General features: G+C 42.6%; 2 protein-coding genes across 2 annotated transcripts; both read left to right on the plus strand.

The window, feature by feature from the left end:
- Positions 1-2,290: 2,290 nt before the first annotated feature.
- antxr2a (ANTXR cell adhesion molecule 2a) lies at positions 2,291-114,404 on the plus strand. The gene is made up of 17 exons (XM_084054749.1): positions 2,291-2,787; positions 7,047-7,118; positions 18,992-19,063; positions 20,248-20,329; positions 21,636-21,740; positions 22,720-22,788; positions 24,342-24,422; positions 38,325-38,385; positions 41,417-41,512; positions 45,357-45,426; positions 61,220-61,298; positions 63,079-63,174; positions 71,005-71,055; positions 71,811-71,900; positions 75,167-75,334; positions 75,853-75,933; positions 112,629-114,404. The coding sequence occupies exons 1-17, from the start codon at positions 2,678-2,680 to the stop codon at positions 112,665-112,667; spliced, it is 1,422 nt and encodes a 473-aa protein (XP_083910875.1). The 5' UTR covers positions 2,291-2,677; the 3' UTR covers positions 112,668-114,404.
- LOC311043177 (piggyBac transposable element-derived protein 4-like) lies at positions 10,422-15,005 on the plus strand (the record flags this gene model as incomplete). Its single annotated transcript, XM_084054361.1, has 5 exons — positions 10,422-11,091; positions 11,923-11,994; positions 12,352-12,420; positions 13,033-14,603; positions 14,970-15,005. 5 exons carry the CDS (start codon positions 10,422-10,424, stop codon positions 15,003-15,005), a joined length of 2,418 nt encoding a protein of 805 aa, XP_083910487.1.
- Positions 114,405-133,192: the final 18,788 nt, after the last annotated feature.

The following is a 133,192-nucleotide window of genomic DNA, read 5'->3' on the forward strand; positions in this document are numbered from 1 at the left end:
GTAATGGTCTTTTTATTCCTATTTTAAAAAATAAGGTATTAAAAATGTCTTAAAAGTCCTTAAATCATCATTACAGTCATTTAGCAGACGCTTTTAGCCAAAGCGACTTACAATAAGTGCAACCAACAAAGGTAGGGAACGAAAGCTACTAATCACCAGAGGTTATAAGTGCATTTTCTGCAATAACAAGCAATCAAGAGCATACCTAGCGCTAAGGTAAAAGTGCAATATATCAGCTACCTATTTCCTTAAACAGATGAGACAAAATAGCTAAATCAAATGAGCAGGAGCTAAAACAAATAATTGTATTGACTAAACAAGATCCAATAAACAATTCAACAATAAAACAAGCATTCGTACAACTAGTTAACAACAAGTAGGCCAGACAAAGAGGACTGGGGACTGGCCCAAAAATCATGTGGGGACCCCCTGGAGGTTCCGACCCTTCAGATTAAGAACCACTGCTATGGCATCAGCAACGTTCAACAACCGACCAGTATGAGTCTAACAGTATCCTGTGTTAGACAACATAACATCTCTTGAGGTAAATCCATAGCTTATACAGTTGGAATCTAAAGTGTCAAAACTTTGTTTAGGCAAGCAGCCACTGCTGCAGGCTATATGGAATTCCTTTGTTGTCATGGAAATATTCCAAGTGAGGAAAGGTGCATTATTGTTGCTCGAGGGGCCATGTGAAATGATGTTCTAGTACACGGACGTTGTGAAATCCCATTGCTCATCCTGAGTCAAAACTATACTGTGTGAGATCAGTTTCATTATAATCATCTCTGATATATCCTGGCATAATTTGCAGGCGAATTGTTATATTTAGTGCACAAATTCAGATAAATTAATTTATTGTTCACTAAACAGTTAGCAATTTTTATTCTTTGCATAGCTGATTCAGTAAAGCACTCACAACTCACCAGTAGACTCTCTCTCTCTCTCTGTGTGTCTCTGTCTCTGTCTCTGTCTCTCTCTCTCTCTCTCCTCTTTCCCCCGACACGGTCGAGGCAGAAGGCCCCCGCCCTAGAACCTAGGGTCTGCCTGACGTTTCTTCCAGTTAAGAGGGAGTTTTTCGTTGCCACTGTCGCAAAAATTGCTTGTTCAGGGTGGGATTGTCGGGTCTCTTCTCTACATGTAAAGTGTCTTGAGACAACTTGTTGTGATTTGACACTTTAATAAAATTGAATTGAATTGAATAGACCGCAAGGTTGTGGGTTCAATCCCGGGCACAGCCAAGTAGTATGGCTTACTTTGTAAGTCGTGCGTGACGGAGCATAATGACTTGTTGTAAGTACTGGGAGCAGGTGTTATTGTAAGTACTGGTAGCTGATGGTAGGTGTAGTTGTATGTGTACTGGTAGCTTATGGTACTGTAGGCGTTGCGCTCCACCTCAGCGATCCATCTCCATTGAAAAGAGGATAGACACCCTCGTTCCTGACTGATACAGACAAAAAGCCACCCTGACCTGCTTACTTATTCTGTTACATTGATAAGAATAACACTTGTACAACAATACACAGTAAAATACTGTTTGTGTTATCCACATTTTGTACACTCTCAGAATTAAATGAACCCATGTGGTTTCACAGTGTAGATTCAACACTGCTGTGTTGTGATGTCCTTATTTGACAAGTTTTTTTTTTTTTTTTTTTTACACATGTGTGCTGAACATCTGTGGTCTCCTTCCTGTCCTACCAAAAAGACGTTTCCATTTCCTTCGTTTTTTACAGACCATTTGATTAGGAATAATGTTTTATGCCACGTATTGAATGGAGTGTGTCTGTAGCACATGCAGGCCATTAAGGGGATCTCATCTCACTGTGAGACATGTAGAGTATTGAGTATACCTAAAGCAGGGTTATCCAAACATATGTGCGTTTTATGTTGAATTTCTGCCTTTTTGTGTTTTTACTTTTTATTCATTTATTTCTTAATAAAAAAGGATCTTCACTGAAAAAAGTCTGAAAGTCATCAATACATTTCACATCAGCAGATATCAATATCAATATCAATATATATCTCAATATAATATATTGATATATTATATCAATATATCAATATATCTTATATATATTATATACACACACACACACACACACACACACACACACACACACACACACACACACACACACACACACACACACACACACACCACATCATATTGGGAGGGAGGGGGAACGTATTGTGACCGTGACCCCACCACAACCAACGGTTCCACAGCTGGGTTCAACCAACATTGCGCATGCGCTGCAGCTGGCGGTGGCGTGTGTGTGTGTGAGAGTGTCGGACACAGGGGAAGTTCCCCAGGATACTTTATCCAACAAATAGATCATAGATCGTTTAATAGAGGATGAGTGGGACGCAGTGAGTAAAGTAACGATGGCGAAAATGCGTCGGTGACGTCAGTGGAGTGGTTTCCTCTATTGCAACAGTAGGATAATAACGGGTAGAATAAGTTCAAGCTCTGCCTCAAACCTTTTTGACATGTTGCTTCTTTCTTCTTGGTGCGATCGAGCCTGGACGGGATGACAGACAGCGTGCACGGATTATAGACTGTAACACAGTTGACATACCCAGAAGTTGTTGCTATATATACATTTCTCCAGATTGCAAAAAAGAAAAGGAAAAAAAGTTGGATCTATTATTGTTGTCACCCTAGTTTGTGACCATGGTCCTGGTCACCCTGCTGATCGGGGTGCTGATCGCCTCCTCCTCCTGTGCTGCTGCTGAGCAGAAGACGTGTTATGGAGCATATGACCTGTACTTCGTGTTGGATCGGTAAGAAAAACACAAAAAAACGAGACAAAACACAACCGTCTTGATTATGCCGCCATAGCTAGGAGACATGTCGATGATCAAACACACATCAGCAAAATGTTGCCAAATCAGGGTCCATTGTTTACATTTGGAAGAACTGACATGTTTTACTTAAAGTATCAATACCACAATGCAGAAATACTCTGTTACAAGTAAAAGTCCGGTGTTCAAACTTGACTTGACTTGAGTAAGAGTACAAAAGTATTGGCAAGTGTGCATCAAAATATACTTAAAGTCGCAAAAGTAAAAGTACTCATTATGCAGAATATCCCATTTCACAAGTTCGTCATGTATAAAAATATTTTGAAAATAGCCGATCTACAGTCAGCAACAGGTTGTGAGCTTGTAGATCGGCTATTTTCAAATAGCCAAAGTATAGGGCTGAGGTGGTCACTGTATGTTTCTTAATATTATTCAAAATCTACAAAGTAACTAGTAACTAAAGTTTTCAAATAATTGTAGTCACGTGTAAAAAGTAAAAAGTACAATATTTGTCAATCAAATGTAGTGGAGTAGAAGCAAAAGTATTGAAAATTGGAAATACTCCAGTAAAGTAAAAAAATACCTCATAATTGTACTTTAGTACAGTACTTGAGTAAATGTACTTAGTTACTTTATACCACTGGTTACATTTCTTACACGTTCTCAGAGGTTTACAAAGGGATACGTTTACAGTGAGGATTCTTTACTGTGAAGATGAGCTCCGTTCCCAATGTGTTGTGTTAATGTGTGAGTTATTGTGGAGTTGGTTGAAGGAACAAAGGAAATGCTGCCTTGCTCATTGGCAGCATGCCTGCCTACACTCAACCCCCTGCATCATCACTCATACACATACTGTTTCCCCTGAAGACAGGGAGGGGAGGGGATCGGCCAGCATGACAACATCAAAATGCAACAATATTGTTTGACCAAATGCCTCCACTTGTGATGATATTGTGGTGATATGTTTTGTGCTTTGACAAAAAAATGAACTAATGCCCACTGAATGACTAAAGGCAAATTGTGTTGTTGATAGAACAGCTAAAAGTTCTGTTACACTTCACTGTAATGCAACCAGGAAAAGACAACACTTATACCATAGCACAATATTACAATGTTGATTGATTGATTGATTTACAGACAATATGTACAGAACATAATGCACACAGGGAAGTCAAAAGATGACACCAAAAAGCTAAAAGCGTACTCATTGTTGTCCCATTGATCTGAGTGTGTGACCTGAAGGGGGGATTCAGTCAAGAATCCCAGACTTTATCTAGTCTCATACAACCATATTGCTAATATTGATATTATGTCCCTGCTGGCTCCATTAATATTGACAGATTTCCCAGCCCTATAGGAGGCATAACTCTGTCCAGTCATTTCTGCTGAGTTGAGGGTAATATCTTAACACGAAACTTCAAAAGTTAAGTACAAAGCAATTAAATAAATAATGGAATCAATGCATATATTTATATTCATACGTACAGGATGCTACTTTGCTGAGTTTATAATTGACCCAGCACACGCACCACGTTTCGAGCTTGCAGATCGAAACATTCTGATACATTTGATACTTTTGTGTGATGCTCTAGTATGATCAAATAGGACGTTCATTTACGAAAAAACACAAAAAGTAAAAACACAGAGATAAGAGTTTCCTGCCAGACAGTGACGAATATGCAGTGTTGTGGTTCTACGTTTCTGTTTGGGTTAGCATGGACCTGCAGCATATCTGTTCATATCTCAGGATCACACAGGAAGTGTCACAGGAAGTATTCATTAAGAACTTATCCTCTTCGGCCGAAATGACTCGGCCAAACACTTGGCCAGTGTTTGGTATACATTAGGCCCAAGGACCCCCATAACTCAGATGTACAAATGGAACCAAATGGACCTGTGTGTGAAGGTCCTTGAAACCCCCTCAATGACCCCTTTTAAAAACCTTTGCATGAAAGGGCAAGTCAGAATCTCAAGGCACACCTGTTACCCGTGCAACAATAACACAAAGTCACAGTGGCATCACAGTATCCTGCCCGAAAACGCAATGTTTTCTGCTGTTGGTGTTTTTTAAAATTTGTATTCTGGCTTTCTTTGTTTCGTTAGTTAAAGTGGCACTATTTAACTTTTTTATGAATAAAATGTAATTTTGTCCAATCTGTATGGTAGAGTATGTTAATACATACTGTATAATATAATACAATTGGGGTGGTTATATTTTGTCTCCCTGCTCTTCTATTGAGACATTTAGATCGTGTCAAAGGTCATGTCTCACCTAGACACAGGATCTGACACAAATTTTGACATGATGGTCAAGATTCAATTCATCCCTTGAGCAAGCAGGCAGCCTCTATTCGCTCAATGGTAAAAAAACAAAAACAATTCAGCACTTGCGCAGGAGGAAACCGGGTTCAAATCTGGGGTAGAGGAGGAAAGTTCCATACTGCTGCTTTAAATACAGTATATTAACCTTGGTACAGTGGAACTTTTCTTCTCCTCGCCTCCCCATCTCTCCTCATCCACTCTTTTGTCCTTGTCGTCCGTGCGCAGGGGAGGAGAGAGACACCGTATGAAAGATGAGCTTCCTAATGGTCAAACTCTGCTGTTTTATGTGCTCCACATACATTGAATTGTAATTATTGGTTTAATTACCCCTTCGCCCGTTTCATCAAGGGCACATTTTACTCTCTTGTGTTCACACCGGTCAAGTTGACTTATCCCTTTAAGACCGGGATCGCATCTGTGTCATTTTAAGATTTCTTTCGCTGTTGAGAAAGAGCTTGTATATCTGTGCAAATTTAACATTTGTGCAAATCTTTCAATATGCTTTTTTTTGTTACAACTTCTGGGGGTCCCTGGAACAAAATATTTTGAGATGGGGGTCCACAGCCAAATGGTTCCCAAAAAGTTTGGGAACCACTGATATTATAGCAACATATATTTTTTTTTAAAACTGTTAGGATTTGTAGAATCCCTCAGTAGCAAAGATTTTAGTTTAACATTTTCACTTTAAAAAACATATATTTAAAGATTTGCACACATTTTCACGATGTTTAAAAAAAAAAAAGCATATCTACAAGCTCGTAGCGCTACTCGGTGCTGCGCAATGAGCTTGTATATCTGCTATTTTTGAATAGCCAAAGAAATCTAAAAATGACTTATTTCCCGGTCTTAATGGGTTATCGGGACCAAGGGCTACAATGTCGTTTTCCCCCCTGTAACATTGCCGTGCCCTTGATTGTTCCCAGAAATTTATGTATCCGTTAGTTTTCATGATTACAAAATCGTAACATCGCCCTCTAATTAGTTTTAATGTGTGGCCGACTGGCCGTGGGATTTCCACTTCAACAAGACCCTTGTTGTTATATATCATCTCTCTAATTTCTTTGTCTGCGGTTTGCAAACGGCATGAGTGCTAACGTTGCTGGTTAACAACTAGCACAATAACAACAACAGAAAAAACCCTCACCACCAGTAACTCTCAGATGAGTCGTATTTCGTTGTTGTCGGGCAGAAGACTTGTATGTCCAAAACTGTTACATTTTCAGGAAATGGAAAGAAAATAACCTGCGTTCCAAGCTCATACTTTAGTTTTCATAAATGTTTATAAAATACACACACACATGACATGTATTGTGTTCATTTTTGATGCTATGCTAGCAAATTGAATACATAGGACCACAATAGAAACAAGTTCCCCGTTTCGGACTAATAAAATATTCAATAACATTTAAAAAAAAAATAAAAACACTTTGCATTGCAACACATTGTGGGCTTGTAGATATTTTCCGCTACTATTACATGACACCCCTCTCATACAAGGAAGTTACTTCCTTCAAGTATAAAATAGGGCATAGATTTATGAAGGGGAAAAAAAACATAACGATATGAAATATGGAGATACAAGGTTTCTGCCCGACAGCGACAATTTGCAAAGTCCACTGTTACGCAAGGAATACAGTTCAAATTCAATGAACAGCACACCATGAATCAGAAGACCTCACACCACGAATCAGTGGTTCTCATACATTTTCATGTCAAGGACCCCTAAATTGATATATTTGTGATCTTATTACTGATTTAGCTGGGGGACCCCCTGGAACCCCTTCAAGGACCCCTGGGGGTCCCCGGACCCCACTTTGAGAACTATTGCCAATAAGTTGTGACCCGCTGCACATGTTTTCGTCACTACAGTATCTGTTCTTGCACTGATGTCGCTGAACATATTTCCTGTGTTGCAGGTCTGGAAGCGTTGCAAAAGACTGGGGCGAGATTTACTCCTTTGTGAAGAATCTCACCGAGCGATTTGTCAGGTGAGTTACTGTCTGCCGCATTTGGACACCATAAAGGGGGTTTTACATTAGACTTGCATGACCCACAAAATACCATACATTTTTACCACTTGCGAGTTGCCACGTGCACGTTTTTTTAGCACGTTTACGTCCTCAATACTCAATATTCATGTGTGCATAGAATAATGATAATAATTCCTTGCATTTGAACAGGAATTCGCACTGGTGCAGTACACCGGCCATAATAATAATAGTAATAATTTAAAGTCGACCACGTCGGTGCGTCGGTCTTGCGTAACGTTTGAGTCAAGCGGTGCGTGCCAGTTGGGTACAGACGGTACAGAGACCCAGCCAGAACGGAGTGGTTGGTTGAAGAAAATAGCAAAAGGCGACAGGTGGGAGTGGGTGGCAGAGAGGAGCCGTCTTCTGGGCTGTGAGAATGGCCATTTGCAACCGGCGGGGGGGGGGGGGGGGGTAGTCCAGATCCACCGCCGCGCTAGCGGCTCACAAGCAGGCAAACGCTACGTTAAGACGAGAGAGAGACACAGAGAGAGAGAGAGAGAGAGCGCGCTCGTAAGGCGACGAGGACCGTCTGCTAACCCATTAAGACCTGAGGCCGATTCTACAAATGCCTTCTATCAGTGATTCTCAAACTTTTTTGTGCCAAGGACCCCCAAATTGATTCATATTTGATACAAATTGACCCCCCATCTGAATATTTTTTGTGCCAGGGATACCCAGAAGAGAAGATTTGTGCTAATACATTCAAATGTATTTAAAAAAAAAAATCACAAACACTTTTTCAAAATGTTTGTTCCAAATAATGTCAAAAATAGTAGATGTACAAGCTCGCGGTGCGACACAAAGTCACGCACTGCGAGCTTGTATGTACTGTACATCTGCTGTTTTTGAATAGCCAACGCCGAAAATGACTCGGACGCTTTCCCGGTTTCGACGGGCTAAACAAAAGCCTAACAAAAGGAGCACTTCTGTTCCGCCATGTGGCGCGGAAACCGGACCACTATCTCTACCACGCGCACCGCCTCCTGGTGCTGTGCTGTCCCTGGCTCCGTCGCCATCTTAATTCAATAATATATCACAACACAGAATTCATTAAAGCCTTTACGTCTGAAGCCCTAATTAACCGCTCAAACCCAGCATTCTGCGTTGACCCGGGGGTCTCCCCAGGGATCTCTACTAGTTCCCCCCCCCCCCCTTTTTTCCCTCAATAGAAAATCTCTTTGGCCGACTGTAGCCAATGTACAAGCTCGCAATGCAACGCGTTGTCCATAGGCGTTTTCCCTGTTGATTCAAATCAAGAGGGAATCTGCCCTTTGGGACAGGAGAGGTATTGCACTTATGAGCTTCAGGCAGTACTACTTACCAACCAATTAAGGTGTCTCCTATACCTGACCCCCATGGTCTTAAAATGTCTCAATGGAAGAGTATAGGGAGACCACCTCTCCAGCTACTGCAGGAAAGAAAAGGAGGGGACCAAGTACAGACCTCTCACGAGGGAGCCCGGTCACCGAAGAAGCACACAGGGTTTATGAGTCGGGGGTCTTCAACGTTTCTCAGGCCAAGGACCCCTTAGCTGAGAGAGACATGAAGCAGGGACCTCCACTAGGCTACGTGTTGTGAAAAAAAGTGTTGCAGATTATCGGCCCTATTCTGGGCGCCGTCTTACCCATTATCCCTAAACTTCTTTGCCATTTTTTACTATTTTGAAAAACATTTTCAAGTAGTTCAAATAGCCAATCTACATCGACACATTGTGAGCTTGTAGATTTGCTATTTCAACTATTTGAAAATGCATCTGTGTCATTTTTTTATTTGAGCTAAAAAGCATTATTTTATACTTTGGCTATTCAAAAATAGCAGATATACAAGCTCATAGTAAAAAATGCAAAGAAGTTTAGGGATAATGGGTAAGACGGCGCCCAGAATAGGGCCGTAAACGTTTCATCTCATAGATAGCTTCATAGACTTGTTTGACAGCACTATCATCAGTGTTGTGTAAATTCATGTTTTATTAAATGAATGCTCCTGTGCATTTTCAGACATTTAACCACTTAAACCCTCAATACTTAGTAAACTTTGTACTCTGTCTGCTCTTTTTTCCCCTCTACCTCTTGTAGATTGGCTATTTTTTGGCTATTTTGCTAAGTTCTCCTCAGAATAGGGATGCTAGGGTTCAAGAGGTAATTCACGTAAAAAAAGTTTTATTCTATTACACAAATATTTGGCGGCCCCCCTGTTGTAACTCTGAGGACCCCCTGTTGAAGACCCCATGGTTTCAAGTGGTTAACTCGCAGGAAGGAAGCGTGCGATATGTGACGGATTGCTGTGATCCCGCGCCAAGTATGTCCGTGTGGCTTAAAGATGGTGCTGTGACTGAGGGGGAGGAGGATGCTGGTGACTAGGGCCATGTGTCATGTGGGTGACCAGAGAATCAGCACCTCTCCTTATGCTCAAAAAGACTCCCGACACACTCCTCCCACTCCTCTCCGTTGACACACAGAAGAAGCGTTGGCTTCGTGGGAAACTTTTTTCGAGACGTTCGCTTCGCACACGTTCGTTGTTCACAGAGGGTTCGGTGACGCAATATTCTCAACCGCAATATGTTGAACTTAGAATGAACCGTGGAGGTTCTCAAACTTTTTTGTGTCATGGATCCCTAAAATTGAAATATATTTGGCCGCGGACACCGGTCTGAAAATATTTGTGCCAAGCACAGCCAGAAGAGTAGATTAGTGTTAACACATTGACTGCCTAGATCGAGTTATCTCGATATTAAGAATCCAGCGCTTGACTGCCTAGATCGAGTTAACTCGATATTAGGTCTTTTCATTGGTATAAGGTAGATTGCAATCTTCCACAACCTGTGTATTAATATTAAGCTTCTACGACAAAAGAAAAGTCACATGATCGCAAAAGTCACATGATCTGAGCAAAACACTACAAATCCGGGTGCAGAACAACAGTCCCTGTGGCATTCTAAACAAACAGTGAGCAGAGACGGACGGACAGAGAAATAGAGTGAGAGAGAGCGAGAGACAGCGACTGAGAGACAGAGAAAGAGCAAGCGATCGTTAGTTAGTTAGTTAGTTTGGTAAAGTTAGGAGAGGTGCAAGATATATATATATAGGTGAGAGTAAGACGTTTATATAGTATAGTAGTACATAGATATATAGGTGAGAGTTAGGTGTACATATTTATAGGTGGGAGTCGGACTCGGGAGTATAGTTTTTAGGCGAGATGCGAAGAAAAAGCAAGGCCAAATGGCCTCGGAGAGACCCGACCCAAAGAACTATTTTGGAGACAATGTCCTTCACTGCTCCCCCGGGACCCCCATCACCACCGGGACCACCATCACGACCTGTGGAGGAACCACCACGACCTGAGAAGAAGCCGTCGGCGGTGGCGTCTTTCACCGCTCCCCCGCGACCACCTTCGCCACTAGCTGGGGGCTCCAAGGAGGTGAAGCAGGCGGCGTCTCTCACTACCCCCGAGGGATCTGTTGACGTGAAGCCATCTCTATCGGTGAAAGATACCTATGTCTTCACGTCAGCAGAACCCTCGTGGCAACCACCTCCGCCGCGACCACCTCCGCCGCGACCACCTCCGCCATTGGAGGGATCCGAGGAGGCGAAGACTGCTCCCCAGGGATCTGAGGAGACATCGGTGTCTTCGACCGTCCCCCGGCGCGGGCGGCAACGACCACGGAGGCCTAAGAAGCAACCACCCCCCCCACCACCTCCCCCACCACCTGCGGAGGTATCTGAGCCTGAGGAGGACACGAACCCACCGGTACCAGACCCCGATCCCGGGCACCGATTGCGTCGTAGCAAAAGACCGACTCCGAGGACCGTGTCATATCGCCCAGAACCAGACACTACTGACGGTGAAGAGAGCTCCGATTCGGATTGTTCTGGCAGCTGGGAGCCAAGCGAGCCAAGCCCAAGGAAACATTGTCTGGATCCGTTTACCAGTGGTAAGAATATCCTATATATATATATATCTTTTTTTTTATCATATTTTACCTTTTGGTTGTACTCTGAAAATAGCAGATCTACAAGCTCACAACGCCTCGCGCTGCGACGCGTTGTGAGATTGTAAATCGGCTATGTTTTACCTGATATTTGTATAAAGTCTGTGGGGCACTACTTACTTATATCAACATATAAAATGGCACCAAACCATTCAATCGCATCACAACGTAGTGCTTTTATCTTGTTATGATCATTGAATGGTGCCATTTTATATTTTGATGAATTGAATACCTATGAATGGTTTCATCCTTTTTAGACAAATTGTTTGACTGGGCCTCTAACAACTGGAGGTGTGTGTAACACCTTATTTATATATGGACAATGTAGAAGCCCGGTGTGGATTTCTAGGATATTGCACTCTGGGTCAGCCAGTTATAAAATATGTATTTATTTTATTCTGTATCTATTTATATGCATGTGATTTATTTGAATATGTTGACGATGTAGCCTATGAATTTGTTGACTTGTAGATCTGGGGTTTTTTTTTGGGGGGGGGGGGGGGTGGCATACTTCAAAGGGAAGAGGTCATGTCATGTCATGACAACAAATGTTTTGATTTTGTTGGGGGTCGACATGAGGCCATGTCAACAAAGTCTTTTGTAGTGTTGTGGGTCACATGAGGACATGTCAACAATGATTTTCAAATCCCTTTGATGGCTTTAGTTTTTGGGGTGGAGGCCAGGTGCACCGAGGCCCCCACCATCATAATAAATTTCATCAAAGGTCCCCTTATGTCCACAACATCAACAGTGTTTGATCTTGTTTACTTTCAGACGACGAAGATGAGTCTGATGAAGCAATGGCGTCGTCATCTCATCATAGGCCTACACAGTCTGCTAGGAATGGTAAGTCTGTTTCAAACATTTTCATTAGACAGTTGGTTTTTATAGATGCCATTTTCTTCATCACGTGTCCATTTGGTTCCATTTGTACACATCGTACTGTAATGGTAGCCTTGCCTAACCAGGCTACTGTATTTGGTCATTTAGGGCTAAACTCTGTTTGTGTTTGACACAGTGTCATACATATAATCTGGTCATACAATATAGACAAACACATACAGAGCCAGCCCTGGCTAAAAACCACACTCTGCAATGATACATGTCATTCATTCTAAGTTGCACAAAGTAATGCACCACCACCAGTGAATATAATTGTATATCTTATTTACCAAACTATTTTATGTTTTACTGTGATTTCAGACATGATGGATGTCGAGGAAGCAGGACCATCATGTTCAACCGCAGTACCAAGTGTCCGCCGTGAAAGAGGTGAGACAGTTTTCACAGCTGTACCACACAACAGGATTTTGACAGTACATCATACAACAAACACATACAGAGCCAGCCCATGTCATTCATGACATGATACATGTCATTCATTCTAAAGTTGCCATGCTGGCAGTGAATATAATTGTATATCTTATTTACCAAACTATTTTATGTTTTACTATGATTTCAGGCATGATGGATGTGGAGGAAACGGGACCATCACCTTCAACCGCAGTACCACGTGACGGGCGTAAAAGAGGTGAGACAGTTTTCACAGCTGTACCACACAACATGATTTTGACAGTACATTTTGATTCAGTTTTAGTCATAGTCTGTTGAATACAATTCCACATAGTGTCATAATCTGGACATACAATATAGACAAACACATACAGAGCCAGCCCTCGCTAAAACCCCACTCTGCAATGATAAATGTCACAAAATCATGTACCACAACAACATGATTTTGACAGTACATTTTGATTCAGTTTTAGTCATAGTCTGTTGAATAAAAGTCCATTTAGTTTTAGTCATATTTTCATATAAATCAACACTGCCACACAAACAAAAAAGATGTATTTTATGGTAATTGTGTATTTCTGTAATTCACAGGACATGGTGGGAGGCCGTCAGCTGTAGAGCCTGTGTGGAAGGACACAGATTGGGAACCTAGGGAGGACATCCCTTTCACTGCTAGTCCGGGTCCTAGAAATGCTGCGGCGGAGCTACATTCCACCATGCCTGTAGACTTTCTTTCACTTTTCCTCACTGATGAGCTGCTAGGGATGATAGTAGAGCAGACCAACCACTATGCTGACGTGTTCATCCAGGCCAGGAGTGAAGAAGAAGTGGCGCAGCATCCACAAAGCAGGGTGAAGGACTGGAAAGCGGTTTCAGTGGGGGAGCTGAAAAACTTTTTGGCCCTGTTGTTCCTCACTGGCCTTGTTCGAAAGCCTGTACTAGAGTACTATTGGTCGACCGATGACCCTGTACTCACTTCGTTCTTCGGCAAAAAGATGCCACGCAACAGGTTCCAGATCATCTGGCGGTTTCTCCACTTCACCAACAATGAGGCTGACGCTGCCGCTCACGCCGCCGCCGCTGCCGCCGCCGAAGCTGCTGGTGAGGTTGCTGTTGTCGACAGGCTTTGTAAAATCAACCCGGTCTTGCTGTACCTGACAGACAAATTCAAGCAGATGTTTGTTCCAGGTCGTAACATCAGCATCGATGAGGGGATGCTTTTGTGGAGGGGACGCCTATCCTTCAGAGTGTACAACCCAATGAAGCCCACCAAGTATGGAATAAAGTCCTACATTCTGTGCGATTCTGGAACGGGGTACTGCTACTCAATGAAGCCATATTCTGGACAGTACTCTTCCCTACCAGACACAGTCATCTTTCTGTTGCAGGGTCTTACAGGGTACGGGTTTTCGTTGTTCATGGACAACTATTATAACTCCGTGAAGCTGTATGAACTCCTCCTTGAGAAGAACACCCATGCCTGTGGTACCATGAGGCTAAAAAGAGGAGAACCACAAGCCATGAGGGATGTGACGATGTCCAGCCTGAAAGTGGGACAACGTAAGATGCTTCACAATGGCAAAGTGATGTTATTGGCCTGGCGAGACAAACGCATCGTTCGATTGATCACAACCCAGCACAAGGATGAGATGGGCACCCAGATGGTGAGGCAGAAAAAACACAGCGACAAAGTGCCACAGGAGAAGCCAGTTTGTGTCCTTGAATACAACAAGAGTATGAATGCAGTTGACCGACTAGACCAAAACCTAAGCTATTATCCCTTCATCAGGAAGACAGCCAAGTGGAGCAGCAAGTTTGTGGTCTATTTATTCCAAATCGCAATGTACAACGCATTCGTACTCTACAAGACAAGGAATCCAGGTGGCGACTGTAAGTGCATGTATGACTTCATCCTCAGCGTTGTCAAGTCTTGGACCGCTGTGAGACATGCCCCTGTCCCAGCAGACCCGCCTGTCCCCCCCCCGGCCGCCTGTCAGCAGCAACCTCACCAGCAGCAACCTCACCAGCAGCAGCCTCACCAGCAGCCTCATCCTGCCCGCCCCTGCCGTCCCCCGGCCTCTCCGCCCCCCCCTGCCCCCCCCCTGCGTCCTTATGCACCAAGAAGTCGCGAACCTTGTGACCGATTGAGTGGCGATATGAAAGTCCATGAGCTTGTCTATTGTCCCCCCACTGCCAAAAACAAGCACCCAACAAAATGGTGCAGAGTTTGCACCAGGAGGGGAGGGCGGAGTGAGACAAGGTATCAGTGCAAAAGCTGTTTGGTACCCCTCCATGTTATTGATTGCTACCTTGATTACCATACTAAGGAGAAGTATTATTGAATCATTTTGATTGTATTTGTTTGTTTTATTTTCATTTTGTATTTATTTTGACTTTGATTTATTATGCTCTGAGCCAGCCAACAGTTGGCAGTGAATGTGCTGCTAATGTTTCTCACTGCCCCAAGGGATCTGAGTGCGTGATGCCATCTTTGTCGGTGAAAGACATCTATGCCATCACGTCCTCAGACCCTCACGGGGACCACCTCCGCCCTGAGCGATTGATTACCATACTAAGGAGAAGTATTATTGAATCATTTTGATTGTATTTGTTTGTTTTATTTTCATTTTGTATTTATTTTGACTTTGATTTATTATGCTCTGAGCCAGCCAACAGTTGGCAGTGAATGTGCTGCTAATGTTTCTCACTGCCCCAAGGGATCTGAGTGCGTGATGCCATCTTTGTCGGTGAAAGACATCTATGCCATCACGTCCTCAGACCCTCACGGGGACCACCTCCACCCTGAGCGATCTGAGGAGACATTGATGTGCTGGCCAGCAAAACACACAATGATGATATATTGTATTTTTTGTATGTTTTTTGTATGTTGTACTTTGTATGTTGTACTCCACTTGAAAGACATATAAAGTGTTCAAATGTGTCTGCCTGAGTCGTTTCAAACTTTTTCTGTAGACTGTTGGTTTTATATCATAGATATACAATTGCAATTGTCTTGTGTGCACAAATGGAACCAGTGAAATCAGTATCCTAATCTGAAGAAAACCTGGACATAGAATATAGACAGACACATACATAGCTAGCCCTATTTGACCATTACTGTCAACCCTACGGGTCCATTTAGTTCCATTTGCACACAATCAAGAGTTATGGGGGACTGATATTCAGTAATTGGGTTCTGTAGACTGTTGGTTTTATATCATAGATATACAATTGAAAACTAGCAGGTCTTGTGTGCACAAATGGAACCAGTGAAATCAGTATCCTAATCTGAAGAAAACCTGGACATAGAATATAGAAAGACACATACATAGCTAGCCCTATTTGACCATTACTGTCAACCCTATGGGTCCATTTAGTTCCATTTGCACACAATCAAGAGTTATGGGGGACTGATATTCAGTAATTGGGTGTTGTGATAAAAATAAGGCTGTATATAAAACTGTTTCACTATCTAAAAAGTCAAACATTTTCTGATTTTGCTTGGTTTTATGTCATAGATGCTATCTGGATCTCAGTGCTTGTCTGCATGGCATTCACAGAAAATAATTCCTCCTCACTTACCTTGCATACAGTCTATATGTCTATATGGTTTCTATCAGGGGGCATCAATATGTCTGTATTGGATGGATGGATGTGTCACAATGTAGGGATTTATTTTGACCACCAGAGGGGGACAGTGCAAAATCTCTCCCTGTGTGTGCGTGTGTGTGTGTGTGTGTGTGTGTGTGTGTGAAATTATAATGGTGTGTAAAACAAACTCAAACAATTGGCACAGATAATGCCAAGTCTTGACACACACACACACACACACACACACACACACACACACACACACACACACACACACACACACACACACACACACACACACACACACACACACACACACACACTTCTTTTGATCTTATAACTTTGAAAAGAAAAACGTTGAAATGAGCTTGAGATTTGTTTATCAACAAGACACATGTTGATAAACGTTGATGTGAAAAAGCTATATAAAAGTATATTCAAAAGCACTTTCTCAGTGTTGTTAGTTTGAAAACAACAACTGTGCAGATGTCTGATGTCAGTAATGTGTCACTGAAGGTGAAAATATAAGGGTCTAATCACTGTTCTGCCTGAGAGAGAATGTTTCACAAAAGCCTCATTATCTCAGCTTCTAGATCCAGATAGCTGATTTTGGTGAAACCAAGCTATATTCAACTGCCAATAGCTAAAGAACAGAACATGCTAGGAACTCACTTTTTTTCCTGGCGAAAGTAGAGATTCTGATCTTTGTTTTGAGGTATTCCATGTGTTCATAGTCCTAGCACAAAATGTTCTGTGGGCCTAGATAGACTGGCCAGAAAGCTCAAAAATGGCTGGCACAGGCAGCTATGGCTGGTGTTTTAACTCTGGCAGTCAATGTGTTAAGAAAATGCAAAAGAAAATGTCCAAACAATTTCAATATTTTTCAAAACAAAAACTGCAGAGTTAGTATGGTATTGCAATATTCATTTGTTTTAATTAGTATTTCATTTTTCAGTTTGGTGTTTGGTTTGAGTTTAGTTAGTGTTTCGAGTGCATGAGTAGTTTAAGGATTTTTTTATTGTATTTTTTTGGTTTTGTTTCAGTCTTAGTTAATTAATAGGAAAGCCTTGATTTATATAGAAACTGAAAGATGAAACAATGCATGACAGCAATGCTGGAAAAAACTATAACCGAAGATGATTTTAAATGCAAGTCTATTTTGGTTTGGTTTAGTTCTTTTTTTTTAGGTAGTTTTGCATTGTTCATTTTAGTGTTTATTTAGTTTTAGTTAAGGAGAAAAAAGCGTTTTTATTTTAGTTTTAGTGATAACCCTGGTTTGGCTGGGCTGCGGAGTTGACATTGTGGCTGAGATGACATTTTGCTAATCAGGATTTTTTTTTGCAGATTCTCTGCTTCCTAGTGTGTTTGTGATATATACGTTGATCATTTGAGGTTGGCTATTTACTCCTGTAAACAGCTGTGTTTGCAAAATGCGGCTCCCAAGTTTGCAAGGCAGGGAATCTGTGCTCTGACACACGGGTTGAGAAATGACTGCGACCACAGAATAAACAGCCAAGCCTGATTCACATACTTTATGGCGCGCCGCCGGAGTCCCACGCTGAAACTTGTCCGATCTACAAGCTCACAATGCCGACACATTGTGAGCTTGTAGATCGGCTATTTTCAGCTTGTGACCCTAAAAAAAAAGCCCTGCACGTACGTAGGGAGGGACACATGTCCGGATGTCTGTTCACACCTCGAGAAAGTCACAGGTACAAAGTACTATTATTTGTGTGAAATGTGTGCGTGTGCTCGTGTGTGTGTGTATATCTGTGACTCATCGTCATGACAACAACCTGCTTCTTCCTGTTGCGTGTTATTAATGAATCACTTCCTCTGTTCACAGAGGCAGTGGTGGAGGGAGAGCCTCTTTATTTGGTGTTTCGCCCGGGTGGGCGTGGTTTTGAGGTTAGGTTTAGGCCTAGTTTTTGTGTGGTTAAGGTCGGGGTTAGGGTTAGGCATAGTGTTTGTGAGGTTAGGGTTAGGCATAGTTTTACTGAGGTTAAGGTTAGGGTTAGACATAGTTTTGGTGAGGTTAAGGTTAGGGTTCAAATTTTGGTTGGGTTTAGGACGCCCACCTGGGCGAAAGACCAAAGAAAGGAGACATGTACAGAACCGTTCCCACCAGCAGCCTTTATATACAGTGAAAAGTTGTCATATTTAAAGTCAGATCAACAACTGCGTGTGCGTGTGTGTGTGTGTGTGTTTGTGTGTGTGTGTGTGTTTGTGTGTGTGTGTGTGTGTGTGGGTGTGTGTGTGTGTGTGTGTGTGTGTGTTTGTGTGCGCGCGCACGGGGGTGGTGGTGGCTGGGTGGAAGACTTACTAGAGTCATGTCATTTCATTAAGTGACTCAAATCATGCTTTTCTAATCAACATGCAATTGTGAAGGTGTTCTATTATTCACAAATTTAGCATTTATGTCGTTGGTATTACACCTTAAAAAGTATTTTTGAATCACGTTATATTTTAAAGAGACAACAGTGCAAAAGCAGTACAACAGTGCAAATCCATTACATTTTAACACTCTCTGGGTTCAACTGCGAATCACACTTATTTAAGATAATCGCAATTCTGTTTTGTATAATTGGCATAATCATGTCAATGCTGAAAAATTTTCACATATTTTCAAACTTAAAAAAATGTATAGTGGAAATAGATCTACAAGCGCTAGTGACGCATTTTGAGCTTGTAGATCTGCTATTTCCACTATTCATGTTTTGGATTTTTTAAATATAAAGTTATTAAAGTTAGTCAGTTATTTGTGCACCTTTTTATATTACGAAGCCTAAAAGCCAAACAGAAAAGTAATTTGTATTCATAATGTTTCAATGTTCAACGATGGAAACGCAATTAAATCGTTAATCGCCCTCAATGATTTGAGTAAAGTGAAAGTTCATAATCGTGACAGGCCTAATTAACACGCTGGATTATTATTGTTTTCCTCCCTGTGCCTCTGCAGCCCCAGCATGAGGGTGTCCTTCATCGTGTTCTCGGCTCAAGCAGAAGTCCTCCTGCCTCTCACCGGAGACGAGTACGAGACGACCCACACACACACACACACACACACACACACACACACACACACACACACACACACACACACACACACACACACACACACACACACACAAACACTTTTCCACGGAACAGTGCACTAAATGAACGTGTCAATATTATCAGTTACTGGGAAGTCGGCGGCGAAGAAATTCCACAGAAAAGGGAGTTAGAATCTCAAGAAGGGCGAAGTGTACCGGATTGCCTGTGGTTGAGTCATCATTATTAGTTAACTTGCCCATATAATTGCATGTGTGTGCTCACTCATACATAAGATACAAATCAGTACATCAGTTGAGTTTAATAAGGTTTGATAAAGTAAGAGAGTGGAATAAGGGTAACCGTGGGATAGGAATAGATCAGTGGTTAATAATAATAATGTTTATTGTCCCCAAGGGGAAAATTGTCTTCACAAGGTCTGTTCGTTAATAACAACAAAAACAACATAACAACATAACAACAAAAATATCACAAAGACAAAAACATGAGGTCCCCACTGTACACAGAAAACCCTCCTATGGACGGGGCAGTTGGTTTAATGCCACAATGGCTGAGGGGACAAAACCCCTGCTAAAACGAACCTTTTGCCACTTTAAGGCTCTGTATCTCCGACCAGATGACATGAGGTCGAAGTAGCGATACAGGGGATGATCAGTGTCATTTGTTATCGAAAGTGCTAAGCGTGTGATGGTTCTCAACCTTTTTTTGAGCTCTGGACCACTCACATATTTCAGTTAAATAATGCCTCGGCCGAATATCATTTGTTGCGTGTAGTATCGTGCAACAAATTAAATCAAGCCATGAACAGTAATTATTACTCAAATATTTTCTTACATTTGATGGACTTTGAACCCGGTTTCCTGCGCGTGTTGACATTTTTTACCATTGAGCTAATAGAGCTGCTTGCTCAGTGGATGCATTGAATGTTGACCTGAAAGTCAAAATTTGTGTCAGATCCTGTGTCTAGGTGAGACATGACATGACCTTTGACACGATCTAAATGTCTCAATAGAAGAGCACGGAGGCAAAATACAACCACCCTGATTGTATAAGTTATATTGTTAAAACATACCCTACCATACAGATAGGACAAAATTACATTTTATTCATACAAAAAAAAAAGTTATTGATTGCCGCTTTAAAGTGTGTGTCCATTTTCAGACAGGAGATAGAGGAAGGACTGAAGCGTCTTCATGACGTGCGACCAGCAGGTGAAACATACATGCATGAGGGCATTAAAGAGGTACAGTGATATTAACCTGTTATTACTCTTTTCGTTTCATTCGTGCTTTAGTTGCATGCCGGTGCCACGTGCCAAAAACAACCAATCTACAAGCTCACAAACAGGCCAAGCTCACAACAGTCTACAAGCTCTGAGCTAGTAGATTTGATATTTCTTGAAATTGCCGAACATTTTTGAAAACATTTGAAAATGTTCACCTATAATGCCATGTCCAAAATAGGGACGCCGAGTAAAGTAAAGTAAAAAATCTGGACATACCAGCTGCATGATTGATGATAAGTCAAATGATGACCGAATATTAACTTATTGATCATGCTCTACATCAGTGGTTTTCAACCCTTTTCATATCAAGGTCCATTATTTATTCGGCATTTGAGCCACGGACCACCGTTTGATGAGATTTACACTCTAAAGGTTGTTACACACCGGCGAATATAGCGAATATACGCAAAATTCGGACTCGTTCCGAATAATTAAAAGACGCTTTTTCGCTTCGCTTTTTCGCTTTTTCGCTCCATGTACGGAGCCATTGACTTTATAAGGTTTTAAAAAAAAACGCATTATTCGCACGAAAAAATCGCCCCGGTGTGTAAGGACCTTCAGACCCAAGACTTGGAATGTTTTGTTATCGTTGGATAAGATTTTGTCCACAATGCCATCCATGCTGTATTGATGTTGGTACAATAGGAGAGATAACAGGAAAACGTTGATCAAAATAACAATTGTTTAATTAACTCATTGTCGTCATTGAGTGCCATTGACGTGTTTTTGAAAACAAAATAAAAAGTAACATATATATATATATATATATATATATATATATATATATATTTTTTTAAAGAATGTTCAGAACCCAAGATATCATTATCTGAAGATTTGCAGCTCCATCCACTCCTTGTTTAACTTATAACTGAAAAAGGCTGTATCTCGCTTCCTAAGCACTTTTTTTTTTACTTTGAAAAAAAAAAAAAGAATCGCACTGGCCAGAAATGGCCTGAAATAATTCTGGCACTCAGTAAGTAATGCAGATGTTTAACAATAATTTAACTCTTGAGAGAGTAAAATGAAACCAAATGGACCCGTAAGGGTCCATTTGGTTTCATTTTACACTCTCAAGAGTTAAAGATATATATAAGGGTCAATTTGGTTACCAACTCTCCATCACTTAGCTGGGGACCACCTGGAACCCCCTCAAGGACCACTGGTGGTCCCCGGACCACTTGGTTGAGAACCACTGCTCTACATTGAAAGAGTTGTGACAGTGTATGTGTTGTTCTGCTGTCCTGTGTCCTGAACCCCATTGCAGGCTTCGGCTCAGATCCGCGCGCAGACGCAGAAGTCGTCCAGCATCATCCTGGCGCTGACCGACGGGAAGCTGGACGTGTACATTCATGACATGACCGTGAAGATGGTGAGGTGAAACACACACGGCACAACACACTTTCAACAGGGTTTGAAAGAGAGAGATCAACCAGGTGCTCAATGGAGATAGAAGTTGAGTTAGAAACATTCTTGGATTCAAAAAACTTGAAAAAGAGGAAACATCCGAGCACTCAAAAAAGAACGGACGAGAGGGCGTAAATTCAAAGTACTATGATCATGTCTACACAATATTAAAAACCAACGTGTTTTTCGACCAGAACTGGTCTTCATCAGGGCAAGTATGACTTTCAACAGGTTTTTTGAACTTGTAATGCTGACTTTTAGGCCTAAAGCTATGGATTATTGTCTTAACGATTATTCAAATGTATTCCTTTTTTTAATTAATCAAATCATTTGGAACACTTTCTATGAAGCCCATGTCTATAATGTATTACTCCTAATGCATTATAATCTGCTTGTAACACTGTATAATTACAGTTATAAGCACTCATTGATACTTTTTAATGATTAACATAACAATAATTGTAACATATTATAAAGCATTTTGCAATGACTTGTTAATTCAATGATGAATGCGTTATGATCTGCCTATAGCAATGCATAATTAATGCACTCAATTGACAACAAGTGGCCAAGATTATCTGCATAGTAGACAAGCATCAATCGAAAGAAGAGTTTCAGGGAGAGAGAAGTGCTAGGGGGTGAGGTGGAGTCTGAAGAGGTGAGCGCTAGGGGGGTGAGGTGGAGATCTGAAGAGGTGAGTGCTAGGGGGTGAGGTGGAGTCGTTCATTTATGGGAAAAAAAACCCACAAACAGCTAGAGTATGGAGATAAGAGGTTTTCCCCCGACACCGACGAAATGTCTAAATTAACACAGAGGATAAAGTCTTATCTTGTTTGAGACTGAACTCTGCATAAAGCTGACAGGAGTGGTGTACAGTATATTAGTTCTGTTTTATGTTGGATTTCCTGTATGTTAAGCTGCTTACACCCTGAAATGAATTGCAGGCCAACGAAGCGAGGCAGTACGGCGCTCGGGTTTACTGCGTGGGAATCAAGGACTTTGATGAACAGCAGGTAAGAAGATGCCTTCAGCGTTATCCTGATCGCACGTTTAATCCATTCAATCCGGGGAAAGCGTCCCTTGTCATTTTAGATTTCTTTGGCTATTCAAAAATAGCAGATCTACAAGCTCATAGCGCGGCACCGAGCGCTACGAGCTTGTAGATCTGCCATTTTCAAAAAATCATGAACATAATGTGCAAATCATTGAAATTCTATGTATTTTCTAAAGCGAATATTTGTAACTCAAATCTTTGCTTCTGGACGTCCCTGGAACAAAAATAATAATGTGGATTTAATGCGGCCAGTCTGTGACATCAGCCGTCTATGACATATCTATTGGCATGAACCTCCGGGGCTGATTTTATAGTTTATTTTCCATTTCAGGTAAAAAACTACAGCTGATTAAAAAAACATGGCAGGCTAGTATAGGCCTCTTTAGTAGTGATAATGTTGGATTGATTCCGTTGTTTGTTTGCTGTATTGTTTATGTATGTCTGTATGGTATTCATTTCCTTGCGGGACCTTGGGGGGGCCTCAACAGTGGTAATTGGCAGTGGCTGATTGATGGCACTCGGTGCCTTCTATCAGCTTAATTACCATAGGCCTACTGGCCTACTTATGGCCAACATGGGCACCCTGCATCCAGTGTTGCTGATGGTCTGAGGACCGAAACGTCCACTCTCTTTGTCACTTTTTTTCACCATGTCACATTTTGCACCTTTGCAATTAAAACATTATATTTTTGCCTCAACCTTGTGTGCAAGCATTTTCTGTTGCTTATGGACTCTACTTTATTCTATTTTTATAGGCTAGAAATCAACACAGCTGCAGCTAATGGTCTGTTGGAGTTAGGTGTACCCAGAGCCATGGGCGTGTCACCGGTCAATGCTTACACACTGACACACCCATTATTGATTAGCTGCAGCTGTGTTGCTTACATCATAGTGTACTCTAATGTCAGTGTTATGCAGACTGCCACGTTTTTTTTTTTACCCTGCTATAGTTTTTAACTTGAACCCAGGAAAACAAACTATAAAATCAGCCTAGAGTTTCATCCTCTTTTAACCACTTAAACCCCATATGGTTGACCGGAGCCCCTCAGGGCTCTATACTAGTGTCTTTTCTGTTTTTGTGGGGAAAGCTATCGCTGAGAATAGCCGCTGAAAATGTGAGCTTGTCGATCTGCTGTTTTTCTACAAAAGCTTTCCCCACAACACGGATAGTGGGGTTTAACCCATTGTTTGTAACCCATTGTGGGGGTCCTTGACATGAAAAAGATTGAGCACCACTGATATAGAAACATACGTTTTTCAGAATACTGTTGGGATTCAGGAGACATGTAGAATCGGCTTCAGGTCTCAATGGGTTAAGTGGTTTAACTATAATAACCTTGTTCCAGACTATTGCTGTGTGTTACCACTTCTAAATTCATAAAAATGTATAATGATTCATCTTTGGAATGGACACAGAGTAGCCAGTCTTAAGGACCAGGGAAATGAATGAAATGAAGGGATTGACAAATAGATTTTTCACTGACGTAGTGATTTCCTCCCTTATGAAAACAGCTGGGTGAGATCGCAGACACCCAGAACCAAGTGTTCCCCGTCAAAGATGGATTCCATGCACTCAAAGGCATCGTCAACTCGGTGAGTTTGTCTGCTTTTTCTTCATTGGTCAACTCTGAAGAAGTATGTGGTCGTTTGTTTGTTTAGCATCCTCATTAGCTACACTTTCCATACTGGGGCTTCGGGAACCCCAGGGGGGTCCGCAAATGATTTTGGGGGGTTCCCCAGATAATTATCTTAATGTGTAACATTGTTTACTTACTCAACAGTAAACAAACCAACATACAGTATAAGTGTATACTGGGTATCTGTGCACATTTCTAAAGTTACTATTGAATGACTTTTAAGACCTTTTTAATACCACATTGTCAAATATTATGTAAGAAAGAGGCAAACCGTGTGAAAATAGCCGATCTACAAGCTCACAACACCTCGCAGTGCGAGGCGTTGTGAGCTTGTTGTTCGGCTATTTTCACAATATTTATCTGTGGAAGCGAGTCAAACTAAATGTAATGCCTACAATTCCAAGTGCTTGTCAGGGTGGGGGGTCCCCAGTTCAAATATGATTATTTTGGGGGGTCACGGCACTGAAAAGTTTGGGAACCCAAGAGCTACAGCTTAGTAGCAGCTATTCTTACTGGGGTCCACAAACAACCTTGATTGTGATAGTTTTACATACTGTACTACTACACCATCACGATTATGTGACACTGTAGTACTACAGAGTAATGTACGAAAAACACTAAATATGGAGATACGAGGTGTCTCTCTACAGCTAACTCCTCTCATTGCAGCTCGCAATAGAAGTTATGCTGTTAGAAAGTGTGGACAAAATGATAGGTGTATACTTTTCTTGGTGAAGATATAATCAGTCAGATGTTTAATCTCATCAGTAAGAGAGGATTAAACAGTGTTTCTATTCAGCAGTGCCTTTATATGTCGTACGCCAAGCTAATTACTGATAGTTTCCCTTTGCTGGAGCATTTTAACGTGACCACATTTTAGGCAAGACTTTTAGACTTTTTATTTGCATAGTAATGATTTCAATCCAATCCACTCCTATTTATAGAGCACAAGCAGCAGCGTTGAACCAAAGAGTAGTACACTCAAAAATCTAATAAAATGAAAACAGATGAAAACAATAGATTCTAGGGTAGAACACATAGAAAGTAAAATAAATAAATGAATAAAAAGACACCAAAAACACACAGTTTAGAGACACACAAACTCTCAAAAACATAACTCTCAATCTGGGTCTAAAGCCAAAGAGTGCAAAAAAAGCTCTCAGATGGGATTTAAAAACATGGGGGTGTTTGGGGGAGGGGGGGGGGGGGGGTAGCTCGCTCCACAGATCGGGCATTCAGATTATTGGAGGCCTTGAACCCAAGGAATACGCACTAAGCTTAGCCACAGGCCACTTGAAAAACCATAAACACAGTAGTATCCGTCGAGTCTGGTCTTGTTAAGTAAGCACCTCATGCCAAAAAGAGGATGTTTTGTTCCAAAAGTATGATTCACGGTCCTGGCCTTCAAACAAACTTCTCTGTATGACACATGTAAACTCATGCTGTTCGTAACAACATCGCCGTGCTTTGCAAACAAGCTTGTTTGTTGACGGCTTTATTAGCTTTTGGGGCCTACTTGACCTGATAGGATATAGACAGGGGATACAACCATTTTAAATAGCTGAAACCCTTCAGTAGTTTGCAAAACAATAACATATCCAGTACTTATTTTTGAATAATTAAAATGTGAGTCTGTGCACAGTGAAATGCTTAATATTATTTTAACGCAGAGAGTGTACAAATGCAACCTTTATGGGTCCGTTTGCAGTGGTGTGGAGTAACTTAAGTACATTTACTCAAGCACTGTACTTTTTTGAGGTACTTTACTGGAGTATTTCCAATAGAGCACCGAAGTCTGACGTAATTTACACATCTGATAGATTGCTTTATCATTTTACAAACACCTTAGGCTCAGATCACACATTGGAATAAGATAGACACAGACACAACGGAGATCTCCTTCTTTTTACTTGCGCAAGGAGCCAATGTCCAGCTTTACCTGAATCATATCTGGAGTACAAATACTTTTACATTGGTTTATATAGCAACATGAGACGGAGATACAGTTAAGCAGGAGGCAGGGCTTAGGAAGTACTCAAAAGTATTAGACTACTGTGAGTACTCAGTACTTGAAGTTAGCAGGCAGAGCAGAGGATACAGAGACAGCAAGCTTCTGCTGGACTTAGAGATAAGGAAACTATGTAAACATCTGTAGCTGTAACGATAACAAACCACCTAATATGCAGTCTCTGGCTCCTGCACACATAAGGAGAAGAATATACATCATCTATTCAATTGAATGATTAATTAGTTGAACACATTAACAATATGAATAGAACTTATAAACCCACATTACATAGAACTGAGAATCGGCTCTGTCATTTCCCTCCTTTTATTCATTTTTTAATCTTCACATTCTTCTTGCTTTCACCTTTTTCAGTGGCCTTGGGACTTAAGCTATCCATCTATCTCAGCTCTAGTCATGGCATAAGACAAAGTTTGTCATTGTTGATCACATGATGAGAATTATAGAATGTCACTTGATATGGTCATTAATGATAGACACGGTTGTGGATAATGTCGAAAAAACCTAATGGTAGGAAAAAGATCATTATCACCCTTCATTACCATGTAATGTCTTGCTATTCGTATGAGCGGCAGCCTCAGCCCTCAACCGGGTATATCACTTGACCAATCAATTGACAGTCCTTACTCAAAACATTAACAGAGCGCATAGAAGCATTGTCCCACTTGTACCCAGCTGTCTGTTCCACCTACCCCTCCCTTGACCTGTGACTCTCTGGAGGGCACTAAGGTGTTAACATCACATCACTGGCATTTTTAGAACTAATGTCATCTGACATGGAAAACACGGTGTTTGATGGCTTCATTAGTATGTGGCTTCTGAGATGATGACCGTTTGGTCGGTTATCCCGCCCCTCCCTTCGGAGGTTGTCTTAAAAGCGCCCTCATTCCTCAACACACTCCTCATAACACATTTACACCAGTTGGCATTTTCCATCTCGCTCCATGATATTACATTTATCACACTTCTTCAGAGTGACATAAAAGCTCTTATTTATGTGCTTAAAACTGATCATACGTTTTGCACGGCAAATAGCTTGACCCAAGGCTCACTCACTGTTTGGATTCGCGCTTACTTACTATCAGTTAACTGGAACAGGAAATGCATGATGTAGACATATATCGCTGCAACATAACAATCATAATTATCTTAGCTTTAGCCTTCCCCTGCTTAACTTCAATAATAGACAAAAGATACATAGAAAAATATACAATAACATAGATAGGAAAATATAAAAATAAAAAACACAGACAGGAAGTGGTGTGGTGCATCGTCCTTCTAAGTGTAATCAGGTGAGGGGGGGTTACTATTCTAAGTGGATTCTTCACCGGTTAGGGCCTAATATCACTCTATATGTGAGACTCCACCCCACAAGCCGGCCTTCTTCACCTTCTTACGTAATGTTCGATGATGTTTGCACCAACTTGCGAATGTTTTTGTGTGGATTGGACAAACCACACGTCTCACATCAGGTGACATGTTGACCAGGGACTGCATCTCACAGCAGTTGGCATGTTGACGTGACCCGGGCATGGACCCTCCTAGCACGGAGAGTTCAGTTCACACTTGATGACCTGGTCAGCATCACCATAAGCAGTCCCATCGTTCCTGTGGAAGAGATAAAATCTTGGCAGCTTACTAGTTCTTTTGACCTTTGTAACGTCTTCAAATTCATTTTTACAGTGTATGGCTTTTACCAGAATTTTTAAAATATAAGTGTGAATATAGTGTGAATATGCTTCATAATCTTCAACTATCCCTCCTGTTGAACCATTACTCAGATGATTGGTTCAATATATTTCAATTACTGCATTAAGACACTATAATTATATAAAAAAATAAAAAAATAAAACAATCGCCTTATAACACTGCTTGGGTACTTCAAATATAGGAATTTGACACACTAGTATCAAGACACAACAAATGAAAGATAAGTTCCATGAGAACTGAACTCGCTTCCTTTGTTTTTTTTTTTTTATATAAGCGTTCCCATGGGCTTGGGACGAGGTAGTCACTGCTCTACCCATAACATCTTGCAGGCTGAGATTAGAATGTCTTCACATGATATACTCCACAATTTGAGTAGAACTACTCTTCATTCAAAGTGAAAAAATGCTTTTAGAAACACATGCTAGTTTCTTACATGTGGAGAGGGAAAGGGCCAAAACTATGAATACTACTGATTCTCAAACATGTACGAAGTGTCAGTTTTGACATAGAGTAACTTTACATAAGTCTTCTAATACTTATGATACTTTTCATTATTGAGTATTTCTTAAAATCAACAACTGCTCTATAGCTTGTAGATCTGCCATCTTTTGGAAAAAGATTTCCATTGCTAGTTAAGACACAAATGTCACTTACAAAAGTAGAGCTATCTTCGCTTAAGTCTTTTAACTATTTTTAAATCAAAACAAAAATATTGAATATAGTTTTAATACAAAAAAAAATGCTCCCTATCTCCCCAAAGTCTGTGAGCCACTTTTCATTATAATGGAGCTTTAGATGGCCCTGCAGTGCCATCGTTCACACCATGATCCTGAAAGCCACACACAAACCCTGGGCTAACTTGCTGGACAAAAATGACCCTTGACCTGTGAGTGCACATTCCTAGCTTGGGGTACTTGCACCTAATACATCGTTCTGCTGGGACTGCTGGGTGTGTGACAACTACTACAATGCTCAATACTTAAGCGCTTTGCTTAGATAATTTACTAAAAACTTCATATTTTACTGTAACAGAAATCATAAAACATCATGTCCAGGGGGGTGTACTTGTACATCAAAACTGGCTCACACTAAGGAAACAGGAGATAGGCTCCTCCCCTATGGGCCTCACACTGTTGCTGGGCAAGGCTTACTTAACAAGTTATTATGTAGACAATAAAATAATGTAGTGGAAATACTCCCCACACCGTCACTAGTTTTACTCTTCCTGTGCAAACACTTTGTCGGTCTTGTGTGTCACTAGTTGACTACTGGGAAAGTTTTGGGTATCTACAAGGGGCATTTAACTGTAGCTTTAGACAAAAGGCTTACTGTAAACAGGAAAGGAGCCAAGACATCGTAGCTAATTAATACCAAATGTGTGCCCTCACCATATAAATATACATATAGATAAGGGTTTCTGTCCCAATTAAACCAATGTCCTGCCATTTATCTGTATCCATTCTGCCCTTAGACCTGCGTGGCCTTCTGTTCTTCGGCCTATTGTCACTACAGTTCTCCACAGTTGTTCCTGAGTTACAATCACCAACAACAACATGGCCCGTGAGCCCACACCTAAAGCATGTATTTGGGCCCTGTGTGTTCTCCTGCCTGTTATCGTCCCAGTCATTAACTGTGGTGCGCGATCTACAATCGGCTACGAAATGTCCAGTACGGCCACAGCGAAAACATGTTCGGGAGGGTCCCTTCTTTCCTTTTGGTCTAGCTCCTTGGTAATCAACATCACCCCACTCTCTTTCTTTCGCTTTCTCTCCCATCTTGCATACACGCACGCGCACTCACGCACGCGCACTCCCACACAGTCCCCACACACACAGCTTGAGTACAGTATCTGAGTAAATGTACTCAGTTACTTTCCACACACAGCTTTCTCTCTCAGCAGGCACACACATGCACACACACACACATTCACTTGTATTCCTATACTCGTGAGGACATACACAGACACTGAAAATCTTATTCATTCACAGTCACACAACAGAGAGGCAGATCCACTCAAGCACTTAGTCTCTCTCTCTCTCTCTCATTCACATATATTCCACTGAACATTCCTCACAATCTCTCATAGGCTTCTACAGGAACATACACATATTCCCTGGGGATCCCCACACACATTCACTGTACTCTCATTCATAGATTCATACAGAAATCACCAGTCCACGCGACTGTCCCAAACAGACCTCGTCTCTCAACCACCGTGATTATCATTCATACTTATTTCGAGCGTTATTTACACTGCTGTATACTGGTTGAATCGCACTTCACACATTCCTTAATAACACATCTTAATATACACTATCACCACGTTCCAACGGATTTCTCCGGAAAGGTGCTCACGGTAGTGAGGATCTTTTAGTAATATTAAGCACAAACATACAATATAAACACATTCAGTTTCACCACGTTCCAACGGATTTCTCATCGAACACCCAAGAGTACTCTCATCCAATCTAGACCGAACACCCCTTAGAATGAAATGGGGGTTATTCTAGATTTAGACTGAATATAGATACCTCGTGGGTTATTCTAGAAGATGATCCGGAAAAGTGCTCACGGCTCACTCACATAGTGATGACCGCGGAGAGAAAATCGTTAGACCCGGATAACTCACTCAGATCGCGTTTTGGATACACATAGTGATGACGCACGTCTGTCAATATCTGTGATTTCATACACACTACAGTATACAATTTGCAGGAAATAAATCACTCTGTTGCTTCTAAAACATAGCAACATATCCTAAGGTTTCACTGACTATTCAGTGCTTAGGCACATGTCTATATTGCGCTTATATAGACAACACAAATGTGTCACACTTACGTGCTATCTTATAGTTGTGTGATCAGCGTTCAAATGCCGTCGGCCGTTCCTTGAAGAGCAGATGTTAGACTGATTTGACCGCCGACCTGGATCGAATTCACGCTCCAGGATTTTTGCAGGATCCGGGTCCTGGCTGCTTGCAGACTTTTCCAGCGTCGTCTTCCTTCTTACTCTTCTTGGAACAGCTCTGACATCCAGGCTCGAGGGACCATTGTAATGATAGATTGCTTTATCATTTTACAAACACCTTAGGCTCAGATCACACATTGGAATAAGATAGACACAGACACAACGGAGATCTCCTTCTTTTTACTTGCGCAAGGAGCCAATGTCCAGCTTTACCTGAATCATTTCTGGAGTACAAATACTTTTACATTGGTTTATATAGCAACATGAGACGGAGATACAGTTAAGCAGGAGGCAGGGCTTAGGAAGTACTCAAAAGTATTAGACTACTGTGAGTACTCAGTACTTGAAGTTAGCAGGCAGAGCAGAGGATACAGAGACAGCAAGCTTCTGCTGGACTTAGAGATAAGGAAACTATGTAAACATCTGTAGCTGTAACGATAACAAACCACCTAATATGCAGTCTCTGGCTCCTGCACACATAAGGAGAAGAATATACATCATCTATTCAATTGAATGATTAATTAGTTGAACACATTAACAATATGAATAGAACTTATAAACCCACATTACATAGAACTGAGAATCGGCTCTGTCAACATCCTAGGTTTGTCTACCTGGTTCACGGTTTTCCACCCCCATTCTGAATCCCCATAGACGTATTTAATATCATGTCAAATAAGAACTGTGTTCCAAAAATAAACAAATGACCCCGGCGGTTTTACTCTTATGGATATGAAGCATCAACTGACGGTGAGAAAACGATAATGTTACTTCCGCCGAATTAGTTAAATTTTCGCCAGAAACAGACTGTATCAAATATATGTGACTAACTATCATAAACGATACAGAACCTCCTCCCTGACAATATCGCCGAGACAGTTTGTTTATTTTTGGACCACAATTCTTATATGAGACGATTCTAAGATGACCCAATGTTATTCTCCGTAGCAAAATTACTTTACGAACCTGGGGATGAACGAGTGACGTCAGGACTTCTGTACTCTATTGTCTATTCTTTTACTTCTACTCCACTGCATCTCAGAGGCAAATATTGTACTTTTACTCCACTACAATTATTTGAAACCTTTAGTTACTAGTCACTTTGCAGATATAAATGATTACATTATAAAACATACATTAACCACTTTAGCCCTATTTTATACCTAGGCTATTTGAAAATAGCCGATCTACAAGCTCACAACGCGTCGCATCGCGACACGTTGTGAGCTTGTAGATCTGCTATTTTAAAACATTTTAGTACTTTTACCTTTGGTGCTTTAAGTACATTTTGATACCAATACTTGTGTACTTTTACTCAAGTTTGACTTCGGCATTGCAGTATTGATGCTTTTACTCGAGTAAAACATTTGAGTGCTTTTTGCACCACTGTCCGATTGGTTCCATTTGTACACTCTCTGCGTTCAAAATGAAGCCCAGAGGATTGCACTGTGTGCAGCAGAGCGTCCCAAGCACAACAACAGCGGCACACTGAACAGAGTGAGTGTCTGTTGCAGGATCTAAATGGAAATGGAGAGCATTCTCTAGCCATTAGTAATCCTGGACGTTCTTCCTTGTGAGGAGTTGAGAATGAGATCGCCCAATGCTTGCTCTTTTGGCACGGGAGCGGCACTGTGATGTAAGCCTGTTTGAGAGCAGGACAAAGGTTTTCTCAACTTTTTTTCTTTTTTTTTTCGAGGACCCCCAGTTTGATATGATTTAGGCCACGGACCCCCATTAAAATATATGATACACCTTTTGTTGTTTTGTTTTATTTCTGGGCCCCTAATCTGCACTGTAACGTGTTTTAAAGGGATAGTTCACCCAAACAATGACTTTATTTCTATGGGTTATTCACCCTATGGAGACTTGAATTCATGGATATTTTTTAGTTTTTGTCACATTCCTGGGCCAATAATTTGATGATAATAAAGATGCTAATGTATCCGTTAGGAGACACAAAGGAGACTCTTTGTGTCTCCTACCGGAGAGACTGCCGGTTATGAAATTATTGGCTCAGGAATGCCATAAAAACAAAATAATCTCCATTAATTCAATGCTTCATGGGGTGTGTAATTGATAGAAAATAAGTCATGTTTTGGGTGAACTACTCCTTTAATTCACGTTGGGGTCCATTTAGTTCCATTTGTACTGTCTGAGTTACAGACATGTAAGGGTCCATTTGATTCCTAACTCATTTAGCTGGGCACCCCCTCAAGGACCCCTGGGGGTCCCCCTGGACCCCACTTTGACAACCAGTGGTGTATAGAGTGAGGGTGGAAAGGCAAATGTGAGACAGTTCACACGATTCAATATGTTGCATCATGCTTGTGGTAGCTTAATGTGTAATATTATGCAACAAACGGCTCTTGTGTTATCTTAGCAGCTGCCTTTTGGGAAAAGTCCACATTTCCGCCTAACCGGCACCTAATGGCCGACTTCCTTTAGCTACTGCTGTCAGTTCAAGTGGGAGAGAAAGCAGATTTCAGAGTTCTGCATACGGATGGCATGCTATTAGCTTGTGTTGTGTTATTACTAAGCTCAATGTTAAAGGACAACTTTTGTTTTTTATACAACAAGGGTTATTTTATTAGTTTGTAATGATAATAACTAAAAGCCTAATTATAGGCCTAATTATAGGCCAAAATGTGAATCTGCCTGTTACAGCGCCACCATAAGGTTGATTTGAAAAATGTAGGGTGGCATTTCTTCCTTGGCCTCGTGGGGATGTGTGTACAGTAGGGCTTTAACCAACTAGTCGACTAGTCGACTAGTATAACCACTAGTCGACCTTGTTGGTACTAGTCGAATAGTTAAAAAAAAAAAAAAAAACTTTTTATTTTTTTTGATTTTTTAATGCCATAGTTATGGCCCATCTTACTATTATTATTATCCTCCTAACTTTATTTTTTATCAAAAGGGGGTCAAACGTATGCCCAATAAAAGCCTATTATTGGGCAATGGGGATCCTTGGAGACACTGCTGTGGTGCTGTGCTGCTGTGCCAGAAGCGCTTCCCTTAAAACGCCATAAGAATAAGGGCAGGAGGATAATAATAATAGCAATATAGTAGTAGGATGGCATTAAAACAATGCCACCCAAAAAAAAGAAAAAAAAAAAAACTTTTTTTTTAAATTTTTGTAATTTTTTTTTAAATGTAAATTTCGACTAGTCGACTAGTCGACTACCACTGGGTCAAATTAGTCGACCTGTACAAATCTCTAGTCGTGAAAGCCCTAGTGTACAGTACAAAGTTTCACGGAAATCGGAGGCTGAGTTCATGACTATTTACCAATGGATCGAATGCCCCCGCCCCCCCCGGTTAAAAATCACTAAATCATTAAAAAACAATCAATACATGATTTTTTTTTAACACTCATCTTTTAATTATTATAATTACAAACTAATATAATAACCCTGGTTGTAAAAAAAAACAAAGTTGTCCTTTAACACCTTATTTTAAAATAATGTATTCTACACTGTAATTTTCTTCTTATTTTCTGTTTTATTTGAACTATTTGAATAGGAAGAAAACTAGTTTCTTATGCTTTTATGTAAAGCACATTGAATTGCCTTATTGTTAAAGCACTCAAACCTTCTATACTTTGTAAACATGACCTGTGGCTCTGTAACTTCGACTACTCTTTTCTTAATCTTTCTTAAAATTCTAAATCCTAACAGTTTTTCAAAAAAAAAAAAAAAAAAAAAAAAAAAAAATCACGATTTTTCAAAAATAGTCAAAGAAATCTAAAGTGACACAGATGCGTTCAAGGTCTTAATGGGTTAAATGTGCTATACAAATAAACTTGCCTTGCCTTAAACCTTTGCTCCGAGGTATCTGGGTTGGGAATTCCCAGGTAGATGATTCATGATGATTCTTGGGCCTTGATTAGATGATGTGTTGTAATGTCTTTGTGTTGACTGCCATAAAAAGCGTCAGTCTTTCAAAATCACTAGCCATAATAAAAAAAAAATCACACCCAGTGTGAAGTGGGCGGTGTGGTCACAGTGGTCATCACAGTGATGGAAGTGATTAACTTAAAAAAAAACATGAAAGTGTTTTTTTTAAGCCCATACTGCTATTCATAGGGCTGCACATGTGTCATGTGTTTCGCTAGCCAATCACAGTCCTGAATTTGCAAAGTCAGCCAATCACATTACAGCTAGTGGTGATGACACTAGCTGTAATGTGATTGGCTAACTTTGCAAAAGTATAGATTTGCATTGACTGTGGAAGGGTTAGGGTTGTAGACTGCGTTGTAGACTATTGGCCAATCACGGTGCAGGATTGGTCAGTGTCCAAACCTCACTTATAGGGGGCGGTTACACCGCCCAAAAATCACACCCAGTGTGAAGTGGGCAGTGTGGTCATCACAGTGGGCATCACAGTGATGGAAGCTCACTTAAAAAAAAGTTTTTTTTTTTAAGTGCATAGTCCTATTTATAGGTTATTAATATCATCATGTGTCTCGCTAGCCAATCACAGTGCTGAATAGAGTCAGCCAATCACAGTACAGCTAGGGGTGTACTATTATGGGCCAATCACAGTGCAGAAAAGGGTGTACTAATGAGGTGTCCCAACCCCACTTATAGGGGCGGCTACACCGCCCAAAAATAAGTAACTTGAATTATTATGAAAGAGCCACTTAAGCCATTTTCAACCTATCATCATATAATTGGTCCTCACTAATGCTCATTATAAGATGGCACGATTTCTGTCTACTCACTCTGTGTGGACAGTTCATAAACCTGCCTACCAATGACATCTCTTAAGAGCCTTGCTTTAAAAATGTATTCTTTGTGTCAAAGAATCTATGCAGTTCATGACTAAAATAATCACAAACTTATGCTAAAATCCATTAGATTCAGTCAATGCCAAAGTTTGTTGTCCCAAAACTCCAAGCGAAGGAGGGCCAAGCTCAGATTACTTTTCAGCCTAATTATTCAGAAAACCCCAGACCACAGAAAATCCACTGAATGTTCAAAGTTCTGATTTTTTGGGTGTAATTGAGGTCATAAAACCCCCCAAAAAACATAAAAAATAAAAAAAGTGAAAATGAGTGTCATAGAACCTTTAAGCCTTGGAACAAAACGTGTAAGCATTTAGAAGAACTTTTATTTGCCCCAGAACTCATTTTCGTCAACAATAAAAAAATCCAATGCAAAAGAAAATCCCATTGACTTAAGTGGAGATAACTAGGAAGTTGCTAACTTCCTTCTTCCGACCACATAAATAGGTCATCTTTGGAACAACTCTATTCTAGGAAACACTGACTTTCAGAACCCCAGCGCTGGCTGAGATAATGTGAACAATGGCTTCCCCCTCTCCCACAAATCATATCTAGCACCGACTCTCATGGAAAGGAATAGCTCCCATGTGAGCCAGGCAGTGGTGTAAAGTAACTAAGTACATTTACTCAAGTACTGTACTTAAGTTTCCAATTGTCTATAATTCTACTCCACTACACTACAGAGGCAAATATTGTACTTTTACTCCACTACAATTATTTGAAAATGTAGTTACTTTGCAGATATAAATGATTACATTATAAAACATACATCAACCACTTTAGCCCTATTTTATACCTGGACTATTTTCTCAATTATTTACTCAAGTACATTTTTCATTCCGGACTTTAACTTGTAACCGAGTACTTCTACAATGCAGTATTGATACTTTTTACTTAAGTAAACCATTTGAGTACTTTTTCCACCACTGGAGCCAGGCCACATTGGCACCTCTGCATATCCTCACACAAATCAAATCGTTTAGTGTTAGTTTCACTGAGAGAGTATACAAACGGAACCCCGTAAGGGTCTGTTTAACTCCAAACGTGTACTAATAGAACCAAATGGACCCCGGTTCCATTTGTACCTTCTCGGGAGTTAAATGAACACTGAGGATTTTTACTATGCACACTGCTGTCTTCAGCCCTCTCTGCTTTTTAACGATTTCCATATCAAACTATCATATTTAATAAGGCTGCCATAAGTGCCCCCCCCCCCCCCACAACGCACACACACACACACACACACACACACACACACACACGCACACACTCGCACACACTCAGGATTGAAGTTTCGCCCAACGCGGGATGAAAGGTTCAAGTGTCATATATTGCGGTTAACCCATTAAGACCTGAGACCGACTCTACAAAATGTCTTCTAAATACTAACGGTTTTAAAAAAAAACCCTATGTTGCTGTCAGTGGTTCTCAAACCTTTTCATGTCAAGGACCCCCAAAATTATATGTATTTGGCCGCGGACCCCCCATCTCAAAATATTTTGTTCCAGGGACCCCTAGAAGCAAAGAGTTGAGTGTGTTAAATAATATATATATATTCAACGATTTGCACACATTTTCACGATTTTTCAAAAAATAGCAGCTTGTATATCTGCTATGTCTGAATAGCCAAAGAAATCTTAAACTTACACAGATGCGTTCCCGGTCTTAATGGTTTAATATGCTCCTTTTTACTGATTGTGTACCGGGATTTGCATAGTTTGTCCTTTGTTGATTTATTGAATCATGGGAGATAGTAGGGCGCTGTGACAGTGGGCTCACACAGGGGCCTGTTTATATGATAATGTAGGATCCTCCGAGCTTTTTTTTTTTTTTTTTAACCCATTTAGACCTGGAACGCATCTGTGTCACTTTAGATGTCTTTGGCTATTCAAAAATAGCAGATATACAAGCTCATAGCGCGGCACCGAGTGCCGCGCTATGAGCTTGTAGATCTGCTATTTTTGAAAAACCGTGAATTTTTTTTTTAAATATTTTTTTCCGAAAAATTGTTAGGATTTAGATTTTTTTTAGACGCGGCCTCAGGTCTTAAAGGGTTAATAGAATGGAGGAATGTAATAGTCTTGCATAATTTTCCCATAAAGGCTGACACGGCCGCTCTCTCTCTCCCCGCCGCGTCGCCGCTGATATACGCGGGAGGCTCTCTCTCCCGGAGCCTCGGCCCGAGGAAGCCCAGATCAAACGGGCAGACATCTCTCAGGTGTTTGCATCCTAATCTGCTCTCTAAACTTGACAGAGACGATAACTGCCGGCCCTTGATGTATTTATTATTCTAGCCGCTCGCGTAATAATGTATCCATTTCCTGTTCTCCCGCCCCCTCCCCCTCCTCCCTCCCCTCCTCTCTTTCCAGATATTGAAGCAATCATGCACCGAGATCCTGAGCGTGGAGCCCTCCAGTGTGTGTGTAAACCGTGAGTAGATGACCCCCCCCCCTACACACACACACACACACACACACACACACACACACACACACACACACACACACACACACACACACACAGTCACACACACACACACACACACACACACACACACACACACACAGGCAAGCTGGTGATAACCGAAACGACCGCCAAGGCGGTGTTTTAGACCAGTGGTTCTGAAAGTTTTTTTTTTTTGTGTCGAGGGCCTGCCCTCTTTTCAAGGTTTTTTGTGTTTCTGTTTGCATGTTCTCCCCGGCGGCCATATTGCCATTAAGTCAATGAAATGCCACCCCAGTTGCCACAGCAACGCAATGTTAAATTCCAAAATGGCCGCCGTGTGAATATTAGGGGTGGGACGATATGGGTATCTCAAGATACGGTATCTGTGGCGATATTAGGCCCTCGATAACGATAATATCACGATATTCGATATATTGTGATATCACGATATATTGCATGAAATTTCACCAACGATATATCACGATAGTCTTGTATTCAATTCATAAACACATAAAATAGCACCAAACAGTTCAAAATCATCATTACACAAATACAGTCGGAAAAAAAAAGTATCACAAAAAAAAAAAAATCGATATTTTTCAGCAGTATATCGATTATTTATCGCGGGAGGAAGTATTGCGATATATCGTGATATCGATATATATCGTCCCACCCCTAGTGAATATGGACTATTGGTACCCTCACAAACAACATGCTGTAAATCCTGGTCTCTATACTGCCTCCCCCTGGTCAGCCGGGGCGCCTGATGGAGGGGAAAGGAACTGGTTGGAATAACGTGTTCCTTACACGCGCTACGTCCTACCGGGAAACCCCCCCCCCTGTCAGGTCATAAGAAGCAGCTTGCTAGCTCCTCATGCATTGAAGGAAGCATGAGCTCAGTTCTGGGCTCTTCCTAGGCTGGCAGAGGGAGAGTAGCGCCCAGGATTACATAGGCAATTGGCACTGGGTGAAAAAATGGGTTGCAAAATCGTGGGATAACATTTTGAAAAAAATAGCCAGTCTACATATTTACACTATGCTGGAAATGCCAGTGGCGAGGCCAGTGGCCAGTTTAAATATGTATTATTTTCATCTCTGACCGTTTTGAAGTGTTTTTCGGAGAGTGTCTTGCGTTTTCAGCTGGGAAAAAAAACGAAACAAACAACGTTTTGATGGACAAACGACCTTATTGATGTAGCAAGAGCATTGACCAATGTGGAATACCACCAGCTATAGAGGAACAGCCACCTCAAAGAATTTTCCGGGTCAGTCACTCTGTAAAAAAAAGTCCACAAACGTGCCCCGGACCCGAGCCAACACAAACCACAACGCATGTTGAGGAAGCTCAGCCCCGATGCCAAGTGTCCCAACAAGTGGAGAGGGAAAACAAATGAGTTCTGTTTTATTTCCAACGTGTGACATTTGTTTGATATTCGATGTGGGTGTTTTTTTTGTGTATTGCATTTGTTTCAATCCAAATTCAATACGTGGGCCGTTGTTCTGTTTATCAAACCATGAATCATGATTTATTTGGATTATCTCATATCATACCGTTGATACATGTACCATCGTGCCAGACCTCCTTCAATTCCAAGCGCCAATAAACAGATTCAGTGTTTCTTTTTTACGTTGGGGGGCTATACCCGTTTGTTTGCCGTTTCAATTTTGGATTGGGCCTTTGGATCACCAAAGCCATCAGAAGCGTGAAGCTCTAAAAGCAATTTTAAACCTTAGTTTCAGAGATTAGATTTTGTATTACCTTATTTGTCCCATAAGTTACATTTTCAGCTTCACCCAACTGATAGATGCAGCCTCTCTACCCAGTCCCCACTGAGACATTGGACCCCTAAATTTATATGTATTTGGCTGCAGAACCCCCCCATCTGAAAATGTTTTGCGCCAGGGACCCCCAGAAGAGAACAACACATAAAATCAAAATGATTCCAACATTTCCAATAATTTTCGATATTTTTCAGAAAGTTTCAAAAATAGCAGATGTACAAAGTTCCCAAGCTTGTAGATCTGCTATTTTTGAATAGCCAACGTATAAATGGATACAAGTGGTTGAAATGATTGAGATGCTACATTTAACTACTTAGCTGGGGACCCCCTGGAACCCTCCTCAAGGACCCCCTGGGGGGTCCCCGGACCCCACTTTGAGAACCACTGCACTAGGCTGCATGTGTGGTTGTTTAGCCCATTCAATCCGGATACGCATCTGTCATTTTCGATGTCTTTGGCTATTCAAAAATAGCAGATATACAAGCTCATAGCGCGGCACCGAGTGCTGCGCTATGAGCTTGTAGATCTGCTATTTTTGAAAAATCGTGAAAATGTGTGCAAATCTTTGAATATATATATATTTTTAAAGAGAACATTTGTAAAATATGTTGTTCCAGGGACCTCCCAGAAGCAAAGATTTAAGTTACAAATGTTGTTTGAAAAAATATATGTATTCAAAGATTTGCACAAAATGTTCAAGCTTTTTCAAAAATAGCAGATCTACAAGCTTGTAGATTTGTTATTTTTGAATAGCCCAAAGTATAAAAGAATGGCTATAGCTCAAATCTTAAAATGACACTGATGCGTTCCAGGTCTTAACTCATTCAGTGCCCAGCTTATTTATGGCAGTTTAGCTCTGAGTGCCACAACCAAAATTCATTGTAAAAAAAAAGTGCTTAGGAGCCGAGTTACAGCCTTTTTAAGTAAGAAGTTAAACAAAGAGTGAATGGAGCAGAATATTTTCAAATCATGATATCTTGGGTTCTGAACATTTTTTTCAAAAAAAAAATATATTTAAAAAAAAAAATATATATATATATATATATATATTTTTTTTTTTTTCATGACGTCTTAGACGTCACGTGGCGCTCAGGGCGCTCAGGCCACGTGACGTCTTAGACGTCATGTGGCACTGAATGAGTTAATGGGTTGGTGTGCATGTGTGGGGTGTTTAGTGTGCATGTGTGGGTGTGTGTGTTGCATGTTGACCTTGTTCTCCTCCTCCTTCCCACAGAGTCGTTTGACGTGGTCCTCAGGGGGAACGGCTTCACCCAGGGACGCACCAACGAGGGGGTGGTCTGCACCTTCACGGTCAACGAGCAACAGTTTCGTAAGTGTCTGTTTTAACCGTAGGGCTGGCCCGATATACTATAACATCTACAAAAGTGGTTCTCAAACTCTTTCCATGTTCAAGGACCCCCAAAATGATACGCATTTTGGCAAAAAATACTTTTGTGCCAGGGATTTAGATAGGTATAGATCATCGGTTCTCAAAGTGGGGTCCGGGGACCCCCAGGGGTACTTGAGAGGGTTCCAGGGGGTCCCCAGCTAAATGATGGATAGGAACCAAATGGACCCTTATGGGTCTGTAACTCTTAGAGTGTACAAATGGACCCTAACGGGTCCATTTGGTTCCATTTGAACACTCTCAGAGTTAAATTAACATTGATTTTACAATATGAATTGGGGTCCCAGAGATATAAATGCCATTAAATGGGGGTCCGTAGCCTAATGCATGTCAAACTAGGGGGTCCTTGAAATGATAATGGTTGAGAATCACTGCTTGAGAGCCGTAAAAATCTTCTCTTATGGGGGTCCCTGGCTTATCTTTTCAAATGGGGGTCCGCAGGCTAATAAGTGTCAATTTGGGGGTCCTTGACATGAAAACGTTTGAGAACCACTGATATAGATGAACTAACCATGCATACAATGCAACATCAAGATGTCAACTCATAAATCGGACGTATTGAATATTGACAGAGTGTTGCAAAAACCTGGAATTCTTCTCCGTACAAACTCTCCCAACATCTGCAGCCTCCAAGAAAAGTAAGATGAAAAAGCAAAGTAATTGTAGTGGAGTAAAAGTACAATATTTGACTCTGAGATGTGGAGTAGAAGTAAAAGTATTGAAAATTGGAAATACTCCAGTAAAGTAAATCCAACCAACACCGATATCTAAACAATAGCACATACGTGCTTTTGTAGTCCGGGGCAATGTGTCATTCTTGGTTCAGTACAAAGGCCTGGGTCTTAGGGAGTGCATCAACGCGCAGCCACTCTATATCTCTCTCTACTAAATCTAAATACAACAAAGCAACGAGGCTATGCGAGTCGCCCTGCCTCTTGTTTTTTTGATCCCGCAGTCTGTTCCATCAAGAATGACGTTTTTATCTCTGGCGGAAGGAAACTGCGTTTTGACACCGGGAGCCAAGTCCCTTCTTGAAGGCTTTTTTCTTTTTTGGCGGCGAGATCTGTGGAATCTGACGCTCCGCCAGTGACAGCCTCTTCCCTCCCACTAAAGTTATTTCTGACGTTCTTGACACTTTCTGACACAAATAATTTTCAGTTTTTTTTATATTTTTTCATTTTGGAAAGAAAGAACGCCACATCGTCCGATTCAGGAAGGGTTAACATTAACCACATAACCCATTAAGACCGGGAACGCATCTGTGTGTCATTTTTAGATTTATTTGGCTATTCAAAAATAGCAGATACACAAGCTCATAGCGCGGCACCGAGTGCTGCACTATGAACTTGTAGATCTGCTATTTTTTTTAAATTGTGAACATTTTTGCACATTTTTGAATATATATTTTTTAAAGCAAACATTTGTAACTCAAATCTTTGCTTCTGGGGATTCTACAAATGTCTTCTAAATCTCTTAACAGTTTTTTGAAAAAACGTATGTTGCTATAATATCAGTGGTTCTCAAACCTTTTTCATGTCAAGGACCACCCAAAATTATATGTATTTGGCCACGGACCTCAAAATATGTTGTTCCAGGGACCCCCGAGAAGCAAAGATTTGAGTTATAGATGTTTGCTTTAAAAATATATATATTCAAAGATCTGCTAAATTTTTCACGATTTTTCAAAAATAGCAGCGCACTCGGTGCCGCGCTATGAGCTTGTAGATCTGCTATTTTTGAATAGCCAAAGACATCTCAAAATGACACAGATGCGTTCCCGGTCTTAATGGGTTAAACCCTATATACTCCGTTGACCGGAGTCGCCCAGGGATCTATCCTAGTCCCCCCCTCCTCTACACTAAATATCCTCCGCTGAAAATAGCGGGTCTACAAGTTCACGCCGCGCCGCGTTCTGAGCTTCTAGACCGGCTATTTTCGCTGAAAGTTCGCCCCGAGAGTAAGGGACGCTGAGGGTTCGTGGTTAACAGATGTCTTCCTGTTAATCCGCTCCTAGTCGAGAGGCGCTCTCTCTCATTGGCCCACGCCGGGTGCTATTTATTCCCTCATTGGCTCTCGCCAATGTGTTCTGCCCAGACCCTTTTAACAGGAGGGGCACCTTATAATTATGGACGGGCGTTATTGCGATCGCAGGACATGCAGCACATATGGGGAACAGATGCTCCTGTCTTCTCCGTCTCTCTCTCTCTCTCGCTCTCTCTCTCTCTCTCTCTCAGCCCGACACAGCCTGGAGCCTGGAAGCAGCCCGGGAGACAGAACCGACCCGTCTCCCGTTTAATCTTGAATGACCATCGGGGCTAAAGGACGTGTGCGTGTGTGTGTGTGTGTGTCTCCGTGCTCTGAAGTAGACACATTTGTTGTATGTGCTCGCAAAACGTGTGCACACACACACACACACACACTCAGAGTTAAAGCGGCGGTCATTAAGTTTTATATCGTGCCCGGAGAGTCGAACCCAGGTCTGTCATGAGAGACCAAATCACTTAAAGGAGGAGTTCACTCAAAAAATGACTTATTTTCTATCAATTGCACACCCTATGAAGCCTTGAATCCATGGATTCTTTTTTGTTTTTGTGGCATTCCTAAGCTAATAATTTGATTCCCGTCTCCTACCGGCTAATGTATCCGGTAGGAGACACAAAGTAGATTATTTGTGTCTCCTACCGGAAATACACAGTCATCAAATTATTGTCTTAGGAATGCCACAAAAACAAATATAAATCCATGAAATCAAGGCTTCATGGGGTGTGTAATTGATAGAAAATAAGTCATTTTTTGGGTGAACTCCTCCTTTAACCGCTCAACTCAAGATGGAATGCCCCCCCCCCCCCCCCCCCCCCCCTTGCGCTGATGAGCTTCGGGCAGTACTACTGGTCAACCAGTATACACGTACCCCATTTGAGAACCAATTGTTCTACTGCAGTGGTCCTCAAAGTGGGGTCAAGCAACTTAACCCCCCCCCCCCCCCCCCCCCCACAGGGGTCCTTGGAAGGTTCCAGGGGGGGTCCACTGCCGAATGCATATTAATTCGGGGCGGGGGGGGTCCCTGACGTGAAATGTCTTGAGAACCATCGGTCTTACTGTACATATTGGTTTAAAACGTAAGGCTTCATTCGTTCACGTGAGTTGTGGATGGCAGCTTTAAAGCAACACTTCCACTGTGCACGGCTCCCTCCTGTCCCTTTGTGTTTGTTGCTCCGTGACAAATGGCTGCCTCTGTACATCTGGAAATAAGGCGTCTCTTTAACCCATTAAGACCGGATAGAACGCATATGTGTTTTTGAAGAATCATGAAAATGTGTGCAAATCTATATTTATGAATAATTTATTTATGTTTTAAAGCGAACATTTTTAACTCCGATATGTGCTCCTGGGGGTCCCTGGAACAACATATTTTGAGATGGGGGTCCGCGGCCAAATGCGTGTCATTTTGGGGGTCCTTGACCTGGAAAAGTCGGAGCACCACTGATATAGCAACTTCAGTTTTTTCAAAAAAATGTTGTATAATATATATTCAAAGATTTGCACAAAAATGTTCACGATTTTTCAAAAATAGCAGATCTACAAGCTTGTAGATCTGCTATTTTTTAATAGCCAAATAAATCTAAAGTGACACAGATGCGTTCCCGGATTGAAGGGGTTAATTCATATGGCGTGTGTCATGGCGCGCGCGCGTGTGTGTGTGCAGGGAGCTTACTTTTTCTTTTCTTTTTTTTCTCTCCCCTTCTTCTTTTGTAATGTTTTCCAGATCATAAGCCCAGCACGGTGAGGAATGATTATCTGCTGTGTCCAGCGCCGGTGCTCTACGAGGTCGGACAGTAAGTACCTCGTCAACATCATCAACACCAGCTGGTCTACACTGTAGTGCAGGCCAGAGCCTTGTGTCAGAGAGTTGCGCCATTGAGGGGGCAGAAACAGCGCCGGTCACGTGGTTCATGTAAACTGGAAATAGTTACAAGAAGCCGTAGACTTCAATGCATTCCATGAACTTCCGGTTTAGGGCTTTGTCACTATTCGCCAATAGACGGCTATGTGGAAGACCTGGCCCGAAGAAGTGAACGCTAGTGTCAGAACTCTCTCTCTTTATGGGTCTGGAGCAGTGGTTTTCAACCTTTTTCATGCCAAGGACCCCTAAAAAATATATCTATATTATATTATTATATAAGATAAGCACACATTTTCAAGATTTTTCAAAAATAGCAGCTCTACAACCTCATAGCGCGGCACCAAGTGTCGTGCTATGAGCTTGTAGATCTGAAATGTTTGAATAGCCAAAACTAAGCGGTTAAAATGATTGTGACGCTATATTAAGTACTCTAGCTCCGGACCCCACTTTGAGAACCACGGCTGTAGAGTATATTATCCCTATATTTTATATATATGTGTATATATATATACACACACACACACACACACACACACACACACACACACACACACACACACACACACACACACACACACACACACACACACACACACACACACACACACACACACACACACACACACACACACATCCTGTATAAAACATATTAGTCTACACTGGGATTTCACTATCCCTACCGGTGCTGTCAATAACACAAACACGTTGATGATGCAATTTATTGAGGTTACGTGTCTGCAAGAGGATTATTAGAATCATTTTATTATAATTTTTATCAACTTGGTTTCCAGCTGTGCGTGTGTGTACATTTTGATGATGTGCATTATTTCCTTTCAATCACTACTATTTAAAGGGAAACCTTAACTGATTTCCAACCTAAACCCCATTGTTCTGAAGTGAGGCGAGTAATAATAATATGGTTTGGCCTATGACATGGTGACGTCCTGAAATGATGACGGGAAACGGCCATGTTTGAACAGTGGAGATGTTGCATCAATAAAAGTAATTGTTAAAAAAACAGCACAAACAAACCAAACATGCTTCTCTATTATTCGATGAATCGAAAAAGTAAGTCATTAATAGTATATTCGCTAAGAAAATAAACAATAGTTGCGTCCCTAGAAAGAAAGACAAATGTAGTTCTAGAACCTTAGCACCTGCAGCGTAAAAAAACAATAATACAGAATTGAGTTGGTAATCTTGATTGGATAGCTATTCTTCAATTGTGCTCTCATCTGTTCTAATCTCTAAACGGAGCAGATGATTGCTAAGACCTTCGGATGGAACAGATTTTAATGTTCTCGCCGGCTACAATCCCATCATAAAAGTCTTGACGGGTGAAGGCGTTCTCCTGTAGGCCGACTCACAATGAGATTATAGCTTTTATTCAAAGTCAACTTTGCAGGCCGGTAATCTCCTGATGGTGATGTCTGTTTCACCAAACTCTGACAAGAAGGTTGGATTTCATCGATCGTCGGGTAGAAACCTCATATGTCCAAAAAAACGTTGCTTTTCAGGAAATGGAGAAAAATAACCTGTGTTTTATGGTGTGGTACGTTGAGGTATTGCTACTTTAACTTAACCACTTGAACCCTCTAATCAGTCAAACAGACCTGTAATAACTTTGGTGGGGTTTATCAATTGAATATCCCACTATGACCAAACCATTCTCTGATCCAAACTGGCCCGCACACACACACACACACACACACACGTGCATGCGTGGATGTGTATTTAATGATAATTAATCACTAAATTACCCCTATCCACACTACAGACCTGAGTTGCAACTGTACTTTTTACACCAAATCTCTTCGCCGAAAATAGCCAATCTACAAGCTCAGTTGTGAGCTTGTAGATCTGCTATTTTTAGCGAATGCCCCCACCCCCCGGAATAGGTAAATAAGTACTAATCCGAGTACCGCTATACCACCACACTGCGTCTGTAATACTTCTCCGAACGGCACGCGACGACCATCGAGTCGACGCCACGAAACACGGAGCGCAGTCAAACAGCGAAGCCAATTCTAGCGTACATCTCTCTGAAACCCCCCCCCCATGGAGCAGATGGATTCACCGCGCCCGCTGCTATAGAAAACAAACCCTGCTGAATAATTCATGAGGGCGCCGCCTGCGTTAGCCACCCCCCCCCACCCCCCACCTCCTCCCTCCCTCTACTCTACCTGCTTGGGTAAATAAAGCAGGTGTCGACCTCGCGGCCCCCGTAGCTCCTGTAGTTATCTTTTGCCCTCCGCCTCGTTGTTGTGAAAACACCAGGTGAGGACATGTCGGTGCAAGACCACAGCCACTTAACCTCCCCCGTCGACGGCCCCAGTGGGGCCCCCGCCAGGCCGGGCGGGGGGGGGGGGGGGGCTCCTAATGGGGAGTACGCAGTGAGGAGGTGGGGGGGAGGGGGAGGAGGAGGCGGCATCATCAACAGATGCCAGTGTTTCCAAGTACCCCGACCGCCACAGCTGTCACCACAGATGATGCCCACCGCCGCCGCCGCCACGGAAGCGCCGCTTCTATTCTTGCATCACTCAACGAGCGAAACGGGGAGAGAGAGAGAGAGGGCCCAAGGAGGGACGTTATATGAAAGCCCCACGATGTATATGCTTAAATGCTGTCATTAAATAAATATACAGTAGAGGGAAGGGTCTTCACTATAGGGGGTCCTCAGAGTTACTACAGGGGGGGGCACCAAATATTTGTGTGATTGTTTTTTTTTTTTTAATTAAAGGGATAGTTCACCCCCAAAATTACTTTTTTTTCTGTCGATTAGTCACCCCATGGAGACTTCAATTTATGGATATTTTTCAGTTTTTGTCACATTCCTAAGCCAATAATTTGATGACCGTCAGGAGACACAAAGAGTCTCCTTTGTGTCTCCTACCAAAACCACTGCCTACCGGTCCGCTGGTCTAGGAATGCGACAAAAACAAAAAAATCCATGAATTCAAGTCTCCATGGGGTGACTAATCGGGTGAACTATCCCTTTAACCACTTGAACCTTAAATCCCTATTCTGAGGAACATCAGCCGATGATGTCCCACCCTGCTAAATGAGGAAGTTAGAAGTTAAACCCATTGAGAGAACGTATAAAAATAACTATCTGTATTCAGAATGAGATCATAGGTTTCACTCTCTCTTCTCTTGCCTCCCTTACAGTACAGTACTCTATAATTCTATAAATCAAAAACAACAACACACATCTATTATGGGGGTCCCGGGCTGGTACAAGCTCTTTTCAAATGGGCAAGGGGGCCTAATAAACATGAATTTAGGGGTCCTTGACATTTGTGTAAAATACAACTTTTTTTTCCGCACAACTAGATTAAAAAGGTTTAGAAGCAGGTGCGTGGGCAAATAAAAAACAGTAGATGAGATCAACAATAAAATATATACCACAGAACACTGCCACTTGCCATTGTGAAGAGAAAAGTTTAAAGGGATAGTTCACCCCTAAAATGACTTTTTCTATCAATTACCCATTTTTGTCGCATTCCTAAGCCAATAATTTGATGACCGGCAGCGGTTCCGGTAGGAGACACAAAGAGTCTCCTTTGTGTCTCCTACCGGAACCACTGCCGACAGGTCCGCTGGTCAAATTATTGGCTTAGGAATGCGACAAAAACAAAAAAATATCCACAAATTCAAGTCTCCATGGGGTAGAATATCGATAGAAAAAAATAAATTGTTTGGGTGATGGTATCCCTTTAATATGAAGCAACGTTTCAGTCGTGTAGACCTTCCTCAGGCAATGACGCCTGAGAAGAGACAATTCTTGATAAGGAAGGAAAATAGAGATAAGTAAGAGCAGGAGAAATAAGAATAAAAAGAAAGAAGAGAAACGGGTCAAATAATCCAAAATACATACAGATAACGTATCGTCTATGTTTGGTGGAAACCTCACATGTCCAAAACGGTAACTTTTCCGGATTCAAATAGAAAAACATCAAAAGTAGCAGATCTACAAGCTCCAAACGCGCCGCTTGTGGATCTGCTACATTTTGTTGTTTTCGTGTAGTACGATCAAGTAGGGAATACGGAGATAAGAGGTTTCTGCCTCTTATCTCTGACATGTACATGATGTTTCGGGAAGATTAGTTCAATGCAAGAAAAAAACAAAAACAAAAGGCTGTTCCAGTGGCCCAAAGTAGAGGCGGGGCGTTAACGGAGCGCGCTCAGTATAGCGTCTGCAGGCGGCGACCGCCCGGGAGCAAGAGGAACCGACAGATGGATTGGAGGAGACGCGGCTACCGGGGGTCTCCTCCTCCGGTGGCGCGCGCAGGTGGTCCGGGGTGGCAGGGATTGCCGGAGCCACGCGGTGAATTATTTAAATGGGGAGAGCGTGGAAAAGGGAATTGCCGCATCTGTCGCGCATCCTCTTAACCCATTGCGACCTGGGACGCGTCTGTGTCATTTTTAGATATGAGCCAAAAAAAAACATTATTTTACACTTTTGGCTATTCAAAAATAGCAGATCTACAAGCTCGTAGCGCGGCACCGAGTGCCGCGCTACGAGCTTGTAGATCTGCTATTTTTGAAAAATCGAGAAAATGTGTGAAAATCTTTGAATATATATCTTTTTAAAGCGAACATTTGTAACTCAAATCTTTGCTGCTGGGGGTACCTGTAACAAAATATTTTGAGACGGGGGTCCGCGGCCAAATATATATACATTTTGGGGACATTAAAAAGTTTGAAAACCACTGACGTTTTTTTTCAATAAACTGTTAGGATTTAGAAGACATTTTGTAGAATCGGCCTCAGGTCTTGATGGGTTAAAGGCCCTCCACCAGATGTGTTTACTCACCGCCTCCCCCCCGTACCAGCTAACTACTTAATGGGTCACCGTCGGCAGCCAAGAGTTAATTAAGCGGTGCCTTTTTTCCAAATGGCGGGGCACCGTAGCGCCCGCCGGTCCAGGCGGCCCGTCATCAAGGACCTGGACGGCATGCACTGCGAGCAAAGGCTTGCCTGGTTGTCGGAATGTTGATGTCGCCGGGTAGAATGTGACGTCGGGAGGGATCGAGATGTTTTTTTTATAGATGCTTTCCACTTTCTTCTTTGTTCTGTGCAGTGGTGGACATTAACTAAGTACATTTACTTGAGTACTGTACTTAAAGTAGCAATACCGCAAACGTTTTCAAACAATAATAAAAAGTGATGTTGTGGGGTAGAAGTGTAAAGTATTGAAACATTTACATTCTCTAAATTGAAAAAAGAAAAAAAAAACTCAGCATTTTGCTTAGCCCATTAAAACTGGGAAAGCATGTGTGTCATTTTAGATTTTAGCGTCGGCTATCTACAAGCTCACTGCATGTCACTTTGTACCTCGCTGCAAGCTTGTACATCTGCTATTTTTGAACATTTTTGAAAGTATCTTGAAAGTGTTTGAAAAACATTTATTAAGTTTGCATTTTTTACACAACCCTTCTCTTCTGGGAGGGTCCCTGGCACAAAATCTTCTCAGATGGGGGGGGGTCCGCGGCCAAATACGTATCATTTGGGGGGTCCCGGGCACGAAAAAAAGTTTGAGAACTACTGATTTAGAAGGCCATTTGTAGAATCGGTCTTAATGGGTTAAGTACAATACTTGAGTGAATGTACGTACTGTAGTTACTTTGCATCACTGCCCGGCCTGCCACACATCCCGGTGCAGACTGATGAGTCTGGGGGATCCAGAGTGGCAGGCCTCACATATGCTCCACCCTCAATTATTCAGCCTTCCCCAACGTTCACGTCTTTAACCCATTAAGACCGGGAACGCATCTGTGTGTCATTTTTAGATTTCTTTGGCTATTCAAAAATAGCAGGTCTACAAGCTCATAGCGCGGCACAGAGTGCGCGCTATGAGCTTGTATATCTGCTATTTGTTTTTTAAATCGTGAAAATGTGCAAATATTTGAATATATATATATTTTCAAAGGGAAATGTTTTGACTCAAATCTTTGCTTCTGGGATTCCCTATTACCGTCCGCGCCCAAATACAGATAGATAATGTATTTGGGGGTTCTTGACATGAAAAAGTTTAAGAACCACTGATCTAGAAACATACGTTTTTCAAAAAAAAAAATAGGATTTAGAAGACACTTGTAGAATCCCCAGAAGCAAAGATTTGACTTATTGTTTGCTTTAAAATATATATATTCAAAGATTTGCACACATTTTCACGATTTTTCAAAAAATAGCAGATCTACAAGCTCATAGCGCGGCACTCGGTGCCGCGCTTTGAGCTTGTATATCTGCTATTTTTTGAATAGCCAAAGAAATCTAAAAATGACACACACACACGTGTTCCCGGTCTCAATGGGTTAAGCCAAGTTTGGAAGCCATTAGTGGCACCGGTGTCAGCCTGGTCCAGCTGCATGGCATCAGCCAGGCTTAGCTTCAACGGCGGGGCTAACTTTGTGACACGCTGGTGCCAAGCGCCGGGACAGAGTGGCAGCAAACCGACCGCCTACGAGAAGAAGAAAGAGTCTGCTTTTTCTTCTTCTGGTGACAACCGGGATGTCCCATGTCACTTAGTACCAAAGTTTGACTGATCCCTTGACAGTCTGCCCCTCTCATCTCCCATGTTTACATGCATAAGTAGCTGCATTTCTTCTCCATGCTTTCCATCTCATCATGGAAAAGTTAAGTGGCAGTGAGCGATGATGTGATGAGATGCGAGGGTTGCAGACTAGCGGACACCAACTTGGGACTCCTAGGCAAACATTTTCATGTCAGGGATCCCCGGATTTATATGCATTTGGCCACAGACCCTCATTTGAGAAGATAAGAGAGAGATAAGTCAATATGTTTTGAAAATAACTGATGTACAAGCTCTATTGAGACATTTAAATCGTGTCAAAGGTCATGTCTCACCTAGACACAGGATCTGACACAAATGTTAACCTGATGGTCAAGATTCAATTATCCCCTGAGCAAGCAGGCCGGCTCTAACATTATTATCATTATAACTTCAAACTCAATTTTTAACCTGTTTAACCATCAAAAACCCCCGTCCTTGGTTCTGGTGACTCACCCTGCCCTCCTAATGCGTGAGGGGGCCGTGTTTTTTTGATAACTTTTTTCATTTATTTTTAATATTTTTTTTTGGAAAACGAAAAAATTAAATACAAAAAATAAATATTAAAAATAAATGAAAAAAGTTATCAAAAAAACACGGCCCCCTCACGCATTAGGAGGGCAGGGTGAGTCACCAGAACCAAGGACAGGGGTTTTTGATGGTTAAACAGGTTAAAAATTGAGTTTGAAGTTATAATGGGTTTGTATAGGAAGGGGACGTGTCTGATAAAATGAATATCAAATATCTAAATACTGAATCAAGCACATAAGCCACATAAGCCTGAGTAGACCATAAAATGACCAAAAGTTTTTTTGAAAGTGAAATATCCCTTTAACACTCTCTATCTTCTCAAATGGGGGTCTTTGGCCAAATGCATATAAATCCGGGGATCCTTGACATGAAAATGTTTGCCTAGGAGTCCCAAGGTGTCCTCTAGTCTGCAACCCTCACATCTCATCACATCATCACATCATCGCTCACTGCCACTTAACTTTTCCATGATGAGATGGAAAGCATGGAGAAGAAATGCAGCTACTTATGCATGTAAACATGGGAGATGAGAGGGGCAGACTGTCAAGGGATCAGTCAAACTTTGGTACTAAGTGACACGGGACATCCCGGTTGTCACCAGAAGAAGAAAAAGCAGACTCTTTCTTCTTCTCGTAGGAGGTCGGTTTGCTGCCACTCTGTCCCGGCGCTTGGCACCAGCGTGTCACAAAGTTAGCCCCGCCGTTGAAGCTAAGCCTGGCTGATGCCATGCAGCTGCACCAGGCTGACACCGGTGCCACTAATGGCTTCCAAACTTGACTTAAAGACGTGAACGTTGGGGAAGGCTGAATAATTGAGGGTGGAGCCACTCCCGAGCGTTGTGAGCTTGTAGTTCGGCTATTTTCACAATATTTATCTGTGGAACCGAGTCAAACTCGATGTAATGCCTACAATTCCAAGTGCTTACGGGGGGGGGGCGTCCGCAGCCAAATATACATATCATTTTGGGGGTCCTTGGCACGAATGGGATCCTTGGCACCCATCTTGAGAACTACTGACATTGAAGTCATTCGGCCTCAGGTCTCAATGGGTTAAAACAAAATTGATTATTTTATTAATGCTTTATAACTGATTAAACCGATTATTTCAGTTCACTGTTTGCCCCCCCTACGTGAGTGACAAAACACCCTTTCATCATCCTTCTGCTTTCCCATCGAACAAAGGAACGTATCATCATTGCTGTCAGACAGAAAACACATGCAAAGCATTTCATGTTTTACTAGGCAGCTCATTCCAATCACACGGCCCATCAAAGGCTCTGGGTGGAATGCACTCGTTTTGACTGATTGTAGTGTCGTGTTCAGGATGTTTTTAGTCAAGTCATCTGTGTTTATGTACAGGGTTGCCAGATCTGCTTATTATAATTTCCCCGCAAGATTTTATTTGAAAATAGCCGGTAGATCGGCTATTTTCAAATAGCTGATAAAGTGCTCATGTGGCCCATAGTTGCTTCTTTTGGGCTGGTTTTCCTAGACCTGGTTGCTTGTTTCTCTCACAGAATCTGGCAACACTGTTTATACATAGCATTTTCATGTCAAGGAATTGTATTTGGCCGTGGACCCCCAAGATTTTGTGCCAAGGAGTCCCCATCAAATATTTATGGTGTTAAAATGTTTCAAAACTATTGCACTTTAAAAAACAAATTTCAAGATTTTTTTTTAGAACCACTCTTCAAGCTTTTGTCATTGAAATGTAAATTCAGAAGATTTTTGAGACTATCGGATCTACAAGTTTATTTTGAACATCAAAACTGGACTTACTGAATGTTATGGACAAATCTGCTCAGGAGCCACTAATTGCAACTCTTTCACTTAATGTCTTACTGTATTTGTAATGTTATATTTGTGGGTTATCATTCATTCACAGCATCATTATGCTATAGCTTGTGGTTTTCTCATCTAAGCAAAATCAGGTAGTGGTACTGAAGCCAAAAACGTTTTCTAAATTAAGCCGTTTTTCTATAGTACTGCACAGTGTTGCGGAAATTTCTAGGTAAATGCACCGATGAAGTCAAGTCAAACAGGAAATTCCTGTGTTAATTTGTAGTTGTCAAGATAATGTCGTAAAACACTTCACACATCTATTTGAAAAGAATGACTCTTCTTCCGGTGTACCAGACATGCAACCACAACACACAACAACAGAAATTAGACCTCATGGCGTCCGCTGGCCTAGCGGTCCAGGCGCATACCACATAGGCTGGTAATCCAGCTTGACAGCGTGTCGTGGGTTCGACTCCCGATCCCGACGACCTTTGCTGTATGTCTCCCCCCATCTCTCTCCCCATTTCCTGTCAGCCTGCTGTCCTGTCTAAATAAAGGCATAAAAGCCCCAAAAAATATCTTTAAAAAAAAAAGAAATTAGACCTCATTAGAGGGAAGTTGCTTATTGTGACACTTATGTCATCCAAACATGACAGGAAAGCATAGACAAACCTCTCATGTCAACCACTTGCGACAAATAACGAAAATATACCATCTATAAGCTCGCAACACGGCGAGACGCATTGTGAGCTTGTAGAGTGTCTATTTTAGGTATGTATTGTTTTTCATACAGCATAATGCAAGACGTGCACAAATATAACACATATCTTTGCTGTCGGGCACAAAACTCTTATCTCCATATCTTTAACTTTAGTTTTTTCGTAAATGAACGACCTACGTGATCATACTACAGCTTCACACACAAGTATCAAAAGTAGCAGATCCACAAGCTCTAAACGCGGCGCGAAGCACTGGTGAACTTGGGAAGCTGTGGCTTGACACCACTTCTGTATATTTTTAGATTGTATATATAAAAAAAATATATTTCACCACATAAGTAGTATTAACCCTTTAAGACCTGGAACGCATCTCTGTCACTTTTTGTTTTGAGCTAAAAAAAAGCATTATTTTACACTTTGGCTATTCAAAAATAGCAGATATACAAGCTCGTAGCGCGGCACCGAGTGCCGCGCTACGAGCTTGTAGATCTGCTATTTTTGGAAAATCGAGAAAATGTGTGCAAATTAATATATTTATATTCTTTTAAAGCGAACATTTTTAACTCAAATCATTGCTTCTGGGGGTCCCTGGAACAAAATATTTTGAGATGGGGGTCCGCGGCCAAATACATATCATCTTGGGGGTCCTTGACATGAAAAAGTTTGAGCACCACTGATATAGAAACACACGTTTTTCAGAAAACTGATTTAGAAAACATTTGTAGAATCGGCTTCAAGTCGTAATGGGTTAAAAGGGTGAATGAATTCATCCTTCTGTTGCACACGTGTAGTATACTGTATCATCTTCATCGTCGTGAGCTTGTACATCAGATATTTTTTGTTCCGCGACACCAGTGTGTGCAACTAACTAGGAGACCTTTAGGTTTTCATATTTGACCCATCAGTTTAGTGCAGTTTATATTTAACGTTTCTCCTTTGAAAATGTCCCTAACAACCATGAATTTAACCAGGACCTGGCTCTCATCAGAGGCTACAGCAGAAAGAGGCAAACCCTTACAAATTAATTTATTCCACCGTCCAGGACAATGTCGTTAAAATAATTGCCTCACGACTGAATTACTTAAGCGTGCTTTTTTTTCCATCTGAAAAAAAACAGAAAAAAAGAATAAAACGAACGAAGAACATGAAATATGATTTGCACATTATTTCCGGCGCAGATTCTGCTTGCTCAACAGTAAACTCTTGACAATTAACCGTTTAGTGTCTGAACAGAAATTGAAGCCCTTAGTGACTCTGGTTGGGTTGTGGTCAGTGTTGCGGCAATGGCTCAGGGGTAGAGTGGCCGGGTAGAGTGAACTGGAGAACCGCAAGGTTCCCAGTTCGATCCCGGGCTGGGGCGCTCCCCTAGAGTTAGCGTCGAAGTGTCCTTGAGCAAGACACTGAACCCCTAATTGCTCCCGATGAGCAGGTTGGTGCCTTGCATGGTTTCCTCCGCCATCGGTGTATAAATGTGTGTGTGAATGGGTTAATGGCACAATCAATGTAAAGCGCTTCGGATAGAAGTGCTTTATAAATGCACCATTTACCATTTTGCCAGGTTTTGCGAGACAAGCAAGCAAGCAGGTCTACGAAAACAAGCCCCGCACACACACACACACACACACACACACACACACACACACACACACACACACACACACACACCAAGGGGTCTTCACAGAAAAAAAAGAAGCCCAAAGTAGCTTATCGTCTCTGTCAGGTGGAAATTTCATATTCCAAAACTGTTACTTTTCAGGATTCCAATTAAAAAATGCCTAAAGTATTGGGCTTGTAGATCTGCTACTTTTGATGCTTTTTTGTGACGCTTTAGTATGATCAAGTAGGGAATTAATTTACGAAAAAACACAAAAAGTTAGAATATGGAGATAAGAGGTTTCTGCCCGACAACAACGTTATAATAAGCAGACTTGGCAACATCGGTTAGGGTTGTGTTGTTACGGATATCCGGCGATGTCAGGGGGGGAACGGCGGGGCTTTTGTCAGTGTAACTTGCATCGGAGGTTTTCCTCCCTCATACCATCGTTGTTGGGCCGAAACCTTGTATCTCCGTGTTTCAATGTTTTCTCTTTAACCACTTAACCTCAGCATCTGTATTATGGGGAAAGCTTTCATTGAAAAGCTTTCACAGAAAAGACACTAGTATAGAGAATAGAGCCATGTGGGTCTGTGCTCAACCATATGGCGTGTAAGTGGTTAAATCAATTCCCTACTTTGTTGTGCGCCAGTGACTCTCTAAAGTAGCCAATCTACAAGTGAACAACGTGTTCGTAGCGATGTGATCTTCTAGATTTTTAGCTCTTTGAAAAAAAAAAACCTTTTGAAAGTGGTTACATCTGTGTCTGTGGGTTTTATTTAAGTATTGAACCAATGAAAATAATTTACTAGAGCTGGTGACTAAATAATAACTACGTTGGATCCATTCGATGTCGAGTAGAAACCTTTTATGTCCAAAACTGTGCCTTTTTTTAAAGTATTATTAAAAAAAAATAAATTATATACCGTATTTTCCGCACTATAAGGCGCACCGTCAGTGCGCCTTATAGTGCGGATGCGCCTTATAATCCGATGCGCCTTATATATGTATCAATATTGGTTCCCTTGGTTTCCGCACAATAAGGCGCACCGTCAGTGCGCCTTATAGTGCGGATGCGCCTTATAATGCGGTGCGCCCTATATATGAAAATAATACATTTATTGAAGGTGCGCCTTATACTCAGATGCGCCTTATAGTGCGGAAAATACGGGTAGTGAAAATAGCCGATCTACAAGCACACAGCGGCGTTGTGCGCTTGTAGATCCGCTATTCTCACCACTCTTGTATGGCGTTCATTTACGAAAACATAAACGTAAAAATCGAAAAAATTTGGAGATACAAGGTTTCTGCCCGACAACAGCGACGATATGCTTGGCTCTCCAGTTCCAGCTTGATTAGCAAGCTGCCTCCCCATTAGCGTGGATTGAGGATGTCAGCTAAATTAGCCTCTCCCCTCACCCATTCAGCATCGCTGCTTCATTAACATGCAAGAACCCGCACTGCCTCTCCCCCAATCCATCCCATAGTAAGCACAGAACCTGCACCACCACCACCACCACCACCACCACACATAAAGGAATATCTTCCCTACCAAGTTCCTACCATCCTTTCCCCCCCATGTGTCTATAAATCGGAGCGTACTGTATGCACGTGTACATAACGCTGATGTTTTTTTGGGGGGGGTTTGCACATTGGTTTGTGCAGGTGAGATTTAGAAAACCCTGTGGGGTTTATACAGTTAATCTCACCTCATTTAACCCGTTAAGACCTGAGGCCAATCCTAAAAATGTTTTCTAAATCCTAACAGTTTTTTGAAAAAAATATTTTTCCACGATTTTTCAAAAATAGCAGATCTACAAGCTCATAGCGCGGCACTCGGTGCCGCGCTATGAGCTTGTATATCTGCTATTTTTGAATAGCCAAAGAAATATAAAATGACACGGATGCGTTCCAAGTCTAAATGGGTTAACAACAAAAATACAATAGAAATCGTAAAGTAATAAGAAAAATCTAAAAATATATATTTTTTCGGTTTTATTATTATTATTACCTATGCCGCAAACAAATTGTGAGCGTTCTGCAAAACATGTAGGAGCATTCTGAAGAAATGTATGGACATAATGGAAAAATGCCTTAACATTCTGCGAAAATGTGTGAATTCTGCGAAAATGTATGAACATTCGGCAAAAGTGAATGAAGGTTCAGGGAATCGGCATGCGTTTGTGAGCTTGCAGATCGGTTAATTTGGATATTTGACGTAAGATCAAAGTATGTAGTGATTAAATATTTAGCTGGGGAGACTAGGAGAGGTGATAAGGAGACGATTTGGACTGTTTAGAATCCACAGCATAGTAATACTTTGTTTTTTTATTGAATATTTTATTAGTCAGAAATGTAAACGACACGTGGCACAGTAAGACATTAAGGCTAAAAAGATAACATTGTGGTCTTAAGTATTCAGTTAATCAACATAACAATGAACACAATAATACACGTCATCAACAAATACAAACACTATTGTGTACAAAAGAGATTGGAAAATTACACTTCTCTCCCCTTATAGATGTTGTTTCAGGCCAATTTGGACAGAAACCAGTGTTACACATCCTTCTAATGCAGTGGATTTCAAACTGTGGTCCGGGGACCACTAGTGGTCCTTGAGAGGAGGTTCCAGGTGGTCCCCAGCTAAATGATGGAAGTAACCAAATGGACCCTTATAGATCTTTAACTCTTGAGAGCGTAAAATGAAACCAAATGGACCCGTAAGGGTCCATTTGGTTTCATTTTACGCTCTCAAGAGTTAAATTATTGTTAAACATCTGTTATTACTTATCCAATGATAACCAAATATACTAAGTTTTGGATCTGAGAGGCTAGATCTCATCAAACGGTGGTTTCCGTGCCTCAAAATACCCAATAAATAATGGACTTTGATATGAAAAGGGTTGAACATTCTCAATATCAAATTATTCCATGGCACCCCCCTGGTATACTGACGTCACCGTGGCACCCTGGGGTGCCGCACGGCGCTCACTTTGAGAAGCCCCCCCCTGGTGTTTAGGATCCACTGCATGGTAATGATGGACCACAAGGTCTGGTGGCATCATCTGCTCCGAGCCCACAGGAGAGCCTGGGGCCTCCGGCTCTGCCTCGGGCTATATCCTTCAGCACACAGAGGCAGCACGGCAGGGGCTTGAAAGTATCTTATGTACATTTACTCAAGTAATGTACTTATGTTAAAAAATATTTGAGTTACTTTTATTTGAGTATGTCCAATATTTTCTACTCCACTACATCTCTGAGGCAAATATTTTTACGCCACCACGATTAATTTGGAACGTTCAGTTACTAGTTACTTTGCAGATTTAATGTTACAAAACATACATTAACCAATTAAGCCTATTTAGCTATTTTATATCGGAGTAGTGCCCGCACCCGCCACACAACTCACTGCTGGCCTCGCTCAGACAATAGAAGGCTCACTTTGAGTTTGACTCCCGCTCCTCTACCTCGTCGTCATCGGGGGGGGGGGGAAGATTTCAGGCGTTTCGCTCGTCGTTCCATTTCCTGAATTCTCATTAAGGCGGCGGTAATTGGATCGGGCGTTAATAGACATATGGAGATTGCGGTGCCGTTCATCATTAGGGTCTTTAATTGCACCCACTCCGGCCGCCCGCCGTTCCTTTCTAAATAAGTCATAGTGGTCTCACACACTCTGTCTCTGTGCCCGGTCATCACGGGCCCATTCTTTACCCTCAGCGTGTTAACAATTCAAATAAACGAGACCACCAATTGCATCCAGGATTTCTTTCTTTAGATCAGTGGTTCTCCCAACCTTTTTCATATTAACTCATTGAGTGCCATTAACGTGTTTCACGTGTTTTAACGCTATGGTGCAACGTGCCATTAACGTGTTTCACGTGTTTTTGAAAAAAATAGAAAAAAACTTTTAAAAAAAGAAGCTTGCAGCACGACACAAAGTGACGCGCTGTGAGCTTGTAGATCTGCTATTTTTGAATAGCCTACGTATAAAATATGGATACAATGATTGTGAGGATTTTGCTGGGGACCCCCTGGAACCCCCGCCCCAATGACCCATGGGGGTCCCCGGACCCACTTTGAGAGCCACTGGTATAGATGGATAGATAGATAATACAAGTAATCATTGCTATAAAGTGTTTGTTCACAGGGGTCTCCTCGACTTTCCAGCTATCTAGTTCACAGAAAATACATTTTCACGTTGGGATACCAATTTTATCCAGTTAGGAGCGGGACCCCATCAAAGATGATTTATCTGCTTCACTTTTCCTCATAGTGTTCCAGTTCCAATTGTGTCTGCTCTTTTTTGTTTGTTTGTTTGTTTCATCACCTGCAATTTCACTCGTTTATCCTAGTATCCTGTATGAGTTCTCTCTCCTGATTGGATACGATTTGTATCCCGACCTGAAGATGTATTTTCTGCTTACTTAAACTATAAAAGTGTTTAACACTTGTTGTGAGCTTGTAGATCTGCTATTCATAAGAGGGGGAAACGTGTTTAATGTGATTTCTTTCTTTCTTTCCAGGACCATGGATGTGCTGATCAGTTTGAACCATGGAAAGTCGTACATCTCCACCGCCCTTACCATCAGCGCCTCCACATGCGTGAGTGTCAATCATCTCCTGGTGGGAAACGCTGGAGTTCTTGTGGTTTCTCTCTAGGCTTCTGATGACAGAGGATTTCCTTTCCTCCTTAAAGGGATAGTTCATCTCCAAAATTACTTTTTTTCCTATCGATTAGTCGCCCCATGGAGACCCCATGTTTTTGTCGCATTCCTAAGCCAATAATTTCATGACCGGCAGCGGTTCCGGTAGGAGACACAAAGAGTCTCCTTTGTGTCTCCTACCGGAACCGCTGCCTGTCCGGTCCGCTGGTCATCAAATTATTGGCTTAGGAATGCGACAAAAAAATAATATATATCCATGAATTCATGGATATTCATAGTCACTATCCCTTTTAAGCCCAATAGGCTCTATGCACAGCAGCCATTTTGGAGAAAAATTGGGCCTCTTCTGACTTCCTTCACAGGTGTTACCAATGATACTAATGAAGGCTCTGTTCCATTCTGGTCAAACAGAGTCAGGGTGCTGATATTCTGCATGTTGGCTCACTAGAAATACTAGTGGGTCTCAAAGTGTGGTCCAGGGACCCTCATGGTTTCCTGAGAGGGTGTAACTCTGAGAGTGTACAAATGGAACCAAATGGACCCTCCCGGGTCCATTTGGTTCCATTTGTACACTCTCAGAATTATGGGGGTCCTTGAAATTAAACAGTTTGAGAACCACTGTGCTACACTAAATGGAACAGAGCCTTCATTAGTGTCATTGGTAACACCTGTGAAGGAAGCAGGGAAGGGGCCCAATTTCTGTCCAATATGGCTGCTGTGCATAGAGCCTATTTATAAATGATTAGGTGCCGGAGCTAAAAGTCGGTTTACCTGATCACTCCTCATGGTTTTCTCTACATTCGGGTGTTCTGTGCCTCCAAGATGTTTCGACTACCCGAACGACAGTACGAACTACAAGGCTGCTGTGATTGGTCAGGCGTTCCGCATTGTTTCTGCGTTCATTCAGCCCAGCTTCTAAAGTTCATTCTGTCAGTAGTGTAAGCCAGTCAAGTTCAGCGGTAGTTTGGAAGAGACACAAGCCAACTTCCAGGAGGTACAAACACCTCTGAAACCTGTCTCTATAGTGACCATGCATAAACACAACGTATCGCTAGACAGGGCATAGGCTGCACTAGCCTTCCTGATTTCGTGTATAGAGGGGCGGGTTTAAAATCAGTGCGGAGAGAATGCGCCTGATCCCATTGGTTCACCGGTCTGTCCGTCAGCCCCCGCCCCGTCAACACAACATTACGAGTGACGCCCACTGCACTCTGGTTGGTTGGGGAAATGAAACACTTCCTATACCGGGTACACCGACGCGCTGGTCCAGGCTTTTATTTTTTTAGCAAAACGAAACAATAAAAGCCTGGAGATCGAGGCTAGACAGGGCAAAACCTTCATACCTTCATCACCAACAGCCCGTCGCGGTGGCCATATCCAGGTATTCATTTTAACCATTGATTCCAGCAGTGCTGGCTGTAGTGTGTGCTGTAGTCTGCTTGAGTCGCCACCAACAGTGCGAGTGGGGGGAGGAGCATTTTATGATCTACAAGCTCACAACGCGTTGTGACACATTGTGAGCTTGTACATCTGCTTATTTTCACTATTTTTGGAAACCGGGTCAATTCAAAATAATATATTTTTCTAAGTTTGGATCTCAGGGATCTCGTGAAAAGTCCAATGTTTGTCTTTGAAATGTGTGAAAGTCCTATTCTTCCATCGGTGCTTGCACACACACACTTCTAAGACTCTTCTTTGTCTTGTTTGTTTGTGGACAGACGGGCGGCTGGGCCGTAGCCATCGTGTTCTTGGTGCTGCTCATCCTGCTGGCCATAGCCCTCTTGTGGTGGTTCTTTCCTCTCTGCTGCACCATTGTGAGTACTGAACATTCTTTACTTAAGTAAAAGTATCAACACTGTAATGTAGAAACTCTGTTACAAGGAAAAGTCCGGGTAAAAGTTCAAAAGTATTGGCCTCAAAATATACTTAAAGTACTTAAAGTAGAAGTACTTATTATGCAGACTGTCCCGTTTTACAAGCTATCATAATGTGTAAAATGTATACAAAAAATCTTTTGAAAACAGCAGATCTACAAGCTTTTTGCTTGTAGATCACTGCTAGAGAGCCGTAAAAATCTTCTCTTATGAGGCTTATCTTTTCGAATGGGGGTCCGCGGGGTAATAAGTGTCAATTTGGGGGTCCTTGACATGAAAAAAATTGAGAACCTCTGGTATAGATTATATACTATTACAGTATAACGGTCCTGTGTGATGCGAGAGTGCGGACTAGCCGGGAATCCTTGATCGCTGCCCTCCTCCACTCCTATCCAGCATCAGGGTCTTGAGCTCTACGTGTCTACGTAGGTGGTGCACCTCTTGCCCCTTCCAACTGTAGCTGGGCCTTGTGTTGGCTCCCACAGTGTCAGCTCGCTGGCCACCTATTCCGGGTGCCCCCCCCCCATCCTTCAGCCTCTTTTTAGCTCAAGACCTAAAAGAGAAATTTGATGTCTCCCCGGGACCCAAACCAGTGAAGATAGCCAATCTACAAGCTCACAACGTGTCGCATCCTATGTAGTTTCTGTTATTGTCACTATGCAATTTCTTAGATTTTCTTCTGAAAATTCACGAAATTCTTTTATATGTATTTTTTAATAAATGAAAATCTTTGAATACATTTTTTTTTTTTTTTTTTATGAAAAAATAAATAAATACATTTAAAAAACGTAGTAAACAAAAAACAAAGTAAAAATGTTTGACCCAAACATGGGTCTCAGCCCACTGCTTGGGAAACAGTGCTTTATTAGTATAAACGTCATGCTTTGTCTGCAGTGAGAATTAGCCAATCTACAAGCTATGCACGCTCCTTAGTAAGCATTAGGGGAAGTGGGGTGAAGCATCGTGGTCGCGGTCCTCGCCTCAGGTTCACCTCGTTCACCCACGGTGTGGTGGTGTGGTGTTGCCCATAGCAACACCACAGCATTGCACTGCAGAAGAGGTTCAAACAGGAAGTGAACATCCTGTGGGCTGTTGAAACCCCAAACTGCTGCAGGATGTTGACATACGTCCCACAGGGTGTGTGACTCTTGATTATTGTTCCGTTGTCATTTCGATATCTCCATTTGATGTGATCAGTGGTGGAAGACTGATCACACTTAAAGGGATATATCACTTTCAAACATGTTTGGGGTCATTTTATCGTCTACTCAGGCCCCAGACCGTTTTTAAGTTGCTTGATTCAGTATTTAGATACTTGATATTCATTTTATCAGACACGCCCCCTTCCTATACAAACCCATTGTAACTTCAAACTCCAATTTAACCATGTTAGATTCATTGAAAACACCCCCTTCCTTGGTTCTGGTGACTGATATTGTCCTAATACGAAAGGGGGCCATGATTTTTCAATTACTTATTTTTTATAATTGTTTTGGAAAATAAAAAAAATGAAAATGAAAAAAAAGTAATTGAAGAAAAAATCATTTGCGTGCATTTTTATTTTTGTTTTGTTTTGAATACAGCTTCACACAGCTGACCAAACCCCCCCCCCCAAAAAAAAAACCCCCAGCAGATTATAGTTTTGGGTGGGGGGCTATTATATGAGCAAGGGGCTACAGATGGTGCCCCCCCTTCCCCCCCCCGCCCCGGTCCCTGTGTGTGTCTCTCCGCTTATCGAGAGCCCCCTGATGAAGGGAAAAACTGTACCCCCACTTACCCCCCCCCTCCCCCATACACCCTCCCCTCCCCCCCTCCCTCCCGCTTAAATGATAGATGTCACCTTGCTTTGAGGACCTGAAGGGGAGCCCTGTCGTTTCCAGGATGAGATGGAAGCATATTTTGGAAAACCAACAAAGGCATTAAAATGTAAACCCCCTGCAGCATGTCTGGCGGGACGCTGTGTTTGTCTTGGTGGGGAGAGAGAGAGAGAGAGAGAGCTGGTACCCCTCCCCTCCCCTCCCCTGTGCTGGGGGGGGGGGGCACAAACACAAGAGCACATGGACATGTGTGGCTTGTTAATATTTAAACCATCCAGTCTGCCAGGTTTCAACAGTCGGGATGAGGCCATGCACACACACACACACACACACACACACACACACACACGCTCCGCCTCTCTCTCTCTCTCTCTCTCCCTCATGGAATGCTGCCAGGAGAGAGGTCACACAGTATGTGCTGTGCTGCTGCTCTGCGGTGATTTTTCTTTGTTTTATGATTTGTTTTGGAAAATGAAATCAGAACGGCATGCATTGGCCTACATATAAAGTTCACACCAGATGCGCGCGGATGCGCGATGCAGCAAGCCGTTTCCTGCTTTATCTTTGCACCACCCACCCGTTGCTGAACGTTGTCACGCGCGGCAGAACACTTGGAAAATACCTCCTTTTGGATTATTTCCACTTTTAGAGCTTGCTGAAACTTAAGACTGCTGTACTTCAGTGAAACTAGCTGATCTACCGCTCTCTGAGCTGGTAGATCTGCTGTTTTTGCAGATTGATTGCCTATTTTGGCCAAATGTTTTCCGAATTTTGCAGAATAAGTTGCCTATAATGACAGAACCCTAGCGTCCCTATTCGGAGATGGTAGGACTCTGTCGTAATAGGTGAATATTTGGCAAAAATAGGCGAACAAGCGACAAAAATAGCAGATCAGCAAGGTCATGTGGTTAAGGTAAAAGTGGCCCTGCAATGGCAAATCGCTCTCCTCTAAAAGGAGTGGTTCACTCAAAAGATATTTTTCTTATTTCTTCTTATTCTTATTTTCTATCAATTACACATCCCGTGAAGCCTTGAATTCATGGATTTCTTTTTGTTTTTGTCTCACTCCTAAGTCAATAATTTCAAATTATCAAATTATTGGCTCGGGAATGCGACAAAAACAAAAAAAAAATCTCCATGAATTCAAGGCTTCATGGGGTGTGAAATTGATAGAAAATAAGATCTTTTCTGGGTTAACTCCTCCTTTAACCCTGATTTTATACTTCATCGCTGAAAATGGGCAATCTTACAACCTCACAACGTTGTGCGCTTGTATTGAGTATTTACCTCATTTACATATTATGTTCAATTACCCAGCCCTACCCCCAACCCTCCCCCGACTAAAACTTTTTCTACCACATGTTCTCACCAATGCATTCAGTCGTCGGCAAATTAGAGGCGCGTTGTTTTTCATTTGCAAATATCGTCTCTGTCGTGGGTAAACCTCATCCAAACTGTTACTTTTCAGGATTCAAATTCAAAAGTAGCAAAAGTAGCAGATCGACAAGCGTCGCTTCGCATTGTCGAGCTTGCGGATCTGCTACTTTTGATGCTTTCGTGTGACGCTGTAGTATGATCAAGTAGGGCGATAATTTGCGAAAAAAAAAAGTTAGAATACGTAGATAGGATATTTCTGCCTGACAACAGAGAATAATATGCTCCCTGCCACGGACCCTATACGAACCATAAAGCCGGGTGAAAACAGCTTGAGTCAACACGGTGTGGAGTTGGGACGTGCATGAGAACGTGGATGGATTATCGACTCCAGTTGGACCATTACGGAGAAGCCCGCCATATGTGGCCCCGGCGCATCTCGCTCGCCTCCGATTGGTCACATTTCCCCCCCTGTGGGCCGGTCGTTGGCCGCGCCGACGCCACGCCTGCGCCGCGGGGGAGCTAATGTCAGATGGCTAAGTATCCCGCGGTTTAGCTTTTAATTATCCCGCGTTACGGCCGTCGCCACATCGGCGGGCGCTCGTCACATCTGTCGAATCAGGTAGTTTAGGAAAAAAAAAGACGGCGACGCAGGCCAGTCATTTGTATAATGCTTTATTTATCCGACAATATGTCCGCGAAAGCTGCTGCGTAATTACTTAACCCGTTAAGACCGGGAACGCGTCTGTGTGTCACTTTTAGATTTCTTTGGCTATTCAAAAATAGCAGATCTAAAAGCTACGAGCTTGTAGATCTGCTATTTATTTTTTTATTGTGAAAATGTGTGCAAATCTTTGAATATATACATATTTTTTAAGCGAACATTTTTAACTCAAATCTTTGCTTCTGGGGGGTCCCTGGAACAACATATTTTGAGATGGGGGTCCGTGGCCCAATACATATCATTTTGGGGGTCCTTGACATGAAACAGTTTGAGAACCACTGATATATTATAGCAACATGAGTTTTTCCCAAAAAATGATAGGATTTAGAAGACATTTTTAGAATCCCCAGAAGCAAAGATTTGAGCTAAAAATGTTTGCTTAGAAAAATATATATATTCAAAGATTTTCACATATTTTCACGATTTTTAAAAAAATAGCAGATCTACAAGCTCATAGCGCGGCACTCGGTGCTGCGCTATGAGCTTGTAGATCTGCTATTTTTTAATAGCCAAAGACATCTAAAAATGACTCACGGATGCGTTCCCGGTCTTAATAGGTTAATAAAAAGAGCTAATCCCACCAGCGTAAGGTGTGCCTGAAATGGCGTTAATCAGCGTATGGAGCGGGCTGCTCGGCTGCTGGACTTTGCGCGAGGATTTGCTTACATGCAGTTGTGTGTCAGAGAGCAGCGATGAATTAACCCTAATTGATTGTTTTTAATTATTCTAATGACAACAGTGTGTTGGAAAAGCGTAATGGTTATCCCTGCTCTTAACTGTGAATAAAACAGCTGCTAGGGACCCGTGATATGCCATAATTACATTGCTCTTTTTTTTTTTTTTTGCCCTGTAAAAACCAATTTAGCAAATGCATAACCTGCCGTGTCAGCACAGTGTCCATCTTGCGGTACTTAATGGACGAACGGGTCTGCCTCTCACACTTTGGCACCCCCCCCCTCCAGGCTGAGATACTTGGTCTGGAGTATTAATGGTCTTTTATGTGCAGATTGTTAAAGTCGGCTTTTTGTGTAAGTCATAGGTTGAAGCGTGCAGCGCCTTTTTTACAATGGACGGCCCCGGTCCTCCCCGAGGACTGCAGAACCCGAGCCGTGTTTCGGAGGCAGGTCATCTGGTTTAGTCATGGCGTCACTGTCACCTTGGACTGTATAATACCTCAAAAAAGAAGGAAAAGAAAAAAAGACCATTACTGCATCAAAAGTAATAACAAACTATACAAAAAAAACTTTGTCCTTTAAGAAAGAGGCATTTTCTTTTTTCTAGCCAATCTACAAGCTCACAACGCCTCGCATTGTGAGTCGTTTTGGGCTTGTAGATCAATATTGATCTGTGGAACAGAGTCTACTCCTACATTCCAAGTGCTTATTATGGTGGGGGGGGTCCCCAGTTCAAATATTATTTTGGGGCAGGGGCGCACACATGGGTGGGCCTGGGTGGGCCGTGGCCTAACGGGTCCATTTGGTTCCATTTGTACACTCTCCGAGTTAAATTAGCATTGATTTTACAATATAAATTGGGGTCCCAGGGATAGAAATGCCATTAAACGAGGGTCCGTAGCCTAATGCATGTCAAACTGAGGGTCCTTGAAATTAAAATGGTTGAGAATCACTGCTAGAGAGCCGTAAAATGGGGGTCCCTGGCTTATCTTTTCGAATGGGGGTCCGCGGGCTAATAAGTGTCAATTTGGGGGTCCTTGACATGACAAAGTCTGAGAACCACTGCCTTAGATGGTATCGGCCCAGACGCATAATACAGGATGGGTCGGGCTCTGATGATCCTCTCATCGGAAGTGACTGGACGTCCAGCTTTTGAGTGACGAGGGACAAACGTCAGTGTCACACAGGAGTGCTTTGCTGTGCACACGGGAGCGCTGGTCGGGGGCAATCTTGTCCCTGAGTGGGATCACATTGGGGACAACCTGCTACTCAGGAGCCCTGTCACACAGGGCTGTCACCCACACTGTTGCTGCTGCGCTGGTCACTCGCACGCACACACGCACGCACTCATACTCACTGTGCAGTGCTGGAAGATGTACTCAAATGGGTTTTACTTGAGTAAAACATACCACAATGTAAAAAATATTGTGTTACTTGTAATTTCTCAAGACATATTCTATCTGTCAGCACCACTGCCCTAAACATGTAGGGTTGTTAGTAGGAATAAACAAAAACTAGGCAAAAAGTTATTGGAAAATTACTGTGTGGGTTCCCACACAATCTGGGAACCCGAATGGTTCCCAGATTGTGTAAATGTCCTGTATTCAAATATTTCCATGAGTTAAAGTACAAAAGTATTGACATCAAAATATACTTAAGTTACAAAAAGTATTCGTTATGGAAAATGGATCAAATAATTGGGTTGTAATAAGCAATACTAATCAGTAATGCATTAATGTGCTCATCACTTAAATGTTGCATCTGAAAGTGGAGCTGATTTGAATGACTTCATGTGCAGCTGGGTAGATTCACTTATACTAGTACATCGTTTATCACCTATTGTATGTTTTATAGTAATAATCTAAATCTGCAAAGCAGCCTAGTAACTAAAGCTGTTAAATAATGGTAGTGGAGTAAAAAAAAGTACAATATTATTTGCCTCTGAGAAAGTATCCAAAAATGGAACTATATGTTCTGTATAAGTAAAAGTGCCTAACATTTGTAACTGAAGTACTGTACTTGAGTAATGTACTTTCCATCACTGTGTGCGCGAGTGTGTGTGTGCGTGTGTGTGTGTGTGTGTGTGTGTGTGTGTGTGTGCGCGTGTGTGTGTGCGTGTTTGGAGCTGAGCCCACGCGCTCTCCTCTGAATCTCATTGGGGCTAATTAACTCCTTAGGACTTTATGATTGGGGGGTATTGCTTGGGAGCGCTGAACCCCATCCAATTAATTAAGAGCTAAACGGGGCGGCCTCGCTCGCCCCAAAGACCACCCTCCCTCCAACCCCCCCCCCCCCCCCCCCCCGCCCCCCACCGTCAACAAGTTGGTTTTCAAGCCTCTATTTATTTTTGCACCGCGGGGGTCCCCCGATGTTGGTTCACAAGCGGGGGGATCCTTGTAATCAGTCAACACCCAGGGCGAAGGACGCACACGCGCACGTACACACACACACACACACACACACACACACACACACACACACACACACACACACACGCACAGTGGTGGAAAAAGTGTTTTACTTAAGTAAAAGTATCAATAATGCAATGTAGAAGTACTCTGTTACAAGTAAAAGTCCGGAATTAAACATTTACTTGAGCAAAAGTACGAAAGTATTGGTATCAAAATGTACTTAAAGTACCAAAGTCCAACTGAAATGTCAACGCCTCGCGTTGTGAGCTTGTAGATCTGCTATTTTCAAATGTATTAAATAGGGCTAAAGGGGTTAATGTATGTGTTATAACATAATAATTTATATCTGCAAAGCAACTAGTAACTAAAGTTTTAAATTAATTGTAATGGAGTAAAAGTACAGACAATTGGAAATATTCCAGTAAAGTAAAATACTTGAGTAAATGTACTTACTTTACACCACTGTGCGAGCGCACATACACACACACAAACACACACACACACACACACACACACACACACACACACACACACACACACACACACACACACACACACACACACACACACACACACACACACACACACACACACACACACACACACAGACACACACACACACACAGAGAGCTGTGTTTGACTCACCTGTCACGCGTCGCCTCCATCATGTCGTGTCAGTCTTGACAAAATGTGTGTGTGTGTGTGTGTGACTACATGGACCGTCGGGGGCTTTTCGCTGACCGGTGGTCTTTTCCTCTTTCTCTATCCAGGTCATAAAGGACCCACCTCCACCACCCCCACCCTCCCGCCCACCACCACCAGTGAGTATATAGAACCTAAAATGGTAGAAGCTGTCACCTTGTACCCTCAAAAAAACTCATGTGTCTGTTACTTTGCAGGATTCAAATTCAAAAGCATCAAAAGTAGCAGATCTACAAGCTCGAAACGCGTCGCTTCGCGCCGCGTTTCGAGCTTGTAGATCTGCTACTATTGATGCTTTTGTTTGACGCCGTAGTATGATGAAGTTAAACTATGGAGATAAGAGGTTTGTTATCATGTTGTCATGTTATGTAGAGAGAAAAGTCTTTCACGTCGGCGTATAAATGCTCTCTCTATGATATCCGGTTGTTCCTTTTTCAGTGGTTTCGCAATCTGGCTTAGAGTTTCATTAAAGGATTTAAGGAGGAGTTCACCCAAAAAAATGATTTATTTTCTATCAATTACACACCCCATGAAGCCTTGAATACATGGATTTATTTTTGTTTTTGTGGCATTCCTAAGCCAATAATTTGATGCCCGGTGTATTTCCGGTAGGAGACACAAATAATCTACTTTGTGTCTCCTACCGGATACATTAGCCGGTAGGAGACAGGAATGAAATTATTAGCTTAGGAATGCGACAAAAACTCAAATAAATCCATGGATTCAAGGCTTCATGGGGTGTGTAATTGATAGAAAATAAGTCATTTTTTTGGGTGAACTACTCCTTTAAGACTACTGTTCAGAAAGTGTGTTTCTCACGTCTGTCTGTCTGTCTTGTCTTGTCTGTCTCTCACCACTTCTCTCTTCTCCTCAGGAACCTGAACCCGATGCCAAGAAGAAGTGGCCCACAGTGGACGCCTCCTATTACGGCGGGCGAGGAGCCGGAGGCATCAGTCGCATGGAGGTCAGTTCTGTTCCCTGAATCAAACGCATGGAGGTCAGTTCTGTTCCCTGAATCAAACGCATGGAGGTCAGTTCTGTTCCCTGAATCAAACGCATGGAGGTCAGCTCTGTTCCCTGAATCAAACACATGGAGGTCAGTTCTGTTCCCTGAATCAAACGCATGGAGGTCAGTTCTGTTCCCTGAATCAAACGCATGGAGGTCAGTTCTGTTCCCTGAATCAAACACATGGAGGTCAGCTCTGTTCCCTGAATCAAACGCATGGAGGTCAGTTCCTCCCAACTGTTTCATTGCCCTTTTCAGCCAGCTGGTAACCGACAGACCATTGGTAAAACCATTCACGTGGAATCAGTGTTTAAGTCATATGATCCATGCGTTTTAAGTCATATGATCCACTCTTTTGATCGGCGACCGAGTATCCCGAATATTTATTAATTTTGTTAAAAGCGGAAACATACTCTCTTTGTATTGTTCCTTTACAACAACAATAACATGATGTTAGGTGGGATTTGATCCTATTGTATGAAAGTAGGTCATTTCTGGACACGAGCGTGTCCAAATGTATATATCTTTGACTAGACCATCAAACATACATTAGCTGTGATGATTTCACATTTGATTAATAAACAAAACATGCTTTATACTTGTCCTGCAAAAACGTATCTAGCTGGTTTAAAGCAGTACTGTATTTGGCTTAGAGAATACGTCACTATAACACCACTTAGCAGTTTCTCCAGGTCAAACCAAACTTCATCACCAGGGATTATCAAGCGAGTCCATTCAGATCAAAGTGCTGACGCGGGGCTTTCCGAAGCAGCGAGCTGTACCTGACCGTACGGAGGTTCCATGGGCAGCGGGGGGGGGGGGGGGGGGGGGTAGGGCCGCCCGGCCCCTCCGTTATCCCAGCCTGACGGCTCTGACGTGACAGGCCCCTGCCATGTCACGCCCGGGCCGTCGGAGCCTGATCGGATCAAGTCTTGGCCTCGATGATGGATTGAGTGGCTAGCTGTCAGCTTGACGCGCTCGCATCTTTCTCCAACCGAAACCCCCACCACCGCCCAATCCCCAGCCGCGATTCCCAAACCACATCAGCGCCAATGTCATCCACCTGCCTTCTCCCACTGCAACCAAGGGAATCGGGTTTAAAGGAAGAGGCGTGGTGTGGCAAGGATTTTCCCGAGACCTATCTGGAGTTTTTTTTTCTCTTCTTCACGTGATCATTTTACCGCGCATCGTTCACTCTGTTACGTTTCCCAGAACTCCTCTCACAGGTCCCTGTCTTCTCACAGCGGCGGGTTGATTCTCTCAGACAGCCCAGTCCTCCACTTCTGAGGGTCTCCTCCTGTGGATCACTGGCTGTTTGCTAAGATCCAGTGACACTTCGTAATTCTAATCAACTCCATCACAGAGAAAAATGTATACTTTTTTACGCTAGTGCAATTATATGAACTTAAGTTACAAGTTACTTTGTATATTTAAAGTAGATTATTATTACAAAATATACTGTACATTAACCAATTACTCCCTATTTTATACTAAGTCCATTGAAAAATAGCCGATATACAAGCTTTACAACGCATTGCGGTGTGACGCATTGTGAGCTTGTAAATCTGCTATATTTGAAAAAGCTTAAATGTTTTTTCCTATTTCACTTTCTACTTCGGTGTAAGTATATTTTGAAGCCAATACTTTTGTACTTTTACTCAAGTAAAACACAGGCCTTTTACCATTTGTATTAGGTATTAGTATATGGTGATATTCAATCAAAGTCAAATCAACCTGAGCACATCTTCCACCACTCGTGGCTATACGTTTCCCAGAACACCTCTCTTGGTCTCTGAGGTGCCTCTCTTCTGGCAGCGGCGGTGCTGATTCTCCTCGACAACCCATCTCCACTTCTGAGGCTCTCCTCTGGTGGATCAACTGGCAGAGGTGTTCGCTTAACATCCACTCGCCCTCTCTCTCTCTCTCTCTCTCTCTCTCTCTCTCTCTCTCTCTCTCTCTCTCTCCTCAAGGCATCCCGCTGGCAAAACCAAGCCCCCCCCCCTGCATCTACCAGTGCGTCCCCCCCCACTGTCTTTCAAAGGCACATACAACCTGAGATGGCAAACAACGTATCTTTTATTCATCGGTGTGTCTTTTTGCGCCGTGTCTTTCTTCTTTTTGACGAAGCGGACCGTTGGGGTGGGGGGGTGTCGGGGTGGGGGGGGGGTTGTTGCATCCCTCAGATGATTGTGAGAATCTGTTGCTGTATTGTCGAGGCTTAACCTACAGCGTGAAGAATGTGTCGCTAATTACCTCACCTTTTCCCCGTTCGTGTTGCGGGGTGGATTTCTTTTTTTTTTTTGTTCACTCTCTCCTCGCAACAGATGTGATGAATTCAATTAAAATGCAGGACGGCTTAACATGCACGCATGCACACACGCTCCCGCACGTGCATACGCAATCGCTCACACACACGCAAGCGCTCACACACACACACACACACACACACACACACACACACACACACACACACACACACACACACACACACACGCGCGCATGCACACTCATTCGTTCACTTGTGTATCAACCTGCGTAGAAGCTTTTTTTTCTTCCCCTTCAAAAGACTATAGTAGTCTAAAGTGATAAGTATTATGAATATGACTGTGAATGTGAACCACTTAAAGTATTACTATGTAAGGTTATCATATTGAAACACATATATTTCATACTTTTTCCTCATTTGTTTAGCAAATCCACCAAAACAGCTGAGCTTCAGGATTAACTGTAACTCTGTAACTCTAACTGCTGTGCTGCCTCTGGGCGACTGAAATTCCCCAGCGGGATCAATTAACCCTGGCATGCATCTGTGTCACTTCTTGATTTGAGCTAAAAAGCATTATTTTACACATTGGCTATTCAAAACTAGCAGATATACAAGCTCAAAGTGCCGCGCTTTGAGCTTGTATATCTGCTATTTTTGAAAAATCAAGATTTTTTTTTCAAATCTTTGAATATACATTTTTTTCAAAGCGAACATTTGTAACTAAAATCTTTGCTTCTGGGGGTCCCTGGAAAACAATATTTTGAGATGGGGTCCATGGCCAAATACATATGCATTTTGGGGTCCTTGACATGAAAAGGTTTGAGAACCACTGACATAGCAACAAAAACTGTTAGGATTTAGAAGAATTTGTAGAATCGGAACCTCAGGCCTTAATGGGTTAAGGTATCTATCTATTTGGTACTAAGCTGAGTATTGTGTGTTCTTGTGGCCCCTGTAGGTGCGCTGGGGAGAGAAGGGCTCCACGGAGGAGGGCGCCAAGCTGGAGAATGCGAAGAACGCCACAGTGACCATTCCAGAGGAGGAGGAACAGCCAATGATCAAACGACCCCCTCCCAAACCAGCGCCCACCCTGCACCGAGAAACCACCTGGTACTCTCCCATTAAGGTAAAACACCTGGTTTAGGCCACTCCCATTAAAGTAAAACACCTGGCACTCTCCCATTAAGGTAAAACACCTGGTTTAGGCCACTCCCATCAAAGTAAAACACCTGGCACTCTCCCATTAAGGTAAAACACCTGGTTTAGGCCACTCCCATCAAAGTAAAACACCTGGCACTCTCCCATTAAGGTAAAACACTTGGTATAGACCATATTCACAAGGCGGCCATAGAATTTTATTTTGAAAATGCACGCTACGGGGTGGCATATCATTAACCTAATAGCAATATGGCCGCCGTGTGAATGTGGTCTATAGGCTACTCCCATCGAAGTAAAACACCTGGTACTCTCCCATTAAGGTCAGACCACGGCCCTGCAGGCTGTTCACCTACAGTATTATGACATGCCCAGATTAGGGATTTGGGGGGACCATATGTGGCATCCCAGTTTGAGATTAATATATACTGTATACATCCACATGTATGACCATACCAACCTGATTGTCACTGGTTTGTGTTTGATCAGGGCCGTCTGGATGCGCTGTGGGCTTTGCTACGACGGCAGTACGACCGCGTCTCTCTCATGAGGCCAACTTCTGCAGACCAGGTAAGAACCACAGAAACCAACACCCCAATCAGCTTTGAACCGGCTGAAACTGACACCCAACCAGCCCTCAACCAGCTGAAACTGGCCTCAATCAGCCCTGAACCAGCTGAAACTGACACCCAATCAGCCCTGAACCAGCTGAAACTGACACCCAATCAGCCCTGAACTGCTGGAACTGGCAGCAAAGAGAGGTGCCAGGGATGTATTTCTGTAGTCGGAACCAACATCCTGGTTGTCTCGACTAAAGTAAATGGGATGTTTTGCATTTGATTTTTGATTATTGACGAAAAACTAGCTATGTCGCAAATAAAAGTTCATGGCACTTACACGTTTTGCTCCGTATTCACAAGTGAACACCAGTTTTATAATTTTTGAGGCTTAAATGCAATCGGCAGAACCACGAAAGCTTACGAAAGCCTAAAAAATGTTACTCAAGTTAAGCACTTGATTAAAAGTACTTAGTTTCCACCACTGTTACAGTCACAGTGTGCAACAAAAATAATGATAAACAACCGCAACAATGGAAACACGTTTTTAAGAACCCGACGCCATTCAGAGCTCTGTGTTTAGTCCGCTGAATTGTCGCTGAGGGTCAGAGGAAGTCACCGCAAGGTGCGAGAGGCATTGTTGTTGTGTCAAAAAAAGAAAGGAGAGAAAAAAAGGGCTTTTGTGTAAGCCCACACAGCTGCACACACTCACAGCAGGACGTGACAGGCTGCGGCCTAATATGGTTTTCTCTGCCTTTCCTCGGAATAGGAGCCGCTATAGCTCACAGCCAACGGCTCTGCGCTGCCCACACGCAAACTTGGCGGTCAGCGGGAGGACCGCACAGAATAAACACTGCAGCATCAGAGCGCGCCAGATGTTTGACTGTCTCCTCTTTAAGGCAGTAATTAATCCATAAAACCCACACCATCTGCTGCGGAGACCGAGCTATACACACCAAATCCAAAAACCAATAGATTAGCACCAATTTGCAGATGCATATACTGTATTAATGAACCACTTAAATCCTATAGTATTAGACTCCCCAGGGGGTCTATACGTGGTCCCCTCCTGTTTTTTCTCCCCTCTACACCAAATATCATGGCCCGAAAATAGCTGATCTAGCTCGTACTGTTAGGTTGGTTATTTTGACCATAAGTGGAAGTTGCATCAAAGGGTATGATGGGCAATGACGTTCTAATTGTTCTGTGATGTGCAAGACATTATGAAATGTCTATTTGTGGTTAAATCACCCCCAGATTCAGTAAGACGGGTCAGAATCGTGTCCTGCAATATCATGTATACCAGAAAAGTGCATGTATTGCATACTGTAGTTTGCTTACGTATATAGAATGTTTTACTTGATTTAATAGGATGTTTGTACTTGATGTGACATTGACCTTTACCTCTCTACTTTGATGTTATTTTGTAATTGTAACTAATTACGCACTCATACACTTTATTGACTATAGGGTTCTATACTTGGGCCCCTTCTTTTTTCCCCTCTACACCAAATCTTTTTCCGGGAAATGGCCGATCTACAAGCTTGTAGACCGCTTTTGAGATTTTCAAGTGGGCGAGTGTATTTCGACATAATAGGGACGCTATATGTGTTTATAACTGTACAGTACTCCTCACTGGCAGCAGATTCACACAGATCTACATGTTTGGAAATGTCCGCAAAGCTTTTTTCGCCTTTTTACGCCACGAAAGTGACTTGTTCATCATAACAGACCCTCCTGAACATCGGCCTCTGGGACAAGCATGAGGTTCGATGGGCGCGGCCCTGAAACTGGCAACCGTACCGAGTGTCCTTAATGGGCCACAGAATGATGTCATACTGTAAACATGTCAACTGGAGTACCACCCCCCCCCCCCCCCCCCCTCTCTCTCTCTCTCTCCGTCTCTCTCTTTGTCTGTTCTCACACAGACACACACACACACACACACACACACACACACACACACACACATGCACGCACGCACACAGGTTTGCATTACTGTATACTGTGTGCGGACATAACTAACTCAAAAGATATTTCCATTTCTCAAATTCTACTATACTTTTGGGGACATTGGGTCCACACACACACACGCACACGCACACGTACACGCACACAAGAACGAGAGCAGAGGGGGAAAACCGGCCCATCAGCTGTGATGGGTGGCTGCCAGCATCCAGTCAGCACTGTGTGTCTCATTGTGGTTTTGTAAGAGAGTCACACTGACCAGCAGCGTGAGCTTATATTACAAGACACAGAAGACCATTAAAAGCAACGCGAGTGACACCAAAAAGTAACGAGATATACAGAGCATTAACAAGTAAACGCAGTCAGTGGTCTCGCTAATGACAGGAGGACGCCTTTTATGTGCGGAAAGGTCCGGCGTCTTGACGTGCGCGTCGGCAGTTTTCATTGGGCCAGAGTCACATGGTTATGGGCGGGGCAGATCGGAAAATAACAGCGTTTTGAAAAAAATGTCAACTCGCTAGTCTTTTTAATGTCAAACATTGGACTGGGCTGTTATGAAGTATAGTTTGAATTCATTAGGTCATCCCAGGCGGTCTCCGAAAACACACTTGGAAGTGGAAACAAAAAAGAAAAACGGTGCAGTCGGCACCGGTTTGCTGCGTAAACGGTTTATTTAGAGCCACTAAAAACAGGAACAGGACAGAGGAGAGAGGCCGGCGGCCAGGAAGACACCACTGTTCCTGGCACACTTTCTTTCAGACGCCAGACCTTCATTTAATCCATGAAGACCTGGGACGCATCTGCGTCATTTTTAGATTTGAGCTAAAAAGCATTATTTTACACTTTGGCTATTCAAAAATAGCAGATAGACAAGCTCGTCGCGCGGCACCGAGTGCCGCGCTACGAGCTTGTAGATCTGCTATTTTTGAGAAAGTTTGTGCAAACCTTTGAATATATATTTTAAAAGCGAACATTTGTAACTCAAATTTTTGCTTCTGGGGGTCCCTGGAACAACATATTTTGAGATGGGGGTCCGCGGCCAAATACATATACATTTTGGGGTTGACATTAAAAAGTTTGAAAACCACTGACATAGCAACATAACTTTTTTTCAAAAAACTGTTAGGATTTAGAAGACATTTGTAGAATCGGAACCTCAGGCCTTATTAAGTTAAGGCCCTCTTGTGTGTGTGTGTGTGTGTGTGTGTGTGTGTGTGCTTACAATTAGAAATAGATTCAGGTTGGGTTTGGGATTAGGTATATAGAGGTTAGGGTGGGAGTTAAGCCTGACATAAAATAACTTGAATATGATGTCGCTTTGCTGTATCTACTGTACTTCTGTTTCTCCTTGTCCTGCAACCGGTTCTGAGTCTGTTCTGTTGTGAGTTTGCACATGCTCGCACAAACACACACAACAACGCCACACAGACAGCGGCAACAGACAGCGCTACAAAGTTAGAAAAGGAATTTGATTTAGTGGCCGTGTCCACAGACATAATTTTATGAGCTATGGGATATCATGTCCAGAGCACTCGCACTCAGATTGACGCTCTTCGACTCCGGGTCATAAATGACTGGGTTGTCACAGGCACACACACACACACACACACACACACACACACACACACGGGCGCGTGCACACGCACGCACCGCACCAAATACCAATAGCGCTCTCTCCAAAACTGTAACATGCAATGTATTCATACTGAACCCATTTATATCTCAAAAGACTGCATCTGGTTTAGCGGCACACAATCCCCAGGTATGGACTAGTTAACCCCTTAACCCAAGCAGTGCCGCGCTATGAGCTTGTAGATCTGCTGTTTTTCAAAATCTTGAATATTTGTGCAAATCTTTGAATATATATCTTTTAAAGCGAACATTTGTGAAATATTTTGTTCTAGGGACCCCCAGAAGCAAAGATTTGAGTTACAAATATCCGTTTTAAAAATATATACATAGCGCGGTGCATAGCATACATACATAGCTTGTATATCTGCTATTTTTGAATAGCCAAAGAAATCTAAAATGACAGAGATACGTTTCCGGATGGTAGGGGTTAAGCCAGTGGTTCTCAAATATATATTTACATTGAAGCTGAGAAGTATCTTAAATATATATTCTTATACCTGCCACTATCAGATGTCTACAGGTGCTTTCTTGACCCACACTCATGCCTTACAAATCCAAAGCAGTGCCCACCCAGCGGCCCGGTCTGAGTAGCGGTGGGGTTGGGGTGGTACCAGAACGAGGAGGCCCTAAAAAACGAACAGGCCCAGGGGCCTCCTTAAAGACGAGGTACTGTACCATGGTTTTGCACTTTTTCTGTTTTTCATGTGTCTATGAGGTTGATAGAACTTCATTAAGCCCCCTGGTGGTGTTTTTATGGTGTTTTATGTCTTGAGTGTCAAACGTGCCAATAGAAAAACAGCACTTTAATGACAGTAACATTTTCATTTATCATTATCATTATCATAACACAACAGGTGTGGGCATGAGGAGGAGGAGGGACTAGGACAGGTGGGTGGTGCTAAGGTGGTGGAGGAGGTGCTAAGGTGAGAACCAGGTATACTTAATGAACTGGAGGCTTGTCCACATAAAAACATAATTTTAACACTTTCTGTACCCTTTTTTGAAAAAAAATCTTCCTCCTAGTATAACCATAATACCTGATGATTATGTTTTAGGGGGGGGGGGGGGAGTCACTGAAAATCACGGCACCACCTCTTTAAAGTCTTCGTCCGTCTCTGAGACTTTGGCGCCGTGCGTCAGGCGAGCGGCGGTGGCAGCTTTCTCTGAGCGTAACAACGTGCGATGAAAGGCGAGGAGGAGAGAGGAACAGGGGAGCGGTGCAGGGAGAAAGGTACAGGGAAGGCTATAGCGGTCTTTGACGGGCGGAACGCAATCCCCGGGGGGGGGGGGGGGGGGGTGGGGGAGGAGGTCATGAATTTTTCAGTGGGGCCAATGCCCCCCGTCTTCCCCCCCACCCCCAGAGAATACAAGGACTCGTACAGGTGTAAGGAAAGCGGCTTGTCGCAGACATCTGTTCAGCGGCGCGCCATCCGCTCCATCCCGTCTTCTTCTCCCAGCATGCCTCTCTTCTTCCCGAACCTCAACCCCCCCGAGCGAGAACCGGGGGGGGGTAAACAAAAGAAAGCGAGAGAGAGAGAGAGAGAGTGAACCTTTATACTTAACCCATTAAGACCAGGAACGCATCTGTGTAATTTTTTGATTTGAGCAAAAAAAAGGCATCATTTTACACTTTGGCTATTTTTTAAATGTGTGCAAATCTTTGAATATATATTATTTTAAAGCGAAACATTTTTAACTGAAAACTTTGTTTCTGGGGGGTCCCTGGTACAAAATATTTTTAGATGGGGGGGGGGGGGGGTCGGGGGCCAAAAGCATATCATTTTGGGGGGTCCTTGACACGGAAAAAGTTTGAGCACCACTGATATAGAAACATGCGTTTTTCAGTTGGGATTTAGAAGACATTTTTTTGTAGAATCGGCTTCAGGTCTTAATGGGTTAATTACGCGCCGGAAATAGCAGCAGATCAACAAGCTCACGACGAGCCATGGGCCGGAGCGCGTCGTGTGAGCTTGTTGATCTGCTGTTTCCGGGGTTGCGCGACTTGACTATATTGCCCGTGCCAAAACCGGCCAAACCCCAAGTATAAATCAGCCATGAGCCAATGTAGCTCACAGTTTTTTTTTATTTTTATTCCCCCCTTTCGGGGTTTTTCCTCCCGATTCAGCAGCCTGAGGGCCTCCAACAACACCAAAGGTATAGGGGGGGTGCAGGGGGGGGTGTAGGGGGGGAGGGGGTGGACACAGCTGCAGAAGCACCAACTGGCCCCGGGCAACACATAAAGAGATCTAATGCGGTTTGACTGTGTTGTCGGGGAGAGAGCGCTGGGAGCCGGTGGAGCCACTTCAGAGCCAAGTTAGCGCCGCAAACATCTGCCGCCAAGTTCCTGCCGCCGAGCGGCTAGGGACAGCAGGTATAGGGGAAGGTGGCAGGAGAGAGGGAGGGATGGAGAGGGAGAGAGAGAGATCAGTGGTGGAAGAAGTACGCAGAATCTTTTTACTTGAGTAGAAGTTGCAATAACACAATGTAGAAATTGTCGTTGTCAAACTGCAGTACAAAATTTAAATACTCAAATCAAGTATAAGTACTGCGAATTGTACAGTAGAGAGGGAGAGAGAGAGAGCGAAGAGATTGGCCTTAAGGGCTCTCTTTGAAGAGGCCTGCATGCGTGCTTCACAGAAATCTCTCTGTCTCTCTGTCTCTCTTTCTCTTTTTCTCTCTCTCTCTCTCTCTCTCTCTCCCTCTCTCTCCCTCTCTCAACAAGGTGAGTGATGAACGAGGCGTTGCCATGCATCATAAAAACAAACGTTGCTGCTCTCAGTGTGTGGGTTTATACTTGGATGTTCCATTTGTTCCTCTGCTGTTGCAGCTCCTGGCCAGAGCAACACAGTCTGTGGGATGGTGTGTGTGTGTGTGTGTGTGCGTGTGCGTGCGCGCATGTGTAACGATATTCTCTGATGTATCTTCACATTATGGCTCAAGCATATTTTGCTCCTCTTCCCACCTGTGTTTTATTATTTTTTGGAGCATTGCGTATCTTTCTGAGATGGTCCTTTTTTATTTAGTTTTTGTTTATTTTCTTGTACAGCACGTGTCATTTTAAATCTTCCTCATTTGACCAAATTATTTGAAACGAATGAAGAATGGAATCTTACTTGATTTTCAATGAGTGTTTGCCTGTCTTTTTCAATTTGTTCGCTTACTTTCGCAGAATGTCCGTCTAGTGTCGCCAAATATTGACCTATTATGAAATGCCCAGAATAGGGACTAGTATTCCACGTGGTTTTAAACCATGCAGTGTTTCTCAACGCTGGGTCCGGGGACCCCTGGGGGTCCGAATGGACCGGCGTAGGTGTGTAACGGGTCCAGTCGGTTCCATTTTGTACACTCTCAGAGTTAAATTAACACTGCAGATTTTAACCCAGTAAGACCTGGAACGCATCTGTGTCACTTTAGATTTCTTTGGCTATTCAAAAATAGCAGATCCACAAGCTCATAGCGCGGCACCGAGTGCCGCGCTATGAGCTTGTAGATCTGCTATTTTTGAAAAATCGTGAAAAAAATATTTTTATAGTTTTTTCAAAAAAAAAAAGTGATTTAGAAAACATTTTAAAGAATCGCCTCAGGTCTTAATGGGTTAAACGGTGTAGATTGGGGCCCTAGAATGAACCCATTGTATACTCTGAGAGGTTACAGACCCGTAAGGAGGGAAACTTTGAGTGAAATTAACATTCCAGACTTGACTGTGCAGAGAGTCCACATCTCAGCATGAAGACACCCCCCCCCCCAGTAGTGTTGTAGAGAGCCCACACCCCACCCTCCCACCCTGGCCTGCATACATTAAAGCCTGTTAGACTCACGCTCGGTGGCAATAACACGTAGCTTATTAGTGAGGCAGCCACAGACGGCCACGACGCCACCTCGGGCCTTCGCTTCGTAATGAGACGACCCGTGTATTTTTAAATGGCCAGAAAATGTTGCCCGACGCAGACAAAGAAAACATGTCAGCCAGTCACCAAATAGTCCTGGAGGTTCTCTCCTCTCTCTCTCTCTCTTTCTTTTCACTCTCGCTCTCTCTCTCGCCCCGGCCAGCCCTGTGTAGTCAGTCCCTGGCCCCTGTCGGTGACAGCATCTTAATTTAACAGCCATCGGTCTCGTTGTAAACACCGCCGTGAGAGCATTTAATTAAGTCACTGCGAGCACGGGAACTACATAGCCAGCTCTGATGGATTCCATCTCAACGATGGGGAGAGAGAGAGAGAGAGAGAGAGAGAGAGAGACAGAGAGAGAGAGAGAGAGAGAGAGAGAGTAACTAAAAGGCGAGGAGGAATTGGTATGTTGGTATAACTGAGGATAGAGGAGACAGTTTTGTGCCATGCCAGGCTACCATGGCATGACACGGTATGGTTTGGTGTTGTAGCGTTGTTGGAGACACAAGTCTGACAACATGCTCAGAATCTTTCTCGCAAACAAAGTAACCTATATGCTTCGCCTCGCGACAAATCGTGAAAATAGGCAATGCACAAGCTCACAACGTGTCGTGTCAGGATGTGTTGTGCAGCTTGTAGATCGGCTATTTTCCTATATTCCTTTGAACATTTGTGAACATTTTTGCGTAATGTCACGCCCGGGTTGAAAGTGGTCACAAAGCAGTCAAAATGTGTCACACACACACCACAATGTAGCCCAGAAGTTAACTAATAGTTGAGTGTAAATCATTTAGCTTGTTTACCATCTCACGCAAATAAACCCTCCCATGAAAAAAATAAGCAAATGCAACACTTAATTTTGCAATTAAAGGGCCTCCATCAAAAGTAAACAACGTGGAAAATGACGCTAAGTTGAAACGAGCCAGTGGATCAGAGAGCGTGAGATTTGCCTAATTAACGAAGGGTAATTGGAATTAAACCAAAGCGTCACAAATAATGAAGCGTCGTGGACAAGACGAGGGAAGAGCGTTCGTTTCAGAGAGCTGGGAAACAAAGCCCCAAAAGTTAGAGCTGCCCCATTATCCCTGCTTGATGTTCAACCCCTGTTTGTCTTGTTTCAGCGCATCCATTTGTGGCAGAAATCGTTGTGCTTTCATAATAGTTAGCTACTCTGGGGTTGAACATTCTTTGGAAAATAGCAGATCTACACTTGTAAATCGTCTGTTTTCGGTGGAAGGGGGGGGCACTTGTGAGCTTGTAGATTGACTATTTTCGGCAAATGTTCGCCCACTGTCAGCTCATTTCCGCCTGGTAGAACATAATCCAGAAAAGGGACATTGGGGTTGAAGTGTTTAAGGCAGTGGTTCTCAAAGTTGGGTCCGGGGACCCCCAGGCATCCTTGAGGGGGGTACCAGGGGGTCCCCAGCAAAATTGTAACCACTTCAACCATGCTTTTAGACTTTGGCTATTCAAAAATAGCAGATATGCAAGCTCCTAGCGCGTCACTTCGTGCTATGCTATGAGCTTGTAGATCTGCTCTGTTTGAAGAATCTAAAGGGGGGGGGGGGTACATTTCATTTTGGGGGTCCTTGATTTTAAAAAGTTTGAGAGCGTGAGTGAGCGAGAGAGAGATCTTCAATGTTAATTCCATTTGTAACTCAGAGAGGGTACACAATTTTACCTGTAAGGAAGGAAGGGTCCATTTGGTTCCATTTGTACCCTCTCTGAGTTGCAGTAAATTAAATCTTCAATCCGGAACTTTATTTAAATGACTATCGTGTTAACCCCCCCCCCCCCCCCCCCCTCTCTCGCTCTCTTAACCAGATTACTTCTTTTAACATGAAGCAGAGGCAAAGTAGGGCAGATGTCCATGCAACTGGTTGTAGATTTAATAATGGTTCCTGCGTTAATCTGCCGGGGCAACCCCCCCATACACACACACACATTGCAAGCCCGTGGGCTGGGGACGTGGCTGGTAACAGGATTACCAATGAGGGGGGTCCCTCTCCGTGTGGGTGTGTGTGTGCAGGGTGGGTTAAGGAAACACCATGTATAAGAATGTGACCTAGAGAGATAGAAATGAGAGTTGAGATATTCAACCTTGTATACTTGGTCTTGTAAAAATGTAAAAACTAAAAGAAAGCCAAACAATCCATGTACCTCCAACAGTAACACTAAAGGTCTTCACGTACCAGTTTGCTAATCTCACAAACCTCTGGATCGATCAGCGGCAAATTTCTTGTGCACTTGTGAGCTTGTAGATCGGCTATTTTTGACGAATGTTCGCCATTTCTTTTGAAACATTTCCCTATTGTTACATGTTTGGAAGAGGGAAACTAGGGTTGGAGTGGTGAACTCATTTAGACCTGAGGCCGATTCTAAAAAATGATTTCTAAAACGGTTTCCTAGTATATATCGTATCACCCATAGTCAGTGCCGCGCTACGAGCTTGTAGATCTGCTATTTTAGAGAAAAACATTTGAAACAACGTTTTTTAACTCAAATCTTTGCTTCGGGGGGGGGGGCTCTGAAACAACATATTTTGATGGGGTCGGCAGCCAAATACATATCATTTTGGGGGGTCCTTTGACCCACTGATATAGCAACAAGTTTTTCAGAAAACTTTTAGGATATTTGTAAGATTTGCTGACATTTTCACGATTAAAAAGAAATAGCAGATATACAAGCTCATAGCGCGATGAGCTTGTATACTGTATCTGCTATTTTTGAATAGCCAAAGACATCTAAAAATGACACAGATGCGTTCCCGGTCTTAATCGGTTAATGTTCATAATTATGCACAGATGCTCTGAATTCATTCATACTGTAGGCCTGTTCAGTTGATGGCTTTATCATCCCATAACATACCACATGCACACACACACACACACACACACACACACACACACACACACACACACACACACACACACACACACCATCCCAACAAAACTGTGATCATCGTTTAATCATTTCATGAAGAATGAAATTGATCGTTAAATGTTTTTACCGTTTCCTAACAATTTAGTGGTTTGTCGGCGAGTTGCTTTCCACAGAACCCTAGTTTACAAACTCTGTAGACATTTACACAACACATGACTTATCCTCCAACCTTCTATTTTTAGCTCAAGAGAGACCACGGTGCATAGTTGTATATACTGTACATATGGGATTTGTATCAGTCTTGTTTTTCAGAAGTCTATGAAAAATAAAAACAGATGCAATATTCCACAAAATAATACCATCAAATCAAACGCAATAAGCTTTTTATCCAATTTTGACACGAGGCAAATTAAAAATTGTTTATCTGCGTTTTTTTAAGATTCAGATCTCAAGTTCACTGAGTACAATTCATACGGCGGATTATTATTATTATTTTTTTTAATCTCCTCTTTTCTACAGTGGAAAATCCGCAGAGTAAAATCCTCAGTGTTCATTTATTCATTTGTCAGTCCAAATGTTTACATTTGTACACTCTCAGAGTGTAAAGGCGGTTATTTTCGGGTTCTCTCTCCTTATTGGATAAAAATGGGTATCCCAACCTGAACATGTATTTGCTGTTTACTGAAGAGCTGGAGAGAGGGGGAGACCTCCCCTGTTACTGAACAAACACCAGTCTAGAGTGATGATCAGAAGCTATTTAACACAGACTATCACTTTCACCCCCTTTTAAATTGACACTGATGATTTCATTTGACCGCATCTTAACGCATTTAAAAAAGAAAATCACGGATGATGTTGTTTGCTGCCAGATGTTAGTTATTGGACTATGATGGTGCAGTATAACGTCTCTGTCGGTGTTCTCAAAATAGCAGCAGATCTACACGCTCGAAACGTGACGCGATCTTCTACTTTTGATGCTTTTGTGTGTGACGCTGTAGTATGATCGAGTGGGGACTTAATTTACGCGAAAAAAAGAACACACAAAAAGTCAGAATATGGAGATGAGAGGTTTGTGGCCTGACAGCAACGATAACCGTCATTAGCCTGAGCTGGTATACTGCAAAAAAAAAATCCATATCGGGACATATTTACACTAACAGGGTTCAAATGGACACTAGTGATGTGACAGCGTGCATGCCCTCCGTGCAGGGGTCTCCTTGTTCCTTGTACCCCCCTAACCCCCCCCCCCCCCCCTCCTATTCAGGCCCCTGTGATTGAATCTGTACTGATGTCCTGCCGGTGCCATTAGTTTTTACTTCCGAAAAAGCCCCCTTTCGGACCGGTTGGACTGGCCGCTGTGTGTGTGTGTGTGTGTGTGTGTGTGCGTGTGTCGCACCGTTTTGCTGGGGCCTTTTTCTTCATCACCTATTAAAATCAACCCCCCCCCCCCTGCCCAAAAGAATAGGGCCCCTGGTTTTGGCGGGGTGAGCGGTGACAGGGTGATCTGGGCTTTAATTAAATTACATTATTGTTAATGTCAGCGTTTGCTGGGGACGCCGGCTCCGGCTCCGTCGCGTGCTAGACCCCGCCGCCGTCCCCCCCGCCCCTGTCCCCCCCCTGTCCTCCTCCCTCATGGTGGTATAGGAGGGGGGGAGGGGGGGTGTCACACATACACAGAGTAATGTATTCCAATGTTACCCCCCCTCGCTCACTCTCCCCTCTTCCTGTGGATTTGAATTTTTAAGCGGATGGAAAGCGGGGGGCGGCGTTTTTTTTCTACGCACGGAATATGTTCACGGTGAATATCCAATTAGCCCCGCTTGTGTTCTTTTTTGTTTGTGTGTGTGTGTGTGTGTGTGTTGTCTTAACGACGGCGCGGCGATGATGATCCCCGGCTAATATGTTTTGAAGTGCCCACGGACAGATAGGGCCGTGTAAAACGATCCCCCCCCTCCCCCGAGACTTAAACGATGTGATTTGAGCCCCCCCCCCCACGTGCAAATTTGTAAACAAAACAAAACAAACAAAAGAAACGCGCGCAACGCCACCATTGAGGCCTGTCTGAACTGGCTCGTGTTCCACTTTGAACTATTACTCCGTGTCAAAAACGGAAGCGTTGATGGGATTTTCGTTTTTTCATTTGTTGTTTATTAATTTAGCATTGCCGATAATTTGTCATTAAATGATGTCATTATTTTTCCTCGGGTGCATTTGGTTCCATTCGCACTCCCTCACAGTTGAATGAACTGCATTGGTTGATCTATGTTTGATTTCATGTGTAGGTAATAGAACATGTTAAATAGTTTGATGTACACATCCTAGTGTTGCACAATTAATCGAAAAAAGATCGTGATCTGGATTTAGACATCTATGCAATCTCGATTAAATTATGGCGATTTTTTTTTTCAATATTAAAATAAAAACATTTTTTTTTTCTTTTTTGCTTAATATTTTTATATTTACAAGAGAATCGTGATCTCAATTCTTATGGAGGAAAATCGTGATTCACATTTGAGCAAGAATCGTGCAGCACTAACACATCCCCCATAATGCCTTGCTGCTTCAGTAGCAAGGCATCAGTGAATTGACCCTAGATAGCCTCTGCTCATTCTTTCTTTCTTTATTTCTTTCAGCTGTAAATAGTTTTCTGCCTTGATTGATTATAATTTGTTTATTTCTCTTGCCTTTTTGTTCTTTCTTTCTTTCTTTCTTTCATCAGCTGTAAACAGTTTTCTGCCTTCATTAATTGTAATTTGTTTATTTCTCTTGGCTTTTTGTTATTTCCTTTCTTTCTTGCCTTCCTTCCTTCTTTAACCCCCCTCCTCTCTCTCTCTCTACTGGTAGGTTATATAACTCTACCAGGCCACCCATGGGAGCTGGGCTGGTGTACTGGGGGGGGGGGGGTTTCGATCGGGCTCCGATGACCATTTAAGTTAATTAGCGACGTAGCCGTCACTGGCTGCTAAAGGGTCGCTCCTCGTCCAATTAGCGTCTCCACCTCGTTAACTCCTTCACCACCGCCGCCCCTCGTCCTTTTAATTAGCTTAATTATGCAAATGAACGTTACCCGCGCAAGCGGGGGGGGGGGGAGTGGGGGGGCGCGCACCGAGCTATTTCGCGGTGAACTGTATAGGCTCAGCGCCTATTAAAAGAGTTTTTTATTTACATTAGACGATAATTGATTGTACCTGTTAAATCACTGGCGGTCGCCCGCTCACGCGAGAGTGATCTAGAGCGACGGTTCTCAGCGTGCGGTCTTGGGACCCTCCAGGGGTCCTTGGGAGGGGGGGGGGGGGGGGGGTGCGGGGGGATACCAGGGGGTTCCCAGCTAAATGACTGATATTTAAGAAGCAAATTGACCCGTACGGGTCAGTAACTCTTGAGAGCGTACAAAGGGAACCAAATGGACCCGTGAGGGTCCATTTGGTTCCCTTTTGTACGCTCTCAGAGTTAAATGAACACAGAGGTTTTTACAGTGTATATTGGGGTGCCGGAGATAAAAATGAATATATGTATCAAATGGGGGTCTAATGAATATCAGACTGCAGCGTCCTTGTATCAAAAGCGGTTGAGAATCAATAATGTAGCGATAAACATTGAACAAAAATAATGTGACACTTTTTTTGTATCATGCACAAGACTAAGTAACTATAAAGAAACCTTGAACCTCTTGGTACCACCAACTCAGTGGTGGGACGTCCCGGGAGTCTGCTCGTTGGACATGTTGACAGGAACGTGGTTGTCGGTCCCTCGGCGGATCCCGTCGGAGTTGGTTTTTATAAGCTTGTCCGTGTGTACGCTGCGTGATTTAAACACATGTCTTCTTTAAGGCATCGGGTGAAGGCTTTTTTTTCTTTTTTTCAACCACCATGGCTTGAATTCTCCATACTTTTTTTTCACCGGCGGAGCTTGAATATTCCATGAATAAATTACAGACACTCTTTCATAATTAATTGTGTGGGGGGGAGGGGGGAGGGGGGGGGGGGGGTGTACGTGACGATAGCTGGCAAATTGAAACTGTTCGGATTGCGACGAACATGACGGCAACGATGAACTGAAGTTCACCTCGTAGTTTGACAATACTTTACTTCTCAATCGAGTAAAACGAGCCGTCGAGTTGTTTAACTGGAATAACTTTCATTCACAGAAGAATTCCCTCTTTCTCTCTCTCTCTGTCTCTCTCTCTCTCTCTCTCTCTCTCTCTCTCTCTCTCTCTCTCTCTCTCTCTCTCGTTTTCCTCATTCATTAGATCCCTGTTTCTCAACCAATGGCATAATTATAGGTAGCAAAATGTTAACAAAATGTTTAACCCAAAAAATTACTTATTTTCTATCAATTACACACCCCATGAAGCCTTGAATTCACAGAGATGTTTTTTGTTTTTATCGCATCCTTACGCCAATAACTTGATTACCTGCGGAAAGATGCTAATGTATCCGGTAGGAGACTCAAAGGAGTCTCTTTGAGTCTCCTACCCGAAATACACCCGGTCATCTAATTATTGGCTCAGAATGTGTCAAAAACAAAAGAAATCTCCATGAATTCAATGCTTCATGGGGTGTGTAATTGATAGAAAATAAGTCTTTTTTTTGGGTGAACTATTCCTTTAAGGAAATGCATTGTAAGGTAGTAAAATAATAAAATAACGTAATATTTCACAATATTTTAATGAAATATTGAGTGTTTCTTTGTTTATACATCTATTTTTATATAAAACAATTTGTATATCATGTAGTTGTGGGGAGGAGGGGTGGTCCTTGAGGATTGCTTGAAATATGCTCACGAAAAGGTTGGGGGAAACCATGGCATGAGATCATCTGTGTGATCAAAACATCATTCATCATTACAATAGATGTTTCTGATGCTAATGGCCGTAGTTTATGAATCAGCTTATTAACCTTAATGACAGTGTGATCTTTTACAATTGATAGGTTGTCTCACCTCCATTTGTACTGATTAATGGTGAAACATGTAATTAATGCACTACGCGTTTCTAATGGCTTTTAAATTGTTTCCCTCAGCACTTTCGGCAAACCCTTGCTATAAGATAGTTCCAAACCCACCGGGCCTTTTCACCGGGAGATAAATATAGGCTGTTGTGGGACTCGAGTCGCTCTGAAAAAACGAACTAAAGTGGGAAAAGAAAATCCGCCTGTGTTAAAAAAAGGCTTTGTTTTTTGCGTGCGGTCCGTCTGTCTATGTATCTACGTCTCAGACTGGATGCCTGGAAAGCGGTGTTGAATCCTGGCGTGTGGGAGCACAGATGTACACGCAGGCTCGTTGTTCTGTACAGTCTTAACCCATTAAGACCGGGAACGCGTCTGTGTCATTTTTAAGATTTCTTTGGCTTTTCAAAAAATAGCAGATGTACAAGCTGCGCTATGAGCTTGTAGATCTGACAGATATTATAGCAACATACGTAAAAACAAAAAAAAAAATAGTTAAAATGTTCGCTTTAAAAAAGATATACAGTACTATATTCAAAAATGTGCACCATTTTTCAAGATTTTTCAAAAATATTGCAGATCTGCCGCGCTATGAGCTTGTATACCTACTATTTTTGAATAGCCAAAGTATAAAATAGTGGTTTAAGTGGTTGCACGTAATGGGTTAATAGTGTTAACCCCTGTCAGATGTCCCCAAGCAAACCCAGGACACAAATCATCTCCACAGTTTGTCTGCGACGCTTAAAGCTCCGGTGGTGACCGACAGACAGTTTGCGTTCCTGTGCTGTTTTTGTGCTGTCGTCATTGCTCTGAGTTCTACTCCGTTTCGCCGCCGTGTCTCACACCGAAAATAGCAGATCTACAAGCTCACTATGTGTCACAGTGAAGCACCCTGAAGTCCTTTTGTTCTATTGTAATGTCCTTTTTTCCTCTTTCTTTCTTTCATTCATCCTGCCTCTCTGTCTTACTTCCGTCTTCCTTTTGCCCCCCCCTCTCTCTCTCCACTCTATGACTGTGTGTGTGTGTGTGTGTGTGTGTGTGTGACTTTGTCCCCCTTTTCCCCGTGTCTTTCACACTGTCCTGTCCGCGCGCCGTGTCGTGTCGTGTGGGCCTCGTCGTGCTGTCCGTTCACATCGTGGCACGGTACGAGGCACAGCGCTGGCAGACAGTGACACTGCTCTTAACCCATTAAGACCTGAGGCTGATTTTACGAATGTCTTCTAAATCAGTATAAAACAGTATTCTGAAAAAAACGTATGTTTCTATATCAGTGGTGCTCAATCTTTTTCATGTCAAGGACCCCCAAAATGATATGTATTTGGCCGCGGACCCCCCATCTCAAAATATTTTGTTCCAGGGGGTCCCAGAAGCAAAGATTTGAGTTAAAAATGTTCGCTTTAAAACATAAATATATATACAAAGTTTTGCACACATTTTCACAATTTAAAAGAAAATAGCAGATCTACAAGCTCATAGCGCGGCACTCGGTGCCACGCTATGAGCTTGTATATCTGCTATTTTTGAATAGCCAAAGTGTAAAATAATGTTTTTTTTTTAGCTCAAATCAAAAAGTGACACAGATGCGTTCCAGGTCTTAATGGGCTAATGAAGACGTAGAAGTGTGGGCAGCAGGTTTGTGAAGGTTACGCTGTCTGTACTGCAGGAAGTGATAAAGAATGGAGCCGCTGATCACATGTGAAGGTTCCACCGCGGATGATGCAAACCGCTGCTAATGAAGCCCCCACCAGGGAGGGAGACGAGGGGCTCCTCTCTCTCTGTGTGTGTGTGTGTGTGTGTGTGTGTGTGTGTGTGTGTGTGTGTGTGTGTGTGTGTGTGTGTGTGTGTGTGTGTGTGTGTGTGTGTGTGTGTGTGTGTGTGTGTGTGTGTGTGTGTGTGTGTGTGTGTGTCACTGTGAAGGCCAAAGGTCCTCACAAGTATAGTAGCATTTGATAAATAGACATTGTGTGGACGGTATAGGCTTACAATTAGGGAAAGATTCGGTTGAGGTTAGTGGCTTGGGAGTTATGCCTAATTTATACTTGGTTGCGTGCAAGCTCACGTGAGCCTGTAGATTGGCTATTTTTGGCTTTAAGGTTAAAGAATGTCAAATATTGTCACCAACCTAAAAAGTATATTCTTTCAAACATGTGTATGCGTGCGTGCGTGTGGGTGTGAGTGTGGGTGCGTGGGTGCGTGTGTGCGTGCACGCGTGTGCGTTTGCCGTTTGCTCCAGACGCCTTTGGGATATCAGGACTGCACACTGTAAAATCTGAAGTGTCTTATTTAAAACTACAATCTGTAAGTTTCATGTCCGTTGTCTCCCTCGCCCCAACAGAGAGAGGTATTTGCAACGAGTGCCCTACCTGGTGCGTTGTCTGCTTCAAATAACTTTATTGGCATTGTTGTCAAGGTTGTCAACCACGGTCTAAATGTCTCACTGCACATGTACTAGTATATTGTATTTAAGACACGATCCGTAACTTTCATGTCTTAACCCAGAATTCAAATAATGGTCCCCTGTGAGTACCGACATTTTTTTTTTCCCCACCTAATGTTCGCCTATTATAACATTACCCAGAATAGGGATGCTAGGGTTCATGTGGTTTAAAAGTAGGAAAAAACAACGGTCGGGCTTAACCCATCTGGGGGGGGGAGAACATTACCATTTTTGTCGTACTACTATGAAGGCTGAAATGAAGCCATAGCCAAACAACAAGCCTATCCGGACCAGACTGGTTGCCATATTTGATTACGGGCGCCGTGGCCCGTACGTTTGCTGGCATCTGAACGCGACCTAAGCATCTGTAGTTGAATGTACGAAACCTGCACAGTGTAAAATATGAAAGCCGAAGCGGCAGTCAAGCCACATTTTGTGAGTGCGGCGTGATAGAGGAATTAAACTGAAGCGTGTATGCATAAAACATGACAGACGGTGTGTTTTCCTTCAAAGGGAAGCGATGTTGACATGTTGTGTTGAAAAGCATATAAAAGAGTATGGGGAGAGGCAGAGTAATTAGCATGCACATTGCCCTAATGCTTAATTTATACTTTGTTGCACGCGAAAAATATAGCCGATCTACAAGTAGATCGGCTATTTCGGGCACATGACACAGAGCGAGCAACGAATTACAAATTAGGCAAATTAGACGAAACTTGTACAGAAGTTGTAAGCGAGGGGACAAAAATTGTCTGTGATTATAATATCATATGTAGGCCCTCTTTGGTGAACTATCTTTTGAGACATACAGTATGCACATACTGTAGTAATGAATTACATTGCCACCAACCTTGCCGTTAGGATAGCGTTATTAGTCTTTTTAATGGCAGGGAATAGCAAACCGTGTGCCTCTATTTTGTTGCATATATTACAGTTCATTCTGAGGCTTTGAGACGAGACTTCGGGCGTGGCTTCGATCACAACTTCCCCAACATATGGGATTAAATTAGCATAACACAGCCGGGCGGTTTGTTACCAGTTGCCACCAGTGGCGGCCCAAAGCATTTTTTTTAATGCAAAATCTATTTTACACTTTAAACCTGGCTTTGCTCTTTCGGGCATGTCATTATAGGCAAACATTTAAAAAAAACTTTCAATGGTTTAAAAAAGATTCTCTACAAGCTTGTCTATCGGCAAAATTTGGCCATGTTCACTATTTTTGAGCGGCAAAGTAAAAAACAATTGGAGGGTATATTACAGCTTGATGTGAACGTTTCTCTGACGGGTTATTCTTGATAAAGCAAGAATGTTACAGACATAAGTGTTACAGACATACATTTGGGAGAGTGACATTTTTTTTACCTGCTATTTTAGGGGAATGTTCCCCCCCTGAATAGGAATAAGGACACAACGGTTCAAACTGAAGCTGCAGAAACCCCCATTAGCTGTTGTAAAACATATCCGCGGCCCGCCGCCGTGCCCGCAACCCCTCCCCCTCCCCCTCCCCTCCCGCCACCGGCGGCGGGCACCCGGTAAGGGCCGGTGAGGGCCAGTAAGGGCCGTGGCAGCGCCGGCGGGTCAGTCCACCTGGGAGCCGGGCAGCTGCGGAGAGCTGCAGAGACCCGCTGTCAGCTTTAATGACTCACATGTGACACCTCAGCCCCCCATCCAGTGCTGTTTAGAGTGTGTGTGTGTGTGTGTGTGTGTGTGTGTGTGTGTGTGTGTGTGTGTGTGTGTGTGTGTGTGTGTGTGTGTGTGTGTGTGTGTGTGTGTGTGTGTGTGTGTGTGTGTGTGTGTGTGTGTGTGTGTGTGTGTGTGTGTGTGTGTGTGTGACACATCAGCCACCCATCCAGTTTAGACTGGGAGACACATTAGAATAATTACTCTTTGTCAGCCTCTATTTAATAGGCCCACACACACACGTATCCCCCCCACACACACACACACACACACACACACACACACACGTTTGTGTTACTATACTTGTGTGAGAGGACATAAACATTTCGGCACAGCAATTTCATGAATTCCATTTAGACCATTATTTTTTTATGGCACGATGGCTAATCCTAAAGCCTGACTTATACAAGTTAAAGTTTTATTAGAAAACATTGTTGCGTAACAGTAAAAAATGATGATGTTTCTTACAATTCAAGAGGACCGCTCTATATAAAAAAAATAATAATAAAAAAAAATCATCAAACAATAAAAAGTTTCTATTATGGTAAAGCTTGTATGTTCTGGGGGGCATTGGACTGGTCCTTTCTCTCTTTGAGTGGCCTCCTCTCTCCTCGCCTCCAGAGTAGGGAAGGAACTAGTTGGTATCCCAATGATACGGCAGCACCTTCTCTGCAGACATTCCACATCCTGGATCACCTGGATACTTTGTTGGATGTGGATGTCGTGCGTGACTTGTTAACTTCTTTGAACACAGGTGTACTTTTGAGGTGAAAATCATGAAACTCACAGCGTGTCCCTTTGTGCGAGCTTGTACATCTGCTATTTTATATCGAAAATGTTTGGAAGATTTTTGAAATCTTCTCTTCTGAGGGTCCCTGGCACAAAACCTTTTCAGATGGGGGGGTCCGCGGCCAAATGCATATCAATTTGGGTGTCCTTGGCACGAAAAATGCACAGACTTTGAGGAACAAAACATGTGCATACACTGCACAACCCTGAGTGTTCCTTGTACTCTGATGGTGTAAAACAAGGAACTTCATGGTTGTTGGTTGTATGCCTCCGCACCATTTGCCATTCAGTTCTGTGTCTGTCCCACACTCGTAGTATCGTTGCTGTCGGGCAGAAACCCCTTATTTTAACTTTTTGTGTTTTTTTTTTAAATGAATGTCCTACATGATCATACTACAGCGTCACACAAGCATGAAAACTAGAACCTGGAAACGTGGTGTGAAGCGTTTTTGAGCTTGTAGATCTGCTACTTTTGAATTTGAATGCTGAAAAGTTAACAGTTTTAGACATACGAGGTTTCCACCCGACGGAGACGATATGGAGTGGGGTTTGTGAGGTCACAGTTACCCTTGACCTTTGACCACCTACTTCTTCTAATCGGTTAATCCTTGAGTCCAAATGGACATTTGTGCCAAAATGTCATGACATTCCTTCAAGGAATTCCTAAGATACCACGTTCGCAAGGTTGGGACGTACTGTATGAACGTACGTGCATTGTAAGCCTATAGATCAGCTATTTTCACTATTTGTCATACGACTACATACAGTTTTTCTTTTTTTACAAATGGAACTCTGGGTGTCCTCATGACTAGAGTTTTCAGCCAACAGCAGTTATGAGTGTTGGCCTGGACAGCCCTCTGACTCACACAACCCCTCACCAAAGATCAACGCCAAGATCCCCGAAGCACCGGGCCAAGCTGGGCCCCTCGCTCTGCGCGAGACCCTCGTTGACTTGAGTTTTGTTATCATTCACACTCATTTCAAACCAAACAAACCGTCTCCACCCCGAAGTTCCCGTTCAGCCGAGACACAAAATCCCCAAAAGCCCTTGTTGGCCCCGGTCATGCTGTTAATGTGACATTGGAGCACACGGTTTCGTCACACTGTGAATCAACAGCGGCCAGGTTCAAGCGGAGTCTGGTCAACGTCACAGCCTTTTTTATTGATTTTTATTAGTCTCTCGTGACAAACTATTGGCTCACGCATGATTTCCCCTAAAAGTCTGTACATCTGAAGTGCTGGAAACTTAAGCGCCTGATTAATATAGTGTTGCTGTCGGGATATCTCCATAATACCTTGTGTTTTTTCGTTAATTAATGCCCTACTTGATCACACTACAGCGTCACACAAAAGCATCAAAAATAGCAGATCTACAAGCCCCCCCCCCCCCAACACACACACACACACACACACACACACACACACACACTCCATGTGACGCAAAAGCGCAGGTTTTGTAGATCGGCTATATTTTCCTGCAAAGAGATTTGTTGTAGAGGGGGAAAAGTGGGGGACCAAGTATAGAGCCCTGGGGGGGTCTCTCTCTGGTTAACAAGGTATAGGGTTTAAGTGATGAACACAGGCATATACTTTTGCCCCACCACACGCTGCAGGTGGGTCCGGCCCCTGACCATCAATGGATCCCCCCCCCGCTCTGTTCCTGTGCCACTGCCCTGCCCTGCACAGTCAGTGTATATCTACGCCACTGGGCTTAACCAACCTCTCGCAGTGCTAGTGTGTATTTTACCAGGAAGTAGGTGCAGGGCCCGCCTCATGCGGTTCTTACTGCCAGCATCTGCAGGGCGATGATCGCATTATTTACTGCTTAATATTAACATGTGGCTTGATAAGCATATTTTCCTCAGTAGACCTAACAAGATGTTTTATCACTGGGTCTTTTCCACTAAAAACGTAGCGGGCCCTAATGCCTGTTTCATATTTACACTCCGTTAAGTTTACAGCCACATAAATAACAACCTTTCTCCGCGAGAAATTTAAGGCAGATTTTTTTTTTTGCTGTAAAATCGGATTTCGCTCGAACCCCCCCCCCCCGAGACAGACTTTGAATGTAAATTAAGCTCCAGGTGACTTTAACGTGAATCTAATAAGGTCTTCGCTAAATGAGTCGAATGGCCAAACCTACGTCGCAAATGTACGAGGGCTTATATGCGTGATTTATAGCTGCGGATTCTGCAAACGGAAGTGTTTTGTCCACGATTCCACTTGTAGCTTGAGCAGGTTTATTTGAGACCACACCTATGTGGCCGTGATGTTTACAGCGACTATGTAAATCAGTTTCTGTGTGTGGAATGACCGTGGATGGCGACTGCCAATGCGCTACACCAGTGGTACTGCAAACTTCTTCATGTCAAGGACCCCCAAATTGATATGTATTTGTCTGCAAACCCCCATCTAAAAACCTTTTAGCCCATTAAAGCCGGTAACGCATCTCTGTCATTTTAAGATTTCTTTGGCTATTTAAAAATAGCAGATCTACAAGCTCATAGCGCGGCACCGAGTGCCGCACTATGAGCTTGTAGATCTGCTATTTTTTGGAAAAATCGTGGATTTTTTTGCAAATCTTTGAATATATATATATTTTTAAAGCGAACATTTTAACTAAAATCTTTGCTACTTGGGGATTCTACAAATGTCCTCTAAATCCTAACAATTTTTTGGAAAAAAAAATGTCAAGGACCACCCAAAATTATACGTTTTTGGCCATTGGCCCCATTTCCAGGGACCCCCAGAAGTTGTAACAGAGTTAAAAAATGTTCGCTTAAAAAAAAATACATATTCAAAGAGTTGCACAAATGTTCACGATTTTTCAAAAATAGCAGATCTACAAGTATATCAGATTTGTTTTTTTTAATAGCCCAAAGAAATCTAAAAATGACACCGATTCTTTCCCGGTCTAAACGGGTTAATAAAACAAATAAATAAAACGTATAGATGTATGTTCGATAACATACTATTACTATGTTCTTTGTACTGAACAAGTGGCCACTGGTGTCGGGGTGCTGTCCCACCGGCTTACAAGGATCGGTGTAGGGGTGTAGATTTAGGTCACGGGGGTCTAGTTGGCGCGATGCCCGGACCATTTCCTCCTGCATTACACTCATCAGAGACTTTAATGTGTTTCGCCCTGTAGGAGGGACCGCGCTCTGGCACGTGCACCGCACTGTGACCAAATGGCTGTCTCAGACTCACACACACACACACACACACACACACACCCACACACACACACACTCGCGCGGTACTGACAGCTCACTCCAATTACTGGCCCTCTCTGTCATTCGGGGCCATATCTCAGCTCAGAGCAGATCGTAATGTTGACCCCCTGTCCAGCATGGCAATGGTAAAGGGAAACACACACACACACACACACACACACACACACGTACGCATGCCGGATTTATACTTGGTTATGTACGAATTGTAGTGCAGTCAGTTTTCCAAACATTTTCCAAGACTTTTCAAAGATATCTACAAACTCACTGTGTGTCGCAATGCTGCGTTATCCTTTCTACATAAAGGAGCCAGCGGCTCTACTCTTGAGTCTCTCACAGATCCCCAAAGAGAGATGCCAGACATTTCGGCTGAAAGGTCATTTCAGGGCACTTGGGGTGGGGCAACGCCGAAGGTCACAGACCGATGATGCCATCAGGACCACATCGTCTGCAAAAAAAGCAACGATGCAATCCTCAGCCCACTGAACTTGTTGTGTATGTGGCCCATTTACACAACTGTTTATTATGAACTAAAACACTGCAGATGGGAACTCGGTTGCACTTTATTTGTCGAAGCCAACTTGACTCAAACCAATCAATACACCTGTGCGGTGCCTAACAGCGCCTAGAACATAGAGTGTGTTCTACCACGTAAAGTAGTCCCTGCAGCTGCACGGTACCGAACTCAAAATCCTGTCCATGAATATCACAAGCAGGACAGGTGACAAGGCGAAGGCCAGCCCGTGAGAACCCGGGACACACAGGCAACACGTTGGGGGTGTACAGATATTGGATGGCCCTCAGTAGAGCCCCCCCCCCTCACCCCATACTCCCACAGCACCTCCCGCAATATTTCGCCAAATCCACACAACAAATACAGACCATATAAGCATACTCCCTGGCCAACACACTCTCACAATCAAAACGGCCTTTAGTGAGAATGCGTTGCCCAGGCCCTCGCCTCGATCCCTGCAAGAGTAAAGCGGTGCTCCGTTGTTCTAAAACTAGGACCAATGGCTTAACCCATTAATGACTGTCATTTTAGATTTCTTTGGCTATTCAAAAATATCAGATCTCATAGCGCGGCACTCGCCGCGCTATGAGCTTGTAGATCTGCTTTTTTTTTTTGAAAAATCGTGAAAATGTGTTATATATATATTTTTTTTAAAGCGAACATTTGCAACTCAAATCTTTGCTTCTGGGGGACCCTGGAACAAAATATTTTGAGATGGGGGGTCCGTGGCCAAACACATATCATTTTGGGTGGTCCATGACATGAAAAAGTTTGAGAACCACTGATATTATATAGCAACATACGTTTTTTCAAAAAACTGTTGGGATTTAGAAGACATTTGTAGAATCGGCCTCAGGTCTTAATGGGTTAAAAAAAAAAGCGGCATTGTGTGGCTGCATCTTGTAGCCTCGTACTGTTAGTGTAGCATCATAAATCACTCAATTCTATGTCGAGCCAGCTCACATATACGTCCAGCACAATCCCCCCCTGACGAGAATGATTATTTTATCAATTTTAAATTCTTTAGCCTGCTTTGCTGTGGCGCAAACGCACGTGCGCGTGCACACACACACACACACACGCACACGTACACGCACACGCACACGCACGCACACACAGAAACCGCGCAGAGTGGCACATTGGCCGCACACAGCACATTCACACTACAGTTATTTGGACGGCACTGCGGCGTGGCTCCGGCGCGGACCCTCGGTTGGATTCTGCTCGTCCATTAGTGCCATCTGTGCCTCCCTGCTCCGTCTGTGAGAGGCCCTGTTGACGCCAAAACGATTGGCATTTCTCTGGAACAACCAGAGGGACGGTGCCCAGAGCTTTTTCTAGCTGCCAATGATGTGCACTATGCTCTGAGGGAGAGAGAGAGAGAGAGAGAGAAAGAAACACAGCAAAGAGAGATGGAGGGAGGCCGCCTGGGCAGGAAACAGCTGTACCTTACAGCCAATGCACTCACTGCTGTTTCTCTTCTTTCTTTTTTTTCAAAGGCACGACTGGCACGTGTGTTATTTCATAGTACAGCAAATAGCACTCTCTTTACTGTACTATGACATAATAATAATGACACGAGTAGAGAGAAAGGAGGTTTTTGAACCAACAATGTCATTTTTTAAAGGTCATTTAAACGTTTAAAGGTCCTCACGTGCTGTTAATTCACCCAAAAATACAGTATACTATTAGAGAACTGTTGTTTGTTTCATGAGTACATTCACACAGAACTCAAATATTACACAGTGATAAAGTGACATAATGAGTATTTCGCATTTTTGTATTGTTTATTCTTACGGTTAATTTATTATTTACATTATATCTGAAAAAAGGTGTCGTGTTAGTGACAGACATAAGTTACGAGTATAAATAAGCCTTTAGGATGTCCCAGTGTACTTTCTGTCTTTCTTTCTTTCAGATAATTTTGGGGCATTTCTACTTTATTCTGTTTACAACCCAGACACAGGCAATGTGGGAGAGACGGTTAGATGACACGCAGTAAAGTGATCTTTATTGTTTACCCACTGTTATATACTCTCTTCATGATGCCACAGTTTGATGTGAGCGGACCCTTTTTGCCTTTAAAAATACAACATTCAGCACAAAGAACTGTGTACTATGTGTAAGCACGAGCTGTAACCTTTGATTTCATCTCCCATTATGAAAAGTTCCAACGGCCTCTTGAATCGGTCTCTCTCCCATCTTCCTCCATGATGCATCATAGACGAACTTTGTCGTCGAACTACAGTATGTTGTTTTATTGTGTATGATTTGTGAAACGAGTTTGTGAACATTTATTTGTGAACATGTGACTGTTCACACGTAAAGCATTCGCTGCTCACATGAATGAAACGCGAGCCACAGCTAAACCCGGGGAGTATCCACAAGTTTCCTAGGGCATTGGTTATCAAAGTGGGGTCCGGGGACCCCCAGGGGTCCTTGAGGGAGTTCCAGGGGGTCCCCAGCTAAATGATAGATTAGGCACCAAATGGACCCTTATGGGTTTGTAACTCTGAGAGTGTACAAGTGGAACCAAATGGACCCAAAGGGTCCATTTGTTTCCATTTGTTGGGTCCATTTGGTTCCATTTGTACACTCTCAGAGTTAAATTGACATAGATTTTACAATATAAATTGCGGTCCAAGTGATAGAAATGCCATTAAATGGGGGTCTGTAGCCCTAATGCATGTCAAACTGGGGGTCCTTGAAATTAAAATGGTTGAGAATCACTGCTAGAGCCGTAGAAAATCTTCTCTTATGGGGGGTCCCTGACATATCTTTTGAAATGGTGCCATTTCAGTCCATTTGGTGCCATGTGTGCGCTCTCAGAGTCAGGATTTGACTGTGAATCATTTGCGTGCCGCGGTGCCTGCTGACGTGACTAAGCTTGGGTTCTCCATCTCCTGGGTCAATCAAGCAAGTTGCGCGACGGGCTTCTCGCTGCCCCTCATATGCCGTCTGATTTACACCCCCTGGAGAAGCTTCAATTGGAGCCAGTGTTACAGTGTGAAAGGCCTGCGCTGTAAATACGGCGTCAGAGGCTGGCTGTTTTATGTTCCCTGTAAATTATAACAGCCGAGCTCCTTATGAACGTCTCCTCTTTATTGCGGCCGATCTGAATGACGGGATCAGTGCCGTGTCTAAATCAACAATAAACATCTAACGGTGTTAACTGCACAGCCTAGGGGCAGTGGTTCTCAAGCCTTTGCAGGTCAAGGACCTCCAAATTGTGTATTTGGCCGTATTAGGCCTGAAAAGGCTTTGTGACAGGGAGGGACCCCCAAAAGAGGAGATTTATGTAAAAAAAAAAAACATTTTCGATATTTTTCAAATATTTTCAAAAATAGCAGATGTAGGCTACAAGCTCAGAGGGTCTAAATGTCTCAATGGGACCTCCAACCACTGCAGATGCACTAATTATGTTGCATCTACACGCAGATTACATTTTATTCGGTAAAATGCGTTCCGCATTGCAGCTTTAACAAGCCGAGCGGGTGGCTTTTTTTTTGGGGGGATACCATTCAAAACAGAAAATAACAGGGCGGCCGCGTCCATTGAGTTCAATGGAGAAGTGGTGCCATGTTCTATTCGGTTCCTCAAGCTATATACAACACAAATACAAAAAAACATATTGGAATAAAACTCAGTATAGCGTCATAATGAATATTAACAGAGAAAGGAGGGGCGGGGGCGGGGGGCAGAGGCTTCTACTATACTCAGGGGCGTCACGGCCATTCACTGTGCGTACGACGCGACACCCTCACTTTCACAGATCCGTGATTTCATACCCCCCACTTTTTGGAAAAATAAAAAATATATATGTTTTTTTGATAATAAATCAGTAAAATCAGGCAAAAATAAGAATTAAATAACCTAACACTAACCCTAAAACCGAAATAAAGTAACTAAAACACACAAAAAACTAACAAAATCTGTCCAAAAAAGCACAATTTTGAAAATACTAAATTTGTTTACATTTGACAGTTAGAAATGTTTTTCACGATTTTTCAAAAATAGCAGATCTACAGTGCCGCGCTATGAGCTTGTATATCTGCTATTTTTGAATAGCCAAAGTGTAAAATAAGGGGTATAGTCCACCGAAAGTCCATCCCCCCCACCTTCTGAGAGCCTGTGACGTCCCTGACTATACTACTACCAGTCGGATCACAGTATTTTCTCCGGTAAAACCTCCGGAGTAGTAGCGACCGACCGACCGACCGACCCACCGCACGGCGCGGTGCGGTCGCCCGCTTTCGTCCCGCGTTGGAACCTGCGTGCCTCCATTAATTTTTATTCATGGCTTTAACGATGAGGAGAAAATGCCCGAGTTGTCAGCAGACATCACGCGTTTTGGCCGCGGCTCAGGTGGCTCAGATTTCCCAGCAGGCCAGATGGCGGGTGCTATGTGGGCAGTGCGGTGTGGACGGACGGACGGACGGACGGGTGGACGGACAGGGTGGGGGGGTGGGTGTGTGAGAATAGAGAAGGACAGGGTTGCCAGATCTCGCAGGATAAATAACGACGCGTCTATGAAAACAAGCCCAAAAAGAAGCGACCGGGCCACATGAGCACTTAAAGGGGAAATCCACCCATTTTCAATATTTAACTATGTCATTAATATAGCATAAAGGAGTTGTGTGGAAATAAGAAAAAAGTTCCCCCCTTTCTGTGTTGCCTTGAACTGGAGGATTGATTGTGGGTTTAACATTGCAAATTACAACGTGATGACTCATCATGTGCGATTCTTAAAAATGTTCTCTAAATAAATCCCCCCCAAAAAAACAGTTTTTTTCAAAAATAGCAGATCTACAAGCTCATAGCGCGGCACTCGGTGCCGCGCTATGGGCTTGTATATCTGCTATTTTTGAATAGCCAAAGACATCTAAAGTGACACAGATGCGTTCCTATTTTCAAAACATATAAAAAGTCAAAAATGTGGAATATTTTTGAAAGAGATACAAATCCTGTATGGGGGGGGGGGGTGGGAATACATATTAATTCGGGCCTTTGCAGGAAAAGGTTTGAGAACCACTGGTTTAAACAACTTTAGGAAACAAGCCCTATTAAGCAACTATACACTTAAGCAACCCACAACTACCGATTATAAAACAAGCCCAGAGCCGCTTATAATAAGCGGACATGGCAACACTGGAGAAGGGCCCTGGCTTCCTCGGCCAAGGATGGATTGCTCACTCTCTGGCTCTCTCTCTCTCTCTCTCTCTCTCTCTCTCTCTCTCTCTCTCTCTCTCTCTCTCTCTCTCTCTCGCTCTCTCTCTCCTCTGTCCCTCCCTTGCAGCTGTGCCTCTACAGCTCCATGTTGAACTTTTAATGTGTTCAATATGTGGGCCCTGGGTGAAGCAGAACACATGCTTCATGTTGAACACCCGGCACACAGGCATTGGTTTGAAGGAATCCAACGCTCTGCTCTGTCTCTGCCCACTTCCTCTCATTGCGACACATTGAGCCGCCGAGGGGATGTTTGTTAATGATGCGTCGCGTACAGATTTTTTACAGTAGTTACTAGTGCTCACTACACTGTACAACCAGCCTGCATACACTTAACCCATTAAGACCTGGAACTGTGTCATTTTTAGATTTGAGCTAAAAAGCATTATTTTACACTTTGGGCTATTCAAAAATAGCAGATCTACAAGCTCATAGCGCGGCACCGAGTGCCGCGCTATGAGCTTGTATATCTGCTATTTTTGAGAAATCGTGAAAATGTGTTCAAATCTTTGAATACATGTATATTTTTTTAAAGCGAACATTTTTAACTCAAATCTTTGCTTCTGGGGGGTCCCTGGAACAAAATATTTTGAGATGGGGGTCCACGGCCAAATACATATAATTCTGGGGGTCCTTGACATGAAAAAGATTGAGCACCACTGATGTAGAAACATAGGTTTTTGAGAATACTGTTGAGATTTAGGAGACATGTAGAATCGGCTTCAGGTCTCAATGGGTTAAAATTAAATGATATTGTCCGTGTAAGGCAGAAACCTTGTATCTCCATGGATCAACTTTTCCTTTATTTGTTTATTTTCATTCAAATGAATGCCCTGTTTTATACTGCGTTGTATTCCACAATCCACGATCTAAAAGCTCACAATTCCTCGCGACGTGACACTTTGTGAGGTTGTAGATCTGCAATTTTTGGCCCTTTTAAAAAATGTTTGAATATTTCGTCTCTGTCGGGTGGAAACCTCATATGTCCAAAACTGTTACTTTTCAGGATTCAAATTCAAAAATAGCAAAAGAAGCAGATCTACAAGGCAAGACGAGCTCAAAACGCGTCGCTTTGCACCACGTTGCGAGCTTGTGGATCTGCTACTTATGATGCTTTTGTGTGACGCTGTGGTATGATCAAGTAGGGCGTTCATTTACGAAAAAACTAAAAGTTAAAATATGGAGATAAGCAACGATCTCCATCTATAATGACATACAACATAAGGATGCCAGGTTGAACATGGTTAAGTCTGTATGTGAGTTTTATAAATATCGAACCAATGAAAAGTATTAATAACTATACTGGATCCATTGGAACACATGGGTCCAGGGGGTCCCAAGCTATATGAACCCTAATGCAGTGGTTCTCAAACTTTTTCATGTCAAGGACCCCTACATTGACACTTATTAGCCCGCGGACCCCCATTTGAAAAGATAAGCCAGGGACCCCCATAAGAGAAGGTTCTTTACAGCTCTAGCAGTGATTCTCAACCATTTTAATGTCAAGGAGCTCCAGTTGGACATGCATTAGGGCTACGGACCCCCATTTAATGGCATTTCTATCTCTTGGACCGCAATTTATATTGTAAAATCTATGTCAATTTAACTCTGAGAGTGTACAAATGGAACCAAATGGACCCGTTGGGTCCATTTGGTTCCATTTGTACACTCTCAGAGTTACAGACCCATAAGGGTCAATTTGGTGCCTAATCTATCATTTAGCTGGGGACCCCCTGGAACTCCCTCAAGGACCCCTGGGGGTCCCCGGACCCCACTTTGAGAACCAACGGATGGATCTGTAACTCATAGTGTTATTGTGCCAAATGGTCTCTCACGGGTCCATTTGGTTCCATTCGTACACTCTCAGATTTCAATTAAACCTTAAGATTTTACAGTGTACTGTAGAAAAAAATCCTATCAAATTGCCTAATGCCTATCAAACTGAGCGTCCTTTAAATTAAAAGGTTTTGAGAATAACTGCTTTAATTGACGCTCAACGCGGCTAATAGTTGCACTGAGTGCTGGAATCAGCCTATTGGATAAAACACGCAGCCCAAAGCCTTAAAGAAGAAAAACATTCTCCATTGTGTGAATAAAATCTTTCAAATCCCATAGCTTATCATTGCAAAATAAGCATCTTGCAACTGGATTACATCTCTCATGCTTGCGTGCGTTCTCACGCTCCACTCCAGATGGGAGATTCATTCTCCAACCTAGATGGAGGAATTATTGTGCAACTTTTTTTTGTCTTGATATGGTAGATGTGACTCTATAATATTAATCAAAGCCAATACAAACATTTTAGAAAGCAAAAAAATGATTACCAGCCGTGTTTGATTGTAGCTGCAGTAACGTCCTCCAGAAGTCCTCGATTGGATGTTTGAGCAATAGTCACGAAATAATAATATTTAACATAAGCCTTTAAGTTTTATATGATGTACAGAATGCTCTGGATTTGAACAGCTAAAATGACATGGGAGTCGATTCCAACACAAGAAAACAAAATGCAAATATTCAATATTTACTTCAGCTTACTGTACGCTCCATCACGCTATGGTGTTGCTTTGCCGAAAAGAGTAGATCTCCAAGCTAGCGCTGCGTCGCATGAGTACACGTTGTTAGCTTGAACATCTGCTCTTGTTGACCATCGTGCAACAGGCGTGAGAAGTTCCCACAGGGAAAGTGTTGGAATATAGCTAGAGTCCGACCGCTATATCGTATATAACGTTAATTGTTTGACTTTTACATCTGCAATTATGCAGCCGTTGTTGTGCCACAACTTCACCACAACTTAACCCATTAAGACCTGAAGCTGATTCTACAAATGTCTTCTAAATCCCAACAGTATTCTGAAAAACGTATGTTTCTATATCAGTGGTGCTCAAACTTTTTCATGTCAAGGACCCCCAAAATTATATGTATTTGGCCGCCGGCCCATATCTCAAAATATTTTGTTCCAGGGACCCCCCAGAAGCAAAGATTTGAGTTAAAAATGTTTGCGTTAAAACAATATATATTCAAAGATTTGTACACATTTTCACGATTTTTCAAAAATAGCAGGTCTCCAAGCTTGTTCTATGAGGAACAGGCAAACTCCAACCTCTGCATAGCGTCCTGTCAACACAAAGAGGTCACCAACACGACCACATTTGGCCACACCTCTGGTCAGACGATCAACAGATGCTGTTTGTTAATTTATGTGACACGGTCAACAGATGCCGTTTGTTAATTTAGTGCCAGAGCTTGTGCGATGTCATCCCCAACCGCTGAGGCCTGGATTATTCTATTACACTTTCAAGTTGGAAACTGCAAGAGGCCTTTTCATTTCAGGATAATGCACTTGTGAAACAAGAAGTGGTCTATTAAAGGCCGTAGCATCCCAGTGAATCTCCAATGATGAGTGACCTCCGATGCGGTCACTCTTGCCCAAATAGGTAGGGATGGCGGGACAGTGGATCTGAGATTATGAATTCACAAACAAAAAACAATTATGAAATAAATATATTCGGAAACGTACTTCCTTGGACTACTGACAGTGTAGTGGCTTGTGGGATTAGCCACGGACAGACGGGCGGACACAAGGACATAGAAATGTATAGGGCATTGGTTCTCAAAGTGGGGTCCGGGGACCCCCAGGGGTACTTGAGGGGCTTCCAGGGTGTCCCCAGCTAAATGATGGATAGGAACCAAATGGACCCTTATGGGTCTGTAACTCTGAGAGTGTACAAATGCAACCAAATGGACCCTAACGGGTCCATTTGGTTCCATGTGTACACCCTCAGAGTTAAATTAACATTGATTTTACAATACAAATTGGGGTCCCAGGGATAGAAATGCCATTAAATGGGGGTCCGTCGCCTAATGCATGTCAAACTGGGGGTCCTTGATATTATTTTTTTCACAGCTAGAGCCGTAAAAATCTTCTCTTATGGGGGTCCCTGGCTTATCTTTTCAAATGGGGGTCCGCGGGCTAATAAGTGTCAATTTGGGGGTCCTTGACATGAAAAGGTTTGAGAACCACTGGTATAGGGGACATGCTGACAAAAGCTGTTACTGATTGCTGACCCCATTGATGTCATGCTATAAAAACAAATGTTTTTCTCTTATTTTTATTTTCATTTAATTTGTCTAATATTATCCTTATGATTTATATTGTTGCGTATCGTCTCTGTCGGGTGGAAACCTCATACTGTGTGTCCAAACCTGTTACTTTTCAGGATTCAAATTCAAAAGCAGCAACAGTAGCAGATCTACACGCTCGAAACGCGTCGCTTCGCACCGCATTTCGAGCTTGTGAATCTGCTACTTTTGATGCTTTTGTGTGACGCTGCAGTACGATCAAGTGGGGCGTTTAATTTATGAAAAAACACAAACAGTTAGAATATGGAGAAAAAGACGCTTCTGCCCAACAGCGACAATATTATAATATTGTTGTTGCACAGTCTTGCGGAACACGCCACAGAAAATGTGCTGCTTGGACCTGTGTGTATGAGTGAGTGACAAATAAACCCTCCAGATTCTTAATTGATTCAGATGTGAATACTGATAGTATTCAGGCAAATTACATTGGGGCCTCATTCACAAAGCTGCCCAAAATAGGGACACCAGGTTGAAAGTGGTTAAGTCTGTCTGTGGGTTTCATAAATATTTAAGCAATGAAAAGTATTAACAAGAGCTTGGGACTAAATAATAACTAAACTAGATCCATTGGAAGCCAGATTTATTTGTTTTTGTTTACAGAAGAGTAACAATTTTGGACAGCAGCGATTTGTTTTATTTTTAATAACAAAAGAAGAAGCCAATGGGTGAGGAGAATCTCGAGAATTATATGAATGATAGAACAAAGCCAGGATTCCTGAGAGTGAAGTAGACTAACGGCTGACTGTCCATCAAAACGTACTGTTTATTTGATGTGTGAGTATGGCACACACTTCCTGTTTGTCTGTGCACTTGCTCAAGTTTATTTCCGTTGACATAATGTTTTGTATGCGGATTTTAGAGGCATCGCATTTACACTTGACTTCATTGATTACTAATGTAGTCCAATGCCTCTCTGTTTTGGGGCGATCAGATCGGACCTCAGCTTTAGAAACATCACCAGTCAGTGTGCGTCCTCTATTCATTTCAATACAAAGTCAATGGGGTGTGATGGACCTTATTAATCTCAATCTTCCCTTGGAAAGACTCCTCTCTGACCAAGAGAGAGAGAGAAAAAAACCGACCTCCTGTCTGCCTGTCTGTCTGTCTGTCTGTGTTGTCACCCATCCATCTCCCTACCTTACTCACCCACTTGTCTGTCTGCAAGTCCCAGCTCCATCCCTCGCCTGATGGAATGTCACTGACGTTCTCTGCTGACAGACTATATTGTCGTGTGCCACTCTGGGTGGCACAGGTGGGGCAGTGCCCCCACCCCCGCCTGCCCGCACGCACGCCACCCGCCACCCGCACGCCTTGCCATCGCTCTGTCCCCTCCTCCCCGAGCACAAACGTGGCCCAGTTACAACGCCCCGTACCCTTGCCAAGTCGGGGCTCACTCATCCGGGACCGGGGGGTGGGGGAGGCTTGGAATGGGGGTTTGACCGTATTGTGGTGCACCTGCTTTAGCCCCGCTACGCCATATCCTCCTCTGCTGCCACCAGCCGCTCCGCTGCGGCGAGGGAGGGAGACGGCGGCAGCGTTGTCGCACAAAGTCTGCGCGACTTAAACCCGCGGAAATCCACTGAACTTAGCCGCTCCGCTGGCCGCGGCCAAAACAGCATCTGATGTGCCTTATTTGTTGACAGTGGGAGATTAGTCGCAGAGGGCACGCGTCGAGGGGGCTTACCGCGCACAGAGACGGGAGCAAAAGTGCCCTGGCTCCTCCTTCCGCGCTTGCCAAACGCAGCCGGTCGGTCATGCGCGCGTGCGCTAGCGTAGCCTCGTGCTACACAGCATGGTGTTTGTCTATCAGCGCTGCGCCGCAAAATCCTGAGCTTAAGCTTAACCACTTTTAAACCCGGCTTCCTTATTTTGGGCATGTCATTTGGGGCAAAAATGTGTCTTAAATTATATTCCGACATAGCAGATCTAGAGGTTTGTGGATCTGCTATTTTGGCCACATGAGCAGTATAAAATAGGTTACATTTGAAGTGGTTAAATATTAGAGTTAAAAAAAAGAAGACCCTTACGAGCCACACTATAACAGGAGTTTACTGTCCAGATAAAACGGTGCATGAAGCAGCTTAATTTGCACATTTTGGGATGCAGCTAGAACTTGAAGAAGAGAGAATTCTCAAAATGTGATTTGATGCAGGATTCAACCATTACACAGTAAAAACGTCTTCAGTGTCAATGTATCCACTTGTAACTCTGAGAGTGTAGTTGGTTCCATTTGTACACCCTCAGAGTTTAATTAGAGAGAGAGAGCGAGAGAGAGAGAGACACACACACGCACGCACGCACGCACGCACGCACGCACGCACGCACGCACACACACACACACACACACACACACACACACACACACACACACACACACACACACACACACACACACACACACACACACACACACACACACACACACACACACACACACACACACACACACACACACACACACACACACACACACACACACACACACACACACACACACACACACACACACACAGAGAGAGAGAGAGGGCTGGTGGCAGGTTGAGGGTCTCTGCTGGCTGTTGTATATTAGCTGTGCTAGAGCTCCCTCTTGGTGCGTTGTTGGAGAACAGGCCTTCCTCCTCCTAGCGCACTGAGAGTGGCTGAGACAGCTGGCTGGCTGGCTGGCTGGCCCTCTGTTAGATACAGGGACCCCCCCCCCCCCCCCGCATTGTGGGACGAGCCTGCCACAGTGTGTGTGGGAGTGTTTTGGGGGGGCTAAATTGAGACGTGGTTGTCGCCTGTAAGTGCAGTACAGGGGCGACACGTAGAGGAACCATTCAGTTTTGAAGCTCACTGGTTGATTCCCTCTGAGAGGGACATTTTGAAGGGAGCCAAATGCAGTGTTTTTTTTTGGTTCGACTCCAATTCAAAATGAATATCCACCAATTTATGAAAACTGTGACTTTATTTTTTATTTAATCTTTTTTAAATTCTTAAAAGTTTAATATTGTCTATTATATTTGTATACGTAATGCCTGCATAAAACATCTGGTTTCGCTAAAGATAATTTTCTATATTGAATAATTACCACTTAAAATTTGGTTTGTCGTTTTTTTTTTCAAAATGGTTTAATTTTATTTTGGCGGAATAGAAGTATTGTTAAATAAATATAGCAAATGTCAATATTTCTGAATATTACAATCATGTATGGTGTGTGTTAATTATATTATTATTATACATTAATGGGTACTTACTAATAAAATAATAGATTCACCACCTGATAAACTGCAACATGCTATTGTGAGGTGCAACATGATTATATATCTAATATTGTCTGCTGTATATTATATTGCTGTAAATTATATTAAATATTTTTTCCTCTCCTGTTTTCCAGGGCCGATGTATGAATTTCAGCCGTGTGCCACATCAATAGAAGATAAAGACTACTGTCTCAACGCCCACCAGAGCTGTACCTACCTTGCTGTGGACAACCAAAGAATTTCAGGTTTTTTGAAGATGTGTTTTTTAAGGCATCTAAAACCACTATGACTCTTTACTGCTTTCCCTAGAAGTTGTATGTTTGCATCAGCAGCATTAGCATTATCCTAATGCATATTCATAAAGAAAATAGCACTTCCTTGTATTTCAACCGGCTGTTTTTTATTCAACTCGAGTCGAAAGCGCGGCAACAAAGGCGCACCATTCCGATTTGGTCGGCTTTCCCGTGCGTACCAAAGGCAGGCTTAACATATTCTGACCATATTGTGCCTTCTGTGAGAAACCAAATTTCATGGACACAGACGGAAGCTATCTAAAAAAGGGGGGAAAAATAAGGAGAGAGAGAGAGAGAGAGAAACAGCGTTAAAGGGGGTGGGGGGGTGTTTGCCTTTGGCATGGAAGTGGGAATAGTCCCAGTGGGCATTAAGAGTGCAGAAGTCCATCGCCTCTTGGCAATGTCTCGACACGCAAAGCCCCATCCGAGTCGGACCGTTGTCGAATGCCCGGCGGGAGCCCTTTGACTGGCGATCTTGTCATTTTAACACTGAGAAGTGCACATGCATGACAAATTATAGACAGGATGGCCCTGAAGGAATTGGACGGGATATGCCCTCTTCCCCCCCCATCTTTTTTTTTCCGAAGACACCTTCCTTTCATTATGCACTCAGGACAGGAAAAATTAATAGAGCGTTATTCCACTCGGGGACAGCCCTGTGACCACATTGAAAGCCCAGCTCTGTTTGAAAGGGCCCCGACGCCTGCAGACGCTGACATGCAGGCGCCTGGTGGGTTTCGCCCCCCATTTTTTCCCCCGCGTGCATGTAAACACGCCTATCACTTCACCACTTTAAACCCTGGCATCCCAATTTTTAGGCACGTCATTACAGGCAAAAATACAAATGTGTAAAATTGTCAATTCTTCGAAAATAGCTCGAGCTTGTAGACCATCTATTTTCCAAATAAATTAATGACATTTAAGTGGCTAAGTGGTTACAAGACCACTTAACCATACGTGTCTTGTATGTGTGTGTGTGTGTGTGTGTGTGTGTGTGTGGTTTTCCTTTTTTTCTTCTTTTTTTTAAATAGATGGCACCGGTCGGGATGCCCTCAATGCCACGGCCGTCTCTCTATCCTCCGAGGATAGCTCGACCCGTCACGACCCGCCGGTTCTTTTCCGAACCCCAATATCAAAGTTTAATTAAAATAATTAAAGGCAACAGCAAGCAGCCGCCTGTGAAGGCTTGCCTGTGTTTTTTTTTTTTCTTCATGCCTTTTTGACATTGAATGACCTAGTACTGCGTGGTACAGTGGGGGGAAAAGAGGACACGTTGTCTCGCGTCCTGCGGAAAACGCAAACTCAAAGCAACGGATTCGATGGACGGATAAGTATTGTTCATTTCCAGAAATTATGTTCCTAGCCATGTGGGCCCCTCAGCCAAAAAAAAAAAAGGCGAGGGTAGATATATTTGTATACCGTCTCTGTCTGGTGGAAACCACGTATGTCCACAGCCGTTTGTAGGGAATGTAAGCGAAAAAGAACCTGCGTTCCAATGCATCCTGTGTGGTTATTATTTACTTTTCATTGGTTCAATATGTATAAAGCCCACACACATACTTTTTTAATACATACAAAAGTTTTCCAAATATTTCAAAAATCGCACAAAAAAAACAACAGATCTACAAGCCTCTAGTTGTAATTGATGGAAAAAGAAAATCCCCCCCAAAAATATGAAACATGGAGATACAAGGTTTCTGCCCGACAGCGATGATATACATACTATGTTGTATGTACAGTACACTGGAGATTTGTCAAGCGCGCTGTCATGACGCCAATCCTAAATGATGTTAGTGCGAGGCAGGGACACTGGTGGGGGAGGAGAGAGGGGGGGGGTGCGTCGGCTCAGGAAAAAGGGCTCCAACGATCCAGTCACTTCGGATGCGCTACTTCAGACGCAGAATGGAGATTGGAGTGGAAACCTGCCAAAGCGCGCCGGGGCTTTTGACGGGAAGCGGTATGGACAATGACCAGTGGCGGGGTCAGTGCCGTGTCTCCGTGCAAGCAGGGAAGCTTATCAAATGACACTAAAAATAAGTTCAACCACCGTCAAGTTTGAAGGGGGTGGGCTGGATGGGCGGGTCGGTTGCGTCTCGCAGTTTGGGGGGCGGGCGGGCACACCCTATCAACGGCCGGTCTAATTATTCCTTTGTTTGCCTTCGTCAGGATGGTGAGGGACATATGAGGGGCGGCGGCGAGCCGCAAGCCTTCTCGGAGGGGTTGTGATGTTTGTTGTCGGACTTAAAACACTTTCAACCCTGTTTTTGTCATTATGGCCGGGAATGTCTGAAATTCTTTTGAAAATGGCCAATCTACAAGCTCAAAAACGCAACACGTTGAATTGCATTTTATTTTGATTAATTCAATATTTTTTAATGAATTTGTTCAAATATGACAAACTTTTGGATTAGGTCTTAGCTGTTTAAACGTCCGTTTTGCCTCTTGCGTAAATTTGATGAATGGCCTCTTCGTGGACGGACATACAGGACATATTTAAGCACTCCGATATCTGTTCGTTGTTTTTTTTTCTCTCTTAGAAACGAGAGCACTGCACTGCTATGGAACCATGCAGTAGTAGTGAGATATTTATATAGCAGAACACAGCTACATGTGCTAGCATCACAACACAACGGTCTCTCTGCTGCCCTATGCCCTAGACATTGGTACACAGCATGGTATTGTTATTTTACACGTAGATTTTGTAGATAGAAATGTGCATAATATTGCTACTGTATGTTTGCATTGCCTTAAGTGTCCTCTGTATATTAATGTTTTGAAGGAGATCTTTTTTATATGTATTTTTGCACTTAATAAATGCATGGAACTGTTTTTATTTTATTTGTTTTTATTTTTGTTTAAAAAAATGGCGCCTCTGAGGTCAATTTAGAACGTGGCTACCTTTCAAAGTATTGTGTTTGTGCGCGCGCACATTTTTGTACTTTTTAAACTCTTTTATTGGCTCCCATGACCTGCAACACAAATATAGCAGACGTTTATGTCTGTTTTTTTTTATTATTATTGTTGTATTAAAAAGTACAGTATTGGCTAGTAATTGATCTTTTCACATCTTCAGTGCCATATGATTGTATAGTCGTTGTCCTGAATACTGCAGTTCTATAATGATTCACGTAAGTCATTGTGAGTCAACAGGATGAGGGATATGGAATTCTTTATGTCCCTCCATGTCTCTTTACTAGGGCTGGGCATTATATGGATATTGTATTAATTTCCAGATATGAGGCTAGATATTGCCGGTGATTTATGGCATAAGTGTTGTCATTTCCTGATTTGAATAACTATTTTATACCTTCAGAAAGGTTCGAAAATTGTGAATGCAACACATTGCATTGTGACGCGCTGTGAGCTTGTAGATTTCTTGTAATTTTGTCCTATAATTATATCCCCAAAATAGTAAGGTTAACATGGTTAATGGCCGCATTAGAGTAAATGATGTAATTTTATGATCACACCTGACTGTTCTATTATTTGCCTTTACCCACTTAGTTATTATAGGCAATAGGCTGCTGATCTCATTGTGTAAATACTTAACCAAAATAATAATGATATTGTGATTATATTATCATCACAATGTTGATGTTGAGGTATTTGGGGAAAAAAAACATTGTGATATTTTTCTTTTGTCCATAATGGCCCGGCCCTACTTTTTACACTGTGCTTGTTTTTTTTATTCAGACCATGTCCCTGTTATTGCACTTAAACGTTTTGTGTCAAATATATATATTTTAAATGGAATGTGAACTGAATGTTTTTGTGTGTGTGTGTGTGTGTGTGTGTGTGTGTGTGTGCGTGTGCGTGTGTGCGCGCCTGTGTGTTTGTGTGTGTGTGTGTGTGTGTGTGTGCGCGTGCGTGCGTGTTTATACCATATCATTGCTGTCGGGCAGAATCCTTGTATCACCATATTTCAACTTTAAATGTTTTTCTTCCGTAAATTAAAGCCCTACTTCGCCTCTCACACAAAAGTGAAGAAAATAGCATATCTACAAGCAAGGCTATTTTCACTATTTTACACTGTTTTATTTAACTTTTTTAAAGAGGAAAGCTTACATACAAGGTCTCCACCCGACAGCGACGATATATTTATGTATTCTACACACGCATGCTGGGTAGGGCTTGGACATGCTAAAGGCTATGTTTAATTGGTCCATACAGATTTATAAGGCCCGACAGGGACTGTGATTGCATGAAGGATGTGGTCCGAGTACTGGACAGTGGGCAGCCGCTCTCCCCCTGTGAAGCACATCACTGGAGGCACACACACACACACACACACACACACACACACACACACACACACACACACACACACACACACACACACACACACACAGACACAGACACACAGACATACACACACACATCCCTTGAAGGTTCTCAACGAACGCCTCAAAAATGAGGTCTTGCATTTAGTAAATCCCCCCCCACTCCACCAACACACCACATCATGTTCTAACTGTGAGTAGACGTGGATTTCCCACCACATAAAACCAGCTTCACTGTCCAATAACTAGCCAGCTTAAACTGTAATAATGTTGGTTCAATAAAAAAATAAGACACATTTATATCCTCTATGGCTTTAAAACGAGGTGATGGGAGTTATTATTGTTGTTGTGGAAATAAGTGTTAAGTAGCTCTAATGTACTATCTAATAATAGTAATCATTGCTACAGTATGGAGTGTCTCCCGTCTCGCCAGCTCTAGTAAACAGAAAATGCCTTTTCAGGTGAGGATACCAATTGTATCCAATCAGGAGAGCCAACTCATGCACGATACAGATGAACTAATGAAATTGGAATTCATGACACAAAGAAGTGATCAGGCAAATTTTAAACTGTAACACTCTAAAACTTAAGCCGATAAATGGGTACTCTAGATTGGCTGAAATTGGCCCTGAAAATGTTTTTTTTTTCTGTTTACTAATACGCTGGGGAGACGAGACGGTGAGAGAACCTGTTACTGAACAAAAATGATATAGCAATAATTACTTTCAGAATATATTGCTTTAAACTTTTAACAGAAAACGTAAACCTTTAAAACGCGTTGTGAAGCATCGTTAGCTCAAAAAACCTGTTGTCTCCACTGCAGTCAGGCTCATAACCACCATTTATCTCTCAATGACTCGATGACTAAATGTCATCTTGACCCCAATAAGGCACAGACGGTACCACTTGACACTAAGGAAACCATCACCATAAGCTTCCAACTGAGCATTTCACACGGCTTACGGTAAAAAAAAAAACAGAAACGTGGTTATCGGAGACATTGAAAAACCATATCTTCATATGTTTTCAAATGGCCTTGTTTGATAGTGCCTTACTGAAACATCTGCTGAGCACTTTATTTACCTGTTTGCTTATCCTCAGCAGCAGTAACCATGGGCCGCTGTGTTAACACATTAAAACCGAGGAAGCATTTGTCAATTTTAGATTTGAGCTATATCTATATATTGCAATTGTAGATATTATTTATTATTTATTAATATGTTTTTTAAAAATAATGGTAAATGTTTTAACACTTCTATTCTGGGGGTCGATAGGGGTCCTTGGCACAAAAAAGTTTGAGAACTGATTTAGAAGGCATTTGTAGAATCGGCCTCAGTTCTTAATGGGTTCATTTGTCTCTTTTATGCATGCTCAACAAGATGCTGCTGCACCTGGCCATCGGAATCCTTTTACTACTTACTACCTTTTACTTACTGTATACTGGTTCTCAGCGTGGTGTCCGGGTCCTTATGGGGGTTCCATCCCCCCAGCTAAATGATTGATAGTTAGGAACCTAATGGACCCTTTATGGGGTCTGTAACTCTTGAGAGTTAAATTAACACTGAGGATTATACAGTGATATTTTTTACCAGGGAGGATCTTCCTTCTTCCACTCCTGGCATCACAGCTTTCAATAAGAGAGAAAAGATATGGGGCAGATGTAGCTGTTCTAACACAATTTCCAACATTATATAATATATGTAGGCTATTGTTTATGAGAATGCCACATTATAACGTAGGTACTGTTTTCCAGCATTTAGAATTGTCTGTTGCCCCAAGTAGAAATGTCAATGCTGTACTTATTTATAATTCGTACTGTACATACACCTGCAGTAAGTAAAAGGTTTGAGTACTTATTTCACCAAGAACACAACTACCACAATATATAAATAATTATACGTACAGTAGTGGTTTCATGACATTTATGTTCAAAGTTAAAAAAGAAAAAAGTAAAGCCATAAATCAATCCATTGTAACACAGGATACTGTATTTTAATGGCGGAAGCTTAACTCGCCATTAAATCGCAAACCCCACTTCCCCTGACGCGCACGGTCGAATCCTCCGTACTTAATTCATCCATTTGTAACTCTGCAGGGGCATACAAATGGAACCAGAGGGTCCGTTTTGTTCCATTTGTACGCTCTCAGAGTTCAAATCAACACCGAGGATTCCACAAAAGTTTCTCTTGCAGCTGCTTCCCCTCTCTGTAAGCCTGCCCGGCTTTCCCAAAATCCCAGGTTATCCCGATTTGCACAGTCGCCTCTGACATTTTGGGTAACCGCGGGATCAGATACCGCAACCCGAGGCTCGGAACCTTTCAGCGCACTGCCATGTGGCCCTGTCAGACGCCACGGTCGAGGGCCTATCCATCCTGGGAACAGCTTGTTAGAGTTGACACTCGATGTTATGCATTGTATTTCAAAGAGCATTAAAAGCAAATCCCCTTCTCGGGCGACGGAGAAGGGCCACTATTCAGCAGACCCGGATGTGGGGTATGCAGGTGGAGGGGGGATTTAGGAAAGCTCCCAGGGGTTTGGGATTTCCTGTGTTTTAACCACTTAAACTACTGTACTTAGTTGACCAGTGTCCCCCAGGGATCTATACTTGGTACACTTCATTTTTTTCCCCCTCTACCAAATATCCCTTTTTCCCCTCTACAAAAACATGCCCACAACGCTTTGCAACATGATGTGTTGTGAGCTTATAGATCTACTACTTTAATTGAATGTGAAATATATAGGACGCTAGGGTTAATGTATTTCAATTGATGCTTAGAGGATGACTTTAAAGCTCTGTAACGTAACACTTTTTTTGTGAATAAAATGTTGTGCATGAGGTCATTGAGAACCATGTGTTCATTTAAAAAATCATATTGTCCGTTTTTTTCCGTGCGAAAAATCGCACCCTGTCCGCAAAGGCCTTAACCCTAACCCTAAAGGCCTTTGCAGACAGGGTACGATTAAACCAGCAGTTTTAACCCACATGCGAAAAGACGCACGAATTGAACTGGGTTCGATTGAAGAAAAAAAAAAGCACCGCCGCAGCCACTTGCCGCACGGCAAATTCGGAGCCGGTGTGCATGAGGTCATAGAGAACCTGCGTTTAAAAATATATATATATTGTCCTTTTTTTTCGTCTGCAAAGGCCTTATCCGTTCCAGTATGACCCCGAAACCAAGAGACAGGAACGACGACGTGTTGGAGCAGCTATGACTTGTCTCTCCACAGAGCCCGCCTATACTGCGCCGACCCCGGTCATGGAAGCGATTGAGGAACTGCTGGTAGAAGTGCTGGTTGACAGTCTGACCCTGAGGAACAAACTCATGATGGACCACTCCCTTCCCTTCTGACCTTCAACTTTGATTTGGACATGTGAGTGTTCTTGGGCCTTGGTGAAGTTGTGGTCTTCCACTGCAGGCTCTGTCTCTTGGTTTCCGGGTCGTATTGGAAGGGTTAGGCTTAACCCTAGCCCTAACCCTAGCCCTAACCCATTTAAAATGGATTCTTTGCTCCATGTTTGTGCCACCTCCAGTTGCATAACGGAAGGTAACCGCAGTGTGATTACACAACAGCCTGGAACAGAAGTGAACAATATTATAGCAGAATAGTGGTGAGCTATTTGCGTAAAACAATTAGCATGAGCGTGACTGCCACAGTCCTGTTTCTTTTCTGACACACCTCGTACAACTTACACAATCAGGGTGGTTGTATTTGGTCTCCCTGCTCCATTGAGACATTTAGATCCGAACTGTGTCGGTTAGACACAACTTTTGACAGGATTTCTAGTTTGATACGAATGTTGACCTGAAGGTCAAAATGTAATCTCTCCTCTGAGCAAGCAGAAAGACTCTGATAGTTCAGTGCAAAAAAAAAACATGTTTGCACATAGGACCCGGGTTCAAACTGGGGTAGAAGAGGAAAGTCACATAGTGCAGCTTTAATTCCGCTTTACAGTATGTTATATTTTAACCACATGAACCCTAGCATCCCTATTTTGGGCATGTCATAATAAGCGAAAGTATAGGCAAACATTCCGCAAAAATAGCAGATCTACCAGTACAAGTACGTAAAACATGGAGTCACTGTTTCGTCGTATGGTGACCATAATATCGTTACAATATCAATATTATTTGGGGGATGACTTTCGCATCAGTTTACAAATGTATAAAATGTCTTAAAGGACAACTTTAGTTTTTTACAACCAAGGTTTATATTTTAGCTTGTAATTAAAGTAAATAAAAGATGAGTGTACTTTTTTTTTCATTTACTGCTTTCTACAGTTTTGGCAATTTTTGCGATATTTTTTACATTGGGCGGGGGCATTCTGTCCGGTGGCTAAATATGCCTTTTTTACACAATAAAAAAGGTCCTGTGGTCTTTGATGGCCAGATGTGAGTTATTGGGGGCTAGAAGAGCTATTGTAAATAATAATAAAGAAAACGCCAGGTTATTGTGTAAAAAAAGACATATTTAGCCACCGGACAGAATGCCCCCGCCCACTGTAAATAAGATCGGGAAAATTGCTAAGACTATAGAAAGAAGTACATTTAAAAATTTTAACACTCATATTTTATTTACTTTAATTACAATCTAAAACATAAACCTTGGTTGTAAAAAGCTAAAGTTGTCCTTTAAGTGATTAAAACCAAGAAAAGACAACACTTATGCCACGATATCCCCCCCAAATATCTAATCTGATATCACGGTATCCTTATAATATCCATTATTTTAGACACATGTGGCTATTTTTTTTGGGCCGAGCCTCGTCTTGGTGTTGCAAACAACACAGGTATCAGCATCAGATATCAGATATCAACAAAGGAGCCAAATCGATGCAAGGAGCACCTTTTTGTTCACCTCCTACGCAGTCACGTGACATTGATTCCCTTCCTTCCCCTACTCGCATGTACTATGGCGTGATGTCACGCTAAAATATGATATCGCCCAGCCCTATAGGCATATACCATGTTTTACACTTTTTTTTCCTCGCTCCAATGCCTCTCTCTCACCCATCAGCTCAAACATATTTTCTCTCAACAACACTCTGCTTGTTTTGCATGTGCTGTAGTAGCACCTAAATCTGGGGGCTGTGTTCAAACCTTCCCCTGCTAGCTATTAAATAATGATGACACAATGTGCAGTGAAATTCCACGGGGGCGGGGGAGGGGGGGGGGTGGGGTTTTGTTTGCACGTGTTGAGTCAGGTCCATGAACGAGATCACCTTTTTTTTTTTTTTTTCGCTGGAGGGGTCAAGGGGCCGTCTGGGGCCCGTTAATGATAAACATACGACTGTCAGCTCGCAGCGGGCCGCGTCCTGGCCCAGCTGTAGATTCACACAGGCAGCCTGCATGCCTGATTCGCGCGCCGTCGTACGGCGGTGTCGCCGCGCGCCGAGAATAGCCGCCGTACAGGCTCACAATGCGCATCTATGACAGTACAAAATATTTACATCAAATTATACTTAAAGGTATAGTTCACCCCGAAAATGCCTTTTTTTCTATCGATTAGTCACCCCATGGAGACTTGAATTCATGGATATTTTTTTGTTTTTGTCGCATTCCTAAGACAATAGTTTAATGACCGGCAGCGGTTCCGGTAGAAGACACAAAGAGTCTCCTTTGTGTCTCCTACCGGAACCGCTGCCTACCGGTCCGCTGGTCATCAAATTATTAACTTAGGAATACGACAAAAAACATATCTATCCCTTTAAAGGCAATGGTGTACTGTGGATTTTTTTTAGCTACTGGAGTGCTACGTCACGCGGCACGTGCAGACACGCGCACGCGAGCGATCACCGATTGAAATAACCTCTTTAATACATCCACCTACAACACTAGCCATGGTGGAGGTATAGGTCAGGTGACCTTGCCAGCAGGGGTGTATACACTGGCTAATGAATATACATGCTAACACAGGCCTGAGGTGTTTGTATGTATAACTGTCACATTTCTATAGACTCATAGGCGGTTTAAACATAATAATAGCTCATGACTTCCCCAGCAGATGCTAAGGAACTGTGCTAAAGATTATACGCCCCAAGATGCAATCTTTCTGCGTAATAAACACCTAGCAATGCATGGTGGGTGTTATTTACTTACATACTTACGTACTTACTTGCTTGCTTACTGTTGATCATCACTAAAACTAAACTGGACAATGCTATTTCCCCGCAAAAAAATGAAAAAAAGTGGTGAAATGGGACATTTTGCACAATGAGTAGGCTACTGTAAGTTTATTTTAATGCTGCTGATACTTTAGTACATTTACCCGAGTAGAAAAAAGGTATTCATTCCCAGCTAACATTTTTAATGCATTTACTTCTTCTTACACCACTGTTGGCTACCTCAGGTGGTGGGTGATGGGTTGTGGTGGGTGTGCCCCCCTCCCCTCCTCCATGGCTGGCATGGTTTAACATTAGGATAGTTTGCCCGGTGTTTGTCCACGGATGACGAGCCTCTCATTGCTATGCATGTGCCAGATGAATCATAAACCTGTTCCATATGCCCTCGCAATTTACTGATGGGCCCAAGCTGTTTTGGTGGATATAAAATCCAGGGATTACTGAGGGTTGATCCTCACTGAATGAAGGGAAGGAAGCAGAGAGAGAGACAGACAGACAGACCAAGAGAGAGAGAGACAAAGAGACACATAGAAAGACAGAGAGACAGACAGACAGACAGACAGACAGATGGAGGGTTAAAATCCTGAAACTGCAAACTCATGCGGGAATCCAGGTGTCCCGCATGAGAGACCACATTTCTACCACTGGCCCAGGGGAGATATTGCACTGAAGAGCTTCAGGCAGTACTACCTGTCAACCAGTAGGCGTCCTACCAGACGCCAGGGTCTAAATGTCTCAATTGAAGAGTAGGGAGACCACCTCCAACCACTGCACATAGTTATTGTATTAACATACTCTACCATACAGATACTAGTTATATTGTATTAACACACTCTACCATATCGTAGCACAAGGTATATTGTATAAACATACTTTACCATACACATTGGTTAAAACACATTATATATTTATTCAAACTTCAGCATGAGTTTAACATGTGTACCCCCTCAGAGTTACAAATGCCTAAATTAACATACAACAGATTTGACTGTTTGGGGCCGCTGGTTAATCTATCAGGGGCTTTATTATGAAAGTCCTTTCATGCATACAGATAAACATGTTTGTCACCTTGTCATCAATGTCATCAAAGTGTAGCAGTCAAAAACACAAAGGGGCTAAACCTTTTGGGAATTAACATACCTTTCTCATGAAAACAAAATGTTCATCACAGAGGAGAAACAATTAAGTAATTTCTGTAAGAGTTAAGGTGCTTATTGTGAACACAATAAAAACATGTTTATCAATGGGAGACACATTTCTAATTGGATTGACATAATTCCAAAATGGTAACACAAACAACTAAGAGCTTACAGTAGAATTAGTTAAAGTGGGTTTTGATAATAACAGAGAGGTTTTTTTTCCTGTATAAGTCCATCTGGGCTCGGGTTGTTTTATGGTACTGTTTGTCCTCACTGTACCTACTGTACGTATGTTGACATTTTCATGTCATAGTTCTACTGCCTTCATTTGGACAGGAGATTATATTCCCATTTTTTTTTAAGTTAAAAAGTTAATTACTACCATATTCTGATAGTAATCATTGCTATAGAGTGTTTGTTCAGTAACCTTCAGTACCCCAATAACGGAGTCTTCCCGTCTCTCCAGCTCTTTAGTAAATAAAATACATACACATTGTTGAACTCTATGTGATGGTTCATGACATGTCAATGTGGTGCTCCACCCCTTCGCTTGTGAATAGGATGCGTATGTTTCAGACACAGCTGTGTGACTGTACAGTTTATCCAAATTCTGGCTGAACTAGGCATGCCTAGTTTTTTTGTTTGTTTTTGTTTTCAAAACCCGGCAGGATACACCTCAACAAACAAATGCACGAGGTGGTTGGGATAGCCGGCCCCTAAACGCACTGTTTATGTTGTTCATTACAATGTGAAAACATCCCCAAAATGATAAACAACTAAAGAGGTTTATTCCCTTTCAGGTTAGGATTAATATCAACCTTTTGGCTTAAGGACGATGAAAGTATGTCACACTACCAACACGGTAGTGTTGCTTAATAAGGATTTATGGTTTAAGGCAGTGGATCCCAACCTGTTTGCAGGTAGTCCAAAACAATATATAATATAATAATAACTTGCTTTCATCCGCTGTCTGCTTGTGTGTAATCGATCAGTCAATCAGTCCAACTTTATTTATTATTTATAAAAAAGAGCCGATCTACAAGTTCACAAGCGTTGTGAGCTTAGGCCAGTGGTTCTCAACCTTTTCAGGCAACCTTTTCAGGCTGTGTTTTCAAAACCCGGCAGGATACACCTCAACAAACAAATGCACGAGGTGGTTGGGATAGCCGGCCCCTAAACGCACTGTTTATGTTGTTCATTACAATGTGAAAACATCCCCAAAATGATAAACAACTAAAGAGGTTTATTCCCTTTCAGGTTAGGATTAATATCAACCTTTTGGCTTAAGGACGATGAAAGTATGTCACACTACCAACACGGTAGTGTTGCTTAATAAGGATTTATGGTTTAAGGCAGTGGATCCCAACCTGTTTGCAGGTAGTCCAAAACAATATATAATATAATAATAACTTGCTTTCATCCGCTGTCTGCTTGTGTGTAATCGATCAGTCAATCAGTCCAACTTTATTTATTATTTATAAAAAAGAGCCGATCTACAAGTTCACAAGCGTTGTGAGCTTAGGCCAGTGGTTCTCAACCTTTTCAGGCTGTGACCCCCCCCCCCCCCCAAAATAATCATATTTGAACTGTGAATCCCCCACCCTGACAAGCACTTGGAATTGTAGAAGTTGAGGCATTACATTAATTTGGCCAATGTTTGACATTGGCCAACACGACACCACGCCGTGGTGTCGCGTGAAGCGACCATGCAGTGCACCCCTGCTCGTGAACCACTGGTTTGAGTCTCGGTTGTCACAGAACAACGTGTGCATTCTCACACAATAACAGTTTAGTCAGACTTTGAATTCAATGTTTGCATAATAGTCCCCATAGCGTGGTTTCAACTTCCACCTTCCTCAAAACGTTGAAAAGTTTCTACACGTTGCAGTAACCTCTAAGTAACACCACATAAAGTAGCCAGTGGAGTGGCCGTGCTTTGCGACCGTAACTCATGCCAACAGCGGGTAAAGCGATTACCCTGTACCTTTTAATTGAGTGGGTTCCCAACTTTATCCTTTTACGAGCCTTGGTCTCTTAATGGCTCGACTACAGTAATTCGATAATCATTTTCATTTGGTAGAATGCTCACCATCACTCTGATGAATGTCTTCATCAATTCTAATAATATAGTTATATAGGCTGCACTGCAGAGCCTGAATGTAAGTAGAGGGGCCATGAATTGTCCCCTTTATGAATGTCCCCCCCAACTAAAAACTTCATTAGCGAGGCATGGCAGTAGTGGAAATACAGCCACACTTGATATTCATTAAGGTGTTAGTACCGACGTTACGTGGTTTTTTGATAGTAAATTTTCCCATTTACATGAGAAAGGGCCCAGAAATGTTAATGACAAAATACTGTCTAGCCCACACTTTGGCAATGGTCAGAGACATGATTTATTCACTGGTGTCATCGTCACTGGAACTGCGTGGTGAACAGTAGCAATGTTTCTTTTAGCAACATCATGGGCAACTACACTAAATGCTACACTACTGTATGTGTAGCATTTATTGTACAATGTACATTATGTTATTTTTATTATTTATTTTATTTTGCAAAAAGTAGTCAGATTTGGGATTTTGTTTGATACATACATGTTTTTTACATTTTCAACATGCATGAAAATTACCATAATTACAACCATTACAACCTGATCCAACCTGAGTTAAAACACGCAATTTGTAAAAATCTAAAAAAAATAAAATCTATTGAGGACCGATATAAAAGACCCATAAAATAAGATAATTTGTATTCCTCTATAAGGTCTCAGGAGTTTTGTGTTTATTCTTTTGCTCTACTCAAAACCCCAGTATTAATCTAACTCAAAAGACAGCACAAATGGAACCAAATGGACCCGTAAAAGGTTTTTACTGTGTAGTTTTGAGTGGCGTTCAAACAATCGGTCAGCCAGTGCCAGTCATGTTGAGCCTTTCCCATTAATAATGAGATTATCTGCCTCATATGATTATCCTACGTTTTCCAGCAGAGCCATCACACATCCAGATTATGATTAGGACGCATGCGTCTAGATAAGCTTATGAATAAACAATAGGTAGAAAAATAAATAAGATAAAAGCAGATTTCCCTGAGAAAATTGTTTTTCTGTTTCTCGTGAAGTGAATTAGACTGTGTTTTTGAAATGGTGTAAATTACTTAATTCAGATAAATAATAAATAGGGGGCCTGATGGCCTAGTGGTTAAGGCGAGTATCATATCGTATCTGTCGAGTGGAAACCTGTCCAAAACAGTTACTTTTCAGGATTCATATAAAAACAATTGCAAAAGTAGCAGATCTACAAGCCAGGGGTCACCACCATGCTGGCTTGTGGTGGACATTTTTGTCAAAATTCTATTTTTGCCACAGACATACAAAATTAGTGGACAATAATATTACCAGAAACACATAGAGAACTAGCCCTGAATGACCATAACAGGTCTGTAACTCTGAGAGTGTACAAATGGAACCATTTGGTTCCATTTGTACAATATAGGCTCTGATGCAGCCTGGCAACAAGTCCTGGGTTCAATTCCCGAACTGGACGGACCTTTGCTCCGTGTCACTCCCTGACTCTTTCCCCATTTCTTGTCAAATCTCCACTCTACTATCAATAAAATAAAAAATAATCTATGTAATGTGTGTTTCTTATAGCTGTAGGCATCCTTGAGCTTGTAGATAAGCCCACACTAGAGCATCAACTGGTTTTGAGGCAACGGGTATGGTCATACGGACAAAATGAAAATCAGTTGGGCCTTAATGGCCTTTGGCTACATAGTAGCCATAGAAGGGAATCAATTGGAGATGCAAACAAAGGAGGTCCTTCATTGATTTGGCTCCTTTTTGTGGCTCAGAAGCTTGAGAAACTAATATTCTGACTCATGCAACATTCTTCACGTTGCAGGTCCCTAACTACAATACTGAACCATATTGCACCATTGCGCTAGAACAGAGAGAAAAAACGATCACTGTATATGATCCATCTCATAAACTCAATGTTGATGCCTGGGTTGAAACCTGCAGTGCCTACCAATCATCGTTAGGCTGGTATTTATTTTTTAAAACCAGATTTAAATTTGGATTTGTTATTAACGCAAGTACAATGGCTTCCATTATAGCATGCTAACTTTCCAGGAATAGAAAGCCTGCAGTTTTTATTAGTTTGGATTCCCCATCGATGATGTCACTGGTAGGCGGTTTTCTGAACAGTCCACAGCGTCTCTGAGACACATACTGAGTAGACAAATTATCATGAGCATTAGTGAGGACCAATAATATGAAGGCAGTTTGAAAATGGGTGATGTCGTCCTTTAAGTTTCTGGGGTGATATGTTGGCATGGGGCAATGAAATTCAAAGTGCCTCCCACTTGCCACACACAAAAAAAAGAAAAGAATAATAAAATGAATGAATGAGCTCCACTGAAAGACCTTGAGTCAATCATATATCCTCCCCCTCTCATCTTGTGTGTGTAAGGGCATGTTAATCAAGAACGATATTCGGTGGTCTTATTACACACATGCATTAATAAGGCAGCATGTCATTAATATAAATGAAGAGTGACATGCGTGGGTGTCACATTGTTGCTCGTTTAAAAGGCATCAATCAACCTTCAGCCGTTTCCACTTCACCTCAACCTGGTAGCTGCTGTTCAGAGGAGGTCATACTTAAATACTTGGTCTGACCGGGGTCCGTCAGGGGTCTATACTGGGTCCCCTCTTTTTCGCCGGTAGGGAAACGATTATCGGTAGGAAGGTTTAGTCATTTCAAGCAAGATGACTGGAACAATGGCTACTTCAGTGTGAGAAAGGCTGTAGTTGCCAATTGAAAATGGGTGAAGTGCACCTTTAAAGAAATGACCTCTGTAGCAAACAAAGTCTTATGACATTCATAAAAGTACAGAATACTGGGATCAAATATATACTTATAGTACCAAATGTGAAAGTACTCATTGAACTTTTTTTTTTAATATATTTTGAAAATAACAGAAAATAGTGCGTCGCAATGCAACACATTGTGAGCTTGTCGTTCATCTATGTTAATCAACAGATTCTTTGAGACACACATACCATACTGTATGGCCATTTGGAGGCAAAGTATAAAATAGGACTTGGTCGGTCAATGCGTGTATAAAATACTTAACCCATTTAGACCTGTTACACCTAGGCCTATGTTGTTATACCTTTCAATCCGGGACAGGATCTGTCATGCATTAGATATGTTGGTATATAGCAACATATCGTCTCTGTCAGGTGGAAACCAAATGTCCAAAACTGTTACTTTTCAGGATTCAAATTAAAAAATAGCTAAAGTAGCAGGTCGAGCTTTTTATCTGCTACTTTTGATGCTCTTGTGTAACGCTGTAGTATGATCAAGTAGGGCACAAATCAACTAAAAAACAAAAAGTTATAATATGGAGATAAGAGGTTTCTGCCTGTAATGATATATAAAACATAGGGTTTAGAAGTTTTTTTTTTAGAATCGGCCTCAGGTCTAACAGTAGCTACTTGAGTAAATATGTAAATGTACTTCATTGCATAAATGCCCTCTGAACAGCTCAACATCCACGAGCCAGTGCCTTGCACCCGATCGTGCCACTTGTCGTGGCATGAATATTTCATCCCCATGTGTGGCTTGGTCACCGTGGAGCGAGCGAGCAGATGTTTAGAATGGAAGATGTACACATACACAACACAACTTAAGCCCCACATATGCTGCACAATGACGGCTCGAAGTGATTTATTCATACTGGTGAATAATATAAATACACTTTTATTTGATATAGTGAGTGTTGTCTAGCTGGGATGTGATGTGCGATTCAGGCTCGACACAAAGTGTGTGCCACGTCACACCGGATCAGTCTCGTTTCTTCATCCCGCACCGGAGTTAACCCACTTTGAAGACAAAAAAAAAAAAACCTCAATCTGTTCAAATCAAGCGTTGAGATGAGTTTATTGCAAAGCGACTGTGACACGCATGCAGTGGCATAGTGATCCAAAAGGAAACTTTGATCGTACGACCTACGGTTCAAGACTTGTAGGCCGATCTAAAAAGTTGGGGTACAGTTACTGCCTTGGCCTACTGACTGCGTGGATAAAAGTTTTGGTGCGCTGATTGGTCCAGTGGTTTCCGAGATTAGCCCCAAATACACAGACAGACAGATACACACAGAGAGGGAATATTATAGACGATGGACGAAGACATAATCTCCTGGACTTTCGGTCTGGTGAAGATTAAAACGTTTTTTTTAAATGATCCCACGATTTTTGTAACCCATTTTTCCACCCAGTGCCTATTGCCTAAGCTGTAATCCTGGGCGCCACTCTCCCTCTGCCAGCCTGGGGGAGAGCCCCGAACTGAGCTCATGCTTCCTTCAACGCATGGCGAGTGAGCCAGGCCGCTTCTTATCACCTGACAGGGGGGAGTTTCCCCGGTAGGACGTAGAGCGTGGAAGGAACACGTTATTCCAACCAGTTCCTTTCCCCTCCATCAGGCGCCCCGGCTGACCAGGGGGAGGCGGTATATAGAGACCAGGATTACTGCATGTTTTTTGTGAGGGTACCTACCCTAGGGGACACGGGGAGAACATGCGAACTCCACACCGAAAGGCCCTTTTGCCAACCCCACCTAGGGTATGGGCACTGATGACGCGGAGGAGTGAACACGCCCCCAGCGTCCACAGCGGGAATCGAACCCATGACGTTCTAGATGTGAGGCGACATCGCTACCGATTGCACCAGACAGTGGTCTGGAGAAGATAATTAAGCATTAGTACGCTATAAGCACTGGGGTACGCTAACAATACACCACTGGATATGAGGGAAATCACAGTAGAGTGGAACAGCTCCTGTTGCAGGGCATAGAATGTGTTAATTGTCTGACCCCATCCAGAGGGAAAGGGCTCATGGTAGACAGTGAGTTATGGCTGTGAAATGACCAGTGTGATTGTAATGACAGCATTCTGTAAGATTCATCTCATCTGCCCATGATTACTTTGGAGGAAATGATTAGTACAGCCCACAGTCCTTCACATCACATGTCTCATTCCGAGATATTATACCGATGTAATGTTTAGTTAAAGCTCCACTACGTACGTTTCTTGTCCTATACTGGGCTTCAGACCCCGGTCTCCTGTGTGAGAGACCATTTGTACGGCTACAGCCTATTCACAGCAGCCATATTATGAAGACACACAGGTGTTACCAATGATACTAATGAAGGCTCTGTTCCATTCTGGTCAAACAGAGTCAGGGTGCTAATATTGTGCATGTTGGCCCACTGGAAACACCAGTGGGTTTACAGTTGGGGTCCAGGGACCCTCATGGGCTTCCAAATGGCCCCTTACAGGTGTGTAACTCTGAGAGTGTACAAATGGAACCAAATGGACCCGTAAGGGTCCATTTGGTTCCATTTGTACACTCTCAGAGTTATGAGGGTCGTGGAAACCACTGTGCTACACTAAATGGAACAAAGCCTTCATTAGTATCATTGGTAACACCTGTGAATGTCTTCATAATATGGCTGCTGTGAATAGAGCCTATTGCAAGACGGAACCTCCCTCTGACACGGGGAGATATTGGGCTTATAAGCTTTAGGTAGTACTATTTGTCTACCAACTGTGTCCTACTTGACACCAGGGTCTACATTTCTAGGGAGACCACCTCCAACCACTGCACTAGTTATATTTTATGAATAAACTCCACCATACAGATTACCAGTACTAGTTATATTGTATGCCATACTCTACCATAAAGATTAACATAACAATGTATTCATTCAAATAGGTTCCGGAGTGCAGCTTTAATTTTAGGTTAACAATGCATTAATTCCAGAGATAATTATTCAATATACTTTTGTCACTGCTGATATACCTCAGTGTCAGCCTAGGTGCTCTGCTGCAAATAGCTTTTTGACATTGCCAGACGGGATAGAGGCGAAAGCGGAGCTCGCTCTTCCCTTGATTAAAGCCATATGCGGAAAATAGCCCATCTACAAGCTCACATGTCGCAATGCAAACATTTCTTTTTTCAATACAGTAATGCATTGATATTAAAAATAAATGTGACTTTATAATTTTGTTCTTTTGAATACTTGAGTATTTTTTTAAAGAAAGTACAGTACTTTAACTTAAGCAAAAAAGGACTAGGCTTGAGCACAATTGTCCACCACTGTAAGCTTCTCAGAGGCAACTGCAGTATATTAGTCACCAGCGTTGCCATGTCTTCTTATTATAAGTGGCTTTTCCTGTAAAGTCACTTGTAAATATTGGTAGTTGCAGGTTGCGTTTTTTTGGGGCTTGTTTCTAAAGTGTAGTTGCTTGTGTGGGCTTGTTTCCTAATGTTGTTTAAACCAGTGGTTCTCAAATATGTTCATGTCAAGGACCCCCAAATGAATACTTGTCCGCAGACCCCCATCAGGGACAAGATGTGTTGTTAAAATGTTTCTTTTTTTTTTTCAAGATTAAAAAAGATAATAGAGTACAAGCCGAGCTTGTTATATTTTCAAATAGCCGATATAGGTTTAAAGTGCTCATGTGGCCTATTCACCTGTTTCCTAGGCTGTGTGTTTTCCACTTCCTGTCGGATTTCATTGGATATCATTAGTCATCTGACCAGTTTCATTGGATTTCATTGGATCAAATCGACAGGAAGTGGAAAACACATAGGAAGTGGAAAGCCTAGGAAACAGGTGAATAGTCGCTTCTTTTGGGCTTGTTTACAAAGATCTGGTTGCTTCTTTCTCTCGCTAAATCTGGCAACACTGTTTGTCACACATCGAGTCCATTGAACGCTTTGGCCGAATACAGATCACGTGGTCTTCTGGCAAACAGAACACTCAAACGTTCTGCATGATGTAACCTTATCGCTGTGCC

This window comes from Gymnoscopelus microlampas, assembly GCF_963454915.1.
Source record: "Gymnoscopelus microlampas genome assembly, chromosome: 4".
NCBI classification, from domain to species: domain Eukaryota; kingdom Metazoa; phylum Chordata; class Actinopteri; order Myctophiformes; family Myctophidae; genus Gymnoscopelus; species Gymnoscopelus microlampas.

Excerpts from the sequence above, each read along its gene's own strand:
- antxr2a (XM_084054749.1), top strand. The coding sequence starts at position 2,678 with ATGGTCCTGGTCACCCTGCTGATCGGGGTGCTGATCGCCTCCTCCTCC. Across the intron at positions 7,119-18,991 it reads CTCACCGAGCGATTTGTCAG|CCCCAGCATGAGGGTGTCCT; the intron begins GTGAGTTACTGT and ends GTGCCTCTGCAG. Across the intron at positions 71,056-71,810 it reads CCTCCCGCCCACCACCACCA|GAACCTGAACCCGATGCCAA; the intron begins GTGAGTATATAG and ends TCTTCTCCTCAG.